Here is a 144,179-nt window from a genome sequence, read left to right on the forward strand (position 1 = left end):
CTGAAAACTCTCTCTTTGCTTTTATTTTTAGATGAAGGGTGACTTTGGTCATGTTATTTCACTTTTTGGATGTTTCATGCTAATAAAAGGGGTTTATTTCACAGTGTTTAGCCTTCTTTTAAAGCGGGGACTTAGGATTTACTGCTGTAACTGAAATATCATTGTCTTGAAGGTTGTCATCTGTCTGGTCTTTGGCCAAAGGGTCTAAGAGCTGCGTGTTTTTACCTGTGTTACTGCATAAATAGACTGCCAGATTTTTGGTCCTGAGCCCCGAGCTGGAAGAAGCTTCTCATGAGTGAGTCCCCATACCCATGAGCAAAATGAGCCTTTTGAAAGAAAACTCAAGCTCAGAAGTCAGAATCACAGTCATTGGGTGTGTCAGCTGTGATGCTCCTGAGTGGGTATGTGGCAAATCACAGAACGCCTCAGTGGGACCTGGCCCTCTCCATTCAGAGGTCTCCAGTGAAGGTGTCCCAATGTCTGTTGGACACCTGAGCCCCTGTTACAGATGAAAGGCAGGTGTTTGTTGTTAGCAAGATGGCCTTGGGCACCTTGGACATCCACACAGGTGTGACGCAGGAGACCTGTGTCTTCTGGAGCAGCAGCTGGAGGTCACCAGGACACCTTAGGGCATCTCAAACAACACTAGAAGACCACATCTGGACACTGAAATCCCACCCCATTAACTGCACTGAGTATCTCCATTGGCTGTAAAGGGAGCTTGAACACCCAGGTGCTTGTAAAGACTTAAATGTTCCTAGGGTATAGGACTGCCTGAGTGCAGACTAGAAGATCATTCTTGCTACGCTGCCTGTCTGCTGCCAGTCCTGCTCTCTGCTTGCTTCCTCAATGTTTAATGCCTCCCTGCACAGCTGGAGTGATGAAATAATAATTTTGCAATGTGCCAGCTGCTGCTCAGACTCTTGCAAACCTTATCCCAGCCCACCACATCTCTGAAATCCTTTACTGCTTCTTTCCATCTAAGTAACAGACAGAATAAAAATACCAGACCTCAATAGGTAACTCACTGCTGGGGAAAATCTGAATATCAGTACTGAGCTAGCTGGTGCAGCTGGGGTGGTCTCTATATACAGCCGTTGCAATGACTCAGGGCTGAACTCTGTGATGCTGTCATATTTAGGCATTCAGATACCATTGGTGGTGGGACACCATCATGATAACCAAGGATGATGATAGCATGTGCTGCTTGATCGCTTACAAGCACACCATCGTGCTGAGCAAAGCCATCTTGCTGTTTCCTTTTGTTCTCATCCCTCTCTGTAGCCCTTATATTTTAGATTGCAAGCTCAACACCTAATACAGCCAATTTGAGAGACAGGCTGAAGCCCTGTTGTCTTGCAGCATCCAGCTTTGTGTGTCCACAAGGGTCTTGCAGCTGGGCTGAACCTTCCCAGAGTCCAAGAGTCCAAATCTTAGGAAAAGTCCCAGACCGTGTTGTCTGGTTGATGTCTGTGATGTGACATTACTGTGTGGGCAGACTGGGTAGTTGGTAAGCAGAGCACTGAAAAGCAGCGTCCATCCACACTGATAAGCTGTGATCTGCATGCAGTCTATAGGGCAGGATACTCATCCTAGATGTACCACCTGGGTCACTCCAGATCTGGCCCAAAATCTACCAGCTGGCATATATTTGGTTAATCTGTCTCCCATTCAATCCTTCAATGAGTTTCACTGAGTTGGATGTAGAGGTCTACAGTCTAGATACCTCCATCTGACCTAGACGCTCATGTCAGACTCCTTTTACAGCTATTGGCAATCTACACAATATATGCAGCGGGACTTAAAGGGCAATTTTTCTCCCCTTAACATCTAAACTCTCATCTTAGAGACATAATCAGTACAATCCATATGTGGGAATCCGTAGTCTTAACACAAACATCTTGGGCCATTTGAGAGGACGTAGGTTATTGCAGATACCAGGATGCAGCTGGCAGATGTGTCCCAGGTCCTCCTGGATCAGCATCTGGAGGCCACACAAGACTACTGAGACAACATCTCCAGAGCCATAGCCCTGAAGGGCTGGGCTTGAGAGCCAAAATACGCTTAGTCTCTTACAGAGCAACTTCAGTAGAGTATTGGCAAGTAGGCACAGGACCACAAGAGAAAGCACAATAACCCAAGCCCTGTCTGACACTGGAACACTGAGTACTCCAGGGATTTAAAATATCTTGCAAAATGTCCCTTTAGCATCCAAAGCTGAAGCTGCACTTAACTCTTGCTGTCCATGTCTTTGAAGGACACACATACATCAGGTTGAAACAGAGCTGGGCAAAATATCTCACCTAAAAGAAGGGGGAGTTGTTGGAAACGGAAGTTTTCTTTTATTTTTCAAGGAATTTATGGGGGGAAGTGGAGATGAAGATCAGTATGTAGAAAAGTTTGCCCTTATTTGTTTCAAACAGATGTTTTGTTTCAAAGTTTCAGTTCAAATGCTGGACTTTGTTTTTTTTTCACTCTTCTTCTTCCCAGTGCGAAAACTGACCTTTTGTATTCTGCTTTCATCTTTAGTATACTAAATACCCTTGGAAATCTGACTCTCAGGTAACTTTGAGGTTCTCAGAATTAGCTCTGCCTTTGGGGAACTTCCTATTTCAGTTTCAATACTGAAATTCCTGGGAACCCAGAGACTCACCAAGGAATATCCCATATATCAAATGTACAGCTTGCAGAACATCTACCCAGTCTACATCCATGTACTGGACTGAAAAAAAAAAAAAGGTATCTTCCCATCACAGTATCTGATCTTTGTGTCACATCATGATTTTGATGACATCCAGATGGAAGAGATTCCTCCTCCATATCATCACATCACCAGTTTTCCTTCTCTTTTGAAATTAGAGAGGTGGGCAATTCAGCTTCTTGAAATTCCAATAGCACCCACCAAGGAGAATGACAGGTAGTAAGTACTGGACAGCTGAGCATGCACAGAGCAAAACCACAAGGGTTATGGTTTGATGGGCAAGGCATCTGATTGACAAGGCAAGGATGGTACGCAATGCAGGGATTAATTAGTAATGCTAAGCTAGAAAGGAATGATTAATTCTGCCCCATGCAATGGGTGTTTGGTCAATACCTCCAGATGAGTAAATTTGTGTGTTTTAGCGGCTACTGAATTCACACACAGCATTTCTGCAATGCGTAGACATGTTGCATGCAAAAGTGAGGGTGAAAAATGAGTGGCAGCTATTAAGTCTCCCGGGGCTTGATACAAAGCATGGATTCGGGTAAGATTAGTTCCCAAGGTCAACGTAGTGCAGATGGAAATGTGGGGAGCACTGGCCTGCGCCACGCGATTGGTTGCGTGAGAGCCCGAACTGAGTCATTACATCGCCATATCCGCACAGGTCTGTCAGCAGTGGCACTGACAAGGTGGACAAGTCGGGGCACTTTCTGTATGGGACCCATTGTTTAGCAACCAGAGGGCCTTCCTATTCGGTTAATGGGTCAGCAAACTCTGTTGCTTTAATGGTTAATCATCTACTTACATTGTTCAACAAGTAAACCCACGCAGATAATGCTCCTTGCCTACAGTTCATGTGACAGGCTGACTTCCCAGCTGTGAGCGGGGAAAGTATTTGACACTGGGAGAATAGGAGAGAGGAGAAACGCCAGGCTGTGAGGCTCTGAATTCCAATCAGTGGAAATGATGGGAGCAATAACACACATAAATACATATATGCGTACGTACACACAACCTTACGTGCATGCACATGCAAAAATGTGTGTATGAACAGACACACACACACAGATCCACATAAAATTAATTTTTCAACCCCAGACCGCCAAATTAGCTGACTATCAGATATCAAAGTGACTACAAGCTCACATGCAAAACTCACTCCAACCTCTTTTAACCAGTGAGTCATGTTGAGGGCCATCACCATTCAGGATTTCAGAATCTCAGTAGTATCTCTTATTCTGGTTGCTTGAATGTCATACAGCTCCAGACTTCTGGAGCTCAAACTAGCACATCCCACTCCTGCACCCCATGCCATCTGAACAGATCGAGCAGAGATGTTGTGAACCAGAGTCAGGTGGCCAAGTTCTACTTACAAGTGTCCCCAAGTTGCTGGTGTTATTTAGGAGGTGTCTCTCGCTTGGACATCTCTAATACAATACTTTGAGTCTTGAAGCACTTGGATGGAGTGATCCAGATGAGAAGTCAAAGCTTGTCAGGGGCAAGGCAGGAGTCACTGGGTCCAATTCTCTGATTTACTGTATTCAGGCTATCAAACTGCATAATTACATCTTGACCTAAAAATCTGTTTCTATATGACAGTGACAAATATGCACTTTAGCTGGTTGAGGGTAATGGTGATTTCACATCAAGCTCCCCTAATTTGACAGGCATTTAATTCTACATGTAGTCTAAACTGAGCATCCAGCCCCACTCTCTCAAGATGGTCACTTCCAGAGCATGATCTGTCCCTTCCCAAGACAGGTGTCTATGAGTTGACGGGAGGAAACACCAGCCACCAATATGCTGGGGAGACGTCCTTTATAATCACCCTTGATACATTCCCATCACCCTGAGTAGGATGCAATGACTTTTCCTATCTGCTAAAGCACACAGCCAGGCAACCCAACACTGAAAAAAAATGGTATTTACCACTAGATGAAAAAAGACACATCTCAGACAATAACAGCTAACAGTCCGGACAACGGACTTCCCACAGCAGTCTTGAAATGTTTGTGTCTCAATAGGGTCAATACACTTCAAGTCCACTTAAGAACAATGGCCTTGACTTCATGTCATCATCTAGGGTAGTAAGAGGTAATAGGAGAATGGTCTACAAACACTTGGAGTGTTTGTTCCTCCCCGGAGGATACTTGTCACTTGGGAAGTACTTCCAACCTTTCAGGGCATGGATGGGTAACCTTTGAAGTAAAGGTCCCCTTCCCATCTGGAGAGGCATGCTAACACCGCAGCCTCACCAGATTGTTTTGTCGTTAAGCAGTGAACATTGCGCTGGATGATGGGGAGAGGTCATGGCCACGAGGTTAGAGAAGAGGATCAACAGAAGTTAGTCCCTGTCTCCAGGGACAAAATGTGCTTAACTTGCATCCTAAAAATGGGGGGAATGGGACAGTCTGTAGTTTCTCCACAAGGAAGTAGACTGAGATAAACACTGATGGTCTGAGATGGCGTGGACTTGTCCTCGTGGCAGAGGTTCTGGAGGAGCTTGTGGAACAGTGCCCACAGCCCAGCTACTCCAGATGAGCGCATTCCCTTGGATGAAATAGTCAACCCCACTGTGGGCAAAGGGTAACAAAGAGATTGACCTCCCTCTTACTTTTGCTCAGGGACCATGAGACAGAGCCCTCTCACCCTGTAGTCCTGGATTTGACCTGTTTCAGGACCCCAACCTCATCCCAGCACAGGAATCCAAACATCTTTCCTAACAACAATAAGCCTTGTCCTGTCTCAGGCTTTCTGTTGCTTCAAGGAAGGATGAATCCCCTCTAGAGAGGGTCTCAGGACAGCAACTGAGATGGAAAGAGGTCTCAAAAGAGGACCCATGAAGGGCAACAGAAGAATAGACTTGTTTGGTGTAGGGGAGACTAAGAGGTGACGGGGTCAGCGTATCCACTTACACTGCCAGAAAAAGGAGAGAATAAACTGCACTTGTCTAGAGGGGAGGCAACAACGGGCTCCAAATGCAGTGACACAGGCTGAAGTTAAACATTAGTGTGACCCGTCTGCTGGCCTGGCTGGCAGCAGCATGGACTGGGCTCACATGTGAAGGGGTCACTCAGGAAACACCAGCCTGGGCCTCCAGCCCCTGGAACCTGAGGACATACAGCAATGCTCTGGTGCCTGGTGAGCTAAAACTCCCCGCTCACCAAGGCAAATAATTTAGTTCAACAAACAGTATTTTACTCAAGGGAGAAAAGGCAAAACTAACAAGATAGAAAAGCAAAGTAACACACAAAATCCCTCCCCAGCCCAAAATATTAACCTGTGTAAAATAAACAAGGTTCATACCTGCCTGTTTGTCCCCCCTATTTTAGTTCTGCTCCTCTCTATCCAATGTCAACCCACCCTCCTGCCTTTGGGATCCTGTCCCCACTGAGGACACCTGTGATGACTGGGTTGCTGTGTCTTTCAAGCCTTAGCTACGAGGCTTATGGTTTTTAACCGGGAATCCAGTTAAAGCCTGGAAACAAGCTGACTGTGGAGGTCCTTAAGGGCGCATTCCTGCCTGGGGTGGTTTGGCAGATGTGGTGTTGTCTTGGGGCAGGGCAGCAGGGTAGGTGAAATCTTCAGGTCTTTTTTCCAGCCTGGCCAGTTACAGCTTTGAGAGAGCCACCCCTCCCTTTTCCAAAGGCCCTAACTTGTGAAATTCAATTCAAATCCAAATCCCACCTCATTTTTTCCTGATGGCATCTGCAAGGTACAGAAAAAATATGCAATCGAGCCATGCGTCAGTCATTTCTAATAGCATACCTGCCTGCAGATCGCTCTGCTGCTTCTTGTAGCCAGTCTCCAGTTCCCCCATCTCACTCTTCCAAAGCTTGCTCTCTCTTCGCACTTTCTGAAAGAGTGGAAACTGAAACACATGGCTATGCCAGGGAAGAGAGAGGCTGATAGTCCCCCCAGAAATGCCCAATGTAGATCATTGCAGTGCAATGCAAGCAACTAATAGGTCTCTCCCCAACCTATCTCTTTCCAGCAGATACAAAATGTTTGCCACACTAATTGTCAGCTAAGGAAAAAAAAGCTTTGGAGTTTAAACTTCCATTTCTTTGCAATGTGATTGCTTTTTGCAATGTGATTGCTGTAAAAATAGCTTGGGTAAAGCTGTTGACATTGGTTCTCGGTGGTTCCCCTACTGAATGTCCACCACTTCCCCATAGCAAATGGTTTTATTTTATCGTTTCCTAAGTGCTCCACGTGAGCTTTCGGGCTGTCAGGTCTACGGCCAAAGGCAAGACTGGCAGCAGCCCAGGGCAGCTCACTCATAACTGCTGGTGACAGAGCTCATGCCCAAGAAAATGATGCAGAGGGTTAAGACCCACCTCCAGGTCCCAGTTGCCAGATATTCACCAGTTTGGCTGTTTTCTTCTCATTTGCCACTGCCTTTAAAGCTCTGCTGACCATAGGAAGCCTTTGGATTAACCTCCAACTTGAAAGAGCCGAAGGAGTGGGATTTGGCTGCACATTAAAGCACATAAATTTTGGTGTCTACGTCTGGAGGCACAATTCAGTTGGTTAACCACAGGTACCTACTGCCATCTAAAATGCTTTGTGGGATGCCCCACCAGCCTCCAGCTGCCACCCCATCTGAATGCAGTCCTCCAAAAGGTCCTAAGTCCTGCAGGCCAGGCTCATGTGGATGTCTTAGATGCCCCAGGGTGTCTCAAATGGCACAAGACACCTACATTGAGGCAGCTGTTTCAAGCCCTGGGGTCTCCATTTGAGTGGATATCTAAGCTCCCATTACAATCAGTGGAGATCTGATCAACGAGGACTGTGGAGGGGTTCAGGCAGCCACATGCTGGTTTCTCTGAGTCTCTTGCTCATACCAGCATGGGGGAGAGCAGCCTGGATTAACGTCAGTGAAAGGGACTCAGCTGCCATGGCACTTGCCACCATCACAAAACACATGGGCAATCACTCAGCTGATCTGGGCAGACATGCAGCAGCTGCTTATCTCCTACTCATCTTCCTGGACCCTGTCAAGCCACATGGAATGACCCGAATGTAAGGAAATGTTACCTGAATTTGCTGTATTCAGCAGAGCCTTTTTCCAGAAGGTTTCTGGGGCCCAGAGGTCCATAAGTGGCAGATTAACTTGCACATTGTTGCCTGATGCCCTCAGCTTTGAGCTGGAATAATAAAGCAAAATTTGGCCTTGGAAGGAGCTATAAAACAGGCTTACTGTTGTTCTGCATTTGCATCCTTTCCTGCCTGCCAGGGAGGTTATGGGAGCCCTGATCACTAATTTCCAGTTTACTTTATCTCGACGTTACTTTTACTGTCCTTCCTCTTCTGGCTCTTTTGAATCCGTGCTGGACTTCCGAGGATGAGATGGTAGGAAAATGTTCTGCTGTGTGCACTGCAGATGCTGGACACTCAGGCCCGTTTCTTTATGTTGCTCCCAAATAGTCATACCACAACATTGAACCACGTGCATGAGTCACAGATTGGGTGGTTTGCTTGGGAACATTTGTGCAAGCTTTTTGTTGTTGCATGAAACTTGTACATGTGTGTATTTGGAGGAAAGGATCGGAGTATGTATGTATACCTACATGAGTGTGTAGGTTTTTGCTGGGCGCTCTTATCTTCCAGTGTATTTCTGGGGAAAATGTAATTTTCCCAGGAGCCAATGTGGGACAGCCACCCTATTTAGAGGGAGGACACCACACAGATATCTGGATGTGCTTTGTGCCATGCTGCTTGCCCTCAGATGCAGAGAGCATGCTCCAGCTTGTTTTATCTAATGGTACAGATATTGCCACAGCATCGTGGCTCAGACCTCAGGTTGTTGGGCAAACATGGGCAGCATTGCAGCCAGCCTGACATACATGAGTTCAAAATGTAGTATGACATTTTAAAATTGCTGCAGGCAGCCACATGTGATGTGCAGGGTTCACCCCAGGTTCCTCCTGCAGCCAATTCCCCATCACCCATCTGCCCTCCCCTCCTCTCCCCAGTTCTGGTTGTTGCTAAACCTCAGTGCAGAGCAAGAGGGAAGCAATCTGCTCTTCCCCCTCCCCTTGCACAGCTGATGGCACTGGACCAGAGAGGCAGAACTTCCCTGTCCCATGCCAGGGCATCCTGGGGGATGGAGGGGGGTGCATAGCTGCCAGCACGCAAGGGCATTTCGGCACCTGTAAGAGTGTGTGTGTGGGCATGCAAACCACTCCTGGCCTGTAAATCATTGTCAGCATTCACAAATATTAGGCCATAGTTCAGGGACTAACCAATGAAGCATCCACTCTCAAACATGCCATCATACTACTGATTTACGAGCAGGTGCAGCACAGCACTCCCAAGACGGTTCCTCATGCAAGTTCAGAGGGGTATCAGGCTTTGGGGAGCACGAGACATTTTCAGGTGCTCCTGTGGGTGAGAGGAGATGCATCTTTGTCACATTCAGATGCTTCACATGTGGAAAATGCTGGTTTCACCAGCAAAGAAATGATACAGCACACCTACCTCATCTGTCAAGAGTGAGCCCACTTGACCACTCGGCCACTACATGACCACGTTCTCATTCTTGTGATTTGCGTGGGTAAGGCATGAGCAAAGCGCGGTACACCACGGTCCATCAGCCGTATGCGCTGGGTCTCCTTCAGGTTATCTACTGAGAGATTTTCTGCTTCTTAAGCACAATGTTGATTGTTAATGTGAGCTGGAGCCAGGCAAACAGCAATGAGGATGGAAAACACAAAGATCATAATTGCCAGCTTGCATAAGCCTCTCTTAATCCCCTTAACCTTTTTATCAGCCCAGGTCTTCTCTTTCTTCCATTCCCACATTCTTTCTGCATCCCACCTCCAGGCCAAACAAGTGTCTCCCATCCATCTCCCCACAATGTGTGTCCTCACTCCTCACTCAACCAGACATCTCCTAAGATCCCTACCAACCCAAATCATTCCATCTTTCTGCAATTAACATTAATTGCAGTCCTCACCCCAACCCAGTTAGGACAGGGTTATGCCAGAGTTTCCATGGGCCACAGTGGTGGCAGGAAGGGGCTGACATGGGTGTCTCAGTAGGTCTGTGCGATCCCATGTTCAGGGAAGGGTGCAACAGTTAGGCTTCCTGCAGAGAGGAGTCTGTGCCCCCTTCGTTCCCTCCACTGTGGCATGTTCAAAAGCCAAAAGGCATGTGCAGCTTCCAAGTGCGTGTTTCTGCTGGCCTTTGCTGTTGGGCAGATAAAAGTAATTCTCACCTATTTTAACCACTCACTTTAAATCCTCAAAAGTATGTATGAGTTGGCCAAGGTTTGTTGGCACTTTTAGTACAGGCTGGACCTAGTCCATCCTTCCTTCAGGTCCTGTCTTGAAGCAAAGCCATTCTGAAATTTGTAAGGGCTCATACAATTGCAAGTTGCAGCAAAGCCTGGGACCAGCAGGCCAAGCTGGAAAGCTCTGAAATAGGTCTACAGCAGCAGATGCTTTTATAATGAATGAAGGTTTAGCTGCTGAAGGTGGCCTTGATGCTGAAAGTAGGTGTCCTTGTAGTCTTGACCAGAAGCAATATTAGGAGCCTAGAGCCTGGGAACAGGCTTTTGGGTTGGCCTTGAGAGAAGATGAAGAACATGGGGACTGATGGAAAAGAACAACTAGGATAATACAGTATTTGTTACAGTGCAAAGTTTGGGTATTTTCTCCCTGAGAAATCCAAGACTTGAATTACCAGAGAGTGGGACAAGGTTTCTTCTTATTTTTGGCAGCCAGGAAGACTTTTATCTCCAGAAGGTGGAAGGGTTTCTTTGAAACTTCACCTCTACATGTTCCAAAGAAGTGAATGCAGTTCACTCCTCTAGGAAGGGAGGGTTTCCTCGGCTGAACATTTACCTAAATCTGTGGTGTGCAGATGTTCACAGAGATGTGTGGCATTGATAGGATGCCTGGTCTAACAGGTGGATATGGTGTATATACAAGTGGTGTATGGCCTGGCCCATCTTGTCCCGCTGAAATTTCCTTTCTGATGGACACCAGTGCCATGCTCCTCTGTCTTGCTGTGATTTCTGAACAGCAAGAGTGATGCTGTGAGGGAACACAAGGCTGGAAACAGGAATACTTCCACAGCTGTGGCTGGCAGTAGCCTTGTAAAAATATAGGACTAGCACTCACCTGTGCTGTTGGATTACGGTTGGGTGACTCAGACACATCCTGGATTAAAACTGAAGCTTGCTAGGCTATTCTTTGATTGGCGGGAGGCTTTTTTTGGAGGCTTTTTTTTGTTGTTGTTTTTCCCCCACAGGACACAAGCAATAATTCAAGGGTCCAGACAATGAAATCCACACACCAAATGGTAGCTAGCAGGCCCAAAGCAAGTCAGAGCACTACTCTCTTCCACTTGGCCATTGCGTCATGTCTAAGGGCAATTAATCAGCAGGAAAATTCTGCTGTGGGTGCCTTTATTTCTCCTTTATACATGTTGAGGTCTTAATGCGCAAGGGATCAAAAATGACTTTTGAAACTGGAATAAAAGAGGAGCTCCTATCTTCCTCTCTAACTAGTGTTTCCCCATTTTTCCCTGCTTTTCCAGATGTGGGAGAATGGAGTTTTTCTGCCATTCTGACAGATCCACTGCTGGTCCCAGATCCCAGTCTGGGAATCCTGTGGTTCATCGGTGAGCACCTGACCTCTTCAAAGTGCCATGAGTCATTAAATTATTAATAGCTTAATTTCCTCAAGGCACAGAGAAGTCCCATATCACTACAGGAAGAAAGTTTGGGGACAGAGTGGGTGCATTGCCTTTGGCCCTGATGGGTGTGGAAAGCATTGGGAAAAGCTCGGAGCTGTTCCCTGCTGGGGTCCCCTGCTTTGGCAGGCTTGGAAAGCCTCACTTCTCCTCTGAGGAACCAACACTGACCTCAGGTAGTTTCTCTAGGCTTTATTGGGAGAACCAGAAGGTTTTTATCATGGGGAAAGAAGTGGAGTAACAGAAGACTTACTCCTGCCTGTCTGATGGTCTTTTGCAAAGGGAAGAAGGGGACACCAAGCATTGACCTTCCCCCCCGACAACATTTCCTAACCACATACATAGAAAACCTTTGTACCACAGGCACAGGAACTGTAGGCACTGGAAGAACCTGCTCTGGTGGACCTGAAGGCAGTAGGTGTGGAAACGGCCCCATCTATTGGCCACAAAATTGATCTAGAGCACAGTGACCTTCAAACCATGCTGAAATCACACAAAACTGCTCATCTGCCACTGGATAAAGGCCCTCAGTTTCCTGCTTCTCCCAGGATTTCTGTGGGCTTCTCCAAGCATGAGCCCATCATCTGCTGGAGTGAGCAGATGTATATCTCCAGTGGCTGCCACTTAGCTGCAAGTGTAGAGATAAATAGCAACTAGCCTAAAATAGTCCTTGGCCTTGACAAGCTGAATACACTCATCTCAGGTGCTTTTTCTCCTTAAGAAAGCAAGGTTTCGGGATGAGGGAGTGAAATAGTACAGAAAGAAAAAAAAAATGGCTTTTCAGTGTTTCACAAGCAAGGGAAGTAACTCTGCATTTGTTACATAGGAAGAGATGTGAATCTCCAGGACCTGGGCTTTGACCAGGTGGGGATAAAGCTGTCTTGTATTCCCAGTAAGGGAGGAAGTGTCTTGGGGAAGGTCTTTAACCCAAGCTGAGGAGCATGAGCTGCTGGGACGGATGGGAATGCACCTGTTCCTACATGCAGCTCCATGGAGAACCAGTGCCATCTTCTGGTAAATGAGACCTTTCCCAGCCTAGCACCAGCAAGCAGGCAGAACGTGGCCTGGGAATCACTGACTGGCAGATGCATAACACTACATTTTAGGGTCACTTTGGACAGGGAGGTCTCCAGACGACACACCGACATTGTAGGACCACCACACTTAGTCTCCTATTACAGCTGCATTTTGCTAGGTTGTGTGCAGATGTAGAATTAAAGATTGTCCCTGCCTGGAAGAGCTGGAAATCCACCTCTTTTCCTTGTCCGTGCAGTATTATGTGATTATACAATGTTGTGCTAGCTCAGTTTTGGGCTTTTCACACTTAGAAACAGTGCGATGGAGAGCAGTAACACAGACATGCTTTGGCTTTCACCGTGAATGAGCCAGGGACTAATTGTAATTTCAGTCCTATTTTGCTAGTCCACTGAGAGTGAGGTTGAAATTCTGCGTCTGAGGTGTGGTTTGGGACCATCCTGAACTAATTAATCTCATGGGAAGCTGAGGATGAACAGCTGGGAAATGGACACCTTAAATCACAGTCCTTCCTAGAAGAGGGTCCCACTTAGACTGCAGAAAACAACACCATCAATTCATCTAATTCCTTTAACACTCTGCCAAGTGAAACTGTTGGAAACACCTTTGTGGTGTATTCTCTAGCTTGAGCCAAAGGGACAACTAGAGCAGCTGAAAAAGCAGTAGGTGCATTAAACCCTGCCAAATCACTCTCTCCATAGATAGAACAGCTTTTGCTGAGGATATGAGCAGCTAGTTTGAAGTCCCCAGAGATGGTAGCCATTAAGGACACTTCAGTGAAGCACATTTTCCGTTCCCAGCTGCTCAAGAAATGGCAAACCAATGCACAAGAAAACGCTTGTCTCCAAGTGCAATTCTAAATTAGCCTACACATAGGCTTATAGGTCTTTGACTGAGGCTGAGGGGTCATCTCCTTTCCCATGTCCCGTTGCAATTGCCCCTCAGGAAGCCAGAAAAGTTTTGCAGGAGCTGTGAGCTGTTCCATGGTCACTAGATGGCAGTGACTGTTTACGTTTGGCAGCTCTTTTGACAGATGAGGGCTATCTGAGGGTGAGAAGAAATCAGTGTCACCTGGAACAAAGATTCTCAGCAAGGACATCTTGATGGGCTGCGGGGATGGACGCTGACTGGTAGCCCATCGGGATAACCTACCTAGTGACATAGAGAAGCTCCTTCTTCAGCGGTTAAGAGGAATTTTGGATCAATGTGTCACAGCACGTCAGAGTCGGGGGCTCTGCACTCCTTCCCCACCTCTGGTCATGGGTGCCACCAGTAGCAGCAACAGCTACACAGACTGCTGCCCACTTAGTGCTGTAGTGTGGATGGACTTAGCTTTGCATCAGCACAGGACACAGGGATCCTGCTAGACAATCAGCTCTGTAGCTCCAAGGGCTCTGACAACAGATAAAATGGGGTGGTCTGAGCTCATGCAGCCTCTCTCCGGCACAGGACACTTGGGACTCAACCACATCCCTGAATAATCTTGGTTCCTTGGGACACATGGGTTCACATCCCCTTCACACAGGTCTGACTTCTTGGCTGGCACCTCCCCAGTGCAGGAATTGCATGCAAAGCTATGGAATGCAGCATGGCTGGTGCTGCCCAAAACTTGTGGGAATCCCCCAATCACTGTCTTACACTAACAGCAAGGGAGGTAGCAGAGTATTTTGCTGGTGACCCCTTTTTCCCTCTGTAAATCCCACATTCATAGTCACATTCAGGGCATGTTTGTGGCTAACAGTTTGGGAACCATTGACTAAAAGATTGCAGTGCTATTCCGGACACTATGTGTGAGATGCTCCTACACTTCTGAAGCCTTCTGAAGTAAGAGTAAGTTTTGCCATACATCGTTCATCAGCGGAACTCACTGTTGCAAGATATTGAAGCAAGACAACTGCCAATAATTTATTTCAATAGCAAAATGGATTACACATTTATCCTCATGACAAAAACATAGGAGATATAACAGCAAATGGAAAAAAAAAAAAAATTAACATTGCAACAAGGTGAGAAGCATTCTCATTCCAGGGCAGAAAGCAACCCATTACTGCTGTGTGTGAGCAGTCTCCCACAAGATAATTCCCCAGGAGGGACCTTAATTGAGCACAGTTTGTAGATGGCTATTAAGTGAGGTAGACAACTAACCTGATCAATTATGGTTATCCCAATGGTTGCATTCTCACCACGTATATTTATCGCCTGAGGTAGAAAAGCCTCAGGTGATGCAAGAAAACCTTTGAGAATCAGGGCCTCAGGACATGGCAGAACCTATCTCTCCTTGGTTAACCACCACTCTGATGTCTTTGAAGACCTGGGTCTGAGATGCTGAAGGCACATCTGAACACAATGCTTTGCTTTTGTGTTTGAATATCGGTGGGCATGTCCTCTCCTGAGTTTGTGCTCGGCTTGGTGGCTGGCACAGGTCTTTCCAACTCTACAAGGGGTGGGTTTCCTCTGAGACCTTGAGTGGGCATCCCAGTGTCTCTGGCAATGCAAGGAGCTGGGAGAACAGAAGTTGTCCACAGTGTTGTCTGAAGCATGCTGGGGGATGGAGAGGAGACTGGGGAAGGAACGGGTCTGCTCCCCATGTGAGGGCACTGCCCTCTTCTCTGCCAGGGCAGCACATGAGCGCTGCAAGCCCGTGAAGGTGGCTAATGCCATACAGACAACACTGGGGAAGGAAAACAATATCTTAAAAACAGGCTTTTTCTGACAGTTACGGAACATACATCTCATTCTCCAATTTTTCTTGAAAAACCTGAGCCAGAGTCTTAAAAAGTCATCAGAATCCAAATAGTTATTGCAAAAACCACCCCTAATGTGTCCCACAGAGTAAGGCTGTCATGGTGGTTGGGACTGTGAGGGCCTACCCTAATAACAATGACAAAATTTAGTATTTTTTAAGATACGTCTCAAGGTGATTTTCAAGATGGTGGCACATTTTCCTGTCCAGATCTGACCGAGAAATACAATTCTTAAAAACCAAGCAAAAAAAGGGATCAGCTGATTTGCTTTTGTTAATTTTCTAACTGCTTAAAGGGTTGAGATGGCTGGAGGAATCATTTTCATCTAATTTTTTTGGTGTGGTCAGATCCACAAGCTTTAAATAGGAGCTGAGACCAGACCTCACTGGGTGTACATGCCAGAAGGGCATAGGGAGCTCCTCTGCAATGGGGATTTTTAATTTTGGACAGGATATCTGTTAAGATTCTACAATTATCCTTTGTAGTCAGTGAATGCTCATGTACTGGTATGGTGAGTGTGGGGGGAAGAAAAGTGCCATCACTTTGGGAACCACAAAGCAGCCTCACAGATGCTAAAAACCAGATCCAATGCAAGCCAAGGTTACACATCCTCAAGCGACCTCTAACAAGGCCCAAAACAGAGACTCCAAGCCATGCTGGGGGTGTTATTACAACACTTCTCCAGAACATAATCCTGAATTATTTGATTATCAGAGCATAAAACTGCTTTTTCATTTCTTCTGTTTTTTTTTTTTTTTTATTTGAACCCTGCTAAATGCCTGCACTGCCTTGTGACAGTGAGTTCCTCAGTTTAATCATTAACTATGTATATAAAAACATCTGCTTTTACTGGTTTTAATTTCGTTGCTTTTAATTCCATTGGGCTGGTATCATGAGTCAGAACAAATTATAACTTCTTGACTGATTTCTATCCTGTTCATTATGTTGTATATCTCTTACTCTCCACCTCTCAGCAATGAAACCCTGATATTTTTAATCTGCTCCTCCTCTTCTCCCTCTGTCTTTCTCTTCTTTTTTTTTTTTTCTATTTTGACAGAGGGTGACTGGAGCTGAATACAGTTATCATGAGGTACTCTCAACACTGTTCCCATTTTCTTCCTAGATATATTCTGACTCCCTTTCTCTTTTTTTTTTTTTTTTTTGTAAATCATTCCTGCACAGGGAGCTGTCCATCGAGGACAACAGCTTTTTTTTTCAGAGCAGTGTCAGTCCATGGAGAAGCCCTGCATGGTGACCACCAATCTAGGTTCTTCAAAGGCAACATCACCTGCTACCTGCACTGGATGCTATCAGCCAGCCTCTCTTGCCCGATGCTAATCAAAGCCCAATTAGCCTAAAAGATCACTAGATTTTCTACCACTTTGCTGTCACATCCATAAACTATTTTTTAAGCAGTGTGTTTGACTTGGATGGTTCCTTCTTTCTCCACCTCCTTTAACAGGAACTGATATTTTCCCTCCTGTCCACATGCTTTTACCTCTCCTTTTCCCTGTTCTTTCCGTCCCTTCATCTTTCCATCTCCCTCAGCAGAGTTCAGTGTTTTCTTTCTGGTTTTGTGATTTTTTTCTTCTGGACAGCTTCTGGTTTCTCCATGAGCCATGCTCCCCCTGGACCCTGAGAAATCTATCCCGTATTTGTTGCAGTAAGCCTCAGTCTAAAGGAGACGACAGGCCACTGCTTTGCATCCAGGATGATGCAGAAAGCTTGAAAATGCCTGAGGAACCTTTTTTACCTTTTGTTGGCTGTTGTCCATGGTCCCAGGAAGGAGATGTGGTGTTCAATCTGTTTAGGCCTGCCATAAGTGATTAACTGCAGGGACTAAGCAATGATGGCCCTTCTTCATCATGTTGTCCATGATGGACAACAGCATTGAGAAGGGTTATCAGGCAAACCCTAGAAGGCTGAGTTTAAACTAGGTTCAAATGACGTGCTGTGGTGTTTGATGGTGCAAAGTTCAGGAGAGCGTATTTCCTCCAACCATCCAAGGCAATGCTATATATCTTATGCCACATAGGTCCAAGAGACCTCTCGTTTCCTGCAAACCCTATACTGGAATAGGAGAAAGTTTCTACCTTCTCTTGTCACCTACCTCTCCCTTGAAAAAACACCAATGGCCTTTCTTCAGCTGTAACCTTACACTGGGAAATACTGTCCATAGCTTTGAACAAGGTCATTGGGACCTTTGCTTTAGGGCATTTCATTGAGATGAGAGCTTCCTCCTGTCAGCCCTCCCAAAACTCACTGCCTTCTGTATCCAAGGGAGCTCCAGAGTTGGCCATGTTCAAAACTGTGCAGGAAGCATCAGGCAGACTTTGGATGGGGGCAGGTACGGCAAAAAAGACACTTTGGACAACATGGCTTTTTGTCCTCTCCCACCAGCAGCTTCCCCCCACCTTCCCTTAACTGGCCACACTGAGCTGGTGGGGACTTGTTCCAACTGCCCCTCACCCCCAGCTCTACAAAAGAGCTTCAAGGAAATGTTAGAATTGCAAAGATATGATGGAAGCTGAATGCAAGTAGAATTTTCTTCAAAAATAAAAAAGCTCCCAAAAATTTGCATTCTTTATCACCAGTCTTGCCTACCCCTTCTGAATATAGCTGTCACTTTCTCCATTTCATGCACTACTTCTCCAAATGTCTGTATGTCCAAATTAAGTTACCAAATATCTCAACACATGATGGGCATTTTTGTTTTTATTTCTCACCACACCAGCTTCTGGAGTCATGTTATTTTGTGCAAACATACAGCAAGATTCATGGTGTGCAAAATATTTCAGAAATCATCTTCCCCACACATTTTAAAAGTTCAGAAACTAGAAAGCAACTCATGACTCCAAATATATTTGATTCCTTAAAACCATACAAGTTCTGAGAGGAGGAAACAGAGGCAGAAAGAGCTGACTCCTGATGTCTGGAGTGCCAACGGTTTATTGCTCGATGTCTTCTGAATTTACAGGTTCAGACTTGTGCAGCTTTAGCTCTGAGGAGTCCACTCAGGGAGAGAGAAGGGGAAGAGAGGATGAGGAAGCATCTCAGGAGAGGACTCAGCAACCGTGAACAATCTGCAGGGCTTTCCTAGCAGGTTGCTGAAGATCTCACTCCTCTCCAGTGCAGGCAGGATTGCCACCATGGCCCAGGGATGGGAGCAGAGCAGTCCCTTTCCCGGGAAATGCAGTGTTGGAAAATGATGGGCCAAATCCTTCCAGGAGAGCCAGGACTTTTGAACTGACCCAAACTTCCCCAACATTGTACAGTTCCCACCTACCACAGGGATGTGGTCACAAGGTACCTCTTGCCCTCCGGTCCACCAGTCCCTGGGAAGTCCTGTCTGCAGCCAAAAAGTCAGGGCCATGAGGAACCAATGGGAGCTCAGCAGCTGCTTAAAAAGAGGAATAATTTGTGTAGTGGGCCCTACTGCAGGGTGTAACACTTGCCTTAGTAGACAAAGGCATTTTCCAGACACTGGACCCACTCATCCCTGGTGTGACGCCAGCAGGGAAATGGCACATGGGTGACCCATGCCCCGTGAAGACCTAAGCGCTTTTTCTATCTGACATGGCTGCAAAGAAAGAGTATAACCCTTTTTTACTTGGCGGGGGGCGGAAATGCACAGCTGCCAGTGGAGCCAAGCCCTGCAGATTTTACTCCCTTCTTACTCCACAGAGCCAATGAGATTTCTGGGTAGGATTGAAGCCAAGTAGGGCTGTTAGGAGGCAAAGCTCTTCAAGCCCTGTGATTTCCTTGCCATTCCCATGAAAAAACCAACTCCAGCAGAGCCTAGCTCTGCTCTCTTGCTGAATCCAGCCAAATACAACCCACATTAAGGGAGTTGCTCTACATTCATATTGAAAAGTGGGTGCTTGCCAACGTTATATGCCTTAAACTTCTCGTTTTAAACTCCTGAGCACTGGCCTGGGGAAAGGATTGTGTTGAGGAATATGTTCATACAGTGCCTAGCACTGGGGGGTTCTGGCTCACGACTGGGGTTTGTAAGCAGCTCCTGCAAGACTTGTAAAGCGCTGTAATGCATTTGAAGTCTGGTTTCCTTGGGAAACTTGGTTTAGCTGATTATGTTGTGTGTGTCTCTCTCTGCTCATTTCCTCCCCTCTAACTTCTGAACCCCTCGGCCAATCCCAGCCCAATTTGGCAGAAAGATAAAAGTTTCAGAGAGATTAAGTTGTATGAAAATAAGTGTACAGGTAGGGAAGAAAGACCTTATTACTGTGTTTCCCTCCTTTCCCCCTGGGAGAAAAGGGCTGCGATGTGAGCTCAACCTTTATTAGGCACCAAAGAGCCTGGATAGCAAGGGGGAAGGTACAGGGGACACTGAGCATCATTAGCATCATTTCTCACTGAACTATTTGCTGCTTAAGTCACTTTGCTTCATGCCCAGGGCTTGGAAACAACCTTTTAAAGCAAAATGAAGAACAGGAGGATCTGGATTTAATTTTGGTCCTGCAAACGGGAGTGATGCAGCCCCTGCTTTCGGTCCTGTACATCCCCTGGCAGAAATCCCTCCCCCGGGTGTCCATTGGGTCTGTACAGCACCCAAAACGCATCACCCCATCTGGGAGCTCAAAAGCTCTGCTCCCTCAAAGCATCCTGCAGACTTTGCAGACCCATGCGCCGATCTCCAGTCTTCACCATGCTTACACCAGAGCAAAACGGGCACAAAGAACCTGACTTGTGGCATTTTGCCCCATTTTGATACGTGGACTTGGATGCTGGGCAAGAAACCATCTGCAGGTGTCACTCCTGCACATAAAGTAAATGCACCAGAAGAAAGTCCGGGACAGGTGGCCACCCGGCAACTACATTAAGACATCATAACTTTGACTAATTTGTAAACAGGCTGAAAGAATATCCACCCTCCCTGGAAGGGGGAGAAGTGTCTCTTTAAACCCTGGGGATATGACCTCTTGTCCTCTCTGTTTATAAGAGGGAGGGGAAGGGGAGGGTGGGGGGAGAAGAAAAAAAAAAAAAGGAGGGAGAAAGGGAGAGAAAGTCAGACCTGTTGCAGTGTTAAAACCTCCCCCCCACCATCAGCTTTTGTGATGAAAATGGTAAGGGACACTCTCCAGTGCCTGGTTTTCTCTCTTTGTCATTCAGGCTTTGCAAGGGAGAGCTCCTTTCTGTTTATTTATCAACTTGGATCCCTTGTCAACACCCCACTTGACTGAGGTTTTAACACCTTGGTGGAGTTTTGGGGGGGTTGTGCCTTTTTTTTTTAACTCTCTCAGCCAAATCTGCCTATTCTTTTTCCTCCCCTGAGTGCAGGCAGATCTTTTCTTCCCATTACTTTTGCAAGAAGGCATCTTCTCTCAGCATGAGAGTCTCCTACAGCAAAACACCAGACAATTCCCCATACAGCCCTGTCCAGCCTTTGCCGGCGAGAGTGATTTTTGATGTGCATGAGAGATATCGCTTCTTGTTTCGTTATTTCCCACCGCACGGCAAAGCTCTGGCCCAGCTCATCAGCCCCCCCATGCTCCCCTCTCACACACTGCAGAGGGCTGCTACCCAGTGCGGTGCATCACGACAACTTTGCCATCGTGATATTTCATATGAAGCTGTTTTAAAATAAACCCAATGCCAAACAATCAGATAATCTTAAAAAATCTTGATGTTCTGCACTTTTAAAATACATTTTAAAAGGGTTTGGAGACCTCGACCAGGGCACTACTGCAATACCAGACAGTAACGGGAATGCCAGTCTAGCAGATGCTCCTACGCTTTCAAATTTTACCCTTCGTTCCCAGTCACTGGTTTTAATGTATCTTAATTACCTTTGCTGTGTAGCTGAAGAGAAGACACTCCAGTCTGGGTAGCTTTTCAGTCCAGTACTTGTCAGCAGCATAGAGTAATCCCCGTTTAAAATGCATATTGATTTGCAAGCACAAGACTGAATCCCAGCATTTATCTCCAGCAATAGTATCACTTGGGTTTCAAAGAGGGGTGTTATGAGTAAATTCACAAAGGGATAAAATTCTGGCTTAAATTTTTTTTTGTTTTGTTTGCACCTGCAGCAGGAGTGTGGCTAGCCCTTTGAAAAGGTGTTATTTGAGTTGCATCTTAGAATGGGATTAGAAAATTTAATCACCAGTACATCGAAGATTTAATAAATGACTGTTTCTGTTATTGATCTTTCTGTCCCGTAAACACTTGGCTTTCCTCCCGTTTTTTTTTTTTCCTTAATCCAATATATATCCCCCCAAAAATCACTTCTATAAAGAGGGATCGAATAGAACAAAGTAATGAAATTAACAATTTTAAAGCCAGTCCTTATTCTGAGTGTGAATTTGGAGGGAATCTTCCCCAAACGCCCTGTTCTGCTCCTGTGCTTTTCCCCTGAGACCAGCAATATTGCATTTGTAGCAATGCGCATTGGGGCACTAGTAATACTAAGAACCACCTTGCTTGACTTTAGCTTTCTAGATCTGGGCACGTAGGTGAAGGTAGCTGTCTAGGCAGTAGCTAATTAAAGGGGAGCAGAAAACAAGGACCCCCAAAGGACATTTCATTCCACCCATTGAAGGTACTTCACTTCCAAGGGCACGAGCTCCCTTCCGATGTGTACCGTTCACAGGTTGTCATCCTCCTTTTAGATGCTGAGACCTGCTGAGATGGATGTCTCCAGAAAGGGATGCTGGATTTGCCCCCAGGAGCCAAAATACCAGAGCCTAAAATGTTTTTTCTCAAAGAAAGTGCGTGATTATTATTACTCTCTTGGAAAGATTTCATTGACCTCAGTTATTTAGCATCTAAGCCTGCACTGTCCTATGAATGGTTATTTGTATACATAATAACAGGTTTGGGCCCCTAGAGATTATCAGCTTCCACTGCTGATTAATAGGTTTTTAATCTGAATCTGGCCTAGAGAAACTCCACATAAGCAAACACACATTACACACGCAGGGCTCAGGTTATGTATACATTTATTGAATTGGAGTCCTTAGGGAAAAACTTTACACAGATCAGATTCTTCAGTTCCTATTTGGGGTTATTTCCTCTATGAATCTGGAGTTTGCAATGTGCCAGAAAAGCAGGACTGCTCCTTATGTACTCAGGGAGTTAAGCTTGCCTTCAAATGGTCAGTCTGCCTTCAGAATAAATTGGTTTTCCCCAAATCTCATCCTGTGAGGAAGATCCCAGCTTATCCTTCACAGCACTCGTTTGTCAAAGGACAGTCTTCACTAAGTGACTGCAACAACCAGGCAACTGCTGGTGGAGACCACCTGGAAAAGTCTTCCTCACCGTCAGCAAATGGACTGAGCAGAACACTGATTTCTTCTGCCACAACCCTGAGGGGTGTGAGAGGCTCTGGAGAACATGGTCAAAGGCGACCAACTCAGTGGGTTTAGGAGGAAGGGACAATGAAAGGAAATGAGCATAGACATGGCACTGACTTCTTGGCTGCTTCTGCTGTCTAATAAAACTGGATACACATGTTGGGTTTCCTTCTGTTGTCAATCATTAGGGGAGATTTGGGTGAAGCCCATGCTATTTCTAATTGCCACCATCACTCTCAGAAGATATTCTGCCTGCCTGTGTACCTACTCTTCACCAGGGCAGAAGGCCAGAGGTGGTGGTGTCCCCACCTACCCTGTGCTGTTGAATGTGCAGGTGACAAGGAAATAGCTGCATGGTGGCACCATCCCAGGACACTGATCCCTCCTGAGCATGCATGGAGGAGGCAACGGAAGAGGTAGCACCCACAATTCATCCTCCGACCCTCCAAGGCAAGACCCTACCATCCTTCTGCCCACCTTCTCCCTGATACCCCACCAGGGACATAGAGACAAGCCCCTTCCTTATCTTGGGCTCTGCCAACTCTTCTGCGGTGGGGAAAGGAAACCAGAGCCCTGGTGCTACAGTTCCCAGTGCACTGGCTGCATTTTTGGTCCGTGCTTTCTCCTCTCCAGGTTTGTTCTCCTGCTGTACCACTAGGTGGGCCAAAGCTACACTGGTGAGAGTCCTACCTCTCCTGCAGGAGACAGGCAAGGCAGGTGCCTGCCTGATTCCTGCTGGCCAGGGGACAGACAACTGAGGGACAGGAGATGGAGGGAAGGAACAGGGAGAGGTGTCAGAGACCCCCAGGTTTCACCTTGAACCTTGCTGTTGTTCAAGCCATAGCAGGACAGGTGCCCTGTCCTAAAGAAGTGACCATCGCAGGGAGAGCAACCCGGCTGGGACCTGACACACACCAATGAAGTCACTTGCACCAAGTCACACCACAGACTGGTGGCAAAGACAAGAGCAGAACCGCTACCACCAGTTCAAGGCCTGGCCTTACCACCTACTGCCTTTCTAAAGCAGCTCACTGATGACTGGGACACAATCTTCAGAGTCTGGCATGGAAGAAACAGAGTCAGCACTAGTGTCTGCACATAATCGCTGGAGGCACACACAATATGAGAGAGGAACCCTCCTCAAAATAATGTTTTTTTTCATCCAAGGTGAGCTGACAGAAGATCCTGTATATAAAAGTCCAAAGGAAAGGATCATCACCCATGACAGATCTCCTCTACTCTGCAAAAGATCTGGCACATTGCAGTGCAGCTCTCTGGGTGCTCTGCCTCCATTAAACTGAAAACCATGCCATGTATCTAATCCTTCCTATCCTCCTGGGGACATACCAGTACTGGACCTCAAGCTTTCAGCCATCCCCATTTGTCTTATGAGCACTGTGCTCAGAGGACAGCATTGCCTTCACCTTTATGTAGAAAAGCTTTGATGGGAATCCAGGAGTGGCCAAAATCCCAGTGTGCCATTGGCCTAGAGTAAGCTGGGCAGATGGCAGCCGTAGCCAAAGCTGTTGTAGGCAGTGTCAAACGTATGCTGTCCCCTTGCAGTTGGGGACATCTCCTTGCAGCGAATGTGCTCCTGATTTGTTCATTGCTATTGGTGCCTCTTCAGAGCCCAGAGAAGAAGCAATGGCCTGTAGGCATCTCACCTAACTTCAGCCATCTGAAGATTAGACACCAAGTCTAAACTAGATCCCAAACAGAGAGAAATGCAACTCCAGAAGCAATGCACCCCACCTACCACAGACTGGTATCTACAGTGGGCTGAGTTGCTGAGGTGTCCACTGCACCATTGACCACGGAGGCAGCCAATGTCATCTAAGTAGTATTCATACAGCTGTAGTCAGGCAAGGTGCAATCCATGCTATCAGTATATTTGGCCCATTTCTAAAAAGCCTCTCAATCTCCAACACTGACCAACCTCCACTTCCAGACAGCAGTGACATTTCTTCGGTAAAACCAGCTGGTCACAGAGAGACCTGTCTTGAAGAGGAGACATGAATCTACCAGCAAAATCCATCTTTTTACTAGTTCTGCCACTGAAACACACCATGAGCCAGCCATTACACATCTTCTGCCTCATTCTCCACATCTGATGAGATCAATATTAACCTACCTTGTCACCTATTTGTACTGCCGTGACTCCTGGTTGAGATGTATGGATGACATGGATCTCAGTCTTCGGGGACCTTAAAAGGCACAGAAGCAAAATGAAAGAGGGAAGCAGAACGACATGCCACAAGTCAACAGGCCCATGGCAAAGCCAGGCCCCCAGTAACCGAGTGCCCAAGCATCTAGGATCCCAGCATTTATGCGATATTTTCCAGGCATCAGTGGAGGAAGGAGGTTTAGTGCTCACAGCATGTTTTGTTATCTGGGTCTCCAGGTATCTGTAGCAACTCCTACATGCTATTGGGGTTCCTCACCAGGGCTGGCTGTAGGGAAGGTGGGTTACAAAGCTGCCTGGTGGGGATTTACTGGTGCTCCCTTTGTCACAACGTGCTTGCAGTGTGAGCTTCTTGACACAGAAGGAAAAACAGGCCATGGTTTTCTCACACTTCCATGGCGGCTATACCTGATTATGGAGACCAGTGTGTCCAGAAAGTGATGTGTGGGGCAGACAGTGAGTAAATTGCAAATGAGGAAGATTAACCATCTTCCAGCAAGAACTAGTTCCAGTTGTAATTTACAAATACAATACAATACAATTGCATACAATAAATCAGATTTTACTAGTGGGAATTCAAATATTAAAGAGGGAAGGGGCAGAATGCACTTCTGTCCTCCACCGAAAATAAGCAAAACCTTCTGCCCTGCAAGGAGCCTTCCCTGGCTCCATGTTTGCTCTCAGTGAGGATGATCTTCCCAACCTGCAGCCATAAGGAATATCCTCCATGTAGGGCAGAGGAGGAAGGAGAGCAAGAGAAGTGACACAAAGAGTATTTGAGAAGTGTGATGGACTGCATTGCACCAGTCTGCCCGCATTCCTGTCTGCCTGGATCCCTCCAAACCTCCTCTCCTTGACCCTGATCTCTTTACATAGACCTCTCTGGGGTGGAAGCACCCTGAACGTGCCTTTTTTTGAATGTGGGCGAGCGCAGCTGTTCCCTCTTGTGACTAACTGCACCATGAAGCAGTCATGTTTCTAAATCCAGCTCTATTTACACACTCAAGTGGACCCTGAAGATGCCAGCTGGGCCATCCCCATGAGTAAGCAAGACAGGACCAGCTTGCAATGCCTTCACAAGGCATTCCAACCCCATGACGATGAGGCCTGCTCCGTGTGCTCCCATCTCCTTTTCCCTGTGCCAGCTTGATAACTGAAGCTACCCACCTCTTCACAGCAGGCTTATGGGGCTGAGGAATTGGCCCCATGGCTGCGAGCGCGGTCAAGACTTTATTCTCCCATTTGACAGTCAGGGTGATGGACCTTCACCTCCTGGGGAAGTTATGAAGCAAAACTGGTGTTTACTTTGCTGGTGTAAGGCTGGGCACTGTGGAAAATCTGTGCAAGGCAGGTTGCAGCTCCACCAGGACTGAGACTTGGTGTCTACCACTGAGGATTCACAACCCTGCAACATGGACTTCCCTCAGAACTTCTCCTTGAGCACTGATGAGCAATGCCAACAGCACAGAAGCGAAAGCCATGCTGCTGTCACCCCACCGAGGGCCAGATCCTGCCCCTTGCAAAGCGTATGTCTGAATGCTTGTCCAAATATTTTGGAGAGGGATGGAAACCAATGGACCAGCGTGGATGAGCTTAGCCAGGTTTTGACATCGGGCCCTAAATCCAACTGTTGGGAGAAAACGCTGCAAATTTGGGCAGCCAAATGCCAGCAATCTCATATCCGTAAAGCCTGTGGCCATCTTTTTACTGACTCTAATGGACTGCAAAATCTGGTCCTTAAAGGGCTCTGGTTCAAAGGTAATGTTGATAATAGATAACTAATCTACAGTAGTGTTCCTAGCATGGGAATAGCTATTATACACCCAATGACCTTTTTATCGGCGTAATTAAAAGCAGTTGGCGTCAGAGTAAGTAGCAATGCTGCCTGCTGAAGAAATCAATACGGTCCCGCTTGCGTGTGCGTGTGTGTGTGTGTGTGTGCGCGCGCCTATGACAAAGTGGATTATCTCCATCCTCCCCAAATAGCAGCTGCAAAGCAAAGAGGAAAAGGGAGAGTGGCTGAATTTGTACCTTCAGGTAAAGTTGCCTGGTGCTTCCTGGTGGGAGGGGCAGAGGCTTTGGGGGATGTTTAAATCTCTCCCCAGGAACAAAAGGAGGGGAGATTAGCTCGACCCCTGGAAGGGATGTGTGTCCTGCCCCTTCCTCCCCCTCCATCCTGGGTTTGCCAGGACCCCCTCGCCCAGGCGGGCGCTGGTGTCTGTGTGTCTGTGTGTCTGTGTGTGTGTGTGTTCCAGTCTGCAGTGTGAGCAATTTCACTTGAAAAGACAGAGAAATCCCCTCCTTTGAAAGTCTCAGCGTTTGGTTCTTTCCAGTAATGCTATAATTGGATAGGATTTTCTCTAATACAGAGGGAAAGTCCTTAAGATGATTTTTCACACACCACCACCCTCCTCCTTTTCCTCGTCCTACCTTATGCAACAAAACTCCCTTCTCCCTCCCCAGCCTCTGTGGCTCCTCTGGGGTGGGGAGCTGCTGAAGGAGGTGTGGGGGGGCTGGATTTAATACGCTCAATATAATTGCGGCATCGACACCACGGGGATTTGCTGGGAGAGCCAGAGCGAGCATCCGTTCCTCCTCTGGAAGCAAGTGAGAAGCCGCTCAGATCGACTCGAGCTTGGCTATGCGGGGCGATTAGATCTCAGAGCACTTGCCAGAGCTCACATTTGCAATCACTTGTCATCCAACCCCAAAGAAAATAATCAGGGCCCGACCCCTGCCAAATTCCCAATGATTTAAATATCCCCGAATGAACTGCATTTCTAGTATAATTTCACTAGAATGAGTATATCTCTCCATCTAGCTAAACACAAACATATCTTTATATATATGCATATAAAGCTCTGTGTGTGTAAATAGAAATATTCCCTGCTAAGGGAAAAAATATATATGCAATTCTTAATGAGATAAAAAAGACATTTTGATTCGAGCTAATGCAAGGTTCAAGCCTTCCTCCAACAAAGTCATTAAAAATTGTACCTCTCTTTGTTCCGTGTGAGCCACAGAAATTTTCTGATTCACGGATAAAAAAAAATTAAAGTCAAATAAATAAATAAAAGCTCATCCAGTTCTCTGTCTCTCCTAAAAAAAAAAAAAAGGGGGGGACAAAACCCAGCAAAAAACCAACAGGCAGCAGCCACAACAACCAAAAACAAACAAAAAAAAATCACGGAAAGATAAATCATCGTTGTTATTCCAGGGAGAAAATATCTCCTCGCTCATCCTGTGCCTCCATCCCCTCGCTTTCGCCTCTCCAGCCCCCTTTCAAATGACCCAGGGTAAGGGGAAAGCCCGTCAGCTGGGTGACACTTGCTCACAGATACGGCAAGCTTTAAACAAATGTTCCAGAGCAGCAGCAAATCTAACTGCGTACCCGCTCTCCAGGAGCTACATCTTTCTAATAATACTCATCGTGATTTGTATTTTTTTTTAATTTATTTTTCTTATTTCCACCCCACCGAAAACCTGCAGCTTCTTGGACCCACGCGATCCACCCCAACTCACCCCCCACCACCGCCACTGAAAGGAGAGAAATTGTTACAATATGTAGAGAAAGAAATTAAAAAAGACCTCAATTACTAGTGCCCTGTGGGGTGGATCTGGTGGATGAAGTCGTTTGCAGCAGCGCTTTCGCAAAGTCCGGGGCTGGGACTCCTGCAAATTGTGATGATCTGGATGAGCCTTATTGAGATTTGCATGGAAGAAGTTGATTTCTTAGCAGATGTCTTCAGTGGAGCTCTTGGATATCTGGCTGGTTGGACTGGTGGGGAAGGGGTGTGCATGTCTGGGGGGGTGTGCATGTCTGTGTGTGTGCATGCATGTCTGGGTGTAAATCCTCTTTTTTTTTTTAATGAAAAAAGGAGGAAAGAAAAAAAAAAAGAACCAGCCGAAAGTTTCTAGAAAGTTAGTTCAAATGCATCCTGACCGTCACCGTGAGGAAACAGGGATTTGAGAAGAAGACAGAATGGCAAGAAGGAGCAAATCGAGAAAATAATAATTTTTTTAAAAAAAAAAACCACTTCACACTTTTTTTCTTTTTTTTTTTTTTTTTTCTTTGCATTTTAGTAGCTTCGACCCAGGGAGTGAAATCCGGGCAGGTTGTTATAGCTACCCAAATCCACAGGGGTCCCCCCTGTCTATTTAAACCCCCTAAATCTTCCTTCCCCTTTTTAAAACTACATTTTATCCCTTGGCTTGTGGGCCAACGTGCCCCCTAATGAGTATTAAAACACTATCTCCTTGCAATTAGCTCATTCCTGACTTCGCGCTCCTGATTGACAGAACAAGCCAAAGCATCAGAATTCTCCCTTTGGCAATAAGTGCTGATTGGGTCCTTTTTAAGAGAGCTACTTCAAACTTTTTTTTTTTTTTTTTTAATATTTGCCTTCAGTGTCTTGGCTGAGAGAAGAGTTTTTTACCTCTCTGAGATTTTTTTTTTCCTTGAGAGTAGTAGAGGAAGCAAGAGAGGATTTACCTGGTCGGGTTGAGTTCACTTCATTTGACTTTTTTTTTTAAATTATTGTTGTTATTATTATTATTATTAAAATAATCATCCTGTCTCAGAAGAAAGGAAGGTTTTTGGCAACTCTGGTTAAAAAAAAAAAAAAAAAGAAAGACAACTTTTCATCAATGGCCTCTTTTGGATATTTCCTGTTTCTTTGTGGGTTGAGTCAGGCTCTGTCAAGTTACCCAATCTGGTGGTAAGTTTTATTCTTCTTCTTTTTTTTTTTTTTCTCTCATTTTCATTTATTTTTCCCCTCCTCTGTTTTCTCTGCAACTCCTGCACTTAAGATGACTTGAAATTCTCCTTTCGTTGCCACTCAGCTAAAGAGGTGGGATTGTTCCAGCGCCAGCAAGTTCTTAGAACCTGCATTTCACCTCTTTTATTTATGCATTCACTTTGTTTATTTTGACTGGGTTATACCTGATCTCTCCTTCTCCTACTGTAAAAGAGAGAGAGCGAGCGAGAGCGATCGGAAAGTTACTTTTTTTTTTTTTTTAAAGTGCTTTGATCCTCTCCTGTGAAGAACAAAAGGCGCTCCCTGCATTAAAGAGATAATGATACAAGTTGACATGAGCATTTCAAGGTGATTTCGAGCTAGTCAGGTGGAAGGAAGGGGGGGAAAGGATGAAAACATTTTTTTTTCTCCCCCCCTTCGCTTTAAGGAATATTTAGGGGGAAAGAAAAAAAAAAAAAAACCTACAGGAGGGGGGAAGGAAAGAAAGAGAAAGGAGGTGAGAGGAGGCTGAGCAACCTGGGCTGGTTCTGGAAAAGCAAAGCAGGGAGCAGGGACGGGGCTGGGGGAGATGTTCCCGGCGCTGCCGCGCAAGATCGGCGGGGACTGCGCACCCCTCTTCCCCCGGGATAACGCCTTTTTTTTTTTTTTTTAAAAAAAATCCGTGCTGCAGCTCTTTGGTTTTTCCTTCCGCGCTTTGCACCCTACGCCTTTAAGAGCCTTTTCTCTCTCTCTCCCCCACAAAAAGCAAATGGTGCTGGGCAAGGCATGTAACTGCAAGATCTGCTCTAATTACCCCGCGGAGGTAATTGGGCTCCGGGAAGCCCTAGCGCAGGCAGGCTCCTGCTCCGCGGGCAGCTCGCGGGGCAGCGCGCAGGCAGCGCGGAGCGGAGCCGCGCAGGCTTGGAAGCGCAGAGGCAAAGCGGGGGGGCTCCGCGGGTGCGGAGCTACCAGGGGTGCGGAGCTTCCCGGGGTGCGGAGCTTCCCGGGGTGCGGAGCTGCCAGCTCCGCGGGTGCGGAGCTACCAGGGGTGCGGAGCTGCCAGCTCCCGGGGTGCGGAGCTTCCCGGGATGCGGAGCTGCGAATTCCGCGGGTGCGGAGCTCCCCGGGGTGCGGAGCTGCCAGCTCCGCAGCCGCGGAGGGGAAGAGAGGGGCTGCTCCGCAGCCCGGGAGGTGCTGTAAATAACAGAGAAGCGTCGTCCCCCCCAAAAAAACCCCCGCGCTCCTCCTCATCATCATCATCATTAATTTTTTTAAGCGCATTTAAGCTCTGCCTCCGCGCCGTTCGCGGGGTTCAGGTGCGATCCGCGGCGGGCGGAGGTGAAGGGGGGGACCCGCGGTCCCGGTACCTCCCGCCCGCGGCCGCGCTGCCCGGCGGTGCAGAGGTGAGGGTGTTGAAGGCAGCCCCTCCAACTATTTCAGGTATGTCTGAAAGCAGGGAATTCGTTGGGATGGGAGGAAAAAAAAAAAAAAAGTAATAAAATGCAAATGTGTTCTTGGGAAGACAGGCAGAAAGAGCACCTGGACGGGAGTCATTAAAAAGCAATCTTTTATTCCCAGCCACCATCTAACTTATAATTAGAAACTCCGCTTGCATTCCTGATTGGAGAAGGAAACGCATTCCTCTAATACCAGCAGAAATATTCCCGTGTCGCCCGCACCGAGGGAGCGGAGGGCAGAGCTCCGCCGCTCGGGCCCGCAGCCCCGCTCCCGCCTCCGGGGGGGCAAAAAACCAGGGGAGAGGCGGTGGAGAGAGGGGCAGGAGGGTTCTTCCCAAGCCCAGGCACCAGGTGTGTGCAGGAGAGCGCAGCGGCGACGCTGTGGGGGCTTGGGGGGGTTTCTTTCCCACCCCCCACACCCCGGCTTCCATCCATCCCCCGTGCCAAGCAGCGGTTTTCGACGTTTGTCAAAGAGAGCAACCCCCCCCTCAGGCCATGGAAATGCAAAGGAGGTTTTGATTGGGGTGGGGGAGTCAGAGGAGAGGCCGGGTGCTGTTACATTGGCTGCCTAAATTCCCCCTCACCCCCCACTTTTACCCTCTGTATTTATCCTCAAGCAAGATATAAACCCACGGCCACCCCCATGGCTGGAGCTGGGGGACAGCCCCGGGGGCGGGAGAGTCGGGGGCTGGAAGGTGGCACGGGGTCCCCCAGACGCACCCATGCACGTCCCAATATCGGGTCCCCCGGACGCACCCGTGCACGTCCCAATATCGGGAATGCAGTTTCTTTTCTCCTAGTCAAGGACAGCCTGCTTCCAAATCAGCTGATGTAGCAAACCCATCGTGCTGCTTTATTTTATTTTAATTGAATTTTGTTCTTTTCTTTTTTGGGGGGGTTTGTTTTGGGGGGTTTTTTGGTTGGTTGGTTGGGTTTTTTAAGGGACTGCAGAAAGGGTCGGGAATTTTTTAGTCTGGTAGTGCAAGCAACAAACATCTCATCTCAACCCTCTCTGTTTAAAGCCTCCCCTATATTAGCTCACAGTGCCTTGACTGTAGACAGCAGAAAATCTGTAATTTACCATCCCCAAATTATGCCACCCCCCCCCAATAATAGTTTCTAATTAAAGCGTAAACTCATCCTAAAGCGCACAGAGCTACGGATACTGACACTGCTTTCAGCTTGGACACAATTTGAGCAAAAGCAGGGACTTCGAAACGACACTCGGCAGGAGGTTTGGGTTAATTACTGTCCCAAAGGAAAGAAATTAGGGGAAACATCAAGTGTGTATTTGTCAGGGAGAGCGAGGGGGCATGTGTCTGTTACTGTAATTTCTGTCCACCTCTAAACAGAGCTGCTTGCTTGGCTGAGCTGTTTAAATTCCTGTTCCCACCGTGGCATAGGGGCACCTGTTTAAAATCAGGCCATGCAGTGCTGCTGGCCTCCGCGCAGAGCCAGATGCGTGGTACCTTCCGAAAAAGTTCAGTGGAGCAAAAGGGAAAAGATCCCTCAGAGCAGCAGCGATGCTCTCGCAGCCCGTCCACGTCCTCTCAGCGACGGTGCGAGGGGAAAGCTGCGGGAGCTTCTTAAAAACAGAAAATTCCCAAATAACATATTTACCGGGAGGGATGAAATTGGCTTTAAAAATAATGATTTAAAAATAATGAAAGAAGAGGGCACCGGTTGCCACTGGGAGCGATGTGGCACGTTTTTAGGGACGTGCTGGCAGGATTTATTGCGGCACAGTAACCCCACGGGACCTTCTCCAACGCAGCGCAGCATCGCGCTCTTCAACTTAAAGGAGCTACTGGTAGCAGCAACAGGCTCTTCCACACCCAGGGGGCCAGATTAAGAGCAAAAATGTGGGTTGGTGGTTTGGGTTTGGTTTTTTTTTTCCCAAATGTTAGTGCTGTTCATTTTTTGTTGTTGTTTTTTTTTTTTAAAAAAAAAAAAGAGCTGAGTGAGTGAAGGAAGACTTAGGAAATTCAGAAGCAGAATTGATGGGTGGGGATGGATTAGATGTAACCTCTCCCCTGTCCTGTGGGGGTCTGGCGTCCATGCGGGGTCACAGTAGCAGCATGAACAACATTAAAACTTCTTCCACCAAACTTGCACTGCCTTGGCTGACTGCACATGGAATGGAAAAAGCATTTTATTTTATTTTTTAATCAGTGGCATGAGGCCTGACTTGGTCTAAGGACAGCCAGAGTGAAGAAATGATTCAGAAGGGAGAAGCGTTTGGTTCAGGAGGAAAAAAAAACAGCAATAAAAATTAATACAGAGCTTCGGCGCTGGGGATCTTAACCTCCTGTAGCCCAGGAGGCTGGCACTAGGGGAGATGATCACAGGAGAGGACTTCTGGGCTGAATTAGAAATACAGGCAAACCTCTCCACCATGGGAGAAACCTGCCAGCTGGCATCTCAGATGTTCTTCCCGGGGTGCGAGGCAGCTTGGTGCACGCTGAGGGATGCGGGTGGTTAAAGCGTGTGCCTGGAGAGGGACTGGAAGAGGTGGAGAGGGACTGGAAGAGGTGGAGAGGGATTGGAAGAGGTGGAGAGGGATTGGAAGAGGTGGAGAGGGACTGGAAGAGGTGGAGAGGGACTGGAAGAGGATGTCTCTTGGGAGGAGATAGGCACTGGCCGGGACCTCATCTGGTGGCGTGGCTTTAGGCAGCGATGTCTGTGCCTTCCTCTGTTCCGCTGGTTGTGGTGGAGCTCCTGTCCCCTCTGCTGCTCTCTGTAACACCCGTATCACATCCTAAGTGGGGTGGGATGAGATCGGCCCCAGAACGAACTGGGCAAGGAGGTGAACCATAACCACTAGCGGCAGAGTGAATGCGGTGTTACTGGAGATGCCAGGCTGGTATTTGGAAAGCAGACGTGAAGGATGCGTGTTAAGAATATTTTCCTGGCTGTGACCTGTGTTTGCTCTTGGCTTCTTATTGCTTATTCCCCAAGATTGGTCACAGAAGCTCTATTTGTTGAATCATCCACGTAGGGTGAAGCTGGCCAAAACCTAGGATGTCCTGCAGTAGCCACTTTACAGCCCATGAGGGTTGGAGAAAGTGATCTAAAAGATCTTTCCACCTCTATTTTTTGCAATTCAGGCAATATAAGCACACGGGAGCCGGGTGGGAGGGAGCCTTGCCAACAGAAAGACAAGTAACCCAGTGGCATTACTCCAGCAATACGCAGGTGCAACACCTGAACGTGTCTCTGTCAAGAGTTTGATGGCATCACCTTAATAAAAGCAGTGCATGGATGAAGTCCTGGCTTGTGACTTGGTTCAGGTCTCTCCTGGGTTCTGTCCCCCTCAGGGTGGGTGCAACAATCCCCAGTTTACACTGGGGTGGGTGAAAGCCAGGCCGGGTTCTGGATCCCATGAGAAACCCGCTTCTCCTTTTGTTGCAAATCCTGGAGAACCAAGCTGAGTCTTGGCAGGCTCCGCACTTGAGGAAGCAAAGCTTAGGTTTGGCAGAGAGCAACCGTGTTAAGTGAGAGATGATCATCCCTTGTTAGCCAGGAGGGAGGCAGAGCCGTGGAAGGTCACCCAAGGGACAGCGTGAGCCATGTGCGTTGGCACCAGAGCTCCTAAAGCAATCTCTAGAGCTTGGAAGTATGAATTGCATCTACCCACTTCTCTCTGCTCAATTAGCTGGGGTTGAGGATTTTGACATTTCCGAGGCGATGGCGTTCGTCTTCATTGCCTCTGCTCCTGCAGCAGGTTGCGGTGGGGTGTTAAGCAGCTGTCGTGCTCCTCTGCGGAGGTGGCCGCGTTTCAGCTGTACACGGTGCAATCCCTGCACATGCAGCCCTCTCCCACCCTTGCCCCAAGGCTTGGGAATTGTCTTTATATACATGTACCTATGTTACAACAGTATCTCACATGGCCTTCCTTTGCCAGGCAGCGTATAATCACTGAACGATGTTTTAGCCTATTCTCAGATATCAACTTGCCTACCAGCTTGGATTTGCTGGAGCACAGCATGGGTGATTTGCACTCAAGCAGCAATGGGGATAGAGGGCAACTGGGTGGAGGGGATCTTGCTGTGTAGATGTAAGTGGTAAGAAACAGCCCTTGCCTGGTCCCTGCATAGTGTATAGTGTGCAAAAGGTAAAGGAAGTATTTTCCCATCTCCATTTTTTCATGGAGAAACAGACTCTAATGGTATTTATGTTGTTCCTGGCATAGTCAGGCATGGAGGAGCTATTCTGGTGAGATTAAATGACTGGACCAAGGTCACACGAGAAGCCTTTCTCATGGCAGGAACTGAAAATTTTGCAAGGTGCTTAGCAAGAAGCCCCTGTTTCAAACACAGGGAGGGCTGGGACTCTCCTAGAGAGTAGAGTGTGCTAAAGAACAGCCCTCATCTACTCAGATTTTAGACTAGTTGTTGTCCTGCTATATATTCATTGATTTTTTTTCTTTCAATTTTAAGAGGACTTTATTAGATAAGTTAACCTGAAAACCAGCAACTTGATATGGAAAGCATTGAACGAAGGCATTGCTTCAAACAAGCAAGCCTTTCCTAACTAAGATAAGGACAAGTGAATCATTTTGCTCCCCAGCCTTTCTCAGGTAGCCCCAGAGGCAAAATATGTCCTTTACAGACATTTGAACACCTCTAAGACTTCTCACCTGAAAACCTTTGAGCACCTACTAACATGGCTTAAGCTCTGATATGTGCCCAGGAAGGCAGAGGAAGTTTTTTTATTCCTATTTTGCAGGTGGGTAAGCAGAGGCAGAGGAATTTAGAGGCCCTGCCCTGGCCCTTGAAATGAGCCTGCAGCAGGGCTGGGTGCAGCACCAAGACACTTGGTTGTCCGGTTCACCGAGGGAAGGCAGGTTTTTTCTTCTTTCTAAAGACCTTTCTGCACTGGCCCCATGTCCTTGGGTGCTATTGCAGTGCACAGCACCAGGGCAGGATAAAGAGCGTCTGCTTCAGGGGCAGCAGACTATAATGAAATAGGTGGGTTCTCCTCTTTGAGCTCCCATGCCACCTAGATGAGCCGTTTCACTTGTGCACGTGGCATTTCTTTTTTCAGACTCAGCTCTGCAGCTAGGACTGCTGTAGGTAGAGTACTTGGAACAGGGGGATGGCCATAGCCCTGCTTTCTGTTGACGAAAAAAGACTTTTTGACTGATCCCTCTAAAGGGTCAGGCTTCAGCCTTGACTTCTGCTGTGAGGCTGTGGTCTCTCCTAGGAAAGAAAAGTCAAGGATTGCTGATTGTACCAGGGGAAACAAGTGTGACTCATTAGTGTCTCCACCCCAGATCTATGGGATCCCTTTCCTGCTTGCATCCCGGTTCCTGCAACTGGCATGAGCCAACTCGACTCCAGCCCTGCAGCAATGCTGCTGCTTTTCCAGACAGGGACTGTCAGTCTCTGCACCTCTTCCTTCATCGCTAGCGCTTAGCGCGGGTGCAAAGCAGCAGGGGAAGGAGGCTGTTCTGTGCTAGACCTCGTGAGGAGCATATGTTTTTGCTTTGCATGTATGGGAGTGCAAGAAAAACCCAATGGGACAACCAGGGGTTGATGCGCCTGCTTCCCCCTTGCTCAGCATTTGTGCTTGCGTTCCTCAAGTGTGTGATTCAGATAGCCCGGCCGCATTTCAAAGGGCTTTATTGGGCATAATGACAGCACTTAACAAGCATTGCACAAGTGTGTCACGGGGGGAATCCTGAGTCACAGATGCTACATTTGGACAGCTGAGCTCTATGTAGTACGATGAACGCAGTTGGCTGTGCGATGAGCACACAGTCTCATCCCCAGGGCCTCCTGCGAGCAGGGATGGACCGGTCCTACTCCCACCAACATCCATGTTGAAATTTCGTGTCCAGAGCAGGACTGGACTCATGATCCTGCTCTGGATCCCAAAGGAAACCCTGTGGGGCCAAAGAGTGCAGCTGGGAAGAGGGGAAGTGGAGCATGCAGGATGTCTGGAGACCATTGCTGCAAAGAAGGAGAAGGGCTTTCTAGGTTCAAAATAGGCACTCACCCTCCTCTGGTGATATGGAGCTTGGTCCTTTCTGCCCCATCAGGCGGTGGCAGGTGCTGGAGTGATGGTGCCAGTTAAAGTCACAGAAATATAGTGGAAAGGAAGGGGAAATAGCAGGGGGAGAAATCTTGGCCAGAGCACGTATGTCTTGTCCACATGCTCAGCTAAGGCTGGATGCGGCACAGCCCCAAGGCTGCAGCAAGAGCTGTTCCCATCCTGTCTCACTAAACCTATCTCTGCTTTGCTGACACCACTGAGGGCCAAACGAAGGCCCAGGGTCTGTAAGAGCCAAGACAGTTCAGTCTGTCTATTCAATTAATACTGAAAGGAGATAAATATTCCGAAAAGTTTGTAAGGGCAGGAGCCCTTCCATGACTTATCCACCAGGGCTTTGCTGGATCAGGCCCAGGGTTGGTCTTACAGAAAAGCCACTCCTGACACTGTTTGCCAACTGTTTCCATCTAGCCTGGGCCGTTCATAATGCTTGTCACCCCTCCTGTCCCTTTAAAAGTGGCAAGGTTTACTTTAAGTCCTGTAATGATCTTAGCACAATATGTAAAAATTCATCAGTTCATCAGTTCACTCCAAATTCTACTGGTGCTTGCAGAAAACAAGGGAAGGGAAGAAGAACCTGTACATTAACTCTCTTGTTCTGAACTCCTAACATAGGGCACTGCTTTTAAAAACAGCCTGTAAACCAGGGAAGAGCGTTATGCATCACAAAGATGTTGTTTGTCCCTTTTCCTTGTATGTCACCTGCATATTCACAGTCCCCTTCTCAGTTGTATGTTGCTGATACCCAGAGAGCGTTTTGCATCTGTAGAGCCTGGGCCATCAAAGGAGTTCAAGGTGTCTTTGGTCTCCTCATCACAGTTTCTGTTCTGGTGTAAATAATAGTCAGTTATTAGTAGGGTGATAATTCTTAGCAGGGATGCTGTTATACTTTTCCAACATGGATATTCCTCCACATTCTATTGGTGTGAAATGCTTTTCTCTTATGGTATCTTTGCACGCTCTCAGGCTTCATCAACAAGGTCACGTCATAGCATGTGGGCTGGTTCCCTTCTCACATCACAGGCCTCACAAGGCATCCCAGGTGTTTGGGATGGTCATTTCTTCTCTTCCGTGGGGGCTCTGTAGTCTCCAAGTGTTGCAGCAGGTTTGCCTAGAAGGCTCAGAAAGTGCCTCAGGAGTTCCTTGAGCTCAGATCATGGTAGATCCTCACATTTCTGGCCTGGCCTTGTGTCTATCACAGGTTTGGAAACTCTCCTGGTTGTCATGCATCAACCCTAGTGTTCAGTTGAAACATGTCTTCCAGGAAAGACGTCTAGTCCAAAAATGAAGATGCCCATCAGGAGTCCATGCATAGGTTCTACTTCCTGCTTGATGGCATCCTGGTTGTCCTCAGAGGCCTGGCAGGGATTGTATACAATCAACAGATGCCATGCTCCTTTCTTAGCAGCGGATGGATGCCAGTCAAGAAAACCCTAGACCATCTCAGTGGCACTTCATGCCTATGTGCAGGGAACTAAGCAAAGCCTTGGGTGGAATTCATTTTCCCCATTACGTGTCTGCAATTTAGATGTCTTCGTCGAAGGCAGGCGCTCTTGGCTCCTTTCATTGATAGGGAGAAATGGGCACTTTCTTATGGTGCAATTCATGTCTGAGTCCTTCAACTGAGCTTGACCGGTTAAATCCTCTGAGACTATGGAGGAGTTGAAGCAACCAGCCTAGAGACATCTCCGCCACTGTCATCCAGGTTTAGTCAGATTATACCCAAGACAGGGAATCCCCTTTGAGATTTTGCCCATGTGCCTATTTCTTAGCTGTTAAAATATGACTTCTATTTCTAATTCCCATTGCCTGGCATAATTTCACATGGCTAAAATCAAGTCATGGTCTTTTTCTCCATCTTATTCCTGTATTTTAACAAGCTCTTTAGTGCACACTACTCTCTGGTATATTGGAATGGGTACAGCCATGGTGTGCTATTGCAGGAACACGCGTGCCATCCAGGCAGGTGCAAAAACCTGTAGGCCACCCCTCTCCTCAGCAAATTCACACCAACTTATATTTTGTCATGTCTCAGCATAGCTTCTGAAAGCCTAAGCAGTTTGAGTGTTTTGCGGCTTTCTCTGTAACATATTTAATCCTACCTCTAATCCAGCACACTCCAGAGCACAAATACATCTTCCTACTGCTCCTAATCCTCAAACACATCCAGAGTCTCCCATCATCCTCCAGCCACATCCACAAGTCATTGACTCAGGCTTGTAATAGAACTTCATCTCAAAACTTTTTAAAAAGAGATATAAGTTGGCTTTCTTGCTTCCCTATCATGACAGTTAGCAGAGGACACAGTCACTCTTATTAATGCAAGAGCTGTGTCTGCATTTTGGAGAATTCCTCTGACTTTGTTTTATTTTCAGTTCTCTGAAATCAAACTCCTTTTCTTTTCCCAGTCTCTATCACTTAATTTTACTTTCCAGGTTCGTATTTCCTCTACATCTCTTTTGGAAGATGCACTTTTATGGCAGAGGTTACGCACATTCAGGTTTCCAAGGAAGTTGCTGTTATTCGACAGAATTCACATTGTGGGATGGAGCAGCAAGAAAAGGCAGAGCCCATCTCTGCTATAGCCAAGCTTCTGAAATGAAGCCAAACAGCACTGAGCAGAGCAGGAGTTTCTTCTGCTTCCAAAAGGGTGCACCTTGTCTAATAGAGATATATGCTAAGGGGTGGGAAGGCAGGAATGAAACTCCTTGAACAGTTGCCAAGCCTACCATTCAGTTTGTCCCTTTGCCCCCAGAAAAACAACAATAGAGCCTGTTGCGAGACAGTGTTGTGTGGCATGACAGAAAGCAACTCTAAATCCTTTGCAGGCTGAGGGACATGCTTAAGGGAGTATTTCCATTTTTTTACAAGCCTACAGCAGCTGGGAAGAAATGGGACAGTCTAAGCTCTTCCTAAACAGGTAGGACCCCATCCAAAGCCCAGTGAAGTCTTGGGGAAACACCACTGGGCATCAGAAAAGATCTGTAGAATTTACTGGGAGACCCACGGTTCTTATAGAGGCATAAAAATCTGGCTAATGCTGGTTTTGGGGAGATGTAGGTTTGATTCCTATCCCTTCTGGAGGCAGAATCATCTTACAGCTTTAGCAGTCTCCAGCCAAGTGTTTTTAGAGTTATTGGTGAGAAATAGGATGCAACTCATCTGACGTATGTTAGGCACTTGCTTTTGGATGAGATGACTCACATTCCAGCTGTGCCAGTTTTCTCACCATTGCCTGCAAGAGGATCCTGGATGACTAGGTCAGACAAAGATATCTCCTTTTAGATAGATGAATCCAGCTGCATTTTTTTTTTCCTTTGAATACACTCCTAAAGGCTAGGAGCATCTAGGCATTTAATGACCTACCTAGACAAGTAGAATATTGAAAGAGGATGCTTCCATTGGAAGACCCTTTTGAAAACCCTGGTGGGCATTGCTTTACATCTTTACTGACCAAATCACCTTTAAAAAAACATCACTTGAAGCTCTGGTGTTGCATTCCACACAAGTATAAAAGTACTGAGCAAAAATTCTGTATCTCAGAAGGGTGTTTGAAGGGAATTCTTATGAAGTATCTATTTTTTGCACATTCTTCCATGGGAAGAGCAGCCCAGATGCATTTTTGGTGAAATAATTTGCCTTACTGATCCAGACCAGGAGAGCTGGGTGCCTCATTTGATCCTGCATACCACAGGAGTGCTGCCTTTCCTTGTGGATTGGCTTTGTAATGGAGGTGGAGAGCTGTCCTGAAGGCTCTGAGAACAGTACCCTTCTGAAGATGTGTAGATGCTAGGAAGATGGACTAAAGGTGTTTCCAAGAGTGTGTTGATATAGTCTATTGTTTTCTGGCAGTGAAGGATCCAGGGACTGGGAAGGTCAGTCCAGCCTAGCCCATTCACCAGCTGGCTTGAACAAAGTATGCTGATTTTTTTCTAGGCCTGGGTATGCTCACATTTACAAATAGTGTAAATCTACAGAGAAAGCAAGTGGCAGCCTGATCTCCAGGGCCTGAAAGCCATTTTGCTGCAGCATTAGCAGAGGTGTGGTTTGATCACCATCTGGAAAGATTTGTTGGTAGAAGTGCTTAGACAAAAAAATAAGAGGCTAAGTGGAATAAAGACAGAAGTGAAGTGCAAGGCTATTTAGACACATAATTCTTGCTTTATGCCTTAAACTTATTGATTACATTGCTGCAATGTGATCAATTAGCTGATTTTATTGAGCTGCGCCTTGTCAGCAGATTGCAATGACTGGTCCGTTGAATACCCTTAGCTCATTCTGAATGTGAGGAAAAGTGGATTAGCTCTGTTGCTTTTATTGAAATGCTTATTTCTCCTCACATGCCGTAGAGAGAATAGAAGTAAAGCACCACAGATTTAGCTGTCTAACTATCAGGCACCTTAGGTTAGTTGAGAGGCATCCCACTGTGTGTTTGCAATAATATGTATAACAACTTCTACCATCATTAAATCATTCACTCCAGAAATCATCCCCATGTGCCCCAGGCTGGATTAAATATACCTAAATGAGAATTGTGAAGAAGTAATGGATATAAGAGGTAGTTAGCACTGAGTCATTGCTAACAAGTATATCACACGGATAAGGAAGGAGCTTACTGGATCACAGCCTTTTTCTAACAGGACAGGTCATGGATATTGGTGGATTGATTGCAAAATTTAGAAGTCACTTACAACAGAAGACTAAGGGCACAGTGGGAACCAGTTTTTGCCTGAAAGAGTATAGGTCCAGACAGATGGGGCAAACAACTGAGTTGAAAGAGAATAGATAAGACACATTAGCAGAAGATTGGGAATCAGACAGGGAAATGCTAATTCAGTGGCCACTGAAATCCTTGGTGTAACTTGCCCACAGGCATATGGGAAGTCTGCGATAGAAACGAGCATTGAGTTCATCTGTCCTGCTGATTCAATGTGTAGTCTCAGTCTCCTGGTGGATGAAAGGGTCAAGTTCAGTCATAACATAAGGCAGTGTGTTGTCAGTACAGCTTTCTAACAGCTCCACTAAAATTGCAAGTAAACTGTCATGTTTACCAGAAAAGTCTCCAAACTGTAGCGCAGAAACTAACTCAAGGGTTGTATAGTCTAGGATACACTTACAGCCACAGGTACAGTGGTGGTGTTGGCCACCAACAGTGATGCCAGTGGTGGCTCCTGTTGCCTCTGACACTGGTACTCAGGCAGAATAAATTGAGAACTTCTGTCCCACACACAGGCTCCAGAAATAGGGCAATACAGGCTCTTCTTTAGTTTCTTGCATCCAAGAGCCCAGTTTTGTCCATCTCTAGTACAAGAAGGGCAGAGCAATATGCAAGACCTTGGCTATCTAATGAATTGTAAACTCTGTGATAAACCAGGAGAAAAAGATAAGTCCGGGGCTAAAGCATATCCTTAGGACATGGGACATCTGGTCATATCCCTTCTCTGCCTTCCACAAGCCTACACATATAGCTTGGTGACCTGGACAGATGAGAATCAGAAAGCTGGGAAACAGGACAGTTGCCTACAGTCTCTGGCAGAGGCGGGCTGCACACATCCCATTTCAGTGTAGAGTATTGGGTCACTGAGCAGAGCCTGAGGTACAGGAGGAAAAGCTGTGCTGGAGTTACGTTTGACTCACAGTTTCAAAAAAAAAACCCAACACTGGGGTGAGGATAACAGCCAGGATAGTTGGACACACGTGAGTCAGTACAACAGAGACCATGAGTGAAGGGTTTATGTTTGTTGACTCTATTGTAGAGGTGTACATAATGCTTACACACTGCAGCCACGCTGAGCAGGATTTGTCATACTCCATCTCAGAGCTGGACATCTCATCTGAGGTAGTCATCTAAGCTCCCTTTCTAGTCAATGAATGAAAGCTGACACTTCCTCACTGTGATTCATTAGACCTATCTTCGATGCTGATCTTTGGGTGCAATGACTCTCTCTGTAGCAGCCGGTATCTCTATATTGGTGATCAAGAGAACCAAGATGACTAGTTGGCTGCCTGGCTTCCGGATGAACAAGGCTAGGTCAGATGTTCTAACTCCATCATGCCCAAATCCTTAGGCTTATCCTGCCCACGGCTGTGGGACCCCATGGACAAGGAATTTGTATTTCTTCAGAAGTCTGTCCTTTTTGGTTTTCTGTGGTGCTAGCCTACACCGCAAAGGCTGATTCAAGAAAGGTGCTCTTGCAGAAGCATCGTTCGTCAAAGAAATAGTCATTTAGACTGATTTTTGTAACCAGTAAAGAGCTGCCAAGTGGAGGTACCATGACAGAGACCACCTTCAAGGCCAATCACGATTCTGAAATCACAGTGGCAAAAGTCACCAACTCATATTGTCTTCCCCTGAGCTTCAGATTTTTATGGTTCTTCTGACCTTGCTGATAAGATCTGTATAAATTTATTCACACACTTGTGCTGTCTAGTCCTCAAATTCCCAGACTGTTTCTGTTACTGTGACTAAGGAAGAGTTTGGCTTATCTTAAATTTCCTTGATCTTAGAGATGTCAGGAAAGATGCCTGGGTTTTTCTTTGATGCCAGAAGAATATGGTGGCAATAATATAATGGAAGAGTGAGAGCAGTGATGTGAACATCCCTCTAAACTGCCTAAATTTCAGGTCTCTACATAGGTTTTTCTATTAAAACTGTCTGGGTGCTAGGTTAAGCATGAACTTAGCCTTAGGCACTAGTATGCTAAGTTAGACTTTATTATTAATATTTGGAGAGAATAGATGGAGACACCTCAGGTGTAATTTGTGCAATTTTCAGCCAGTGTTGGCCCCCTTCTCTGTGAAATTCCAAAGTGTGTTTTAAACACAGACCTTTAATTGCAAGGGGAGAGCTTGTGCAAAGGGACTGATGTCCTTCAAGGCATGCACTTTGTGGCCCCGGAGGGGCTGGCAGGCTGGGGGCAGGGAGGGACTCACGGAAGAGCTCTCAGACACCTTGCTCCATCTACTACAGCTGGTTTCTGCATGAACCAAGGCTTAAGCAATCCTGCTGCCTGTCTGCTTGTCCCCCTAATGACATTTGAACCTATTGCTGTAATGAGCTTAATTTGGCAGAGGTTCTCAAAGGTATTGGATATCCACAAGTGTCACAAAAACAGGCAGTTAAATAGAGGAGAGATGTCACCCAGAGGGAGAGGCTGCAGTGGGTGTGCGCATGTGTGTGTGTGCACATGTACATGTAAGTAAGAACGCACGTGTGTGTGTATGCATACGTGTGTGTGTGCAATATTTCCTGGACAATATAAATCCAGACAGAAGGACAGAGAATTCAGTGCTCACGAGTTTCAGTGCCCACACTTTTTTTTTTTTTCATCCATTCATCTTCTGTTTCTTCCCCCTTCCTTCTCATTCTGGCTATGTGATTTGTGGGAGGAAAGAGAACATGGAGGGAATGGGCCATGCCATGAATCTTTTGGTAGACATATTGCATCGTATGACTGAGGAAGAGATGAAGCGAATGAACCTTCGCATTAGGTTCAAGGAGGATGGGTGGGCTCCAGTTTTTGGAAGGTCCATGCTTTCCCGCCACAGCTTGTCTCCCGTACCAGGACACGTACCATTGTGTTCCTCACCTGGTAGGCACCTGACAGCATGGCTGTGCATTGCAGGCACTTTGGTAGAAAGTCACAAGACAGAGTGAATGAGAGTGATGAAGGGTTTGTGAGAACGGCCAGCTTGTGTTTTGTGAGCACGGGAGCAGGACAGCTGCAGAAATGCACCCACTCTCCTGGTGGATTGGTGTTAGCCGCTCCAGTGACATCTCCTAGAAAAGTCCAGTTAACAACTACTTTGAGGATTCCTTGCAAAGAAGGAGTACGTAGTATGAAGGAACATAGTTATATACATATATAACACATAAGCCTATGTATATATGTATATGCATAGGTAGATACATGCACATATCCCTCTCCTGAGCTTTAGCTTCTACTCCAAAGACATGTTGAACTCAAGGGAAATCTTCCCTTGACTTTAACAGACTTTGGAGCAATCTCTTTGTCTCGTGTCTTAGAATCTGAGCTCCTTTAGGTCTTTATCCTGCAAGTTGCTTCATACTTTGATTCTGGGCCAGGAAAGTGCTGCTTAGCTTTGTGTCTATCCTTAAATATCTGGGCAGTTCTGTTCATTTTCTATGCACAGGCACCAAGCTGGGTCACACAGGTTGAGATCAAGCCCGGGAGCAGGGAGAGTCTTTCCTGTGTTGGGCTGATACATAGCACATTATTATACATGCTATCAGGGACATATAGTAATAATGTATGCAAATTACAGGCATATCTCAGTCCCATCTCCTATCCCATTGCAGGAGAGAGAGGGAACCCAGTTAAGGCTTGTATATATCTGACAACACGCAGCAAAACTTGGCTAGGAGCTGGATGGGGTTTTGAGGCATGCAAAGGCAGAATTGCAGAACTTTTGTGTGTATCCTAATGGGCTTCAGCACTTGCAGAATCCATCCCTGTACTACCTATCCTGATCTGCACCCAGGTCTCAGATACAATGGGTGTTAAGTTGAGAGCTTCTGCTCTGAGCTCCAGAGGTTTCTGGCTGAATCCCAAGTGTTGGCCAAGGCTCAACCAATATGAATAATTGATTTGGTAGTTCTGTGGAACAGCATAATCTGTTGGGTAGGGTGTGCTACAGAGATTTGAGAAACTTGGGTTCAAAACCCTGCTTCAAATCAGGCAGAGGGAACTTATGAAGCTCATTTTCCCATACCATGGGTAAGTGCCCTAACCACTAAGTTGCTGACTGTGAGTATAAAGGGGACATTGCGTCCTCCAACTTCACTTTGGGAATGGCACCTTAGGGGATGGGCACATGAACAAATTACCACGAGGTAAGTTAGGGTGTGAACTAATAAGATGCCAGTTTTTCTGTGGTAACTGCCCGTGTGAATGCTCTTACCCTGCAATAAATACAAGATGGTTCATATATACCAGGGGGTAAGAATGTTCACATGGGTGTTCACATGGCTCACACCCTGGTTTGACTCCCAGTAACTTGGGTCTGTGCCCCTAACCTCAGTACCCTTGAGAATCCATCCTGAAAAAAAAAAAATCAAACTCTTCTGTTTTACAAAAAATCCAAATCTGCCATTTCTACATTTCCAATTATAATTCTTTTAGTGCATTTTTGGTTTGCCAGAAATTATTTGCTGAGCTTGACTCTACTGCACTGTTTTGGCAGAGAACAGTTCCACTTGACATCCTCGTGGCCAGCTTTAGCCAACATGGGCAAATAGTCTACTGATGCCTCACAAGCTTTGCCTGCCTCCTAGTCAGAGACCTTCTGGGCACTGACATAATGTTAATATTCCCATTTCTCACAGGCAGCCCCTGAACCCTGAAGAGGTTTAAACATGTGGAGATATGAAGTTAGGCACATAAAACACTATTTAGCCATTGGAGAAAAGGTGGTGTGTTTGTGAGATGAGCAGTGCTTGCAGGTTGCCTTGAGGTCACTGGGTGCTCAGCGCTTTTTCATGCACTTCCCATAGGCCTGGGAAATGGCCACAAAGGAAGGCAGCAGCTCTGAAGAGAAGACCTTTATTTCATTTCTTGGCATACTGGTCTGGGAGCCTTCCAGGGTTGCAGAGATAGACAACTTTGCCTAGGAGCAGGCTAAGTATAACTGTGCATGAGCCCAAGTGACTGAACAAGGAAAAATGCCTTTAAAATGCTCCAGGAACTGGACTCAATGTTCCAGTCAAAAAAAAAACCCCACTTACTTATAGGGTGGGACCTTGTCTCGTGATGGTCCCAAAGGCTGGCTGACTCAAGCTATCTTGAGGCATCTCCTTTCAAGTTAGATTGGGAAGATTCAATTCATCCTTGACGAAGTGTTCCACCAACTTGAGACAATTCTTTTGAAAACAGGGCTTGCTCAGAAAGTTTGAGGACACCTTCTGTTTCCAGGCATACAAGGCATTGTATCTGTACTCTATTGGGTGAGAGCACGCTCCCCTAACAGACCTCTGGATGGAATTCGCTCACTTAATTTTAGCCATGTAATGTTTAACTACCTGAGCTAATCACCTTACCTCCCTCTAGAAAGATGGGCATCTTCTGAAGGCGATTCATCCTTCCTGAGATAGGTATCTTTCCAGTGGATGTGATGAATCACTGTCTGGAGTTGCCTATCTTTCTCCATCCACTCTAGAAACAGCCTGAACACCTACCTTTTAGATAGCTAAAGTTGGGAGGTATGACTGAGTGCCTGAACACCCAACAAATGCCATTGATGTCATGCCAGTTGGTGTCTGGAAGGTTTTTATCCCTATTTTAAGAGTGGTTGATGAGAAGCCTTAAGTGTTTGTAAGGTCCTTGACCTTCCTTGGTGATTTTGCCTGGACATAAGAGGTAAAAGACACACATCCTCTCTGGTGCAAACAACACAACTCTTCCAATTCAAGTGCATAAACAAACTGAAGTAGATACTGCTTTGCAGAGTTACTTCAGGAGAAGGAAAATGCTTGCGATTAAAAAATTGAAACTGAATGGGAAGGAAGGTCTACTCCAAATTCCAAAAAGGCCTCAGAAAGAAATAAAAATGACCTCCCTTCCCATGGAAAGTGAGTTTTATATTCTGTCCTGAGGTAGAAGTAAAACTTGCAGTTTTTAGCTTTGGGATGAACAACAGAATGTTAATCAGGCCAAAAACTTAACAAGGTTCAGGAGGATTTTTCAACAGAATTTTTCAAGGCAATATTTACAGAGATATTACAAATATTCAGGTTTGTCATTGTTAATGACAACAAGTTTTGGGGGGCTTTTATTTCTGAGCTTAAAGTGACATCTGGCTATTGAAGACCAGAATAAGATTCATGCAAAGAAACAACGTTCCACAAATGTCTTGTGCAGGGTACTTACATTTTCTTCTGGAGCAGCTGGTTCTGGCCACTCTAGGAAAGGGTTACTGGCCTCAGGTCTGCTAATTCACATTTTTCTATAGGACTGGAGCATTGTTACCAGCCTAGTGTGCAAAGTGCTAATCCATTTATGGCTGCAATGGGGGCACCAAGGTCTTTGTGGAGAAAACAGAAGCAATTTTTCATCACTGTACCCTTCAGACGGCAGCTGATGGTTTGTGACTGGCCAATGGCTCAGTATAACTTTGATGATTTTTTTGAGAAATATTAAGCTGAGTTGCCAACAGTGCGTGCTAACCATGCTGAAAGATGATTTAAAAACCTCTGCCTCTAAACTCGCTGTTGAATTTTTTTTGTGTGTGTGTATGGCTCACAAGAAGGGTAGGATTAGGACAAGAGGAAATGGGCTCAAGCTGCGCCAGGGGAGGTTTAGGTTGGAAATTAGGAAAAATTTCTTTATGGAAAGGGTGGTCAAGAATTGGAACAGGCTGCCCAGAGAGGTGGGGGAGTCACCATCTCTGGAAGTGTTCAAAAAATGGGCAGAGGTGGCACTCTGGGACATGGTTTAGTCTAGTCTACCCTTGATTGGTTTAGTGTGGACTTGGTAGTGTAGGTGAATGGTTGGACTGGATGATCTTAAAGGTCTTTTCCAACCTAAATGATTCTATGATTCTATGATTCTATGATTCATCTTAGCAAGCTTCTGCCATCTAAAAATTAAACGTCTAGTTTATGGCTTTCATGTAGGCTTCTTCTGTAGGGACTAACACCCCCAGAAGGCAATTCAGCCCACCTATCCTAGACACCTGTCTTAGGACAGAGCAACTAGCTCTTCTGAGGCCCTGATCTCTCTTATGAGGACAGAGGGGAGCTAGGTCATATCTTTATCTGGATCCCTACCTTTTAGGTGGCTACAGAGAGATGAGATGAACTCTATCCTAGGTGACCGCCTTTGGCGTGAACATTGTTTTCTGCCATGAGCATGCATGAGTTTTCAGTCCTGGTGGATTGAGAGTATTCTGCAAATCTGTTGAAGTCCTGCAGCCTTGAGAACCTGTTTAAAGCTGAAATGGGGTGAACTGGCACAGCTCTGTAGCCTAGAGGATGGGGACCGCAGCTGACAAATATCACACCAACAGTATTACAGTGCAGAGATGAAATATGAGGTCATTGTGGCTGAGGAAGCTATGGAAGCTGCTTGCACAGTGTTACAGCTTGAGAAGTTTACTAGTACCTACACGTCTTTTCAAAGTCTAATTGTGCTAACACTATAGCAACCCTGACTCCAGGGAAGTTTTTAACCAAGCTATGAATCTCTGGAAGCTTCCTTCTTGCTTTGCTTCAGACCTCTACAGTGAGAAAGTCTTTGTCTCCAGACTGATTTCATAAGCATAAACCTCAGCATTTCATTAGGCTTTTGTGGATGTTCATTCAGATCAGGCAACCTGGAAATGGGGAGATTTCCTCAGAACATCCCGAGCAAATGAGAGATGTCATTGCAACTAATGTGGCTTTGCAGAGTATGGGTCTGGTCTCCACCGAGCTTCAAAGTCCCATGGCAATTTTTTTTTATGATGACTATCCCATTCTTACTGTTATGGCAAAAGGGATAACATTTGAATTTGTAAGTAAATACAAAGTTTCAGCTTTGCAAAATTTAAACAAAATTGACCTCATTCTTCTCTAACTGAAACATTCATCTACTTTCCTGTAACTCCAAGATGTCTGAACACCTTTCCCTTATTTCCTGCTCTTTGCATCGTGTTTCAACTAGCTTTTAAAAAACTCTTTCATTTGTCAATACAGTGCAATACATACATATGCATTGCTTAGGAAGTCAGAAGGAATGGTGGGCATAGAAAGCTCAACTTTTTAGCATAACACTGGTCCATGTTTCCAGGGCTTTCTTACAAGTACTAAGAGCTTGGTCCTAGAGGTGACTGGGGACCCCTGCAGCCTGAGATAGATAAGGTTTAATTGCAAAATACTCTGTGCATGGCGGATTCAGTAAAGCCAGAATTAGCCCTATTGGACATTTTTGTATGCAGACATCCACATGTGTATGTCTCAGTATGGGAACTGAGTCCCACCCTGAGAAACTTCAGCATTCGGTGACTGATCTTTCAACCCTTTTGAAAGCAGGTCTGGGATGTAAGGCTCTATGGACTCATTTCTTGAGATGACAATGAGGATATCACCACATTTTCCTCTACTCATCCAAACAACTTCTATTGGACTGAAATGCATTTTGGGAAAGACCTTTCAGTTGTGAACCTGAAGCTGTCAAGAGGAAGGAAGAATCCATCTTTTCTCTTGATGGACTTGGCCATTTGGGGATTCATCAACTTCAGCCTGGTTCAGATCTACCTCTGAGCTGAGCTTGGCTGGTTTCAATGAACCATCACTGGTTCCCATTTCACTGCTAGACTGAAAAAACGCTCATATAATCCACGTATCTGGTTTGTCCCCTGCTGAGTAAGTTGTTTTGGAGTGCCCTATGGACCACCGGCAGTCTGGGAAACAAGTGTCCTGGGCTTGGTCAGGTGAGCAAGTCTCCCCTTATGCTGAGATTGCTGCTGAACATGTCTATCTTCTACCTGGGCAGCATAGATGCAATGAGGGAAAAAAATGGTCGGCGTCTCTCTTGAAAGTTGTCTCTTCTAACAGCAAAAAGGTTGTGTTTCTGACTTAGACCTAGCTGGGCTGTCATGGTGCCTATGACTAAGGACCTTTGGTGACCTTTATTTGTTGTTTCCTGGCTCAGAAGCAAGAGTACTATTAAGTTATTTATAACTTAATTTATCTGTACGAAATAAATGCAGATGTGTTACAAGGGATGCTGGCTGCCTCTAGTGAAATAGATTTGTAGCTATTTGATACAAGTAGCTCAATGTTTTAATCTGAAAAAAGATTCAGGATTTTTTTTTTTTTAAATTGTTACCATTGTTAGATACGTCATTTGTGCAAAATGGAATTTTTTGAGGAATACAGACTAACGCCCACCGTGTCGTAGCATCTCCCAGCAGAGAGGGGTATCGGTGTGACTGCTCCCCCTCCTTAATACAACTTTTAGTCAATTTTGTACCGCCTGAGGCTTTAGCAGAAATTAGAATTCAGGTCTAAGGGTTTGCCTGTGTGTGGAAGTTATAGCAAATTAAACTCATGATCGAGTTTCTGCGGTGCAACAAGTTACCACACATCAGCTGACCCTTGGTAACCGTCTGTGTGCTCACTGCTAGCCTGCAGCAAGTGAGGTAATTAGACTTTGCTTACCCACAATAAAAAAGGGTTAATTTAAATCACATTCGCTAGCATTTGCTGTAGGCTAGGAATCCACATATGTAGGATCGGTGTGGGTCAACTAGCACATAGTAATTTGAGCTTCAACTGCTTGACCATGAGATTGAGCCCTAAGTGGAGATCTGAATTTATGCAATGGTGTCTGTGTACTGATTCCTTCAGGATGCACTCTAGGGCATCCACGTCCAGATATCTGCAATGGAGACATCTTTCGCTGACTCCTTTATAGTCAAAAGAGGAGACAAGGATATGTATAGTGAGATATTTTTCTCACCCTAAATTAAATTAAAACACATTGAACTGTGCCCTAAACCGGCATATTTACTTTAATTGCTGAAAAGGAAAACTGGATGACTTGCTCAGATGCAGACTTCTAAATTGCAGATGTCATCAGCTGGACAATTAATCCCACCTCCCAGAGCATACTGAGGGATCAATTTTGTTGCAGGCCATAAGGGCCTAGTGCCATCCAAGGGCCCTCTACCTTCCCGTCCAAAAAGGCTCAATTCTCCCAAAGGTCCTGTGTCATATCTGCCAATCCCACAAGCATATCTCAGAAACTATGCCCTAAATGTGAAGTGACTTGCCCTCTTTCAAAGAAGAATTGATTACTTTTGAGACATTCCACTGTAGATTATTCAAATGCATGTACTGTTGACTATTTGTATTTCAGGATTTGTGAGGAATAGGTAGCACTTAATATATTTACAATACGGGTTGCTATGTGATGATGTCTCATGTAGGTAAATGATTAGTGATTTATATATATGTTCCATAGGTGTATGTGATGACTCAGAGAACTAGAGATTCTCTGCAGCATGCAATTCCTGTCTTCACTCGAGCCAAAATAATAGGAGAATTGGTCAAATTCCAAGGTATCTGGGTACCTGAGCCCACAAGAGATGAATGGAGAGGCTGAGAGTTGTATAAATAACGAACCAACAAAGAAACTTTTTTTTTAAAAATTAGTATCTATCAATAGCCTGTACAATGCTGCAAGTTTCCTTCCCCTAATATAGATAGCCCTTTCTGTTATTTCACTTTTGTGATTCCCTCTTTCTGGTACAATCCTGAGCAAAGAAGAAAAGGAGGACTTTAGTCCTATGCTGCACGTAGTCAATTTTCAAAATGAACAGTAATAGTCCTCACTGAGAGTTTGATACATTTGGCTAAATGTAGGTGTCTAAGGCCATCTGAGATTTCCCTGGAGTCCACGTGCTGCTCCAAGGGTATAGGTCTCCCATAGATCCCATGTCATACCTGCAAGCCTTGTGTAGGTATCTCGTATAGGGACTTTCATGTGGAAATATTTAGGCAATTGAATTGATTCCTGAGCTTCAGATTCAGATATTTTCATTTGGCTTTCTACAATATAGACATCAATGCCTAGCTAGTTATCTGACTCCCACTACAGTCGGATTTAAGGTTCAATATAGCTGTGTACGCAGAATTGTGTAGTGCCATTCGGGATGCTTTCTGTCATCTGAGGTATCCACATGCTTTAGAAAGGCAGGCTGGGAGCCAGGTGGATGCTGTAAAGCACCTCAAATGGTACTCAACACACCTATGCTTAAGCAATTGAATTCCACCCTGAGAATTCAACATGTGATAAACTAGGGGGAAAAGAAATCAAGATAATATCAAGCAGGCACATAAAATTTCTCCCAAAAAGCAGCTGTTAGCAGGCTTGTTTCAGAATGTCTGTTTCCCAAATAAAAGTGGTATTACATAAAATAATGTTATCTAAATTATGTGCAGCAATGAACATTTATCCTGGTGATGGAAATGATAGTTGAGAGGTCTGCGAGCCTGGCCATGGAGCACTTGACTATAACAGGACATACTGGGAGTCATTAATCTTGGAGTCAGTGAGTTGAAATAGAAAAGAATTAACCAACTTCCTGTGTTTTGGTTTGGTTAATTTGGATAGGGTTTAGCCTATGTTCAGGGAAGCAGAAATTTACTTTGCCAGTGGATGTGTCATGATGAAGGAAGACCACAGTTTCCAGAAACTAGTAATCTAATATCAGTCACCGATTTCAAATTGACTGTAAATACTTTTCACTTTTAAGAGTAATCCACTATTACTGATTTAGATCTGTGTCTGATTGCTGTTGAAGAAGAAAATTAAGATGTTAGTCTTACCTAGAAGGATAAGTTGTGGTGTTGCGTAGGATAATCTTGAATTTACTACCACAGCAGCTGCACTAAAGTTAAAGACAGATGGGTTATCAAAGTATTTAACTTCACTTCATAGAATCATAGAATCATTTAGGTTGGAAAAGACCTTTAAGATCATCCAGTCCAACCATTAACCTACACTACCAAGTCTACTCTAAGCCAATCAAGGGCAGACTAGACTAAACCATGTCCCGAAGTGCCACATCTACCCGTTTTTTGAACACTTCCAGGGATGGTGACTCCACCACCTCTCTGGGCAGCCTGTTCTAATTCTTGACCACCCTTTCCATAAAGAAATTTTTCCTAATTTCCAACCTAAACTTCCCCTGGCGCAGCTTGAGCCCATTTCCTCTCGTCCTATCATTAACTACTTGGGAGAAGAGACCAACACCCACCTCGCTACAACCTCCTTTCAGGTAGTTGTAGAGAGCGATAAGGTCACCCCTCAGCCTCCTCTTCTCCAGACTAATTTTTTTAATTTTTTTTTTTTTTTATTTGTGATGAAAAAATGCATTATCTTTGAATGACTGAATGCAATATAGTTTCTTTGGCTCGACATGTCACCCAGCCATCAGAAGCACTGAAAAATCCATACATGACCTCAACTTAATCTAATGTCAAGGTGAAAGGAAGAGACTTCAGACTGCATGTCTCCCAGTTGGTGTAGGCTAAGAGCACTCATGGACAGTTGCAGCAGCAGTGCTGGCAGGCAGGAACTTGCCAATTATTTGATCTCATTCATTGTGTGCCAATACCTTGCTTCTTGTCACCTTGGTGAGTAAACAGAGCCCCTACCTCCTCATTTATGAAAAGCGTTGCCATGTCAACGTGCACAACTTCACGTAGATACACATGAACAGAACAGCTATGCACAGGCATGCATCCTTCAGCCTGAGTGTGAAATGCAAGGTGACAGGAAAGAAGAACCCACACGATCCGATGCACTGAGCCCTTGAATTGAGTTGATATGATGATATGGCTCCAGAGTGAGTGCACCTGGACTACTGTATTTCATCCCATGCTCATGCCAGGAAGATGTTGACAAACTGGAGGGTATTCAAAGAGCCAGAGGGCTTGAAGGACTGATGCTGATGAGCAAAGATTAGCAAGTACTAATCCAGGCCAAATAATGATATGATAATAGCTCTCAAACATTTGTCAGGTGTATATAGTAAAGGAAAGCAAGGAGGAATCATTCCACAAGGTACCAGTGGGCTTAACTAGGAGATAGTTATGAAAGGGCGATACCAGTTAGATAGCAGGGAAAGCAACCTGTCTGATATTCTAGAATGTCAGAGTGTGGAGGAGTGTTTTTTAAATGGTGGAAGTATCATCATTTGACTTATTCAGCATGATCCCAGGCAAGACCATGTAGAACTTGTGACAGAGGTTTCTGTTTTGTGAAGATGCTGGGTGCAACCAAGGTAAATCAGTAGTTTTTTTATGGAATTCAGTGAGGGCTTATCTTCAGTTGGTGTGAATCACTATAGCTCCATCTGACTTTGGTGGAGCTGTTGCAGATATCCAAAGACATAGAAGAGGCTACTGAAGAGCTGGAATTCAGGATATGACTGTATGGAGTCCCTAGACATTAATCTGGGTACTCAACCTGAGGACTTGGGCATTTTCTTATTTAGATATAAAATGATGAAATTGACAACTTGTGTTTTTGTGTACCAGATCTAACAAAGTGTGTAAGCTCATAATCTTCCATTGATTCCAATCATTAGCTGTGACCAGGTTTGTGTGCCTTCACAATGCTAATCATGAAACATATTTTCTAGCCCAATAAGTAACCATATTCCACCAATAGTTTTTGTTCTCACTTAGGTTATGATAACTCAGGCGTGGTAGGTTGATTTGCCTCCTGAAAGTGCCTTTCCTTCCATCAAATCTAGTAGGAACTGGATGAGTAGGTGAGACTACACATCTACATTCTAGATGGCTAATTTTAGGTGAGATGGGTTCTACCTGAGCTGCAAATAAGCATTGGAGAAGCTCTGGAGTGTATGAGAACAGATAATAATTTGTCAGAGACCCTAAGCTAAGGTCAACGCTTTACTTTAGATTTTCATAAGATGAAGTGAAGGAGTGATTTCCTGCTGCTTGCTAGAGTAAGACCTAGATATTCCCCTCTTTGGACACACCTTCAGTGTGAGATGATAATTTTCTCAATTTCCCAGTCTTACAGAGTGTGTAAGGGCTGCACCTATAGCAGATGTATATATATACACATATATATGGGGCAAAGAGTTAGAGTTCAGTGACGGACTTCACAAGATGCAGATAGAAGAAGGGAATACGTAACTTACAAACTCATCTGTGCTGATGTTCCTGTATCCTATTAGCTGTGGAGTTGCCATCAATGTTTAGATCACTGGATCACTGTGTAAATGCACAGGTATAGAATCATAGAATCGTTTAGGTTGGCAAAGACCTTTAAGATCATCCAGTCCAACCATTAATGTAACATTACCAACTCCACCACTAAACCAATTAAAAGTAGAGTAATAATTTCATGTTTCCTGGCTTGGTGGCTGGATCATTTCTTAATGAAAGTAAAAACTAAAAATCATTAAGGTTGGAAAGGATCTGTATCATCAGTCCAACCATCAACCAAACACCACCATGCCCACTAGACCATGGCCCAAAGTGCCACATCTACCCATTTTTTGAACCCCTCCAGAGATGGTGACTCTCTGGGCAACCTCTCTGGGCAGCCTGTTCCAATGCTTGGCCACTCAGCTGGCAAGAAGGAGGAAGGGTTTTGTCACCACAGTTAGGTAGGGGTAGGTATCTTTAGAGACAGACTGGCTGCTAAATGCTTTTAAGGACCTGAGTCCTAGTTTTCTGAGAGTCCAGGAGTGCTGCTGTTTGATACCACCTGAGGATCTGTTGTCCCTCAGAGCTGATAGAGATCACTGGATTTCAGCAGTGTTGTCATGTTACATTACGTACTGCTCCAAAATGCCTTGGGATGAAGTTTATACAGAAAGCTGCAGAGGACAGAGTCTGGATGAATTATGTCTGCAGTGAGTTCCTTCCAGCTGAGACAAGCTCGGGAGAAGAATCTCATACTTCCCATCCAGCTGGCGGCCAAATACATGAACAGATTCTCCCCACCCCTTCTCCCAGCATTGGCTGGACTTCATGGCTCATGTGCACATTGCACAGAGACCCTCATGGTCCTTAGGCAGTAACTCTATTAGGTGAGTCAAAAATGGAGCCTCCACCCCGTTGGCCGAGCTGTGCTGAACTTGTCTCAGCTGGAAGTCACTGTTTGCATATTTTACCATAGCTACTGAAATATGATTGATTCCAGGCTGAGGCATGACATACAGGTTCCTAGCTCATATAAGCAAATTTGCCTAGTGAATTTGGATTGCCTCCCAGTTGCTGAATTATCCAAGATATATATTCTTTTTTCTTCACTTTTGTGATGTTGTATTCCAGGATCTGGGGCGCACCAGGAGCCAAGATCTCAGACACTCAACATTTGGGTCTGAAGCAATCCTTTTGCTCAGTATTGGCCTATCAATCCAATCTAACTGACCTAATGCCTCTTCTCACAGCCTGAGGTACAGAGTGTGTTAGGCACATGGCAGGAATTCTGCCATGCAACAGCATTCCCCAGATTCCTGGGTCATTAAACAACTCCGAGAAGCTCCAAGGTTATTATCAATTATTCTAGTACCTAGATTAGTCCCTGCTCTGTCACCTTATCAGTAACAGAGTCATAAAGTTGGCTTTTGTGATTCTTATCTCCCCACTTTGATCAAATCCCTGAATCTTGATTGTGTGCTAAGTTGATCTTGTCTGCACCGTATGGGTACCCAAGAGCAGTTAGCTGGCAGAAGCTATGCGTGGGACTCCGAGTATAAAAAGATGACCAAAATCCTGCTTTATTTTGTCCAAAGCCCTGGTAAAGCTCTGAAGCCAAGTCTTGCCAGTAAATACTGCTTTCACTCAAAACAGATTGAAGTAATGCACATACAATGAAGGGAACATGCAAAATGACTTTCATTTACCATTCTTCAGGAGCTGAGCTCCTGGGTCAGATGAGGATAATCTGTTCTGGACTTGTTTCTCCTGGGACAGTGTATGTGACAGTTGTGGCCACCTGAAGCCAGGCTTTTTTCCCAAGGGGCATCTTGACCACATGATTCCTTACCTATCTCTGTGAAAAAGAGAAGAAATAGCAGAAAAAGCAACCTGAAGACTGACATTCTCAAAAATGAGGGTGCTTGACTTGACTGCCCCAATGCTTTGTTCTCATGTAACCTTTAAAGTAAATAGAAACAGAAGCTCCCAACTGGTTTTGAAGGGGAGCTGCTACAAGACAACTTTAAAAGTATGTAGGCCACATGCAACAGTCCTTGAGGAGAGTTAAAGTGAATAGGAGAGCTCAGGACTCTTATCTACATTGTATTTGTGTGATTGTCTTGAAGGTCAATGTCTGGTCAGGACTTTTGCCTTCAGCTCTGTGAGTACCAGATCTTAGACAGCCACGGGCTGCTGCTTCTCTGGGTTCATCTCAGCTTCCTATCTACTTGTGCTTTGCAGGCTGAATTTGGCCTGATGGCCATCATTCAAGAAGATGCTGCAATAGAAAGAATAGGGGAAAACATGTCAGTTAAAATATCTATTGTGCAAAGACACAAACATTCCACCTTAGTATTCTTATTTCCTAACTCAGGCTAGTGTATCATGCTTCTTTCTGGGTTCCCCTATAAGCCAGCTTCAACCAGCTGCAGAGGCAGAGGTTTCCTAGAGGTCTCTTTATTGGAGATCTCTACTCAGCTGTAGCCTTTGGACTGCATGGATCAGGCTATGGATCAAGCCTTCCACCTAACGTAAGTGCATGATGTGCTCACTTTTGTTGATGGCTTCTAAAGTATTCCCATAAATCTTTGCTGACTTAGTAACTGATATGAAGAAATAGTACCCTCAGTAAACAAATTTTAAATTAAATCCATAAATGGATGATTATGGTTGGTAAAGTAGAGCTGAACATAGATTTATTGGAAGTTCTACCTGAAAGGGGGTTTTGTGGTTTGTTGGTTTTGTTTGTTTTGTTTTAGGTTTTTCTAACATTTTAAGGTTTTTATGGTTTTAAATTCTGAAAGTCTTAATTTAAAACACAACAGCAATTTCTTCAGGGTAGGGTCCAATGTTACAGCGTCTAACACAGGAAAAACTGGGTCATGCGTGGGATTACTCACTTTTATTGTATTAAATCTAATCCTTATGAAAACTTTGGTTCAGCCAAACACTTAACCACACGCTTAAGCACCTGAGACATCCTGTCCTTACATACCAGCTTGTGTCTCATTGATCCGTAGCTCGGCTGGAGCACTGGGTAAATCGGGAACAAATGTAATTGACCTAGGAGTGAGAGAAGGAAATTTCTAGCTCCCCACTATCTGCCCTGTCTAGTAAAGTGGGTTGAAAGGCTGAAAACAAAAATCCACCAGTGATCAGACAAGGCTTTACTGGAACCACAGAAAGCAACTGTGTTTGTTGTTGCTCCGAAGACAGCAAGGAGAAAAATTTATGGATGAGGTGAGGGGATTTCTACCTAGAAATAGAAGCGAAGCCTCCCCCATCCAAAATAGTGTTCATAGGTGCTACAGTGACTTGGAAGTCAGGTTTGCATACTGTCATACTTCCTGTTAAACAGCTGGTTATAGGCAGAGACATGATGTGCATCTTTGCAGCCCTTCTAGAAGAAAATACATTCAGTGATCCATCAGCTACCTTCTGTTCCTGTGTTCCTGTGATTGGCATGAGCCTCAGTTTACCACTGCAGTATGGCTCATTTATTAATAATCCATCATCTAAGCGTTAATGGTCTTTGTCTTTAATTCCTTAAATACATGGCTGTTTTCATGAATGTGTATGGTAATATTATTCCCACTTCACAGATGGGAAATTGAGGCAAACCAAAATGCCTGATTTGCCTCAAGTCCACAGGGGATCTTTTTGTGCAATGAGGTATTGAACCCACAGTCCTCTATCCATGCCTTAATAACTACACCACATTCTCTCCTAATTAAAGTTAGTCACTGATATAATTGATCCATGTGCATGCTGGAAGGATTATTATCTCAAATCTAATGTCAGCTCCATTAAGGACAGGTTCATAAATCGCCTAATCTTTTGATGTTGAGGGTTCTCCATCTCAAACAAGAGGGCTGTGAGTCTTCGTTAGTCAGTGCTTGTGAAGTTCCTATCTTTGCTTAATCCAGAGATGTGAGTCTGAAATTATTCTTAAGGTAAAACAAAAAACTGGGGAAAATCTGCTGCAGTTCTGATTGGCAGTGTTTGATGATTAAAAACATGATTCATCCAAAAACAACCCACGCCTTTCAGTCTGTTCCCAGAGCTCTGGCGCCAACCAAATTCTGGGTACCGAAAAGACATTTCTGTCCTGTCACAGCAAGCAGCATAGAAATTGCAGCAAGGCAATTCCTTTTCTTCTGCTAGCACAGGGTGTCTTTCACAATGATGACCCAAACTAAGTAGAGTATCACTTACAGGGAGAGTCTGGGGTGGAAAAGCCTTTCTTGAGCAGGATGCCGCAGGACAATGGAATGAAAGGGCCACAACTGAGTTGTTTCCAGATGGCGTTTTTAGTTTAGGACCTTTGCTGATAAGTGATTAGATGCTCTAAACAAAAAGGTGGTGCTAAAAGGATCAACAAGGAAAGTCAGTGCTGAGTGGGAGCAATTTGCTGGTGAGAATCAACATCCTTATTCCTGTAAGGCTGAAGAAGGCTGGTAATTTCAAGGCATAAATCCCTTTAAGGCTTGCCACATCCTGGTTTCAGCCAACGCTGGGATGGGTTAAAAGCAGGAGGGGCAGCATTGTAAAGCCATGATCTTATCCAGCTCTCATCCAACCAGCTATTTATATGGTTGTAGATATATTACATCCCATTGTCTAAGGCAGATCTTGGTACTCAGCCCTTTGAGGGCTTGTGGTGAATGCTCCTCTGATCAGAGAATTTTATAGCACTTAGTGATAGGGGACTTTATGGCCTGAAGCCATGGACCATCTTGGGCCTGATCGTGTCAGATTCCTTACCTAAAACAATAAGGAGGTTGAGTCACTACTTGGGTGGGAAGCCTCCAAGGAAATCTGAGTATGTTTCTGTCTCTTCAGGACCATTATGACCATGATGTCTGAGAGCTACACCTGGTCACTCCTTCAGCAGGTCTAATAACTTGCGTTTGAGCTACAGCATTTAGAAAGATGGTAAAGGTGGCATTTTCTAAGATTCCTGTAGTTCTCATTCAGACCACTATTCTTAGACCTTGGAGGAACTTACCAGTGCATACTACGGCATTGGAGATCAAGAAAGTAATGAATAACTTTGGTCAAAACTCTAGCTCTCTCTGACTCACCAGAAAGAAGCTTTGGTAATATTCAAAGCATCTCCTGTATGTGACTGGCTTCAATCCTCTCTCTGCTTTCTTCATTGCCTGTAAAGGGAGGAATGATGTAGCAACTGTGGACTCCACATGGTATGAATCAGTCATTCCTCTCTCAAACTTAGATGTCTTTCTGCTTCTCCGGGGCCTTCTCAAGCTTTTCAGTACGTCTAGATGTGGTATTTTGGTAATGTCCTCACCAGTGCTGTGTGCAGAGCTTATAGCCTCCTCCTTTGTCTTTGCTCTCCTAGCCAGCCTTGTTGTGCTCAGCATTTACATTGTGGGGGTCGGTGCCCAAATCTCTGCATCCTCTTGGAGCCTTGACACAGCTTATGCCACTTCTACAAGCCTGACTTGGCATCCGGGGCATGAAGATGGCTTTAGGGGGACACATCCTGATCCCTCATTTTGTGCTGCTGCCCTGTCTTGTATCCTTCACTCTTACTCCCCCAGTGCTTCAGTACCTTACAGACTTTTCCAATCATGATGTGATAGAGGTTTTTTTGGACCGTTGGTAAGAACGTTAAATAGCACTGAGATCATCTCAAAGAGTTTCAGTTAGAAACAGCCTATCTGATGTTGGTTGCCTAGCAGAATGATACTGGAGAGCTGTCAGCTGTGCATCTATTTATTGTGTACTATATTCATCCTATATATTACCACTTTGAATTCTTTATTCACTCTTTTTCTTTATATTCTGACAAGAATGCCATATCAGCAGAATTATTTTTATCACTATGTTTAACAATCTCATTTAAAAATTGCACAAAATTAATTTTCCATATAACTGTGGTTACTACCACTAATTATATTACAACTCTTTCATTCTCTATGGGTTCAGTCTTGTATCATCCATTTCTCTTTTGGGCCAGATAACAGATTTACAGTTATCCATTTGCTCTTTAACAACACAGTAGATTCCTAACCTATTTGGCATTCTCTTGTTTTCCATCATCACTTTGAGTTTTATTACAAATGTTAACAGCAGTTATCCAGAAATATCCTAGATTTCCTTCATTCTTTATCTCCTTGTTTATCTACATATGGTTAATATATTATTAGGGACTATAAATGTATGTTTGTGTATGTGTGTGTGAATATCTCTGTATATTCTCTAACAATACATTAAACAATTATATATTGGTCATTCTCATGTTCTTAGCACTACTAGTCATGGTTTATTCACTGATGGCTTGAGCTTCCCTTATCATTTATCTGCCTTACTTAGTCCTAATTTATATTCACTATATTCACAATTTCCCACTCTTCTCACATTGTTTCTGAGTGCATGTAGAAATGGAATGAGTCTGAGATTCATGGGCAGTCCTATGAGCTGATGGATGATTTTTAAATTATCCCATGGGATTTCACTTACATTGTCATCTTTTTGTAAGAGCAAAGGTGTTCACTTAGGGAATTACATTTACTTTACCTAAAATTCTCATGCCACTCCACTCGGGCAGACTTTTCTTTTACCCTCCCTGACCTAGACTGTAGTTCAGTGCTTATGTGTTACAGTCCAGGTAGAGGCATTGATTTCTTTTTCCTGTATACAGCCAGGAAATGTATGCATTTCTTTAACATTTACCAAAACAAACAGCTTTCAAAAAATTTTAGACCCTTCCCAGCCCCTCTCAGTCAGTCTGCTGTCATTTCACATCTCACCTTTCAAGATCTTTCCAATTATTTATCAATTGCAATACATTAGCAGTTACCAGTTCCAAGGAAGTCAAAAGGCTCCTTGTCCTAAGCACCGTATGCACATATAGCGAGAGACAGTCCCTGCCCTGAAGCGCTTCAAATCTAATCTAAAGAGACAGAAAAAAAGGTGGGTGAAATGAAGAATTATTAGTATGGCACGATGTTAGCAACTCCTTACCCCAGATTCCTGGCAACTTTCCAGCCCCCAAAAGGGACATGACTGCAGATATCTCTTCTCAAGGTAAGAGCAATGTAGGGTTTTTCTGGTGGAAAGCTCTCCGCCCTGATTTTGCCACAGAGGAATTTTTTTTCTGGGTATTTAACATACTTGGAGCAGAGGTCTATCAGTGAAGAGGCGATGGCAGCGATCAGACCTGTGTGCAGCTGCTAAAGGCTTTCCTACTGTTATGTCAAAAAAATCCACATTTCTGCAGCTTGGAAATTCAAGGGAGCATTCTCCTTCTCCCTGCTGAGATTTGACATGTGTGGACACAGACAAGGAGTGGGGTTTGTTTAGGCAAGGCACCAGTGCTGACTCCTGCTATTCTGCTAACTGCTCTTCATTTTCTACTTACCACTGCCTCTCATCCTACCTCATTCCTGGCCCCTTTTCTCTGTTTCGTTCACCCCTTCATGCCCTGCCTGAGTGCAGACAATGAGCTTTCTACAACAGGAATCGGCTCCTTGACATTTCTCCATCAAGCTCTTAACACAATGGGAGCCCTAATCTTAGACTCAAGTTCAAGGCATAATAGTAATAATTATTGTTATTATCATTATAATAACAATGATGGAAAGATTTAGAGAAAGCAGGAAAAAAAATGTTGCTAACAGCAAGGGAAGATTATTCTGATCCTGGAAAGAGGTGTTTATCAGCAACTTTTATTCACCAGATAATATTCCTCTTCCAGTGTGGGATGATATTAGAGTCTGGGAGCTCTGGTTGTGCGCTGTGATGGAGCATGTGCTAGGACCTGTATGAATGTGTAGGTGAACTTACAAAGAGGTGCAAGAAGCCATTTTCCTAAATGCAGGTGCACAGAAAGATGGGGAATGGACTGCAGGCATCTGTCCAGGTTCATCAGCAGACAGCAGCCCAGACCTCATACAGAGAGAGGTCAATGTTTGGCCACTTATGGGGTATGTAGTACGGGGTTAACAGCCAACATGGGCATGTAGGGCTTTCTCCCTCTCTCTTATTTCTTCTGAGCACACCAGATAAATAGCTTGAGGTGAAGGCCTGCACATTCTTTATGAAGCAAAACGTGCTGTCGGTGTAAGGAGGCGAATCTGTGGCCCGGGGCACCATGTGCAATGTAATGTGTCTCGAGTCCCTTGCACGGGCTTGTTTGAAATATGTGTCAATAACACCAGCAGCAGCAGCAGCTTGCTGCTCAGAAAGTAAAAGGAGGTTAGCGTGGTGGGGAGCTGAGGGGAAAGCAGCATGGGGTGGAGGCGAGGTAGGTCCCCCGTCCTTCCCCACGAGCCTCCTTAAACAGTGTAAACCTTCCCCTCCTTCCCACCACCAACTCCCTCTTCAGTTGGTGAGATCACCCTCATTAAAGCGAATACCCAGCAGAAGCACTTCCAGGAGAGATCCAGCATATTTTCTTACAAACTCATTTTTCAGCAGAAGGAATAAATGATCTCTTGCAGGGAGTGGGTGAAGCTTCTAATTATTATTTTTAAGGAAGCCAACCAAAACCGGACTAAAAGTTATGGGGGACAGACTGTCTTCCCCTTCTTGCTTCCTATTCTAGACAGGATTCAGGTCTCACTGATTTCAGTGGAGTCAAAATTAGCGCCTGCAAGGCCCACATCTGGAAAGCCATATTCCTTTTGCACAAGTCTCTGCACCATGGGCTATGATTGCCACCGCTGCCACAAGTGATTGGCTTCACCAGCGCCAGCAGCTCTTACTGGCGAAGGTGGTTAGCCATCAGAGCACGTCCCCAGGGGAACTGGTAGATTCCCCATCTCTGGATATCTTTGGATCAAGACTGGGTACCTTTCTGAAGGAGGTGATTCAGCTGAACAAAAGCTGCTGGGTTTGTTCCAGGTGAATCTAGCATCTGATATGCAATGGCTAGTGGTATAGAGGAGGCAAGCTAATGGGTGGCCTGGCTCGCAAAGTGTATACATTGATGAATCAGTAAGAATACAATGCTATTAATGAGAAACTCAAAAGAAAGAAGCTATTTCTTTTCTTGAAGAATTTCAAAAGAATTCCTAGACTTTTGTGATTGCCTCTTACCCATTCCCCTGCTGCAGTTGAGGAAAGCTATCTCACAAGGAGACAAGTGAAAGGAACGGTCCTGAATCATCAATTCAGAATTTCTTGTCTCAGTGAGAGTCTCCCTGTCCTGGTTTAGGCTACTTTGGGAATCACTGTGTTTGGGTCTCTGTTCCTGTATTTGTCACACTTCCCATGGAGGGAGTTCCTACCCACTGCAACCCCCCTTCTCTTCTCAGCAAGTCTCTCTGGAGCTCCTCCAGAACCAGGTCTTTATTTGGCCAAAGGGTTTGGTACAGGTGAATACAAGCCTCCTGTTTATCACCTGACCACATGATCCTGAGTTCAAGATGGGATTCATCTCACTAAACACCTATAGTGTCAGTAATTCACACCTGAAGTATAACTCTTTTCTAGCCAGCGGGGTCCAGCCCATGACTTAACTTCATCTTGAAACAGATATCTGAACTAGGCCAAATTACTTGTGTCCTTATTGTGCCCTTTCCTTTCCATTGGGTACATGGAAAATTTAGGATGGCCAGTTCAGGTCTACACTCCAGCCTTTTACAGGGTGTTGAGCTGAATACCACCCAGCTGAGTTGGCCACATCAAGGCACCCAGTTCTGTCATAGAGTCCCAGTGGTACCCAAGACACCTAAGTGGGGCTGGCAGGTACCACACAGGTCCTACAGAGTAAGACCTGTACCCTTCTGGTGTGGTACCAGGTAGGTTCCCCATGCATAGTTGGAAGGGTTTGAGATGCCCGTGTGCAGTCAACCAAACTGACTCTCCCATGTCTTAAAACACCTCCCCTGGTTTTGGAAATTTGGCCCACCTAGTTCTGAGCTTCTGATTTCCTGATATTATTACTCAGTATTAGCAGGAAAAAAAAAGATGTAAGAGAGAGTTCCTTGAGGGCACTCAATGTTTCTGGTTGATGCTTGGGTGCACTAGAGCAGAGAAATTTTAAATGGTGCCTCCACTGACAGGGATGTGTCAATAGGTGTGTCTCTGCGTGGGTACATGCAGAAAGGGAAGGGAACAGAAAGCAGGAAACATCTGATGGTGGCATCAAGGATAAACATGTTCTTGTGTTCATGGTTTTGTTTTCATTGCCATTTTCAGCCTTGCAGTTAAGGAATAGACTCTTCCTTCCAAAGAAAGCTTTCTCTTTGCCCTCCTAGTTGGTTATAAATGGGCTAATGTTCTGTAGATGAAGTGCTTAGAAACCTTTAAAACCCTGGCACCTTCATGCTGTCAAATCTCCAGGTGTTCCTGCTTTGTGTAAAATAGCTGATCCCCCTTCTTATTCCTGCTAAGCTCTGAACCTCAATGATAATTTGTGAAACTGAGTTCCATTAATTAATTAGTTGAGCATTGTACACAATAATTTATTGTAAATAGTAAAACCCAGAGTTGTGCAGGGCCTTCTAAGGTAGTAGTTGTAAGATCTGTATACCACTTAATATGTTGTTCCTGTAAAAATCCTTAAAAACTGAACTTTCTCTTTTCCAGGCAATATGGAGAGTTGGAAATTTCTTTATTAATCAAGAACAGAATTTTAGCAAGTTTTTTTGATTAAGAAATAAAGAAATTTCCATTTCATTTTTTTGAAAGTAAAAAATAAAACCTTAGCAGGTTAAACCCAACAATGGCACAGGTTTAGTGCTCTGTATACTACCTGTGCATCATGGAAGAAAATTGCAAAAACACATAAAAAGTTTTGGGAGGCTTAGGCTTTTGAGGATTTCAGCACAATCACATCCAGAGCTTAAGGTTTTGATTCAGTACTAACAGAAAAGAAATACACGGGAATATTCCTGCTGACTTTCTGTCTGTCCCTGCTGCGATAAGCACTACTACATATTTAGGATCTACGAGCATGGGAAAGCCATGCAATCTGTTTCATTGCTCCTGCAGCTCTTCCGTGAGACTGAGCTGCTTCTGTTGCATGAATGAGAGCGGCTTGCTGGCAAGCAGCAAGCTCCTGCTGCAGAAAGCTGCATGGTCCCTGTAGCTATTCAGGCTCCTTAGACCTGAGCAAAGTCCACAGGTTCCACATGAGATCCACAGGTCGATTCACTTTTCTCCAGTGGAGCTTCCTTCCCACAGCCTCGCATTGTCACTGTTCAGATCTCCTGTGAAACCTAATTATTAATATTGCATAATCCCCCAGATACATCAGTTCATCAATTCTGCAGGTAACGAAGAGAAATCCAAGCTGGAAGGAATCCATCTGCTAAGTGGAGTGACCCTGCAGCTTTATTACTATTATTATGAAGAGGAGGGCTCGTCTCTGGTTTCTAAAGTAAACACAGGAGGTATCTTGGCAGAGGAACGTGCAGCAAAAAGCTGGGATTGCTTTCCCAAATTCTTGGCCGCTTCCCTCACTGCATGTCAAAGCTGGTATCTTTGCCTAATAGTGATCACCCCTCCGTGAGCTGATCACTATCTGGCAGCCTGTCTGCATTTCCCCAGCCACTTTCAGAAAGAAATCATTAAGGCTCTGATGCTGCGCAGAGAGGTCTGCAGGTGCGGCTCCTGGCTGCTGCCACCCTGTGAGAGTCCTTCTGCAGGAGGCTCCTTGCCCCGAGCACTGAGGGGTCATTTACTCTCACCAACCAGGGTAAACAAGCCCATTGCTATGGTTATTTGCTCGTCACCCAGCATCTTATTTCATCCTCCAAGTCAGAGATTTGGGTTAGTTTCTCCTGCTCCAAGGACAACTCCCTACCTACTTTCTTTCTTCCAAATACTATCCCTCCTACATGCTTCCTCTCTTGCCCGAGTTTCTTCCCCATTCATCAGCCTGACCACCGCCAACATTTTTTCAGCCAGGCACTGAGTCACCAGTCGCACCGAGAAGTTACTAGGCTGGAGAACAGTTATGTTTTTCTGAGGAACATCAAGGCACTGCATCTGCTGAGTCACTTGGAGAAGAAACTCTTTGAGCCACAGCTCCTGGTGTGTGAACACCAAACTCCAGCAAGTTTAGGGAGAGGAGCCTGCAGAAGAAAGCTTGTTCCTTGTCCGTGTTGTCTGGTGATGCACACATGGTGCCGTAATTCTCCAGCTATGTTGCAGAAAATCAGAACAGGTCTGTTGCTTGATGACTCAAAAGACTGGAAGAGCTTTTCACCCAAATCACCTTTTTTCAACCAAGAGATCTGGAGACCCTTGGAGTGGGTGACGTGTTACTTAAGAGTCCACAGAAGATGGCTAAGAAAAGCAAGCTGGTTGTGAACAGATTCACATTACATATATATAGGGCTTCCTATCTCAAAAACAGATTATAAAACCTTGACTTAATGTTAGGTCATTGCCATAGACGTAGGAACTTGAGGGGTTTTGCTTAGCAGCCCAAGAAAATTAAGCTGTCTTATGGCTGAAACATCCCTGCCTGTTCCATTCACACCAGAATAAATTTTGGGCTGAAGGAGACCCAATACGTCCATTTCAGTAGACAGGAGATAACCACAAACAATGGTAGAAGTCAGTGCTGTAAAGGAAATCAAATCTTTCTCTTCTTTCTCTGCATCAGGTTTTATTGCTGTTGTTATTCTTTCTGTTGTGAGAGATGATCTTTGAAAGAGAATTTCTCTCTCTCTCAAAGTGTATACAAATGCCAGGACATACACTGGCATTTTTCCTGTACCTTTGAGCGACTCATCAGTCTGTACCTCCTTAATTTTACTGAGATCTAGCTGAAACATGTCAAGGAGCCATGAGGATTTTTTCCCATGCAAAGTAGTTCTTCACCAAAAAAAAAAAAAAAAAAAAAAAATCCAGTTGCTCTGTGGCAGCAGAAATTGCCGTTTCATTTTCAAACATAGTTTTATAAGCAGCAAAAAAAAGTCTGAGCTTTTGTCTCATGGCAGTCTTGCAAGAGTTCAGCTCTAAATGAGACTTGACTTCCCTTTGGGTTGGGGTGTTCCTCATGGCCCTCCTCCATGTGGATTCTCTGTTGTCTAATAAGAGGTCATCTTTTGCTGCAGCCCTTCCAAAACACAGGGAAGGAGAAGTTAGGGAGGTCTGTGCCCTCTGCTCCTTTCTATTTTTTTCCTAAATAGAAAAATATAGACCTGAAAAGCTCCAATGTATTTTTGGAGGAAAGTTTTTCTTTCCTGACCAACTCTCATATTCCTTTCCCATACAGGTTTGGACCAAGATCCAGATAAATATTCTCCTTGGTCTTAAGTCCATCCTGTGTGCAGAAATGGTCCTCAAAGAGGGTGTAAGATGTATTCATATCTATGTATGACTCTGGAACTGTTGATTCTGTATTGATCAGTCCTTGAGCCTTTCAGAGGGATTGAATGAGATGTCTTGTGACATTTCAGACCAAAGGAGGAGCAGATTCTGTGATGAATGGATGATATGAAAGGAAGCACAACCATAATTTATTGCAAAGTACTTAAATGGTATTTTGATGGATAACAGCTAGATGAAAAGGTTTTTTGGGGTTTGGGATCTTTTTCTTTTTTTTTTTTTCAGTTCAGTAGTTCAAAACGGAAGCATCTTTTTCACGGTTGGAAAATCAAGCATTTGATCAGAAAGTCTTTTTCCACAGAAACCAAAATATTTCACTTAAGTTTTGATGTTCTGAGTATTTTAAGGTAAACTTAAATGCTTTTTACACAAAGTAAAATTGTATGCAAAACCACTCTCCATAAAAGTGTATTTTTACAATGGTCAGAAATATTAAATTTATTCTGAGTGCTTGGCAAATGTGGCAAACTACATAGATATGTGAAAAATACTTAGAAGATCTCAGGGTGGGAGTTTTATATATATTTTTTTTTTTTTTTTACGGGAAATAGAATCATTTAAAAGATGTGCCTAGTCCTAACTGGCAGTTTCAGTAGAGTAGATGAACTAGTGTAGGAGTTTGCTGTTCCTCAAATGATCAGTTTGGACACAGTGACAATGAGAAATGGCAAGATTTCCTGATGCAACTGGAGCTGTGCTCTGGGTCTAAGAAAGAAACAGTCCCTGAGATTGCTCAATCAAAACCTCTAATTTGGTATCGATAATTAAAAAAAGCACTCACAAGTGTAACAGAAAGTTCCTTACTGACTGTCTTGGTGCAATAGAAGTCCTTAAACACACGCTCCATTTTAAATATGTGCTTAAGTCCCATTGATTAGTGCTAACCTGAAGCACAGACTGAAGTGCTTTTCTAAATCAAGGCTTCCTACATTTTCCTTAACAGTATTTTATGACCAGAACGAAAAGTAGCTGTAGGATTCATTGGAGGGAGAAGGGAAAAGAAAAAAGAGAGAGAGAGTGCAAAAGGAAGGAAAAACAAAGAGGAGGAAACTTTATGGCTCCGTAAACAGCTGTAAGCAATGTCTCTGGTCGGGTCAGACCGGTCTGAGTTGACAAGGCAGTGTCTCCAATTATATAGCATGCTGTAGCCTGTAAAAATGAAATCAATTTGTTATTTTTCTGGGAGAACATTATAGCGTGAGTTCACACATTTGGTGAGCCTGATGACTCAGTGAAAGCCAAAGAACGAACTCGCAGATGTGTGTGTGTGTGCGTGCACAACTGAGTGAGGGTATTTGTGTGTGTTTAGCATGACCAACTGCATATTCAAAATACATTCTTGGAGGAAAGGGTGAGAAATAGAAGTAATTTGCTGTATTAGAACAGTGGACAGTGAAAATCGTGTTGTTCTTATAGGGTTACCTAAACACCATAATGATGGAGCTTCCCATCCATGGTTCTCATTTCAAAATTGGCTTCATCACTAAGGAGTTTCAGGATAAAATTCCCCCAAGCACTTAAGCACTTAAGCAATTTAGAAGTCCAAATCCAATCTTCGCAAGGATCTGAGGTCTTTAAGCCCAGTCCTCCAAGGTATTTAGCACTGACATAGCCCAGAACAGACCTCAATTCAGGGGGATGAGCACTAATGAGATGTTTGAAACCACTATATGTAATTTATATTGCTGATCATTTAAAAAAGGTTCAACCTGGGATGCTTTGGGGGTGGGGGGTAACTATGAGGGTTAAGACTAGCCACACTCCTAATTATTATTGAAATTCATAGTAGGAGTCTAAATATCTTTAAATACTGTAGGCACTTGCATTACCTAATACGTTGCCTTCTCTCTTCCCTCTACTCCCCTAATTTAGCATACCTGACCCAGAAAATTTGATCTGTTTTCATCTAAAACTTGATTCCAATGCCTAAAGTATATAAGCATTATACTGGGTAGAAAGAGGCAGGTTCTCTCGCAGGCCAGCCAGTCATTGCATCGCAAATACACATATATATGCATACTTTCCATCTGTCATGAAACTCTGATAGGGGTTAGGCTGGGAGAAGTCAGAAGTAAGGCAGCAAAGGTGTTTACATGAAACTTTAAATTACTCTTCTTTCATTTGCAAGTAACTGTTGTTCCTCATCCCAGGTAAATTTATCCATCAGCAATATCATTAGATGAGTTCATTATAACCACGAGATTTACAGCTCTCATAAACTGCAGTGTAGGTGGCAGATTAAAATGTTAAGGCTTATACATCTCTAATACCCTGCGCTGTGATCCTGGTAAATCTTATAAGATAAATGGAGCTGGATGGAAGGAGATCTCAGCAGGGAGACCTCCAGGGAGAAGTCCCAGATGTAGGATGTGGTATGGAAACAATATCGGGGTCACTGTGTCCTGCAGCCAGGCTTGAAAACATGGTTTGAGGGGCCATTATTCTGCTGGATGGGTTGTTTTTCAGATGACATGTATAACAGAGGAGTTAATTGCCTAGGGTAATTAAAGAGTTCCTGAGACTTTTTGCGAGGAACTGGGTTGTTAATGTTCGTATTCTCTCCTCTTCTGTTCTGTTCTGTAGATCCTAAGGGAAGACAAAGTCAAAGAAACATCTCTTGCACTTAGAGTGGAAGGTGCTGAGTGTTGTGGTGTGCCTTAGTTCCTGTGGGAATTCACTGTCCTGGCCAAACCTCAACTCAGATAATTACACTCTGCTTTCTTAGCATCCACTCAAAGCTGCCATTGAGCATGTTATTTTCCAAATCCAGACCCAAACTACTGTTGGGTGCTATAAATAAGCAGCCATGGTCCATGTTAGAGATAGCTGCCATCTATCTCTCAGCAAAGACTTTCCTTGGTGTCCTCTCACCAGCCCTCCAGGGATTTCTGCGATTCAGCAAAAAACAGTGAGGTTCCTGGTCCCTACCTTGAGCTTGCTAAAAACAAGGTGTCTAGTTTATGCTCATCACTTTTCCACAGCCAGTGCCGCCTCCTAGGCATCTCCAGTGATTCAACCCACCTATCTGAGGCACCTATCTTAGGATGGGCTGAATTGCCCTCTGGAGATGCTGATCTTGCTCCATGGACTCTAGTAGACAGCTAACTTGGCCGAGATGCCTAACTTTTAAATGGTCAAAGTCGGGTGAGATGAGTCCCACGCTTAGACATCCTCTGATGAAAGGTGCTAGAGAAATACAGTGCTGCATCATCATCACCATCATTATTATTAATGCAGGGCAAGGGTGAGGGAATTATTCATGGGAGAAAAGTTACCTCCATGCCTGCGTGTTTGCAGGATCGGACCCAGCCGCAAAATCATGTACATACTTTCTGGGCTAGAAGAGAAAAGGAATTTAAATATAGCTCTTGTGCTCTACTTTAGGATGAAAGAAGAGATATCTAACAAGAGAAGTGTAAAGAACAGTTAATCCAGTAGGTTTCAATCTTTTTTTTTTTTTTTCCCCAGAATGGAAGAAAAAAATTCTGGAAGGACAGATGCATGCACAGTGAATTTCATCTGTCTAACAACAGGCTTAGATTTCTTAGTTCTTTTTGTGAACCTCTTAAGAATAGTCTGTCGATAGCCAGATACTCAGAGACCATAAGTTGAAGACCCCACTGCAATCAATATTACAGACACCCATAATTTCTGAATTAAAATATGTCACTTCTGTAATTAGTTTTAGACTGCTTAGGCCTAGGTTTGATTATTACTGGGCAATACACAACCAAAAAAGCCCCCTCAAACTGTAAAAATATTTTTCATGATAATCAGTTACTTGATTCATGTCTTCTAGAGCTAAACCTATTGCTTTGCTGATCTATGTTAAGGTGGTTTTCAAATTTTCAACTAAAACATTAATTAAAAATTTCATTATTGTCCACATTTTGTAATTGCTTGGGTTTGGGATAGTTTTAATGTCACAGAAGAAAATCACTTCCATCCAGGAGGGACATTAGTTAGCAGAATTATTTCCTTTTCCATTTAAAATGAGTGGGTTTGGCAATTTCCACTTCCTTTCTTTCCATTCTAAAATTTCTCCAGGTTTTATTTTAATTTTCTTAAAAACCAGAAAAATAATCATGATGTATGCTAGAATATTGGTGTGTTTATGTGAAAAAGAATGCCATTAAATGAATGTAGATTTATTAATTTTTCTGCCTGTCCACCCACCTGGCCTCTGGGTTGATAGTTGAAGTCTCTACAGAAGAGTTTCATGGAGACTGGGAACTGGTATATGTTATCAGAGTGTAAAAGACACAGTAGGCTCAACTACACCTCCTGTGCCTGGTCCCGAGATCTGGGGTAACCTTCCCAGCTTCCAGTTGTCCATGTTAGGCAGGCACCATAGTTCTTCTGTCATGCATGCCAGCCCTGTGTGGTGAGGGTTTGTGGGAGCTGAATCAAGGCTGACTTACAGATCCTACCCCATGAACCTCTTGAACATCCAGGTGCCATTAGCTGTTCATAGCAGCCTCCATTTTTTAGAAACTTCACAGCCTCCTAGTTGCCCCCTTCTCCTTAAATGTGTTTTTAGGCAGCCTCAGATACATAAAGTTCATGCTGGTCGACCTTAGCAGCCCATGGGGCATTATGGTTAGGGCACCACAGAGGGCCTGAGTGGGATGCTATAGGATGGATAGCGTAAGGGCTGCCCGCTCATCACTCACTAGCAGCCTGTGAGCCCTGCTGGTCTAGTACCAGGAGATATGAGACAACCCTTGGTGGGTTTTCCTTATAGCTTGACAGAACCTATGACTTCTCCAGCACCTTCTTCATTTCAATATTTTAGTGTCATGATACCATGTTGTGAACATGCATATTTTTAGATAGACAGCTCTGCACAACTTGTCCCCTCTTTCATTGTGTGGCTGAGATTCATCTTCAAAAAGTTTGATGTGGCACCACAGAGGCAGCCAAAATGAGTGAGAAAGGAAAAGAGAGTGAGGTGAACCTCTGGAAATCTGAACGGATTATGAGAAAGGATTTGGAGGAGGTGTGACATCCTGCTGTTAGGGGATCCCATGCAAATGGAGCAGCATGGAAGAAAACCTAGGGCATCTGCAAGTGAACATAAATCCCCTCTGTTATAAGCAGATGGACATCCTTTGACTTTACTTCTTCAGCAGGACTGGCTACCACCTTACATCTGTGTAAAACAAAAAAAGCAAAGCCACTGCTATTGCTCAGTTCTCAATATTCGGTGGGGACTTGAGTGTTGTCTGGGTCTTATCCTGGGTCATTAGACAAGATACACTCTTGCTATACAACATTAATAAATGCAGTTATTTAGCCTGTGTTGGGGACCCCAGAAGGATGTCTGCTGAGGAAGCTCTTAGCAGCACTTGGAGCCAGCAAAAGGCCTCTCCAAGATGAATCGCACAAAAGAGCTCCTACGGTGTTCAAGAATAACAGAGTTCAGGCAGAAGCAAGTAGGTGTACGCATCCCTACATGCTGCTACTGATGTGTCAAGGACTTTTGACAGCCATACTGAAAAGGTAGTGACCTTGAAAAGTCAGTAGAGTGGTGCTGTACAGCAAGGTCAACCAGAACTGAAGCCTTCTCTTTTTCTGAAAAAGCTATGAGCGTATATTTCCTGCATATTTCTTCCTCATAAACTGGCTGGGGTGTCCATTCCAAGAGGGAGGGTACATGTAATTTATTAAGAAGGTGGCCAGGTACTTATTTACAATGGCTCTGCTGAAGGAGCAGATAGATTTAGATAAGGGAAATGAAGAGCTCTCTAGGTGTGTTGGCAAAGAAAAATGCTCACTGAAGGTTGAATTAAACACTTCAGGGCATGCAAGGCTTAAAGATAAGCCAAGAACTTTGGCTGTGGACATACAGAATAGTGTTTTCATGGCTCCTCCTGAGCTAATGGGAAGAAAAGTTTAATTGGTTTGAAAAGAACAGCTCTTTGACCCTTTCTCTTGGTTCAAACTTGAGCAGTACCTGTTCTGGGCATGAGTGTGTATGTAAACTTGAGTGCTTCATGAATTCTCCAGTGGAAAAGAAGAGGTTGGTGTCAATGCATCGAGGAAGTGTTGGTGCTTAAGAAACTTAAAAATGATGCCTGGTTAGACCACAATAGATGACCCTTAGCCCATTTCTCGACACCACATTTTCAAAATTACCCATATGCAGAAGGCAGTTTAGAAGCAGATCGCAGGAGAGTGGAAAAATGCAAAAGACAGGTTTAATCACTGGAAACAGTGAGAAAAATGAATGATGGGAGCTACTAGAGAGTTGAGTAACACTGAAATGAGATTCTGATCTATATAGACTTTCCCAATCTTTTCTAAATGTTTTGGTTCTTGGGTTGTGGTTGGATTTTGGTGGGGAGGGGAGGGTTGGAAGGTTGATAAGGTTCAGACCTCATGATCAATAAAAATGACAGGAAGCTGAAAGAACTTGGTTCTCCTAAAGACAAATTGACTTTAGAGAGAGGGAGAAAGTGTTTACACCTGGAAGCTGGAAGCGAAGTAGAGACCAAAAGAGGGTGCTCTGATAGATGTTATCGCACTCCAGAGTCTGCAAATGAGCTAGGAAGATGACTGGGCTTAGCTATGTTTAACAGCAGAGGCACTGCTCATGGAGAGATGTTTTGAGATTCCACCCTGTATCTTCAGCTGAAAGTCAAGTGACTACACACTCCTCCATGAAATGCCAAATTTGCATTACACTGTCTCAGTGCCTGATGACGCCTTGAGAACAAGACTCTTGCTTGAGATTGTCTTTTGCAGATTAAACTTTCCAGACTGTAACACAGATCAAAGCAAGGTGTGACTGTTTCCCTACTGTATTGAGAAGGGAGCAGTGTGAAAAGCAATTAAAAGTATTTCTACATGTTTTTATTTTTTTTTTATCTTAGATGATCTTCCCAGCAACGGAAACGAATAGTTGAGGGCAGCAACCTATAAACTCCTCTTCCTGTGACTGGTATTTTCATTCTACCACTGTAGTAACCACCAAAAACCATAGAGACAGGCCTGAGTTTGGCTGTTCACATAATTAAAGTTTATAAGACTGGAATCCTAAAACTTCATCCAGGTCCTATTGAAATAGCTCAAGAAAGTCCTCCTGGCTTCACAACATGATGGATGGAGCCTACAGCAGGTTGATTCTGTCTCAGTGGATACTTTATCTTTGGTGGGAACTGGACGGGGTACTTTTGAAAGCTTTGGGAAGGATGCTGGTGACTCTAGTTGATGTAGGAACAAACTCCACAGATGTTCCCACCAAATTAACTTTAGACACTGGAAATTGTCTACATCCTGGACTCCCTGTATAGCTGGTGGCTGAACTATTCTCTGAACGATGAGTCAGAGCAACTAAGTTACTGCTCTTCTCTGGATGCTTCAATGAAGACATCTATCTCTCCCCATTTTTTACAGAGATAGGACCATCTACCTCCAGAGCCTAAAGTTGGCGTCTGTGACTATCTCCTAACTCCCAGTCCTCAGGGGGTAGAATGGTTTGAGATTTGGAGGTGTGGCACCCTAAGACTCCGCATTCCCAACAAGGCCACAGAGGCAACACACTCAACAAGTCCTCTGAAGCCTGAAACTGTGTTTTAGACGGTGTCTTTAGTCTAGAAACCTGAAACAGTGTTTTAGATGGTGTCTTTAGTCTAGAAACTGATCCAGTGTTTTGTATGTAACTTAACAATGAAACAAAAATGTACACAGTGCAGTCAATGTGAAAACACCCTTCGGCTTGGCGTGGGCTCTATTTCACAGGTGCTTTTCTGCCACTAGTTGTTCCCTGAATTAATCTAAAGCTCAAGAAAACCCACATCAAGCCACTTAGATAGGGAAAACAAGTTAACTGGGTCCTTTCTTTGGTCTTCTCCTGTGGGTTCCTGCAGGCTCCTGCAGGAACTTGCCTCTTTCCTACAGCTGAGCTCTTTGCATGGGCTTCAACACAGCCCTTAGCTTTCCTGGGTGGGACTTTTTCAAGAAACTTAGCCATCCCAGTTGTGAAGTATCATGACATGATTTGTCTGGAAACTTTTATAGTGCAGACAAATCCCACTCAACCAGTCACCCAGGTTGTCTTGATAGTCTAGCCAATACAGTCAATGGAGGCAAGGCCATGATTCACCTCATCCCCAAGCAGACATCTACAATGGGCAGATGAATCGTGCCCTAGAAGTGCCTGGTTCTCTCCACTGACTGATTACAAAAGCAGGCTGGGGTGAATACATCCAGCTGGAGATGTCCATGTTGCAGATATCAGAAGGCAGGTGATGTGAACACCGTTCCTGGTCAATGTGAGCTGCCTGCCTCCCTCTTTTAAAACAATGGAAAGAGAGAGGCACTTCTGGAGAGCAGTTGATGCTACTTATCCTCCCTCCCTAGGGTAGGATGAATTGCCTTGTAATATTAGGTGAAATTAATCTTCTCCCAAAAGTGCAGCTGAAGTGGAAAGAGGCATCTATGTTTAGGAAAGCAGCTGAAAACTCTTTGCTCTCCAGGCACCTTCTAGTCTGCCCATCTAAATTTCATTTACTGGGCAAAGTCTTGGAGGGCCCATTCTTGGCTGAGCTGATTATCTCCATTCTAGACTCCTACCTAGAGTCATTTTGGATCCAGAAATGGATGTCCCTACGTCTCACTTGCCTGGACTGATTTGTAAAGCCTAGTCTACACACACTTAGTAAAGCCACTGAGTTCAGCCTAAAATCTCCTGGTACCTGACCATCTGAATCTCCATCTCCTTTTCACTTGTGTGCCCTCTTGACCAGGTACCCACCAGGATGGGAGCTAATTGACTGCAAGTACCCTTTTGCCATAAAAAGGACAGACATTTTAAAACAATTTTTATTCTAGCCCAGAGAAGTGCTAAAGTAAAGATAATTTTCTTCTGAACTCCAGCAATGATAGAATTATTGTACTTTTTTTTAGTCAGAGCAAAAGAGAGTGAAGGCATATTCCCTGACCGCCCTGTTGATAATTCAAAACACACCAGGCTGTTCCCAAATGAAAACCACATAGCAAAAATGAATGTAAACAGAAATACACACTGCCCAGGCAGGTTTCTGTTTGTCATTAATTCTGAGCAGAAAAGTCAATCAAGAGATTTAATTAGAAGAAAAGGAAATTATACTCTAAAAATCCCTTCAGTTTTAGCAATCAAGGTTATTATTAGAAGCACCAGTAACAACACTTTAAAAATCTATATAATTAGCTACATATCTACTGATCTCTCTGCATAGCTGACTTGTTTGTCTCTAAGGCTTCAACCAACATAATGGTTCATGGACACTCCTTTCAACAGACTTCCATTTGGCTGAGCACAGAATTCGCACTCAAGTTTTGTTGGTGTTTTGGTTTTTTTTTTTTTTAATTTCACTCTCCTCACTTTAATTAAAGCAATTTACAGCTTGATGGTCAAAGCAGGCTCTCCATATCTGTGATAGTACAGCAAAGCTGGCATTGTTTTGTGTGAATACAGCCTTATTTTTGAAAAGTTCCAAACTGAAACTGGCATCAAAGTTAAGTGAAAATGTGCTGAACTAATATCCAGAAGGACACTGGCAGCCCTTTTAATAATTTAGTTTTAAAACACTTCAACCTGATTAGACAGCCCCAGTATAAAGCTATGTAAAGCATATGCCTGGATTAAGCAGTTGTAGAAATACTTTGCTAAAGTATCTTTTCTAGACCATACTTTGAGGGATGTTACCAATATGCCAACCATGGCTCCCAACTTGCATGCACCTATGCATGAATGTTTCTAGTGACATGAGTACCATTGTTCACATGGGAGAATAGCATTGACGTTGGATCCATATTACACCATAGGAGAGTTTTTCCCCAGGTTTTGCTATTCCAGCAGGGCTATATTTCCATCTCCTTTCCTCTAAGCACAGGAAATTTAACTGCTTATGAAAGCATCATGGAGTAGTGAGTTGATGTAGCACTCCTGCAGCATTTAACTCAGAGTTGGGTTTTTTAAGTTCTCAAGGTCCAAGCTGCTTGAGTCTTTAGGGTCAGTTTCAGTGCACAGAAGTTACCTGGTAAGGTTCAAGCATATAGGGCACACTACTGAATTGCATGATGGTCAATTTTTGGTGTTCCCCTTCCAAAGACTTGGAGCATGGTTTCTTCTACTGTTGGTGTTATTACTTTGTGTAGGTCTGAGAGTCCTTTTGACTCTAATCTCTGGGCTTCCTCAGCTGCCAAAATTTGCCATAAAACCTACCTGCTCTTGTACAGGTGTTCTTGGCTTTCAAAGAAAAAAATATGGTTTTGACCCTCTGGTTGCAAAGCAAACTAGTTGTATGAGCTGAGCATCTTTGGGAAGAAGCAGCACAATGATGGATTAAGGCTTTGAGATGATGAACAAAAGGGAAGGAAAATATTAAAGATAGAGTTGCTTGTCTTGTTGGGCCTGTAGGAAACTTCAGGAGAGAGACGATGCTGTTTTGGGGAGGCATGACAGGGAAAGGACGTTTTCTGGAGAGAAGAATGCAGAGGAACTGAAGACGTTGATTTTCTGGCCCTGTTCTTGTGAACCAGGTACAAAGGTGAAAGTCAGCCTGACAGCATCTCTTTTTACTTGGTTTTTTTTCCAGGTCCTTGGCAATTGGTCACCAGTATTCCTCCCTGGGAACTCAGCCCATCCTCTGTGGGAGCATCCCAGGACTGGTACCCAAGCAGCTACGCTTCTGTCGGAACTATGTGGAGATCATGCCCAGCGTAGCAGAAGGGGTGAAGATTGGGATCCAGGAGTGCCAACACCAATTTCGAGGGAGAAGGTGGAACTGCACGACCGTCAATGACAGCTTAGCCATCTTCGGGCCTGTGCTAGATAAAGGTGAGTGCAGTGCTACCAGTTTGGCGACAGCAACATCCATGGTGGAGTAGCAGCAAAGATCTTGAGAAACCTACTCATTTTGCTTGTCATAGAGTGCCATGTAAAATGCATTGCTGGAGACAGGACTTGAGCCTGATAAAGGAGACAAGTGACACAGGCAGGGAAATTTTTGTTGGCCCAGGACATCATCCAAGCAGTTCAAACCTGACCCAGAAGGTCTTTTGTAGAGACAAGAAGATAATTAAGCCTTGTCATAAGGATAGCAAGGAAATCTGTGCCTCCCCAGTGTAAGGAGGGTGGTTACCCACCACCTCCATTGTACAGCCAACATCCAGTCACAGGTAACCACTAATTCTACCTCAAACCTCTACTGGGATTCTATAGGTGACCCAGACAACTGGGAAGTGACCCATTTGGCAGCGCACAGAGAGTGGGGTCATCTCTGACTCTGATGGAGCAGGAGGCTGGACCAGAGACCTCCCAGGGTACCTTTCAACATGAATTATCCTATGATTCTATGCCCCTTGGAAGGAATACAAAGGATTATTGTGTTTTCAGTGGTCAAGCTGGACGTCTGGCTCCTTTTCTGACCCCATGGCATTTCATGCCGCGTTTTCAGCTCTCTCAATGATTGCAGAAGGGAAATGATGGGCTGTTGGGGCTGGACTTATCAGATAGCATCAGTTTTGATACCGTAATGGGATACAATGAAGATCAAAGGTCTGAGGAAATTGCCATCAGTTAATGGTTCTGCTTTCATTGGTTATGAATGTGGTGAATTAAGACAGGGTGCTAATTTAGGCAACTAATTCTGACACAGCACCCATTGATATAAGTGGGAGCTCTTAGGAATGTTTTGCTCTAAATTGTTGAATGGAGTGGGATTTAAGCACTTGGCTAACTGAGTATCTGGTCTTTCCCCCGTAAGTAGTCAGGAGCCTATTTTAGCCCATAAGAACTGTTTTATCCTTCTTTGCCCTCACAGCATGCCTTTTAAAGTCCAGCCTGCTCCTACTGGTCTCAGTAAGTCTGGGTCAAGCTTTGCCTTGCCCTTTAGCCACAAAGGGGTTCATCCAAGAGGCAGACTTGCTTTGCATTTGATTCCTGCGCAGCTGGTAAGTCCAGGTGCCCTGTGCAGAGCTGTGCAGGAATATGGCTGCTTTTTCTTAGGAGAGCACCAACAGAAGATACTTGGAAATCCTCTTTTCTCTCTTTCTTTCTTTTTTGGTTTTGCAAAAGAGAAACAGTTACTGGTTCCTGACAGTCTGAGAGTTGGAATTACTTTGTCTGGAATAGCAGAGTAGCACCATATGAGGAGAGGAGGGAGCATCTGGGATAGTTTCAGGGAATCTGCTGAGTTGCTGTATGTAGCTGATCTACAGCCACCTTGGGGCACGTTCTTGCAGTGCTTGCCATCCAGAGATAGGGGTTTTGTTCGTTTTTCCCCTGCTGCACTGCTCGGAAGAGACTTGGGCATTTCCTCTTGCGTGAATTTTGAAAAATAGGACAGCCAAGAGAGAGCAAAGCCTTGATTTGTATCGTGGCAGGGCCTCCACCAGCCAGAACAGGCATTTTACATGCACCCAGGAGGAGAAGGGGTGGTTTCACCTGGTGGGGTTACCCCATTAGAGCTGGGGAGCTGACGCACCGTATTAATGTTGGTGTCACTCTTCTGGTTTAGCGGTGAGAGATCACCCCAAAATAATTATACCTGTGAGATCTTTAGTCTGGTGCACTTAAGCCCATATCAAAGTGTCATAAAACAATGTTTTGCATGCAATTAAAACACCCGTTCTGGGTACATCACTCCTGGGTGACTATAGCAGTTGAATTAGGCCAGCACAGCCAAACTGAATATTTTTCCCATAGGCACAATCCCAGCATGATTTGGGCATTCACTGGGCACAGGCAGTAAACGTCCCAGATAACCCAATGCCTTTGCCTCGTCACAAGGCTGGATGTCCTTAAGGACACATGGAGCACCTTGCGCTCCCAGATGCTCTCGGATTAGATGCTCCACATCTCCTGTAGCAATTATATCCTGTGCACGAGGAAAGTTATCCTCACCTCCTCACTGACCGAAAGAGCCCCATCCCACAAGCCGCCAAACACTCTTGTCTCACAACGGTGTCGACACGAAGGGTCTATCCCTGCTTGAGACTGCAGGCTTTCAGTAGCCTGGCTCAGGGAGGGAAAGGCGGCTGGGACGATTTCATAACTGAAGAATGTTGTTCCTTGAGGGAGAATCAAACCACCCTTCAGTTTTGCTTCACCTACAGCAGGAGGGGGGAGAAAAAAAACAGCTCAGTCACATTCTTGTGCAGCAGATCCCCCAGGGTAGGAACATATTTGAGCTCCTACCCAGAAAGAGAGAAGGAGAAAAGGAGAGAAAGAAAGCAAGCAAGCAAAACTCTACTTTGCAGCTTGAATTTTAACTCACCCAAGATCTAACTGCAACTTCTCATCTGAGTCAATAGGGACCCCAGTCTCCTTCAGCACAAACCAGCGTAGTCACTGAAACAACTCCCTTTTGCCTTACACAACTATCTGTAATTCTTCCAATGAAAAGGACCAGTTTTAATGCCTTCAGGAAATACTTTCTAGGCCCAGATCTCACTGAGGCTGCCTCACTGTCTGGGCTGCCCTTGCTGCTTTGGTATCTCATTGCTAATTCAGGGCTAGGCTTGAGCTGTGATTCAGCGGTGCCAAACTGTCACCAGACTCTGGCCCCATTAAGAGCCATATTCTGATATCTCATCTAAAACCGGACTCTCCCCATCAGGTTGTTTATGGAAAGCAATCCCACGTGTTTTAGCTACAAATATATTTATGTGTATTTTTTTTACCTTTCCGTAACCAGGCCTAATGAATTACATATTAAAAAGCAATGGTACTCATGAGCCCAGCTACAAGGGAATGGTGATGTTCAGGGCATCCAGACCTGCTGCTATTTGGAGGCAATACGTGACAGGCTTGGCCCTATGTCTCTCTAGCTCTTCATATGTCACTCAGGACATATGAAGAGCAGAAGTTCCCCATCCCATCCAGCTATTCAATTACTCAGTTTTGCCTGTCCTTGGCTGCGGAATAAATGTTACTTATTCAAAAGGAAGAGTCACCTTCCTCATCGTGCTGTGCTACCTGCATGGGGAATGATTCAGGCATTAGCAGGAGGTGAAATTGCTACAGGGCTGTTGGAAGAGGGGGTTTCTCCTCCTTTGTGGTCTTGGGAGCGTATGAGCAGCTGTGCAGCTCCATGGAGAAACATTCAGATAGGTGCCACTGTTGGGTCTTTCTTGCAAACAGCTAGGAAATAGGTGGCTCAGGTATCCTAAACTATTTGGAATACAAAGAACAGGATGCCTATAAAGGAACAGAAGTGAGCCTGATCTCTTTCCCTCTACCTAAACCTACATATCAGTCTATCAGTCATATATAAAAGGCTACAGTTAATGTAATTTCTAGTTTCCCAGAAGTTCAAATCTCAACTACTGGACAGTGGAAAGAATCCTTCACTTGAACATATCTAACAGAGTAATTTTTAGAGCAAAAAAATTGTTCTCATTTGTTTCTTTGGGACTGATACAGTTATTTCACCTGTATTGTGTGAAGCAGTGGAGCAGAACATGGCCATAGGCTCATGACCTTAAATGATCACCTTAGCCACAGCTCATGCCCAGCCACTTACCTGAGAAGTATGGCAGTTTGTAAGGCAGTTGCCATATCTTTCAGTTTCCCCAGGACAAGGGAAGATTTTTGAGTTGCCTTTAAAAACATGCATGATAAAACTTTGGAGGATGTAGTAGAGGGACATGTCATCACTGGCAACAGAAAATGAACTGTGTAACCTAACAGGCATTTTCCATCTCAAACTCAAGTGGCATTTTCTGGGATTGTGTCTTTTGCTCTGTTTTTAACATTTATGGACTGAAGACGCTGTTCATGTTTAAGTTGTGGTGCATTTTCTAGTCTCTCAACACTGTGCGAGCTCTCTTTGAAACTCCTCTGGGCAGAAATATGAACTGACCTCAGTGAAGTAATACAATAAAAGCTTATCATGGCCCTGTCTCTTTAAAGGACCTCAGCACGTAATTAAGTCAAAATAAAAGTTTCCTCCTTCTCCTCCCCCCATTCAATAAAAGTAAATTACCTCAAACTATTTAAGCCCCCAGTTAGTTTAAATTTAAAAAGGGAGCCCTTGTCTATCTATTTCTTTCACTCACTCCCACCTCCTTCTGCTAAAGACTGGCTAGGGCTTTAAACCTGCCAGCTGGACTGAGAAATGGTTAATAGTTATTGTGGAGGAGCAGCTTTTAATGAACTATTGAAGAATGATACATTGATGGAGTAATGGGAGTTTAAGTCGCTCTGTAATGAAACAGGTTCTCAGCGCGGACCCATTGTGGTGTAAATACAGCACGTCTCTCCCACTCTTTGGTCAGGACTAAATAGCAGAGGCCAGAGGGGGGTCAGCTTATGGGGTCTGCGCTTTAGTTAATCAATCTGATTGGATTAGGGTCACTGCGATCCCTAATAATGTCAAAGGTTACGCCAAACTGGATTAAATGCTTTGTTGGAGAGGGCTCAGATTCTTTCAGCTTTCGCCGATGGGGCTTGTTTATTAGAGTTTAACACTCGTGCAACCTGGGGAAGCCGCACCGTCCCTTTTTGTACATTGGGGCATTTGCCGGCATGCGAAGGGGTTTGAACGAGCCGGGGCGGGTGCGCGCGCGTCCTGTTGCTTTGTCAAGTGTCTGTGCCCGTCGGATGTGCCCTCTGAGGACATATATCAAATTCCCCATTGGACAAATGAGAGCCTAATGGGTGATGCAGAGGCTCGGAGGCATAAATTCATTCCGGAAACAATTGTTGGCCATCGACCCTGCTAGAAGGTAAATGACAAGGGACACAAAAGCTGGGGAGTGACCCACTGTTCGTGCCCCCGTGGGTTAACCCCATTCCTGTCCAGCAAAGAGATGTTCTTTTTGATACCGCTCCTGTTTGTGCAGTTAGCAGGATGAGCATGGAATGAAATACAGAGTATTCGAGACCATTTGATTGCTTCATTATTAAGCTGGGTTGATGTCTTGCCTTCCAGCTCTTTGAACTCAAATCAAGGTGGGATGGGATGGGGTGGTATCTCCCTGTCATCTTATCCAGGGAGACCATGAAGCCTAAAGAATTAGTATTACTTTCACTCGATGTTCCTGCAGATGACACTGTCCTATAGACATGGCAGAGTGTCTTTCAGAAAATGATACCAAATAATCTCTTTGAAGGCCACTGGGCCATGCAAAAGGGCAGCAATAATAGTGTGTTATCGGTAGAGATATGAGATCTCTGGATCTCAAATGCCTCTCTCCTTCCTGTAGTAGAGCGCACACTGTATGGTTACAGCCTACCAAGTCTGTCAGATTATCCAGGCAGACTTCTTGCATGATACAGACTGGAGAATTTCACCTCAAGACTTCTGGAATGAAAACAAAATATGGATTTGACTATGACATCTGTTCCCAGTGGACATCTTGCCTTGACATACCACCAAGAGATAAACCTCCTCTTTTACAAGTCTCCTCATTTCTAATGCAACATGGCTCTGGTGTTGACAACCAGACACTGTATTTTTCTTTGCTAGATTTGGAATAACTCTTCTAGAACAGAGAATTTTCTTGGCTAATTACACTTTAAAAAAAGTTAAAATTGAGGCCTGCAGAAGAGCAGTGGTCAGCAAAATTTTGGGTCCATTATGTCAGACAGCGAGACAAGTCAAGGGAGTTCCATTTGATGCTGGGGTCCTCTGGGGCATGATTCATCTGATGTATTCTAGACAGTTAGGATTAAATTATTCTCACCCTGAAGTTTCTACATCTCTCCATCAATCACTGAGGGAATCCAGGGAGACCGGCTCTTCATGAGAAGACTCCTGCTCCCAGGGACCCCATGAAGGGCAGAGCAGGCATTTGTCTAGCTCATGAGAGATGTGGGATTCAAGTCACATCCAGTTTCATATGGGATGCTGGGCACTGTTACCTTTGCAGCTAGGCTTATTTTGGACTCTAGACCTTTTGGGGATAAGCCCTATGTCTTGTCTCTCTCAAGAGGCCAAAACATAGCTATGTTCATACGTTGACTCTTTTGTCCCTGTTACTACTGTGGATGAGAAAGCTCATCTTGTGTCTAGCGAAGTCCATGTGAGCTTTTCCCCAGGTTTAGCAAGAACGGAACAAGACTTTTAAATTCAGTTATAATACCTTGGAGACACAAGTCTCCTCCGTATTTTTTTCTTGCTGTGTCGTAACAATATCGCTCCACAGGCTCTCTGATAGGCCTGATCTCATCTACCAAAGTTAGATGTCAAAGTCTGAGCTAGTCACCCCAGGCTCCCTTTGTAGTCAGTGGAGAGCAATCGGCATCTCCAGAGAGCAATTCATCTGACCTATCTTAGGCACCTATCTCAGGATAACATGAATCATACCAAGATGTTTATTTCTCTCCATTGACTATAGAGGGAGCCTAGGGCTACAGGCTCAGACTTCCATGTGTACTTCTTAGAGGCCCAGTTTGGGGGCTAACAGTTTCTACCCCCTGTCTTTCTCCTGTTAGAAAGCCATCTTGACATGCAGCCTCTGTTGGAGAGGCCATTTTACTAATTCAAGTACATGGCACTGAAAAGGATCTCCTGGACCACTGAATACAGGCAGTCCCTTGCTACTGCAGGCATAATACCATCTCACAATGTCTTGCATGATTTAAAATTAATATGTTTAGCAGACCTCATCATATTTTCCTGATGGCATTCTGGCATCTCAGTTGTCTCTGTGCCAAATGCTTTCCCCCCTTTCCCTGCTCTAGATCAGACTTCTCCACTTCTGCAATAAAGTAAGGCATGAGCAGAAAGCCACAAGATACTGATCCATCCAGGAGGTTAGTTACATGTAGGAGGTACTCTCTGCTCTCTCATGAAACTCTTCCCAAGAGGATCTGATTTCCAACCACACCCCGTCTACCTCTCCGCTAATGGCAATTTGGGCAGCTGCCCTGGTATCAACAACGGAGATCTACAAACTCTACCCTGTAACTATGGGGAAGGAAACTGGAAGGATCAGGACTGAAAATGTGACTATGCAAGCTCCACTCAGCCGTCAAGATGCATAAGTACTACAGGCCAGAGATTTGCCAGTGCTGCTGAGAAAAAGACTGGCAGATCCTGGCTCAAGACAGAAGCATCAGTTGTGTTTAGTGCCAGTGTAAATTGAGCTTGGAGCTGGGGATTACTGCAGGGGATGAGAGAGTCATAAGTGCCAGTATATCACTGCACTGCCTGAGTCCACGTTCCATCCCACAGGTACAGAACAGCCCGTATTCATGGTTGCAGCATTTCTGAGCTGGCTTTTATGTAGCTAGCTGAGTTCAGGTAGAAGCATTAGGCAGGAAATGCAGTTTGGGGACGTCTAGATGAGCTGTAGCCACATCTCTGGTTTGTAGCCCACATCAATACTGGGAGATTAGCAGCTTCCACTGAGCCTTGGCAAGATCTGCAAGTTGCAACGGCAGCAAACAGAGATGCTGAGGAAGCTTGCCAACATGTCAGTCCCTCAGCCTTTGGGAGCAAGATACCAATGAGGTGGTAGAGGAGCTCCTTCTCTTTCCTGCTGGAGCTGCTGGTAGGGCCAGGTCACCATCAAAAGGGGTCATTTCAGTCTCTTGTGATTTCAGAAGTATTCAAGGCCAAGCACTGGGCAGCCCTGTGGCTGTAGGATAGCACTCAGAAGACTATGATTAGCATCACATCTGGCTGCATTTGCCTCACCACCCCCAATGCAACCGGAGGCTGCACGTGGCCTGGGTTTAGTGGGCTCAAGTGTAGCCTCGGTTTCTTAGCGAGAGGCCCTGACCTCATCACCTCTCCACCTGCACAGTGATCTCAGTATAAAGATCTGGCTTTTGAGCATCTGTACGGTTCTTTGGAGATGAAACAGCCCATGTAAACAGCTGTAAATAGCCAACACCCAGATGCAGGCTGCAAACCCGGGAAAGCAATGCTAGTGAAAAGGAAATGGCAGCAATACCAGGAGCTGATCCTGTTTGTTTTCTGTGCTCCCTCTACCTCCCACTGCACCAACCCTCATCTGTCAGCCCTGACATGGAGATTTTTCTGGCAACTAAAACATTAGACGAGGGATCAGGGAGGGGAGAAGGAACAAGACAGCCCGTGGCTACAAAACCGGTGGCGTCTCTCCCGGCGGCGGGAGGCATTCGAAACTTCTGCCTCGGGCAGCATGCACAATGCGACGGGCTGTCAGGGAGCGGGCTGCGTGGAGTTATAGATTTATTTCCTTCCCCCTCCCCTCTCTTTCCTCTCCTTTCCCTGCTGGGTACATTGCATTCCCCAACTGGGCTCAGGCTGGTTGCAACAAGGAGCTCCCTCTGCCGCATCCCAGAGTGCCAAGTCCAAGCGTGGGAGCTAGTCCTAGACAAAAGGGAACAGTAGAGGGAGCTGATTAGCATCCCTTTGTCCCGGGAGAATCCCGGCCCCACATGGGCCCTCGGCGCACAACAGGCAGCACAAACACACACACGCATGGACGGGAGCCAGGGAGCGAAACGGGGATGGCGGAGGCTTGGTCACCTTCACCCGGGCGCTGGGGGGAAGGGGGATGCGGTGGGTTTCACCCCTAAGCACCGTTATGGGATGGGTCATGAACCAGAGGGCACCGTCCTCAGGTCCGCAAGGGCGGTTTTCACCTTTTGAGGAGCTAGATGCGTCTGCCCGTGCTCCGATGTACCAAACAGCCAAAACAAGCAAAGTCTTCTGACAAAGGGGGATCCAAGCCCATGAATGTGTCTTTTCTTTCCTGTGAGATGTGTTATGAGCTGGCAGTGCTGAATAGACGCAGGGATTTTAAGGCCAGAAGGGGCTGTGTGATCATCTGGTTGGATTCCTCTATAACAAACAGAGAATTTCTTCCTATTCCTCCCCGAGCAGATATGACAGGGCAGCAAGAGGAAAAACAGGGTGTATAAAGATGCCCTGCATGCTTCTTTCTGCACTGTGGGCTTCCACGGCAGCGGACAGGGCTGTCTCTGGCAGGGCAGACAGGGCAGGCAGATGAGGCACTTTTTGCAAGAGATAGGTTAGCATGCTCCCTGCTAAGGTCTGCTGCAGGACGAAGCGTGCACCTTGACGGAGCAACTTCTCTCATTCCTTGCTCCCTCAGACCCATGTTTCAGGGAGCACCTTCTTCAAAGGAAGGACTCACCATCCAGGAAGATCCATAGGATTAACAAAGAGGAAGGGGTCAGCCAGCATGAGAGGGAATGGTTCAAAATTATTGTTATGACTGTGTTTGGATTTCTCTTGTGCATATGAACAATTTGCTCATAGGAATGATTAGGGAATGGTTGACTTAAGACTGAGCAGCAGCGAGGACAAAGCACGAGTAAGAGGAAAACAGACTTTTGGGGGCTCCAAAGTCTTGGGAGATGCAAAGTCACACAATCAGAGAGCTTCATGGGAGGCAACACCTGGATGAAGTAGGTAGGGACTTCAACCACTCCAGGCAAGGCAAGGGTGCAGCACAGAATTGGCATTTTTCAGAAAACGAGCATGAGATGGGTGAAGCCAAGGTAGCTGAGGACTGTGTGAATTAGACACCAAGACATTAAGCAGGGAGGTGTATGGTGTACCGTCTCCTGTTCACCTTCAGTGTGCTCCCATGGGTCACTGAGATGCTTCTGGAGAGTGTTGGCTACAGCACATGACTGTAAGATGGGCCCATAAAAGAGGGCTATAGATCTGTCACAGTATGGATATGCTTTAGGGAAGGACTTGAAGGAAATTGCCATTGCTTTTTTTTGGCTTTGGTAGGCTTTTTTAAGAAGTAGAAGGCAGCATTATGAACCTCAGGGAGGCTCTGGAGCTTTGGCTGTAGGTGACCCTTAAACCTGATCACAAAGCACAGACAGAAAGCCAGAGAGCCCACCAGATCCTGGGAAACACAGAGCCACTCACATGGCTTGAGGTGGAACTCAAGAGTGGTACAAGTCATGGGTGGAGGAATGGAGAATGTCTTTCACTTTTTATTTCATCTTTACTCATCTTACACCTCCTGGAAAAGAAAAACAGTTTACAAAGCGTACGTGTTATTTGACTGGCTTCTCCAGACCCAGCCTGGACCAGTGACAGGGAGCAAGGCAGAAAAGAGAGGTTCTGCTTCTGGCTCTGCTTTTGGCTGTGATGGAGACAGTGGAGCAGGTCCTCCTTCGTCTGCAATTCTACTTCCCACGGAGTGCACCACAGAAATGACTGGATACTTCAAAGAGAATGATACCAAAGTAGGTCATACGTAGGGCCCTGCAGCTCTTGCAACATCATTTAGGTAGTTTTATTGGCCTACTTATGACTGTTGCTCTCAAGTTTGATCGACGGGGCAGTAATGCTTCATGGAACACTTCCTGGTAGGCTGCAGTTTGTTGACTAAGCATCTGGCACAATTTCCTCTCCATTATTTCCAGGTGCTAAATCACATTAAATGATAGCTAATAATTATGGTTTATCCTTTCCTAATCATGCTATTTTCCCAGGGAAGCTGTTGCCACAGGGATGTTGTGGGAGTGTGAATGGGGTGGGGAGGGCACAAGGAGATATTTCTGTTCACCTGGAGCCATAAAAAAGTTGGAGACCCCTTAGGCTAGGGACGCAGGATCCAGCCTAGGAGATATTATATCTTGGCAAAAATGTATTTATTTATTTTCTGGGCCAGTTTTCCATCAGAAAAGGCAGCTGGATCAAAATGGAGATGTTTTGCAGGACCCTTTCAATTTCAAGGCAAAAACGCACAGCTTTGGCTTTCTTGTTTTGTTTTGCACATTTCAGATAGTTTCATTTGAGTTCTTGAAAAGAAGCCATTTTACTTCTTTTTATTTTGAACGTGATCTTACTTCAAAATAGAAAGTCATTAAGCTGTCAAAGCAGTACAGTGCTGTACCTTTAATATTTTATAGAATATTGGAGTGTTTTGATATTATTGAAGCTGAATGATTTTATCTTGTCAAACAAAAAATTCTGACATTAACAAGATAAAATACTTCAACAGCCTAAAATGTCTTTTCTTCTCAGTCTCTTATCACATGGAAAAATTAAGACTCTCATATTTTCCATCTGATTTTCAACTCCTGAAAATAAAACAAAACAGAATTTCCCATAATATGGTAATTCAATTTTTTGGCCCTCATCACTAGCCTTAGGCATGACATACTCTCCAAACTCCTTCATTCTGACAGGCTGCCGAAATCCAGATTAACTGACAGCAAAGTATTAGCAGGGCTCTCCTAAGGACCTGTCTAAATTCATCAAACAACCTTATAGCCCTGTAAAATGAGGGCTGTAACAGATAGGCCCCAAATTCATGACTTAATCTCCCTCATTATAAACACTGAGTTCTATCATAAAGATGCTCCAATAGGAAATTTCACATATTCTTCTTAAAGAAGAAACGAAAGGTGGAAAAGTATTTTAGTGCTGTTAGTTTTGGTGGAGAAAGATGTTTCTGTTCATACAACATTTTGAGTCTGCTTTCCTAACTGCATTTTGGATATAGACTCCTTGAGAGATTAATTTGAAGACATAGATGTATCTTGAGAGAGGTAGATGGGAGCTCTGTGGAGCACGGCCAGTCTAAGTTAGATGTTCGGTCTGTGTCCAGCGCTGCAGCACTCTGGTGAGATTTTTGAAGTATCATCTGTGCCCAGCATCTGAAATGAAGAATATTCTCTGTATTTAGCTTGCCTGAGTACAGTGTCTTCTCGATCAAAAGTTAATGTGCACATTACTTGCACCTGAACGCATCAGTGAGCTTCTGAAGGCAAGACTCTGGCAAATAATAGGTTTTGTAAAGTTCTGTTTATGGCTTTATTAATTATACCCTGGTCCAAACACATCCCTATAGCATTGATCCCTGCAGACCAGGAAAGAGTTGAAAAGGATACAAATATGTTATCATAAAATACTTTATATTTCCATTGAGCAAGACAATGGAGTCCACAGCTTTTGAACTTCTCAACCAGCAGAAAAGCACCATCTCGGTTTTCAGTTCCATGTTCCCAATGTTTGTCTATATCAAATAATGAATAATCAATATGTAAGAACAATCAAATGTAAGAATTAAAAACTCTCCTTAAAACCTCTTCACTTCAACCAAAGCCAACCACTAACCTTCAGAATATTCCTGTCCCTTCAGTCATTAATACTTTTGTTCATTATTCATGTTAAGGTTACTGTGACTTCCCTGAAATCTTTAAATCAACCTGACATAAAACCAGGTTTTTTTCAAAAAGAACAGAGAAGGAAAAGTGAAAACGGTGTTTGCTTTGTGGATTTTTTTTAAGGTATCCAAACATATGTCCATGTTTAACCTGACTTCTCACTTAGATACTTTATAAATGGAGGATACTCTGCTTGAACAGCCATACTCACCATTACAACTCTGGCACAAGCCTCATACACTAGTGCTGGCTACATAATAATAGTGATTCAAAGTAGGATAGATGCAATTTAAAAATATATGTATCAGCATTACAGCTCCACTGGAAAAGAGGCTGTAATCACCAGTGTTGCAACTCAATGAGGTCACTGCGTCAAGCATTCTGAACTCTTAACTACTCATATTTGCCTATTTTATGGAGGTGACCACTAATGTGGTTGACCAAAAGCTGGAAGTATAATGGGCTTTTCTTTCTAGGGTGGGTCTTCTGGTATTTGAGAGGCTGTGGGGCTGACTGCTAGTTTGTTAATCCAGGGCTGAACCTTCTCTTGTGCAGCTTATGCCTGCTGATGTTTTAGACTTTTCTTTGGTTCCATCAACCCTGCCAGAAGAAGAAGTTCTTAATTCAGACTGGGCAACTGAGCCAGGTAGTCTGGCTTAAAATAACAGAAGAGCTAAGCTTGGTACTGACTGGGATCAGACAGCTTGGGATGAACACCACTGCGGGATGGTGGATGTTCTTCACTCTACAAGCCATATGTGACGTACATCAGAAAGTTCAGGGTAGTAGTGTACTAGGACTACCTCAGAAGATGATGGTGGCTCCTCTGGACCTGGCCTGGGCAAGCAAGCCACATTGCAGAGTAATACAGCCCAGTGATACTGGGCTTCTAGCCCCCACACCACATAGCCCTACTGCTAACCAACCACATGCCATAGCCGGGGAAAAGAACCATATGCAAAATGTTGGAGAGCCACATGTGATTCAGGAGCTGCTGGGGAGCCACTCCTGCCCTAACAGCTTCAAATTAAGCTACTCACCCAAGCTAATACCCAAACTTGCCTTGAACTTAAGCTACTCACCTAAACTAATACACAAACTGCCTTGCCTTAAAAGCTGTTTTAACCTGACTTAGGCAGCTGAGGTTAACAAGCCTGGGTGAAGTACGCATCTTCTTTGTGTAGGGCTTACGAGCTGGGAGCTCTTCATTTCTGTGCTCAATCTCTAAGCAGCTCTGTGAGACTGTAGGAATCTGCAGATCATGGACATTTTGCTTCTTAAGTTAAATGTATTTACTCAACAGGACTTTGAGCTTCAGAGACTGGCATGTTGTACGTGGCATGAAAACAAGGGCAAACACAGGCCCTGAAATTTGAAGAATCCCTGCAGTTCCTCACCAAAATCTCTCCTCTCTAAATGAGACCACATCTCCAGGGTGAAGTGGAAACCCATTCTCAGCTCTGCTTTGCTCAGCTCTGCTTTCAGATCCTGAGCTCTCTGCAGGCTTCCACCAATCCCCCAAATTAGCACCAAAGTTAATGGTGATGCCCATAGCACCTATGCTTATACAGAACAGAAGACCAAACATACAGGTTAAAAGAAAAGCATACCAAAATCTTCACCATAGCCAAGAAACAGCAGAAAACCTGCACATATTCAAGAAAACCAAGAGGATGGCGAGGCCCATGAGTGATTTATGGGCAGGGTATAACATTTCTTACCAGCATTGGCATTGCTCCACTGCAGGATAGGATTGGGAAGTCTATGGGTGACCCAACTTCAGCAGCTCCAACTGGCTGACACCAGGAGGTCCAGTAGTGTTCACAACACCTGAGCCCTATCGCAGGTCACCGGTGACATACCCACCATGGGAGCCATGGCTGAATTTCTGAAGAGTAATTCTCAGCTCAAGAGCGACAGTGTGGTCTCCAGGAATAATCCAGGAACCAAATCTGATTTCCTATAGCCCACTGTCAGCTTTCCACCCTCCCCAGCTTATATCCATTGTCAGCACATGCAAAGGCTCCATATCCTATTGCCAGTTGCTTAATCCATTCCTTCCTGCCCCACCGCCAATACAATAATACCCCACTGAGGAGACCCACCCACCAGGAAATCCCCCTTTAACACCCTGCAAAGGAGCAGCCAGATTTATCTCTGCTGCTGTTCTGGAAAACTAAATGAGGACTCATCTGCTCTAATCCCCTCTTAAGATTTCAAGATGAGGCCTGTGTTCACATATTAGCATATCTAACAGCTCCTACGTGTGCACCGCAAGGCTACTGCTCCATAGAGGTAAATCACGTACCAACACATACTTCAGGTAGGCTACTATCTCCCTCTGAAGACATAAATGACTAGGCCTTTGCAACGACCTCATAAAAATGCCTGAAATGAAGACTTGGGTTAAATGGGCTTGGAGATTTCCATGAAGAACAAATCTCATGACTCATCCACAGCCTCCTGCTAGAGAGTTTGGGGACCACTCCTTACATGTGACGCACAACATTTCCATTGGCCTTGTTTTTGGCATGGCAGCTGTGACTTCCTTGATGTGGGTAGGAAATAAGCACCCCAGTCTGAGGAAAATTCTGAGATTTTTACAGCTCCTTTGGGCTTGCACTGGAATGACAGTGAGGCCTTTCAAGACTTACACAAGTCTCAAAAAGCCTTGAAAAGATCTCAAAAACCTGCAGGTAGATGTCAGCCATGGAGCAGCTGAAGGTTTAGTGTGAAGGTGTCTGCTTGGGATGTGGGTGAGAACATTTTGATTGCTGCTGTTCTTAAGGCTTTCCTGTTTCATTCTGAAAGTCTTAAATTTGTTAGGGAGCACTGACAGAGCTAGGGAGCACAAGTTTTCATGGCTTGTGGTGGACAGCAGGAGGCTGGGAAGCGGTAGCGAGGCCAAGGGGCACCATCAGCACTGAGTGATGTGGCACCCTGTTATGAGTCACGCAAGACTTTTGTGTCTTCACTGCTGTACCACCCACTGTGCACAACACACCCAGCCTTGCTGTGGAGAGTTGTCCTGGGCAGCCTTTGGAACTGAACCACCATGACACAGTTAACTGAAATTGCTGGAGACAGGACTTTTTGACCAAGGTTGTGAACCTGGTCTGGACGATGCTAAACTGAAGACTGGGTGATTTGATCTCAGCCCTTTCCCAAGACCCAAAACAAGTTGGTCCTCTTAGGAAAAAAAAAAAAATCAGATGTTTGCTATGGATTTTGGGCCATGGTTTCCGTCTAAGTCCTTCATTTTGGCAGTCCCTGCCTATCTGGAAGGAGGAAATACTAATATATTCACTAAGCTCCTGAATGGCATCCACTAAGAGACTTGTTGGGCCATGTAATATGCAAGCCCAAGAGTTTTCACTCCTCCCAGCTAGCCTGGGAGAAGCATCTATTTGGAGGGATGCATTTTCAGGCCCATAACCATCAGAAACTTTATTGTGCCAGCACAAATCCCAATTCCCTTTTCCATACTCAGTCCTGCAAGCCTTTTGCTGGCAAGTCTGGAACTGCACTGAAGACCTGAGCCATTTGCATGATTAAAGGTTGCAGGACCAAGCTGATTAGAAAGATTCAGCAAATTCTCCAATCAGAGCATTAGCACAGATCCACTAGGTGAGGAGCTGGCTCTGGGTACATAGTTGGCTTCTCCTCAGAGTAACTTCCACTGGTTTCCACTGAGAGCTGTAAGTTCTCAGCTTCTCTCAGGATTGATCTCTGCACCTGCAGAGTGAATGCCTGTAAATATTGTTGTGGTTTTGGTGGCTTTTTCTTTATAATATCAAAACCTGCTGCTTTGATTAGAGATGGGGGGAAAAAATCTGACAGTGTTTTCTGGCATTTAGTCCCTAATTGGAATATTCCCTTTGGGTATTTAAAAAAAATATTAAATTGGCCCAGATATTTTTTTATGAATAACACTTTAATTAAATTTTTACATATTAAATGTACATCAATTGAAATAGTTAGACAAATAGCATGAGTGTTAGTCATGTACAAGCAAAGGGATGAATCAGTCGAAGACTGAATATGTTACAACAGCCTCTCCCTCCGAGGGCACATGTGAGATGCTGAAAGGCAAGGGAAATTAACATGAGAGATGGAAGGGAGTGAGAAGGAGCATAGAAGAAAAGGCCAGGAGAAAGGCGAGGTACCCAGTGGCATTAATAAGGCAAGAGCTCCCTTGCTTACGCAGGCATAAGTCATGGGGTCAAGGGACCTGAGCTCCATTCCCAGCTCTGCCACTCATCTGCTACGCAACTCCACAGCATTACTTCATTTTCCTCCCTTCCTTGCACTTCCACCTCCTCTTTTGGTTTGTCCAGGTTAATTTGACAAGCTCTCCTCCACGTCCACTTCAATCACAGCTGGGGGACTGGGGCTAGACTTTAGGAAGAGCGGTCTAACGGTAAGGGTAGTGAAGCATGAGGATAGATTGCCTGGGGAAGGGGTGGGAGCTCCGACCTGGGAGGTTTTCAAGAACAGGTTAGACAAACATCTGTCAGGGATAGTTTAGGCAGAGTGGATCCTGCCTTTGGGCAGAAGGCTGCGAGGTCCAAGTCTGATATCTATGATTTTAAAGTTTTCTGGAGCAGGGGCTGAGCCTGCCAGTGCATCTAGATATTAGTTTCATGCCAAATAACAAGAAGTGAGGTGTCTCATTAGAAAAAGTAAGATTTTTGTAGGAAAAAAATACTCCTATACCAAGATGCACCCCTAATTATGCTAGCTTAACTTTCCTGCCACTTCCACTCAATTAGATAAAGGTTATTCTGATTTACACCAGGCCAAGAGGAGAATCAGGCTTCATGTTGTTCTGCTGATGGTCAAAATACATTTTTTACTTGACCCGATTTATTCAGTACCTGGTTTTCAAAGACATTTCCTAAGGGTTCTTGGTTGTTCTTTCTTTTTTTTTTTTTTCTTGCACTTCATATATCATCTATCCCCACTCATTACATAGGGCAGCAACAGTGTTGCCACCAAGGGAGCTTACATTTAACAGCAAGAGAGGAATCTTTAGCAGCTCCCATCCCAAGAGATTGCAGGATGCGTAGCTTTGATTTTGTTGCTGTAGGATAGGCAGGGATGAAAGCGATGTGCACTGTCAGTAAACCCTTAAGGTACTGGGTTCCTCCAGCAGTTTGGCATATGCCTTCCACTTCCACTAAAGTCACTGAAGACAGTGTAGGCAGAATAGGTCATCACTCTTCCTCCCCCCTAGTTAATATGCTGGATAAGGAGCCATGAATTGTTCCCACCAACTCTGGAGTGCACACACCCATAGCCGTGGGCTGTGGATGCTCTTTAAGAACCTGTAGCAGAACAGTAGATGCAAAATCAGAAATAACATCATGTCCAGTCATCAAATACAAAGGCAGGGCTCACATAAGAGCAAACAGGTATTTGGTGAATTAAAAGCAGCAAGAATGAGAAGTATAAGCTGGAATTGCAAGTTTTCTTGCAATCAGGTTGGCAAAGCTCTGGAAAAACGTCACAATGTGAAAAAGAAGAAGCAAAAATACCGTAATGACATATAGCCTGAGGAAGGGAATGCTTCATCAAAAGAAATATTATCATTTGGCTTAAAATGGGTGAACCCAGAGACAGAGATCGAAGCTGGATCAAAACCCACAGCACCTGCCTCCTCTTCCCACTCTCTCACAGCCCCTGTGTCTCTTCAGAGAGACTCCAATCCGTACCTGGAGGTTATTCACATTCTGGGTGCCCATCTTTTTCCTTGCCTGGGAGGGCAAAACCCACGTGCAGTTCAGACTGGAAGAGATCATCTCCATAGGAGAGAGCATCTCTGCACACTTCCAGCTCCGCTCGCCATGAAGGCTGACGAGTGTATGGCACGGGGCTGGGCGAGAAAACTGCATCTCTATAATTAGGTAGGTGGGTATTATTCAAGCTTAAGAAACCTGGGCAAAATAAGGTAAGCATAAGATTAATGAAATTGGCTTGTCTGATGAATACAAATGATGACTGGTTGAGAAAGTTGTCTGGAGGTGTTTGGTATCCTTAGCTTCTACAGCAGGGTTTCGTTTTCTTTTTTTTGAGGTCAGGTAGCTATCTCATGCTGCAACAACTGTGCTGCAGTTCTGATTATGGGAGGGATCATGTAGCAGCAGCAGAACTGTGTCTTGACAACATCTATCCACAATTTTGAAATTGTTTTGGGGTCACGGTCAAAAATCTGTGTGGCTCAGTGAGGAACAGAAATCACCTTGTCTGAGAGCTTCTTGGTGGGCATCAGGAAACCCAGATGATTCTCCTAACGCAGGTTGGATATTCCAATTGAAGACAGCTCACTCCTTGAGCTGGCTCCTTGTCCCTGCAGTAAGAGCATGTGGTACTTGCCCACACTTGCAGGATGAGAACTGCATGTCACCCGCTTCATCAGTGTGGGTACAGGCACATGGGTGGACAGTTGTCCATGGCAAGTAGCCCATTCACATTGGTGGGGGCAAGGTAGACACTCTGTGTGTGAGAGCTTCACTGTTTTAAATCACAAGTAGATACAGGTTATGGCTATTTCATTGTTGATATTATTATTATTTAACCCCTGTCTATCATTTGACAGTGAAGCTGATGGAAAACTTCCATTTATCTCATTGCTGTGGTCTTATATTCACCAAGAACTCAAGCTCTTTGTCTTATTTTGAGTGTGACATTGCCAGGTGGTCTCCTAGCCAAGTATTCACCTTGCATGTTTTTGTTTGGCTTCCCAAATCAAACTGATGACATTTTCAGCCCAGAGGGACAACAGGCTAACTCTTCATGGTAGCTAAAATGAACCGTTATTAGGACATACATGCAGTAGAGGATGAGGTCTACTTTGAAAGCATTGTGGTGCAGATCCTTTTCTTCAATTTTTTAAGTACTAGGACTCATTTCTCCATGTCTGGAACCAACACCAGGCTGACCACTGGTTTACAGCCTTGTCGTAGCCATACTGTCAATGCACAACGGTGTATGGAAGGATATCTTTTTTTTTTTTTTCACTTTTTCTGTTGTGATTATTCTGATTGTGTCTTCCTAGGACTAAAAGATTTAATGGAATGCCTCTTAGAATATGACTTTTGGTCATAAGAGTTCCTGCAAAAGGTTGGCCATAAAAGATCTATGCACGACAAAGCTTGGGGTCTGCACCCACTTGGCCAGCAGACATGTTTATGGAGGGTATAGCTATTTCCTTCAGAAAAGGGTTGTGTAGTTCAGTTCTTGAGGTTACTGTTTTGGTTGGGTGAGCCAGTAGATTTGTTAGTTTGCCTACCCTTAGAAGATGCGCTCCTTGCTGTAGTGTCCTCACATGCACTCCCTCCTTGATGGACAAGTACAGAACTGAATACAACTTTAGACAAGTGTTCAATATATTTAGCTCCCTTTTCCGCTTGCAAATTATACAAGAGCTTCAACTATAATCAGAATATCTGTCATCCAAAGCTTATCTGATGACTTATAATTGCTTGTAAATCATCCAGTCTGTGTCCGGGGCTTTGCAATTTTCTTATTCCTCTCTGTCTAAACAGATCTCCAATCCCTATTGCTTTAGAAGCTCGCTGCATCCTCAAGTGCTTGGGATTAGAAAGCAGGAAGATAATGATTGCTCTCCATTTCACAGGTGGGCAACTGGGGCAGATGAGCTTCTCAGAAGTCATGCTGTTTAGGACTGAGCCCCTTCTCCCTCAGGAACCACACAGATCCAGCCTCCAAACTGTACTTCCTCTCACGCGCTATTTATAAAAAGTGGCTTTTGTGCTTTGGGAGCTGCATAAAACTTTTCTGCCTCCCCAACTGGGTGAAACTGAAAGCCACATAAAAAAACCAAAAGATTGCCAAAGCCTGCTGCGGGGGGTGAGCAGTTCCCCCAGCACCCAAAACCCCCTCCCTTCCCCAAATTGAGCCTGTAAAGCAAAAACTTCTGCAAGCCAAAAAAATTGCTTAATTGCCTCAAATTGATTCCATGGTTTTATTAAGATATTTGCCCAGCTCTATTATGGTTAATTATTTGTATTACATTAGACTCTGAGGCCCCAAGCAGAGATCAGGGCCCCATTGTGCTAAATACTGTACAAGCACATAATAACAAAATCACTCCTCGCCCCAGATAGCTCTCAATTATGTGGAGAACTGCAATGGAAACATACCACAGCTCGTGTGAACACCTTTTAGGAGAGGTTAATGTGGATTTCAGAAGCCAAAAGGGTCCCTCGTGAGAGCCTGGGCTGCCTTCATTGTGCATGCTCCCTGCAGCCCTGCTCTTCTTGCTGAGCTCCGGTGGGAAAAAATCAAGGGAGAATATTGACATACAACCAACAGAGGAGCCCCCCACCTGGCCCAAGGCTTCACGATGGGCAGCGGAGGAAATAGAGAAGAAGAAAGAAAAGTGGGGAAACAAAACAGGTTCCCGTGCTGCCTTCCCCTTCACCTTTCATTTGTGCTTGGAAGCTCAGCTGCGGGAGGTTCACGAGGGAGATCGTTTCCCTGGGGATTTCCAGCCTCATTTTGCAGACGCAAAGCGTTCCTCTGTTTAGGTGAACGTTAAGATGAGCACACGGCTTTCAGCTAGCCTTGCAGAGACCCCGCACCCACTGCCACTGCCTTTCTCCACTTCCCAACCCCAGGTGAGGAAGAGGAGCAAAAACGCAAAAGGGGAACCCTACTCTTCTCCTTCCCCCTCCTCCCGCCCCACTCCACAGCCAAATCTCTGTGGCTGCACCTTGCCCATGCGTGGGAGATCTTGCTTATCGAGTGGTCAGCACTGGGAGAGCTTTTCCACACCTGCAAGCGAGTGCGGAGAGTTTTGAGACCTTGAAGCCTTTGCAGGAGGTGATGCTTGGGGCCGGGCGCGTGGCAGGTTTTGGATGACCAGCCAGCTGCTGATTCAGCCAAAGGTCTTGCTTGTACCCCAGGTGCTGCTGAGCTCTGGGTGACTCTCTGGGGATGCTCAGGAGGTGCCTTCCAGAGAGACCACGCATCTCTGCATTGCCCACCTCGGTCTTGTGCTTTTCCCTGCCTCGCAACCCAGGGTTAAGAGGACGTGAAAGGCAGCAAACTATAGCCCAAAACCAGGGGAAAATCCAATTGTTTCCAAACACTAAACTCAGGACTGAAGCAGAGCAGGAACCTCTGGAGATAACGCGGTGTCTGTGTGTGTGTGTGTGTCTGTGTGTAAAACGGCCTTGCAGAATCCCCCAGCTTTAGCAGGGCTTTGAAAAAGATCTGGGTGGTGATTCAAAATCCAGGTTATGACCCGTGACCTTTGGATGAGAAATTGTTGCCATTTAGGATGTGTTAGGAGGTCCATCCTTTTCATCAAATGCGTGTTTCTTCTTGCTGCGGGAGGCAATCACACCGGTATATCATTAACTCGCAGAAAAGGAGGCTGTAAAAGAAGTTGATGGGGGACCTTAGCCCACACCCTGCTGGGGTCTGCTCGGAGCACAATATCCCAGCGACCATGAGATTAAGCTAAAGAGAAAAGTGAAAATGCTTTTCACGATTCACACGCCCTTTAGATTGTTTTATTAAACCATTTGAATAGGGATTTCCCTTTCGGCCGACAACGGGGCCCGGCCAATGCATAGTTCTAGGTTGCTATGACTTAGTTGGTGCTGGCTAATCACAAGTGAGGGCAAATTTCATATAAAATATCTCGGGCCATTGTCAACCTAATGCAGCGTGACAGTGCCAGCACAAAGAGGGATTCATTCACCCCAGCAGGTAATAAGGACGATTTGCCATACCAACCAGGCAGTCTCGAGGGGGGCTGTCAAATATGATCAGAGCAGCGAAATGGAGCCTCACATTCCATTCTCAGGTGGGAGAAGGCGATCCTTTTGTTCGACCGTGTTGCTTCTGATAACAGAATACAATTATTTTTTTTTTTTTCTTCCCTGTATCCTATTGACCAGCAGGGCTGTTTTGCATAGCAGTCTTTGGGGCTTGCCTTTTTTTTCTTGCCTTTTTTTTTTTTTTTTTTTGAGGCCAGAAGGGACCTCGATGATCCTTTAACCTGGAACGCACCCCAGAGAATTTCACCCCAGTCCTTCCCTGCTCCTTTTCCGCCTTCCCCTTTCATTAAGGACTCGGTCCTGCCACAATGAGCGCGCTGTATCTCTGCTAATAACCCCCAATTGTTACACAGCTTCCTTTTGTCTAGAGCCTCCCAGGGACATCGGGCCGTTGGGGAGACGAGAGGTCGGGGTAATTTGGGGCGGTTCGAAGGGCCGAGAGGATCGTGCTGTTTCAGGACGTGAGATGGCGATGAAATATTCAGAAGGCGGCATTTACGGGACGGCAGGAGGGGGGGATCAGACGCCGAGTGTTTCACACATGACCAAGCCAACAGAAAGACTGATAAAAAGTGCTTGCATTAGGCAGGGTAGGTAGGGAGACTTACATGGTAATGATTAGATCGACAGAGAGATAGGGCAAGAGCGAGAGAGATAGAGGGATGTTTGCTTTGCAGGTATCAGACTTGGGTTACTGATACCAGACCATCCTGCTGATTTGCCTATCTTGGGGGTCTGGTTACCTGCGATCACCTGAGGTTATTTTGACAGTAGCTAATTAGCGAGAACATTCCAGCCCTCAACCCACCCTCAGCTCACAGGAGGGCTCAGAGGGCCCGGCTCCCAGCACTGCGCACGAGGCTCCTGGGCTGCTCCGGCATCTGACAATCTGTCTCTACCTGAAACAGGTAGAGCCTGAAAAGTTTGGAAGAACGAGCACCGCCCTTGAGGTTGCAGCTCTGTTGTACTGGGTGTAATGATAACCATAAGCAACCAGCAGAAAAAAAGTAAAAAAAAAAAAAACCAAACCAACCCAAAAAAACGCCCTTCAGAGGTTTTAGGGGAACTTGGCCTTCAGGATTTTACAGGATGTGTTAATCCAACCTCCTTCAATCCAGCATTCCTTCTTATCTGTATTGCCTTCATGTTCCCTGGCAGAAATTGCCCATTTAATAATTTCCCTCCAATGATCTGAATCACAGCTAATCTGATCAAATGTCTTTTTAGGTCCTTTCATCTTCCCAGGGATGTGTTGACACTAGCATGCTGGTTCAGAGGAAACAAGAACTCAATCAGAACTTCGTTCAAAACACAGATGGGACCCAAACCTAACCTTTCCTTTAAGATATGCAAAAGTGTGGTTAGCTTCTTGTTATTATGCTTTGTATTTGCATAAGTCTTTGCATTTTGGGGCCTGATTTTTAAAAGGATAAAAAAGTCAAACAAACCCCGGAGCTGGATTTTGATGAGAAACAGTGCAGAATCAGCTGGGCATGGAGTTGGCATGGCTCTCTGTGGAGAAGGGCACAGGCTGTGGCGTCACACAGGGCCTGGCATGGATCCATGGGGCAGCTCCTGGCTGGCATCACTTGCTGCAGTGCGGGTGCTCCGAAGCTGCGTTTCTCCCACCGCTGCATCTGCTCTTGGAGACACCCCGTTGCAGGGTTAGACCTGAAAGCCTGCAGCCCCCAGGGACTTCTGGTTTTGCAAAGTAGGCTCCCCCAGACTTGGAGATAAACCTACTTGGGAAATGCTGCCGAAGACTGGGGGACCTGAGACAAGCCAACAGGCTGGACAACAGCGGCAGGTGTTTGGGTTTCACTGGTGTATGGCTCCAAATCATTCAGGTCAGTCAGTAAATCCACACTGAGACTGTAGCCTTACAAACAGACCTTTGAGGAATGGACTTAGTGATCCTTCTGCAGCCAGGGGATCACAGGCAATCATTTAGGTTCTGCTCTTGTCCAAAGGATCCCATGCAATCATGCTCTTCTGGACAAGATTAATGGGGGTTTATATACCTCTGGACACGTCTTCCCTGTGCAACGCAGACCTGCTCTGGAAAGTCCTGGAGCTATTGCCAAGACCTATAATGGCTATAAGCCCAGATGAGGTGCTGATAAGAAAGTAGCCATGTCCACACAGCTCAGCACAGAGGCAGCTTGAGGTACTGATATTCTCATGGAAGGCCCTAGAGAAGAAGAGCGATCCAAGGATAAGCATCACTCCTGGGGTAATAAGGCATCATGCAGTACTGGGTGAGGAGAAAAATCCTCCCTTTTCTCGCTCTCCTCTGTAATGATGTGGGCTGAAAGGATGCACAAAGCTCAGGCTATAGAGCGTAAGCTGAGCCTTCTGTCTGTCCTGTATGGACAGTGTGCCAGATGTGGTTTGTGGTGTCAGTCAATAGTGACCACCATCTGAATGAATCTATGAGTGGTTTTTTTATGTGCCATGATAGATGAATTTTGTCCACTTTTGCAAATGGGGAAACTGAGGCAGAGTTTCAGAGTTACTCGTGTCCAGAGAGGGACTTTGTGCAGCATTTGTAGCCCACTGGGTGAGGCAGTCACCAGGCTCTGATCTTCCTAAAGCCTCCAGAGTCTTCTCAGAGTAACAACAAGGACTTCCTGACTGATGCTGCTGTAACCAAGCAGAAAATCAGGGTCAGGGCACTTAGCTGCTTGGTGTTTAGACTTGGGAGTGACACCAAGTAAAGAAATGAAAGCTTTAAAGAAGCTCAGGATCTCTTCCTAAAGTTTTGACTATGGAAAGCATTTTCCAATATACCTAGTATGAATACAGCACGTGTTGTTGCATTTGGGAATGTGCTCTGTGGAATGATTCACCCTCCCACCAGGAAACCTGACTTGTCCCCTCCTTTTATTGTCCTTGTGCTGAGCGCATCCAAGGCCACAACTTGCTCCTCTCCACCTTTCCTAATGGGTCAAAGGTTCGTCTTTGAAAGCAAACAGCAAGCATGGTACAAGGATCCTCTTTTAAGGGGTAAGGGAGCAATTGAGGAGCCTTCGGTGACAGGCCAGGAGGTGCTGTTGCAGGAGGTCAACATGTTGAGATTGGTGAGGATGGGTCAAGGGAAATATGAACACTGGAAGCAGGGGCGTCTCCAGAGGGGAGCTGAAGGAAGCTTGAGGCTGAGCCAGCCAGCTTACGTAAAACCCTTTCCATTGGTTTATCTGAGATGGGATCCTCTATTGCTACAATCGAGAGGAATGCGGTGAAACTGAAGCTCGCCTGCCTCCAAGGCCGCAAGAACCAATATTTTGTTTCCAACGTTCCCAGTATTTTCCCCACAAGCAATGTCAGGCTGACAGCAGCCGTGACACCTCTGTGATCCTCTTCCTCCTCTATGATGGGAACAACGCTTGTTCCCCTCCAGCGCTTGGGCACTGTGTCTGCAGCATGGATAGATCTGTCAGCCGGCGTGTGCCAAGGCGTTGCCTGTTCTCTGTCTTCACCTGGTGCTGTGCCAATATTTAATAGTTCTGATTGGCAAACAATTTGCTTCTTTGTGATCGGTAAAAAAAAAAATAACCTTTTAACTTTTTTTCCCCACCTTCCCTCCTCCTTTTTTCTGGGGAGAAATATGTCCTAGACTCTGAGATGTGACCCTTCATTTCTTAGAACCATAGAATCATAGAATGGTTTGGGTTGGAAGGAACCTTTAAAGGTCATCTAGTCCAAGCCCCCTGCAATAGGCAGGGACATCTCCAACTAGATCAGGTTGCTCAGAGCCCCGTCCAACCTGATCTTGAATGTTTCCAAGGATGGGGCATCTACTATTTCTCTGGGCAACCTATGCCAGTGTTTCACCACCCTCATTGTTAAAAATTTCTTCCTTATATCTAGCCTGAATCTACCCTCTTTTAGTTTAAAACCGTTACCCCTTGTCCTATAGCAACAGGCCCAGCGAAGAAGTCTGTCCCCATGTTTCTTACAAGCCCCCTTTAGCGCAAAGAGTATTGTAAGGTGGGGGACGTCATCCTCATGTCCTGAACCCTCAGTTCTTGGCTCTGAGGGATCTGCTGGTTGGCAAGTTTAGCACAGAGGCCAGCTGGGCTGAAGGACTGGAGTACCTTCTGCTGGTATCTGGGACGAGCAGGGCTGCATTGCTGCAGGTGGTCCTTGTTTATGCTGCACAGAGATTTCAGGGCCAGTAGACAATGCCATTCATGCTAGTATAAGCCAATAGTGATGTCTGCATATTTTTGCAGCTCCTGTGAGCTCCGAGTCACCTGTCCTGTTGGATTTCACTTCTGCTATTCAGAAAGTAGGTGCCCCTGCAAAGGTCTCAGCGTGAGCCTCAAGAAACCTGCTTCTCCTGGGGGTCACCATCCACTTAACAACTGATGAGGCTTTGGCTCAAGGTAGCTCTGAGAGGTACCCTGCAGAGCTGAGGCCTTTCTCCAGACTTGGCTTCAGTGTAGTTGCAAATAAGGAGCAGGCACTGACCATCAGTGCTTCAGCTCCTGCATCCTTGGTGAGGAGCATTTGGTATTAATCTTTTCTGGCATCTTTCTTTTTCATCCAAAGTGGTGCAACATGGCCTTTCATTCAAGCTGTTCTGGTTTAGCTTTCACCATGGAGGTGTTTATGGGTGACCCTCCCCACAAGGGAATGGCACAGCTCTCCTCTAACATCTAGGTAAGGTGGCTCTCTTGATGGATTCAGGAGGAAACCATAGTGTGCTGACAGCAGCTGGGTAGTCCTCTTTATAGAATCATAGAATTGTTTAGGTTGGAAAAGACCTTTAAGATCATCCAGTCCAACCATTAACCTAACATTAACAAGTCCACCACTAAACCAATTAAGGGTAGAGTAGCAATTTCATGTTTCCTGGCTTGGTGGCTGGATTATTTATAATGGAAGTAAAGACTAGGAATCATTAAGATTGGAAAGGACCTCTAAGATCATCAGTCCATACAACAGTCAAAAGCAAAATTCACCTCACCTGAGTCAAAGATTGGGCTTCCAAAACTCTCAAAGCTCACTTCACAAATTCCTCACCATCTTTCTCCATTGGACAACGCCTTCCCTTGCAGTCCCCATGATGTCTAACCTGCAAGGAGGACCCCGATCGCAGTAATCAGGGGGAAACTGAGCTGTTAGGACAGGCCCCCGGTGTAAGAGGCAGAGCTGTGTTGGCTCCAAATGCCAGGAGCACTAGTCTGCCCCCAGTTTTATTTCCAGTTTCTTGGTTCTTGGGGTTTATTTAGATTTTTTTTTTTTTTTTTTTCAAATCCAGAGTCAATGTAGTGTCAACTGTTGTGCAAATCCTAACATGACAGCTGTGGGTTTGTATCCCCTCGAGCCAAGAAGGGAATTGAAACCCTTTCTCACACTACCTGGGTACATGCCCTACCAGACAAACGTAGGAAAGACTTTACACCTTCCACCCCTCAGAGGTGGGTGTTTGGGCGTCTGAAATAGCTGACACAACCGGTAGCTTTCTCTTGTCTTTTAGCTTTGAAAAACGAAGCTCAGAGAAAACACCATGCCTCCTCCCCGTAGTCCTGCTAAGCAGATATGATATTTTCTCCATTTTACCCTGCTTGCTAAGTGACTCTCCCAAGAGAACTCAAGAAGTCTGTGGTGTCAGAAATTCAAGGCTTGCAACCACACCATTGCAGTGTCTTTCCTAGTGTGGAACAGGAAAACAGGACCTGTTTAAAGGTAGACATGCTAATGATGGCTGGGAGGAGTGGCTAAGGTGTGGGAACTCTTTCCTTCACTGTCATACATCTCCAGGAGCCATCTGGGACAATTCTATTCTTTTCCATGTTGTTTATACATTATCCAGCCCAAAAAGGCATTAAGTCAGTGTTTCACTCCAAGGCCTGTGTTTCAAAAAGGGTGGTGACAAGGTCCTGGGCAGTAAAGCGTTGTTGGCATGGGAGGTTTTTCTCCACAGAGCAGAGTCGATAGCTGTCCTGGAGACATCAAGGTTCCATTTGCAAACAAGCTTCCACACTTTCAGGAGGACTGTCTAGAAAAGTGGCATGCTGAGTGGAAAACCCTTAGAGCAGAGTCCATCTCTTCTGCTTGGCTATCTGTTCTCCAGCTGCTGAGCTCTGCTTCCTTCCTCGCAAGATGTACAGCCACAGAACCACCTCAAGCAAGACATCTCCCTTCCTTCCTCCCTCCCTCCTTTCCTCTCTCTCTTTCTTTCCTTCTTTCTTAGACTGCACAGATCTCACTGCTTTCTGTTAAAGAGCAGTCAGTGGAAACAGTGGTGCCACCTTTCTAAAATACCACCTAGTTCTTTGAGCTGTGGTCCAGGACACAGGACTTGCAACTTCAGCTCCCAACACATCTGAAGATGGGTTGCATTGCATTGCCCTGCCCCAGAAACGTGCTGTTACCACCAGGCCACTGTGCAGGGAGGAAGGAAAGATTTAGGGTGTCAAGAGCGGGGACAACAGGGCTCGGTACTATAGTACAAAGGTGGTAAAAAGGGACTGTAAAATTAACTATTGTGTTCATCCTTCTACATTGCGATAGATCTTCTTCCCACATATCTGGGATATCTATCTGACCTGGGGTTAATCATTTAGTCATTCAGAGAAATATTCAGGGCAAATAAGTCACTGTCTGGGCAGAAGAACACATGAGGGCACGTTTCATATATTAGACAGTTGAGATATTTACGTGGTTATTCATTTGCTGCCTTCATCCTGCAACTTGATGACCCCCTGTTCGGCTCCAACACCTTCTGCCCACGATTCTGAAGACATCACTGAATTTAGCATTGCAGACTCCTGAGGAGATATGCAGGATTCTCCTCAGGTGTATGGATAAGGAAGCAGAAGCACAGTCTGACTACAGGGTTTGTCCAAAGTCACATTAAAAAGCCCTGCGAAAGCAGGAAATCAAATCTTAGGTCACCTCATCCTCAGGCCTCTGAATTCTGCTATTGATGCTGCTCGGCCATGTGTTTTTGCATCCCAAGTTGTTTCTGCTGCTGAGACAGGGCAGTCAGAGGTGTTCTGCACAGGACATTCAGGCTCTCAGCTTCACAGACTGGGCTGCTTAGGAAACAATTTCCAGAAGTGACCAGTGACTTGGAGACCTCTGCATTAGGGGGCAGCTACAAAGTATCCCTCAAGGCCCTCTGTAAGTCTCAGCACCTTTTTCACCGATAGCCAACCCCCCAACAAGGGTCCAGAACAGGGTACACTGAAGCACCAGCCATCCAAGTCTCTAAGCCCTGCAGGGAAACTCAGGAGCAGACAGGAATTAAACAAGCTGAAGCCAGAGCTTTGGTGACCTTGTGCTGCACTGAAAACAAAGTGGTTAAAATGCTCTTAAGTCAACATCCCCATGCGGTATTAGTCCCTATTAACCTTCTCTTGCCAGATGACTTTCCAGAAGCTCTCTTCAAGTCAGAACGAGCTGCTTGTCTCCTGCTACCAGAACCACCCAGAGGAATGAGGCGACCTGACAAATATACTGCACTTTCTGTTATCTTTGCTAAGTCTCTTGCATTTTTATATGGCACCTTAATAACCCCTCATTTCCATTACAAGTGCATGCTTTCCTTCTGCTTATCTGTATCTCTATACACTCCTTCTCCATTCCTGCAGCCACACCGCCTCCGGCTACAACCTGAGGAGCTCTTCAGAGCTCAGCAGGGTCAGGTCTGCTTAGTAATGGGAGGACAGTCCTGTAACTTAGGAGGTGGCAGGACGTGATTCACGCGATGGCGCTCTTCCATCTGCGTCAATATTGAACTCGGTGCCTTAAGTTAGGGGTAGGAGATGTAAACCCAGTGCCCTAATTTCGTGGAGTCATTAAGAGATCGGCTGCAACTTTCTCAAGAGACAAACTTCTAACCTCAGTGCCCGGGGCCAGATCTCAGCTTCTTTGCTCTGCCTGCCTACATTCCCCAGGTAGTTACGATCAGATACAATGCTATTTGCTTCCTGTTGTGTGCAGTTAAGTGGTGGCTGAGCTCCACCCCAGGGGTGGCTGCATTTCAAACGCAGGGGAGCGATTATGGTGTATATAGGCTGTAAAAGGTGTTGGGCTCTTTCTGGGAAGAGGAGAGCTGAGTATAATCGGGGCTTCTTAAGGCAAATCCTATCAATACCCTCCTGGAGCTGTAGGCTTTCAGTAAGGGCTAGCAACAGTGGAGAGTTTAAGTAACAGACCTGTGATTTAGGATTGGGTATCTACAGCCAAAGCTGTCCTGCTGTAACTCCTTGTTCAGCTCTGACAAAGTCCTGGCAAATGCAGAAATTCTGCAGACCTGGTTGCATTGCCTGAAATCTCCCTGGGTTTTGGTGAGCTCTGCACCTGTATGCACAGAGAAACACCTCTGTCCTGAGCTAATGGCTCCTGCTGAAGCCCAGGTGGGACCCACGACCTATAGGCTCCTAAGCCAAGGCCACCCATCTCATACCCACACAGGAGAAGTTTTTTCTGCACAAACACCATGGCTGTAGATGCTTTCTTTTCAGTCCCAGCATGGCAAGGCACAGGAGCTCTCCATGGCATTTGCAAACATCATTTCAGCACCTACAGCACCTTCCCAAATAGCCAGAGGCCTGGATCAGGTCTCTCCTCCTGAGCAGAGGAAGAATTCCCAAGAGGTGAGAGCTAACCTACAGAAGCAACGTGCTTTAGCCATCACAGCTGTCACATAGAAGGGGGAAGAAGAAGAATAATTATCATCTTCCTCCCCTGTCCATGGCATAGCATCATATCAAAAGGTTTCAAGATTAGCTAGACCACAGTGGGAAGAGGTGGAAGGTGTGTCAGCTATTCTCTGGACAAGCACTGTACCCTCTACCTCCCTACAAGAAGGTAATGACGTTCATCCCACCAGCTGATCTGACTGACTTCTAAGAGAAGCCTTTGCCTTTCACAGAGCCCAGGGCTGGTCATCAGTGTCCTTGGAGACATCATACGAAGCTCCCCACACCCAATATTTGGTTTCTGGATCCCGCCTGGGCTTAGGCAAGTGCAAGATGCCAAGTCCACAGTTCTGTTAGAACTGGACTTATCTGTTCATACTCAAAAGCTGAGCTTTCATGCAGCTCAGGAACTGCATGGCCACCATTTGCAGGAAATTGGGGTTCTCCAGGCTGGACAGATGCTGAACAAGGGTTTTTCAAAATCATATTGTGGAACTGAGGGTTCCTGCATTTTCCTTTTTTGGTCCTAGCCCTCAGTGACTTACTAACCTCACGATGCATATTGACAACATGTTCCAGGACATTGCTCATACCTTCGGCTTGTAAGTTCATGCACATTATTTGATTTGCATATTGTTGTATTTGGTAGTCTTCCCAAAGTGGAGCAGTGCTGCACAAGTTCTTGCTTAAGCCTTCAATCCAGCCGGGACTGCTCTGCAAGCATGCAGTTTTGATTTCTCCCCGAGAACATGTTGGTTTTTTGGCTTGGCATATTAAACTCTCTTTGCGTTAGTAAAGCCTGGAAGCATCTAGAAGGTAAAGATTAAGCCAAAATCCCCAGGGAAAGCTCAGATCAGCAAAATATGGTGCAGAGAAGGTTTGAGTGGTTTTGAGTAGGTACTTCGTCAGCTGATGCAAAGCGCAGTAGAAGCTGGTGAAGCTGCATCAACTGAAACCCTGACCTTCTGCTTTTATGGATCCATTCATATTGCAACACTGTCCTAGCCTAATCATCTGAAAGGTGTCAGAGACAACATACTTTCTTGGCTAACTGGTCTGTAGGCACGAGGTGAGCTTGTGTGGGAATGGTACAGGAGGTTAAGGGAGGCCAGTTATCAGAATCATTTTGTCTTCTTAGAATTGCCTCAAGGGTTTGAGAAGAGCCCTGTTCATGATAAAAATGCCATTTTGCTGAAGCCAAAAAACGTTGCAGTGGTGTTTTCTGAGGTGTGGTGTTGAACTCCAGGGTCATTTCTAGTGAGTGAAGAAACATAATGAGACCAAAACTGGGTGGGGTGGGGGGTGGGGGGGAGAATAAAACCTGATATTTACAAAGCAGTTTCAAATGTTTGGTTTTGATTGTGGCACAGTGTAGAAAAAGCACTGGCATCCAGGAAAGGCAGGCTAATGCTGAGTTGCCCTTTCCCACCCAGCTCCAGCTAGGGTGAAAGGCTGTGAAGGAAGACACTAAGAGACTCTTAGAGTCTCTTATGAAGACAAAGACCAAGGCTCCTCAGTCACTGACCATAACATCTTTGGCTGATCCTACCCACCTTCCTGAGGCAATGGGCAGAAAAGGAAAGCTCATTTCCAGTCCCCTTGGCAGGGGAAAGTGAGCAAAACTTTGGATAGATGCAAGATGCCATATATTGAACACTGTCTCTAAGTAAGCTAGACAGCCTAGGAAAAAGAAGGTGGCCTCAGGATGGAGGGTGGGGATGATGTTTAGATTACACAGTGAGGACTGGGGAGTATCTGGCCATCCTGGCATTTTCCTACCTTCCAGCCCTCAGCAGCTCTCCCAGTCAAGGAGGAGGAGGTGTTTTACCTGGTCTTGGTCCCACCACTAAGGGTGGAGGCTGTGTTTTCCATGTTATGGGAACGTAGCCCAAATTGTGTGCATCTGAAGCCAAGACTGCAGCTCACGGTATGGCTATGTGGGGCATTGCCTACAAAGTACCATATAGTACATTCTATATGCCCCCTGAAACTCAGGTTTGCCCTGCTTTTGGTTTTGCCATGGTCCTATCCTAAGACCTTAGGATGACCTTAGTCAAAACTTCTTGGCTGACCTCAGTAGCCTTGAATCAAGCCTGGTCCTGTCTACACAGGAGCTTATTTCCTAGTATACAAAAATGTTTTTGGAGGAGGTCCAAGCCAGACCACAGGGAAGAGGAGAGTTTCCTGGCCTTCTGCCATGCCCTCAAGAGAAGGTGTTCACAGGGCTGATCAAAGGCGTGTGTGGTCCCTTCACCGGCCACTATTCATTGATTTCTCTCTTTCACAGCTACCAGGGAATCAGCCTTTGTCCATGCCATTGCCTCTGCTGGAGTGGCTTTTGCGGTGACCAGATCCTGCGCTGAGGGCTCGGCCACCATCTGCGGCTGTGACACCCGCCACAAGGGCTCTCCTGGGGAAGGCTGGAAATGGGGGGGCTGCAGCGAGGACGTGGAGTTTGGGAGCATGGTGTCTCGGGAGTTTGCGGATGCCCGAGAGAACAGACCAGACGCTCGGTCAGCCATGAACAGGCACAACAACGAAGCTGGAAGGACCGTAAGGACATTTAGTTTCACCTTTCTTAATCTCCCTTTAATATTTTCTTACATGTCATAAAGAACAGTGGGAGGGAACTGAGGGGAATAACCAAACATAAATCTGAGCAGTTTTACATCGTGAAAAGATGATACCTGCCCTATGATAGTTCTTGTCAGGGAGGCGATCGATGTACCTGATCTATGAAAGCTATAAGTCAATTCACCCACCCAGATGCAAATGTCTGCCTTGGAGTCAGTTGTCCAGACATCTTTTATAGAGAATGGATCAAGACAGACAGGTCTAGGATGGGATTTCATCCCAGCTTGAAGGAGACATTAGAAATAGCTCAGTAAATGATGCCCTAGCTGTGCCTGTTCCCCTCCATTGGCTGTAGGAGGAAGGTGAGCTCTACAGCCAGAGACGTCTGTACTGTAGACATCTGAAGTTAAAAGAGGTGGACCAGGGTTTATGGGGAGGATTCAGCTGCTTAAGCAAATGCATTTTAGTATAAACTGAGATATCCTGAAGTATCCAGCCTGTCCTTGGGCTGCTACTGAGAAAGACTGTGTGTCTACTGCAGGTTCTCTGCCATCTTGGGACTGATGCCTTAGACAGCCCCCAGAGCTCACAAATAGCATTAGATGTGTGTGTTTGGGCAACTGAATCCTAGTTTAAGTGCAGCTGTCCATTCCCCTGGGATCACCACTCTGCTCTGTAGGCTTGAGGGTGGGGAAGAGCAGGAGAGCATTTCCCACCACCCTTCTTCTCAACACTGTTTTATTTCCCATGGAATATTTAAAGAAAATAAGAGGGAATGTGACTCTGGTACCTCCTGATTAAACTTGGACCGTGCCTCAAAGCTAGTTAATGTGTTTTCGCTTCAAACAGTCATGGAGCAAAATGTATAAGGGAACAGAAAGCACAAAATCTTGCCCTCATCACAGTGACTGCCTTGTACACAGTGAATATTTTCCATAAGGTGGAACAATCCCAGTAAGAGGACATTCTTTTTCTCATCTCAAGAATAGCCCATAAATGCCAGAAGAATGTAATCTGTGGGAAGCAATTTGTGAAACTGAAGCACAAAGCTCTTGCTAATGGAGACCGTACTGTAGTTTCTCTGAGATAACAGAATTTTTTGTCATGTAGTAAATTTGAGATAGCTTGTCCCTCAGCAGAAGAAAGATACCTCACTGTAATCAGAAGAGATTAATATGGTCTTGTTCCCTCAGCCTTACACGTGTCTAGGAGGACATATGACTGTGCAGTGAGCTAGAGCAAAGCCACCACAGTTGCTCTGTGCTGGGAAACAGCTGTCCTCAGGCAGGCTAGGATTTTGGTGTCAGCTCCTCAGGCAGACACCATCAAACCCTGGTGGAGTTATCCCACCTCATACCACAGGAGAACTGGTCTGAAACAGAGAATACAGCCTTTCAAAATTAATTACCAGCAGAAACAAAAATTGGCTGCAATATAGATGACTACAAGCAATAATGTGGTTTCCTCCAGCACTGGCCCAAATTATCCCAGGTACCCCACAGTATCGTGAATTGCTGGTGGCAGTTGCTGAGATAGATAATGAGACAAATAGGACTGTGGAGAAGCTGGGTAGAGTGGAAAGGAGGGATTTGCCTTAAAGTGAGAGTCCTCGGAAGAGTTGTGTTGTGAGCAAATATCCCTGTGGTCACAGGCCTGCAGAGGTCTTTTTACTGTAAGTCTTGTTACTTGACAGTGAGTTATTTTTGGACATTTTACAGATGTCAAAGATTAGACAGCAGATGTCACACCATTATCTGAAATCCTAGTTTTATAAAGCACTAGTGTTTTCCATTCTCACTGTGCCAGCACTCATGGGGTAGATTTTCCAGGCCTCCATACCCAAGTGTTTCCAACTAAACCTGAGCCATAGGCAATGTTTCATATTAGTTCCCATATGAACTCCAACCCTACCACTACGCCAGAAGCTTTGATTAAGTTCAGCATGATTATATGAACCAAACATTTTGTGGTTCTCTCTCATCGCTAATTACAACCTGCTTTGCGGCGGGTGATACTCCGTAAATAACACAGGAAAGCACCTGGTGAACACCAAGGTGCTGATTCATGGCAAATCTTTTGGACTCAGGCTGGCACTAGTCTGTTCATGTACCCGGAAATTTGCTGATCAGTCTGAAAATGCAGATTATCAAGTTGCATAAGGTTGTCTCCCACCTCAGTATACTGGAGGGCAGCACCTCTAAAAACCTTTAGACTAATTTCATAAGAGGTAAAAGCGAATAGCTAATTTCTGGGATCAATAATCACCTTTCCATTTATTCCGGGACAGTGTTTTATGTGGAAGTCTAAGCCTTTCAAAATCAAAAGTTGGACTCCTAATATTTTTCTTTGAAATGGTTTTAGAAAAATCAGAAGTCTGGCTTAAAAATAAAAATACATTGCTTTTCAGGTTTCTGAACATAGCCACAAGCAAGGCTATAATCTTATTTGCTTAATGAAAACATACATAAAAGATGGAATTCTGGACTAGATTGTTAGGATGTTTCATATTTCTTTAATTTCTAATGGGATAGCTGTATATTTCATTTACGAAAGCATTGTTTTAGAAGATTTCTGTGTTCTTCGCTTCTCTGCCTAGATGTGTCCAAATTTTGCTCCTGGGTGAGAGGCCTGCAATATTCACCCATGAACATTGATAAGATAGAAGTTGGTATGCACGGAAATCACTTCAGCCCTTAGTGAAAGCACATGGTAGATGCTTAAAGTTGGGGTGGGAATCAGAGAGAGTCACTGAAAACAATAAAGTTGCAGAGGTTTTATCTGCCTCAGATCCAGCATTCGTGCAGGGCATTAACTGGAGGATAAGGTGATTTTTGTTCAAAAGTGTGTAAATACTTCTATGAAAACACTGCAATACTTTAGGAAATCCTGGCTAAATAGCAGAATGCAATGTGTTTTGATCACAGGCTAATGTCTTCCTTCTTCTTTGCCTTTCCTCTCCTCTTTTTCAGTCTATTATTGAACTCATGCATCTTAAGTGCAAATGTCACGGCCTCTCAGGCAGCTGCGAAGTGAAGACCTGCTGGTGGTCTCAGCCAGACTTCAGGGTCATCGGTGACTACCTCAAGGACAAGTACGATAGCGCTTCTGAAATGGTGGTGGAAAAACATCGAGAATCCCGTGGCTGGGTCGAGACCCTCAGGCCCAAATACAACTTCTTCAAGGCTCCAACTGAGAAGGACCTGGTTTACTACGAGAACTCACCAAACTTTTGTGAGCCAAACCCTGAGACAGGTTCCTTTGGGACCCGTGACAGGATCTGTAATGTCACTTCCCATGGGATTGATGGTTGCGACCTTTTGTGCTGCGGCCGTGGGCACAACACAAGGACTGAGAAACGGAAAGAGAAGTGTCACTGTATCTTCCACTGGTGCTGCTATGTCCGCTGCCAGGAGTGCATACGAGTCTACGACGTCCACACGTGCAAATAAAGCAGGCAAAACCCTTTGCTGGGCTCCGAGTGGAGAAATGGATTCGAGCCTACTTCCTCTGAGGTTGCAGACATGAGAGAAGTCTCCTTTTTTGATATTAAAAGAATAAAAACTTAAAAAATGGCTAAAACTGGTTGGATAGAATAGGTCTAATGACTTCTGGGCTATCCTGAGGTACATCTGGCAGTCACACAAGTTACGCCCCAATGATGCCTCCTGTAGGAGACAGCGGTTTTTCAGCCAGCTGACAACACAGAGCTGGAAAGAAGAGCATCAGCAAAAGCATGGATTTGCTCTGCTCTCACCCACCTGAAGTGACTTGTGTGATTAAGTGTCCTTTGAAAGACTTGCATCTTCCTAAGTATTTCCCTTTCCCTCAGCCAGGCAGAGGCTGTGTTGGACAGCAGCACTAAGCTTTCTAAGATCAATCTACATACCCAAATGGCCAGACTCCGTGTATAATATGAGCAACAACAACAGCAGCAAAAGAAATAAAAGCAGATAAATTAATGATTTTTTTAAAAAATAATGCAAATACTCCTTTGATTTTCCCTGGAACCAGAGAAGTCTACAAATATGTAATAGAGCTGTAGAGCAGGCAGGGTCTTCGCGTGAAGTTTTTAGCATAGTAGCTTCTGCCAGTTTTGACATAGGATTCAGTGACACCTGTAGAGAAGGAGGGAGGGAGAAGGAGAGGGAGAAAAAGAGAGAGAACTGCTGATGGTTTCTTGCAAATGCCTTGTTGGCACACAGGTGATGTGCACAGTATGGAAAAGTTCAGTGCCTGATACGTGAAGCGAAGAGGACTCGGTGTGTGCTTTGAGAAGGAGACGATCCCACGAAGGGACATGTTGCTCCAGCTGTGGCCCAGTATGTGGCTCAGCCAACGAGCCTTCCTTGGAAACATGCGGTGCAGATCTAGTCTCCTGGGGCTGGACACTCGCTGCTGGGCATAGGACATCCAGCTCCTCAGCATCCCAGCTTGTTCCCGTAGAGGAGGAAAAGGAAAATGCTTACCCCTCCCACCTCGTTAGAGAACGCCGTCACCAACAGTGGAAAGTGCACTTAGTCCATCCAGTCTCTGCACTTCATGCAGGTTTCCCCCTGGGCACTTAGCAAAACCCTTAGACCACAAATCTGTCAGGAACATGACTCTGAATGACTGCTTGTCACCCATTAATTTACATGACGGTGAACCAACCCACCACCACCACCCCCCCACAAAGCTGGAACAGTTTCAGACTCGAGGTAAATTTTGTTCCGCACCTAATTTCTACAGCCATTCCCATCTCTAAAAGTGGCACAGATTAAAATGCACAAAACCCAGACTTTGAACCAGCCCAGAGTTTTGGGCAATTTTGGACACAGAACCAAATCCCAACTTTGCAGCGCTGCTCCATCTCTGCTGTTCAGCTCTGACTCCCCGTCTTTGCATGCTGCTCTACTTCTGATTTTAGATCAGGATTGCCAGTTTACAGAAACAACTCTCACCTCCTCGGCTTCCTTCAGCCACGTGGGTATCAGGCTTGAATCTCAGCCCATCACCTTGGTATTTACAGCACTGTAACTCTGCTTGAGTTATTCCTGGTTGATACTGGCATAAATGAGTGGTAATCAAGCATGGAGTCTAGCCTGTTTAGCCTCAGATGCACTTGTCCTGTGTCCTCTTTGCCTTACCCATACCTATGGGTTCCTATCTTGGGAAAAGGACAATGTATTCGCATTTTTTTTCTTTCTCTTCAGTACAGGAAGGGAAATGGGGCATGATGTAACTCCCAGTGACCCACAAGAATCTTTTCATGACAATGTAATCATGGCTGTTGGCTAGTTCACACCTATGTAGCGAAATCAGAGCGCTCTTCTCTCCCTGCATGTCAGCTTATTCCCGGGAACCAAAGAAGGGAGTATGCAGAAGAGGCAGGGAACAAACAGAGCTTAATCCCATCAGAGACAGAACAGGAGGAAATGATGCCTCCAAGGGTTGACTCTGAGTCACGGCGTCTCCTGGGACTACTCCTAGACTGGTGCAGTTTATGCATCACCCATTTGTCTTAGGGCTGTGCCCAAGGGCACAAGCAAGCTTTGGCTATTGATGGAGGCACTTCTATCAATGCTCTGCAAAAACAGCTGCAATGAAGTGAGAGCAGAGACACAGAAGGGAGGGAAGGAGAGAAGAAGAGATCAAGAGACAAAGAAAAAAATGGGGAGACAACCAGCCAATCATATCTGTACATGTAAACATTGCACCCAACAGATGGCCACACACCAACTGGTAGAAAGTAATAGGTCACTAAAAACTGAGAGAAAGATGGACCAATTAATGGATGCATGACTGATTTTTGTAATAGAGTCTGGGAGAAAAGGAAAATCTGGCAAATAGAGAAGGAAGCTACTGCAGGGGGAAATTGCCACAACAGCCAATATTCAAACACAAGCTGCCAAGAAAGCAAACGCTGAAGAAAACTGCATATGTGGTGGAACACATTGATGAATTGGAAAAGATGGGACAAGGGAAGTTATGTCTGATTTACTGAATATGATGCAGTGCTAGAGTCACAGTGAGAGATGTTAGACACGTCTCACCAGGTACTTTTGTCAGTGATTGGTGCCCCAACAACGAAGATGCAAATCATTGCAGGTCATGGTCCCTGTCAATCCATTCATTGACTTCAGCAGGATCACACCCACAACTAATTCTACCCTAATATTTTTAAGCAAGGTGGTTTCAAACTCCTTTTATGCTGCACCAGTGAAGAAATGGGTTGAAGGATTTGGCTTCCATGCATGGGACCTGGACTCTGACCCCAGCCTATCCACAGCATGCTAACATCCACCGTTTCTGTTTTTGCACCAGAACCAAGCCCAACATCGTTAGCAGGTGAAGCTCTTTGGGAAGCACAGTGGGAAGAAAACCCAAACTAGGCATTTGCTGAGCAATTGCCTCTTAAGGTGAACAAACAGATTTTGACTGCAGCAGTGGAATTTATTTCATCTGGCCATGTCATCTAGTCTAAGCTATTTATCTAGCTTTCTGCTAGGATCAATGGCAAGAAACAAGTCCAGAAGGTGATTCATTATAGCCTAGGATGGTATCTAAGCTATGTTTGGTAAATTGCCCTCTGGGTGTACCTCTGTCTTTCCTCTGACTTTAGCTGATGAGCTCATACTAGATGATGAGCTCATAGATGGGTACAGTCTGATGACGTGAAGTCCACCATGAGTCGAGGAGGTGAAGCTACAATCTGATCATCAACTGAGATGGGCTGGAAGTTGTACTCCTTCATTCAAAGCTGGCTTGAAACAGCTCAGTGGTTGGGGACTTCCACCCCATTCAAGGGATTTTTAACGAAGCCTATGCATACTTGTTTGGTTTTATTATGTAATTAGTCATCCACCATGATGATATAATGTAAGGGGTTAAGCAGCTGCTACTAAAGTCAACAAAAAATGCCTGTGTGAATTCTGTTACTCACCCCAAGTGCATCTGAGGGTCCTAGTCCTGGGTCTGACTCTGCCCACCCATGAGGAGAGAAGAGAGAGAGCCTGCTAGGGGTCTGGGAGCATGCTGAGTGCACATGCGAGGCCTGTATCTGACTCCATGGCTTTGGAGAAAGGACTTGGGCAATGGCTCCCTAATACACATGAATTCAGGAAGTGTCTTTGGAAAACTAAGATCCCACTCCACTGCCTACACTAGATGTCTCAAGTCAGGGTTGCCACCGTACCGGTATGAAAGATTGAGTCATGATGAGTGAGGTGCCATCCCTCCCTATACATCATCATGCTTACACTGATCCTCATTTAGGAGATGGTCTAAATACAACCCAGAGCCGCCTTCTGCCTCAGGTTCTCCCATTCTGTGAAAATGGTAGGGCCTTCCTTATGGAGGGGATTTAGGGTTTCACTCAATACTATAAGCATTTGGTAACATTTTAGGTGCCCTACAATACCCTATTGGGATCCAGCTTCAATGACATAAGACTCCCACAAACCTTAAACCAGGGCAGATATGTTAGAGACTGTAGGGCATCCAAAATGACATGAGATGCCTATGTGTAGGCAGTGGAATTGTGCACTTGTGTGGAAATGGTTTTCTGTCAAAACTTCCCCTCCACCTCAGTTGAGGTGGGTAATGCACTGGTCTATAGTCAAAAGGAAAAGATCATTCATTTCCCACAAATGGGAGCGGGCCAACTCAACCTCCACGACCCATGGTGCCCTTCCCTTCAGTCTTCACTTCTGATGAGGTTTGTCCTTAGGCAGATGGTTCATATCAGGGATTTGTCTAGCAGTACCAGGGAAAAGGGAGGAGATATCCAACCAAGTAACACAGATGTAAAAAATAAAAATAAAAAAGGAACTTAATTCCATCCTCTTACATGCTGCTATCCAACCTTTCCTTTAGCTGAACAGATGGGTGTGACGGGCCCCATCAGTTCCACATCCAACCTCATTAAAGTCAGTGGAGTTACCTGTGAGGGGTGAATTTGGCCTCATCTCTTTTCTTTCTATGAAAGAAATTGAAAGTTTAGGAGTTTTTTTCTTGTTTTGGTTTAGTTTTAGAATTTGGGGGCTTCTCTTTCTCAGAGAAAACAAAAACATGGGGAGGGAAATGCATGACATTTTCTATTACTTGATCCCTGATGTATCTCTTTTGGCTAAGTGTCATGCTCAGCACTGACCGTCTTCTCCAAAGCATTTTGAAGTCTCCAGAATCGTTTCCGCTCCTTATGAGGGGCTTCATATGCAGAACTAAAGCAGTCGGGATTTAATCTTGGGAGGGAACTGCAGTGACGACCACACCACAAAATGCAATATGGTACAGAAATCTCTGAGTCAGCACCAACCACATCAGTGCTGCAGACAAAAGTGCTGTAGTCTTAGCTGAGTATTGCAGGATTTCTGTATTAGTAAACCTCAGAGAGTAATTTCTTCTGCCACTCAATCTAAAATGTTTTTGGTGTTTTCAGTGCATTCAGATATATTGCCACAGAGATGTCCATGGATTGTAATACATTTGTCATGTGTGTTCATACGTTTGTTATGACCCCATCCTTAAATTCAAATACAGGAGAAACACAATGAGCTTTGGGTCACTTTTTTATCTTCAAGGAGAGGTTTTAGTGCTGAAAATCTGGGATCTGATGTTCTGGGGAATATTCAGGGTTACAGCATGAGCACTCTGCAGGAGCTAGGAGTTGTGAATCCAGTCCTGGGTTCTGTACTATGGAAATTACTCCAGGCTTCCCTTGATGCCTTAACGATATGCTTTGGGAAGATAAAACAGGGCCATGAAAAGGCACCCAATCAAACTGCCCTGCAGACACCAGCCATTGCACCTGGTTAAATAGGCTGCCCATAGGAAAATCACTCCCGGCTTTTCCAGAGACCTGCTCCAGAGCTGAGGCTGCTGAGAAGGCAACGTTCTGCTGTCAGTGGTGTAGCGAGAGAGTGGGACATTCACTCAGATCTGTCAGTGGTGTGCCCAAGCAGCTGTTTGGATGAGAAGGTGTGGAGAGAGCGTTAGATGATGGGAGAGAAGGCAGGCTGGGTGGGAGGAGGTCCTATCCCTTCTTTATAGCTATATGTCTCCTACTTTCTACCTCCCTCCAAGCTAAATCTTGGCTGTTATAACAGGGTCTTCTTAGTATGGGAGAATCTCTTTTCTAGATTTCCCCTCTCTCACTGGGCAGTGGCAGTGAGATCTGGCTTGCTTTTTGCTGAATTATTTACCTCATGGCTTAGCATCCCCATACTCATGTTTCCTGCCCTGTCTTGTGTGCTCCAACAAAAGCTACTGATCTGCAATTCATCACTACTCAGCAAGGGGACAGGACCTTCCTGCCTCGGGCCTCTGTTAACCACTGCGGGGTGTAGATGCTTCTGTTTGGTGGGAAATGGAGGCTCCTGTGCCCTCCATTTCGAGAAAGAGGTGTTTAGTCCTCATTCCTGACACTGCCTGTGTCTTCATGGACTTGGGCAAGTCATTCTGTTCCCACTTTGCTGCAGTTTCCAGAGGTGTCTTTGGTGCATCTACACCTTGGAGGGGGAGATTTTCTCAAGCACAAATGAGAGACCAGTAGTTAACCCCTAGGCAGTGATACCTGGGGTTGGATTTGGAATACAAAGTGAGATGCTTAAATGCAGGTATCTACATGTGAGCTAGGTGCTTAAACTCCCATACAGGCCCAGTGATGGGCTTCATTTGCCTAAACATAGCATCTAGGGCTGAACTGAATTATTGAAGATAGATGTCTAGAGTTGTTTGGGATGCTCCAGGGTACCCCACTGGCTTCTAGCAGCTGCTCTGGAAGAGTGTGGGCTTCCCTTGAGTCCCATGGTGTATCTGCCAGCTCCATGCAGATGCTTCAGAAACCCCATGTCAGATGGCAACAGATGCCTGTGTATGAACAACTCAGTTGAGCTCCTAGTCAATAGGCAGTGGAGGCTAGAAAACAGTTCAGCTGGCCAAATGTAAGTGTCCACCGTAGGGTGAGCTGAACCACTCTCTGGGCCCCACTGATTGTGCTGACAGGATCTCCTTCAGATATGGGTGTTTAGATGTCTAACTCACATGGAGACATGTGCTTCTGGACATGTGCAAGTGTGTGTCTTAATTTATGAGCTGGACCCAGTCCAGATGCCTAAATCTCATGTCTTTAAGATCGAAAACTCTGTATGAGCTCAGTTCTGCTCTCACTTAAATTGATATAAATCAGGAGGCGTCATTTCCATAACGCCAGACTTACAAGTGTATCAAAGGAAGCATAGGGTGGACCTATTCTGTAAGTATAACTATTTGAATCCACTTTACTGATTGTTATGTAATGGGTTTGACCCCGAGGGAGCACCTTTGCTCTTCCTGTTGGTGAGCACATAATGAAAATGCACAAGTCCCACCAAGTCACCTACAGGCAAAATCCTGCTATGTGGATACCATCCAGATAGAGAACGCTCCTGAAGCACCACAGTCACAAGGGTCTTTTTCACATGACTTGGTCTCTTCTGTCTCTGTAGACCTTGCTTTTCTTACATATGTTCTGTGGACCAAGGGAGGTCTTGGACAGCCCTGTGTGGAAGTGGAGAGTGGGGAAGGTGTGAGGAGAAGCTTTCCTCATTTTTCTTTCTTTTCCAAGATTCTTCTTCTTATTTATTAGTATTTATTTATTTCTTACCACTCATTCCACTCCACCAAAAATACTGAAGGCACGCCTCCTACAGACATAGGCTAGCAAGCAGCTGAGTATCACCCATGTTTTTGAGGGAAGGCACCGTCTTATCAGGGTTCCTTCCCAACAAGCACTTGCCACCTGCTGCTACCATTTAGAAAGCACAAGAGGCCTGAATCTTTCCAAGGCAGGCTCCCAAAACCTCCAAAATCCTCCTGTATGTGATGAAATCCTCCCCACTGAGAACCCTGGTTCCCACTGGTGCACATTCCTCCAGACCTGGTTGCCCCACTGCCTGCCTGTCCCCGACTGACTGCAGCTCAGCCTTACACCTCTTAATTTCAGTGGAGACCCACTCGATCTATCTCTTATGGCATTGCTTTCTGCCACTCCCAGGCCAAAACCTGCCCGAACAAGACCTGTCGTAGCTTTGGACTACCTGACAAGCCCACCAGCAGTGTGGAAGACATAAAACACAGCCCTGTAGCACCCCAGGGGATTCCCCCATGGTACTAAACATGCTTGTCCGGCAGTCAAGGACAAGTAGCTTCTTGTGGGTGGGTTTTTTCACTATTGCTTTCCCCTCCCACAGACTGTCTGCCTGATTACATTGTTTTCTTCAAAGCTACATCACTGTCTGTAACCCTTCCCCAACCTGCCCCTGCCCTCACCCCACTGGAGCACCCCTTTGTACAGATTGCATGTATGATACAACCTGAAATTCCAAAGCTATTGTACAAAGTAGGATTGTCACCTTTTTTCCTCAGTATTTTGTCAAGTCTGATGATTTTTTTATGATTATTTATTTTATGAATAAATGTATATATTAGTAAGAGTATATATTTGCGGAAATAACTCATCGGGACAGTGTTGTTGCTCTGCTGTTGTGCTTGTGACCTCATTGGCTTTTACCCTATTTTCTACTGACAGCACACTAGCGATGTCTTGTAACTGTTTTTTGTTACCAGTTAAGTTTGATAGATGTGTTAACTTTATAATGAAAATTAAAAAAAAAAAAAAGCATTAATTTTAACCTGTGTTTGGGTATTTTTCCCACCATTCCACAGTTTTCATGGGATAGTATTTCATATCATGGGCTGAAACACAGCTGGGGAGAAGTAGGGAATAAATATATCTTCTGCTTGTAGGAAAGAGTCTGTGTGCTTTGGAAGAAGAGATGCCACCTCAGCCGGCACCATTTAACCCATGCCCAGCTGCTGTGGTAGGCAACAACCCAATTATGAGTAAAACACGTACACTTAAACTGCCATAAGCCCATTTCTCAGCTGAGCATCACTAGGACAGAGACCTGGTTTCCCTCCAAGAGTCCAGCTGCAATGTGAAGAAAGGTGGCCAAAAGTCATGCATCTTGCTTCAAATGTGGGGAGGACAAAGCCAACCACACATTCTTTCTCCAGAGCAAGAAAAGCCCAACATGGGCAAGACATCACTTTGCACAATGGCCCTGGAAGGGTCTAGGAAATTGTGTGTTGGTTCTGCCATTTCCTGCCATTTTCTTGCTCTATTAGTACCTTAGGTTGGGAGGCTGCTGGGCATAGTCCTGCAACCACCAAGGCTGTGATAATGCTCAAAAAATGCATATGTTGCAGGGACTAAGCATCAGGATACAATTAGGGGGAGACACTGCTGACAAGCAAGATGGGGGAACCCATGTTGTTCCTTTCATTGGAACCTACCATGGCTGGCCTTCCATTGCACCTACCATGGCTAGCATGGACTGTGTACAGAGAAATCTGCTCCCAAAAGAAACCCTGCAACAGCCTTTCCCATTCCTCCGTCCTTAGTGAGGAAAGACATCCCCATCAAATGGGCTCACCTGATACAGAGAGCAGCATAGCTTCTCTTTGAAACTTTCAGTTTGGCTGTGTTGGCTGCAGAGATGATGGGTTGGCTGCAGAGGTGATGGGCTGATTGCAGAGGTGATGGGTTCACTGCAGAGGTGATGGGTTTGCCTGAGAGGAGATGGCTGCCAGCAGACAGGGCAGCATTTCCAGGGGCTCTGTGTCTGTTCACCTCCCACCCCACTCATACAAACAGAAACAGATCAGATCCCACAGGTCTTCTTGTGGCTTCCACCATTCACTTAGGAGAGATTCAAGCCGCTCAGCTTTATCCCTCATAGACCAGGTATCTCCTCTAAGCTCACCCCTGATGATTCCTTTATAGCCAATGGAGGGATTTGAGCACATCCAGAGATTTATTCCACTTATTTAGAACATAGACTTTAGTTGGTATAAATCAGCCTCCACAGCCATCTGTTTTTCTTCAGAGACTCTAAAGGAGCACATCTATAAACAAAAAAAAGCATCTTTCCTATGAGAAAGGACTGGGATACGAGTAGCATACTGTGATGCCCCAGACAAAATATCCGCCCCACAAACACACACCCACGCCTTGCTTTGAATGACACAGGTCAAACACCATGGAAAGCTTTCAGCATACCGGACTCAGCATACTTTCCAGAAATAAATGATGAACATTCTTATTAAAGAGCACTTGAGATAAGTTTATTTGTCAAGCTGTGTTGCCTGCTTCACCAGGTTTGAGCAAGAGCCTTTTTTTTTTTTTTTTGGCTTAAATAGGAAAAACTAAGAAATGAGTGGACATCTCAGTCTTTCTTACCTTATGCATTCTATTAAACCCTACAGACCTTTTTATGAACTAAAGAAGAAAATAAATAGTGTTGATAACTCATTGCTGCCCCATGACCTGAACTTTTCACCATTAGGAAAACTGTAGAAGTCTTCTCTTTTGCAGAACAGTCCTTTTCCTCCTTACAAGTAGGCAGCACAGCCTATGGTCATATGTAGCCATGGCAATGGGCTTTGCTCACGACAGCCTAGGTCATAGAAGTCACCTAAAACTGTTCCACTACCAAGTAGCAGCTATTTGATATGCAGAGCCAAGGGTCTAACCTCATTCCCAAGCATAATTTAAGGACTGATGTGCACACAGGTCTTGATGCAGAGAGGTAATTAGGCACCGAGCTTCCTTGTAATCATCAGAGTCGAGAGCTTAACATTTCTTTGAGAAACAGTGCGCTGAACTTGGATGAAGGTTTGGTTCCCACCAAAGAATTGGTACTGACTAGACTACTCCGAAGCAAAACCGTGGCCAAGTTCACATGCCTCATTGCTGTACTACATAGTACTACACCATTTCTCCTGACTGCTTTCCATGCACAGGCACCCAAGTCATATACAAAGAGTAACTCAAACCAGTCTGAGATGTGCCAGATCCATAGCTCATGTGCAAATTGGTCTGTACATGCAGAGTGTGCCCAAGGCTTCTGAGAGCCCCCAGAGTCCTTGTGCACCAGTCTGGTGGAAATAAACCACCCATAGTCAGACAAATCTGCATGTGAACAAGGCTCCCAAAGTCTCCACAAACTTGCAGACTTGCCACACAGCCTTCACTGATTACAAGGAGTGGGATTCAATTCGCAGATTCAAACACACAAATGTAGGTGCCCACAGAACCACAAAAAGGCATATCGATGCCCTCTAGGCATTTCAATCTGGAGTATCCTGCCTGTCCTCCAGGTGTTGTTCCAGAACTGCCACAGCTCTTCTGCAGGTCTGTGACATGTCTGGCAGCTCCAGGAAGATGTCTGAGATACCCCAAGACATGTCAAAAGGCACCTAGACACTTTAGTCAAGCGAATTGAGCCCAATTTGCCTGAATTTGAGGTCTGACTTTCAAGTTCCTGTTATTGTTAGTAAAGTCTAGAGAGGGATTCATTTCACCATAAGGTGTGAGTGCTGCCTCAGATCCCTTAGGGCATCTGCAATATCATACAGGCTTGGCACATATAATGCTACAGACCCTTTAGGAGATCCATGTCCTTCTGGATTTGCAGGGGAATTACACTAAGATACCGTAGATGGTACCAGACACCTGTGTTTAGGCAAGCACGTTGAAAATTTGATCTCCACTGGTTGTAATGGGAGCTCAGACTCTCCGAGCACATGTAGGCAGCGCACTACATATTGCTGCCTAAATTTAGATGTCTTAATCTGCAAGTTGAATCCCGCTTGAGCAATCAGTCCAATACAGCATCCTTTGAAGCTGTGAAAACCATCTGAAAGCAATTCCTGACCAGCAGCTAACCAGGCCATAAAGAAATAAGCTGTGACCCAATATAATTTGAAAGCTTTACCATCTCATTGCTATCCAGCCTGGCTTTGGAATTTGCTTACTGATCTCTTTTATTTGCAGGTGTGGATTTTTTTTCCCCATCGTACAGTCATTTGGAGGCACATAGCCAGATTTGCATTCCACAGGGCTACAATCCGGTCTGGGATTTGCCTGCGAGTGTCAACAGGTGAAGTGTTAACTAATGAACTTGGTGGTAGTGTTAAGGTGAGGTCAGCTCAGTTTCTCTGCAAGTTGGTTTCATGCAAGGACAGCAAGGTTAAACAGACTTTAACAGTGATTTAAAATAGATCTGTGCTCTGGACCTGACCCTTTGAAACCTTGTTCCATTCTCCCTGGTTCATGCACATCCCAACACTCTATATTTCACCTGCTCTTTTGTCGAAGAGGAGGTACAGCAAGGCTGCGTTGAGTATGTCTCACCAAGCACCTGAGCTCTGAGAAATAAAGTGGCTCTATGATATTTTTTCCTGGGATATGGTCATTCTCAATTCTGCAGCACCGGTGTGTGTGGGAAACAGTGGTGGTAGTGGTGGGGTGCCAACTTGTTATAGTGAGAATTTCTTTCATGTAGGCATCCAAGGAGAGTCTTGAACCTGTTTTTTCTGTCCTAATCAATGCTGTGGGGTTATGCAGGCAGTGTCTTTCATCCTGGGAATATCAAGGTCTTTATGCAAAATGTGATAGCTCCAGTGAGAAAAGTATCCCAGAACAGCCACACAGCAAGGACTACTGTCAGCATATGGAAATCCAATGCAAGCCTCCCCTCCCTATCAGACAGAGACTTGAACCTACAGCCAATATCCTGGCTGAGTCACCAGCCGTTTCTGAGTGACTGATAGCTCCAGTCTAGTCTTGAGCAACCTCACTGGAATTCAGGTTTCAACAAACTGCCACTTTCCAGAAAAAAAAAAAAAAAGCTTCCTCTGAATTTGCTGCTCCCTCTCTGTTCCTCATGCTGCTACCTCATAAGCAGTACACCTGAATTCCAAGTGCTCTCAAAAATAAAGTAGTAACTTGGGTCCCACCCATTCTTTAGACCCAAGTTCACAGTAGGGTCTACACTGTAGCCTTTGGCTAGTCAATGTGAATGAAGATGGGTGAGTTTTTTGACAAAGACTTGTCCTTTTGCACATATACTGTGATGAGACACAGGTCCTTCAAACACCTAACAGATATTTTTATCTTCCACATTGCTAACCCAGGCCAGAATAGCAGACCAGACTTTGCAGGAGATTTCTCTCAGGCATGCTTTCCGCAGTATCAGTTGGGACAGTAGGGTGCCTCAACAATGCAGAGAGGGCAGGACAAGTAAATAGCCCTGAAGTGGGTAAGGGAAGGACTTTGGCTGATATTAACAGCTAAATCAATAAGCACACTTATTACTGGTTCAACCACAGAGTGGGAACACCATCCCCCAAGCATTGCAGTCAGGGAGAAGGAGTTTGGCACATGGAGGGCTGGCAAGGAGCTAACCTTTAGACTTGTTAATGAATGATAATTGAGTGGTCCTCAAGAGCTCTGAATAAGTTCCCTGGCTGCCCAGCTGCTGTTACAGGCTGGCAGGGACTGCTCGACACACCTTGCCTTAGTAGCAGATGTTGTTCCTGCGGGGAAGAGGAAGGTTACGTGTTAAAAGGCAGCAGACGCTCCAAATTCATATGGAATAAAATACAACCAAAAGGCTGGCTGCACAACTTTGTTGAATTATTATTTCCTCCCCTTTAGTTAGGAAGTTTCGATATCTGAGGAACACAATGAGATCCAGGTGTCACTGATATTATGATTACCTCAATCATAATCATACTCCTTGTCTTGTGATGGTGTCTCCAGTGCTCATCACAGCTGAAGACCACCTCTAGTGCTCAAATACAGAACAAGGTGGTGGGCCCTGTTATAAAAAACTTCCAGTCCAAGTGATCTGTTTCTATCTAACCCTGTTTACATCCATCAGTGACGCTGATAAATAAAAATAGCTCCTAGCTTTTGCTGTAGGCTGCCCGAGCCAGTTTGCCTGTAGACACAACAACCATACCCCAGGAGGCCTCAAAGCTGTACATATCAAGCAGATGTCTTGCAAGTCATCTGAATGCAAAAATAACATCAAGTTAGTAACAGTAACAATGTCTGGCTTAACTAAAGAAAAGTGAGGTCCACCTTTTAGCATCATTTATCAAACATGTCATGTCAAGGAAATTACTTTTTTCACTTGTGGCTTGTAATTAGTACAAGCCAATAAAAAAGTTACAGTTCTGCTAGCTCACCAAGCATGTGGTTATACTTTGCTGGCATAAAGAAGGTGGGAACTGCTCTGTAAGCAGAGGCCATAGGGTGCAAGCTGGCATGATCTGCAAAAGAAATCCTTGGAGCAGCCAGGCCTGAGGATGCAATAGGGCTGAGATGTGAATATAGAACAAATATCCACCGTTTCTCATAATATTAAAACTAGGAGACATCCACTGTAATTAGCAGGTTGAAAACAACAGAAAAAAGTGTTTCTTCTCATGAGACAGTAGAAATCTCTGCCGCGGGGAGCTGTGGATATTTAAATTTACCTGAGTTGAAAAAGCAACTAGACAAAATTCACTTGAAGAAAAATGCATGAGGAGTTTTTACACTCAAAGATACAACTCCTCAATCACAAATCTCAGCCGGGGGTTGCTGGGAGCTGGGCATACGCCAGTGGAAGTATCACCTGTGTTTGTCCTGTTCTTCTGCTCTTCCCCAGGCACCTACTCTTGGCCTCTGTCAGAGACAGGAGACGGGGCCAACACAACCTGCCGTCTGATCCAGCACAGCTGATCGTATATTCATGGACAAGTAAATGTCCATGAAACAAACTTGGGAGAGACTAATATTCTTTCTACTCTTCAGAAGGGAATGACTTTCAGGAAAAAGGTGATTTATTCTTTCAGTCTGGCTAAAAAAACTGAAGACAGTGGTCATTTCACTTAACTTCAAAAAGATTAAAAGTCTGACAAAACTTTACAGTCAAGGAAGAAAACGGGACATGTCCAGCAAGTGATTTGCATGACCAACCTTGGGTGTCTGTTTTAAGAGATTAATCTCCCCCTAGGGGTGACTCTCCTCTCCCTTGACTACAAAGCAAGCCTGGGCTGACTAACTTGGACCTGGGCATCTAACTTTTAGAGGCGTAAATTAGGGCTGATGAAACCCTCCCAAAACTGCAAGCCTCACCTCAAATTTGCAGGAATCTCAGCTGTGAGGTAGAACATAGACAAAGTACCAAAAACAGGTATTAAAAGAAAATGTACATATATTCCAAAATTGTTTTGTATGGGCTAAGTGAATTTTGGCACCAAAATTTCCTTTGAACCCCTCAGATTGACATGCCAGCTCCTGGCCCAACAATACCTCTCCCTGAGAATTTTAGAAGTCTACAGTGTTTTCCATAGGAAGCAAAAGCTCATGATAATCACAGGAGCTGAAGAGTGAAGGCTACTTCTAACTAGGGAGAAACCTGTAGCTGAAAACACCAAAGCAAATTTCATTTCTGACCAAAAAATGGCCTTAATGTCTGTCCAGACCATGAAACAATATATCCGTAATGGGAGTAATCTGAACAGACTCTACTTAGCTGCTGAAGAAGCACAAAATGATTGAGTTGAGTCAGCTGGATTTTGACTCTGTGGTTGGAAGGAATCTAGGTAGTTCAAACCTAGCACTCATCTTGCTAAGCCTTCCTTAGCAAGGAGTCTTTCAGAGTATGCCAGCAGTGGTGAGTGGACTCCTCTTTCACATCCAAAGCCATAGGAGCTGTTGCCTTTTCACTTCCATAAGTGAAGGGCTTCCTGTCAGATTCAGGAGCCAGTTGTAAATCTGAATTGGTGGTGACTTTGAAGAGTAAATTTAAGGGGCTGTAACTCTGCAAGTGCCACAAACTCAACACATACTGCAGTTTTTAAAGAGAAATATGAATGTACTGTGGAAAAAGAGAGAAAATGCTGTAGACTGACTACTAAGCAGAATAAAACAATCTATTCCATTAGGAACCTACATCAGTCACTGTGAGGACAGAGGAAGTTGCACTTACTTATTCCAGGTCCATGATCTCTTAGTGTCAGAAATGTGCAATTTTCCCTTTTTGTTTGGAGTACTCTAAAATGTCAGGCTGACACGATGGTCTGTAACTGTAAACGTCTCAAAGTAAATAGGCGACAAAAGTTGCTTCAGACTCCAGATCATTTGAATATAGAGTATCTGAAGGATGAAAAGCTTGAGAATCAGCAGTTTGGAGAAACAATGTATGTTGGAAATAAGTCTTTTATAGGCTTGTTCTCCATGCTCTAAATTAATGGCTGGATGTTCTTCTTTGACTACTCCACTCCATCTTAGACACTTTCCATTTTGAAACCCCTTCATTACAGGCTGTTTCTTCCATAAAGCTCCTCTGACCTTCCGAGTGACCTTCTTAGTACTAATCTTCCAACAGTGCTGTCATATATAGCCATGGGCAGACAAAAACCTTTGATTTACAAAGCTCCGGAGAATATTTATTCCAGTCTCCTCAACCCAAGGACATGCATCAAAATCAACTCCTGAAGCAGACTATCTCTTGAGATGGTGTAAAGCCAACTCCAGGCAGAAGATGTTTAATAAAGACAAGAGTTACAAACTGTAAATGAGCATTTTTCCATATGACCCGAGTTCCAGTTTTGTCTTCCTTGTTCACCAGGGGAGCATGGAGAGACATCTGGTGGCTGAATAATTTTCTGCAAGCAAACATGTCCTCTCGGGATGTGTCTTTGCTAGTGGGGCATCTGAAGAAGAATGTATCTTCAGAGACACCATGCTGTTCAGTTCACTTGAAGCACCATCACACACCGCCACATCTCCCACTTCAATAACAAATCTGCCATCTGTTCCTTTGGGCAAAAAACGTGCCAAAAATGTGTCTGATGAGACAACAGACCTCTTCTTGATGCCTCAAATACTGGATTTCACTGGAAGCTGCTGACAGAACTGAAATGAGCTGGACATAGTTCTCACCTCTTACTCCACAGAGACAATGGTAGAATGACTGTAGATTTGAACAGGGGTGCATCTAGGTCTGTAACGTTAGTATAAGCAGCCTCTTGTAACCAGCACATGGAACTCCTTGTGCTCTAAACATCTCATTGCCTACCATTTGTGATCAACGGTCAATACTCTGGGGAATGCACATGAGCAGTTGCATGAGCATTGTCCTGGTAGAGGACAATGGCCAGCAGGTGTATATTGTCCCCTACACTGCAATGCCACAGTCACAGTGTCCAGTTATTACATTCAAATAGAGCCTGAATGCCACAATTATATTGTTTCCATTGTGCTAGGAGCTATACAAATACAAAAGGGTTCAAATCTCAGAGGTATGTTGTACAGCCTTAGTGCAGCAAAGGTGTTCAATGTAGTTGGTGCTAAGGAGTCTTCCTGCCAGAATGGTCTCAACAAAATTCTATTTTTTATTTCTATTATGGCACAACCAAAGGTTGGCTACTGTGCATGCACTTAATGATAGACATTCTGTAGACCATAAATGTTAAAAATAGGTAGAAAGGATAAATCATGTGAAACCAATTTATAGAAGAATAAAATTACTCAGAGGGGGGGTGTAGATAAATAGGGAATACAAATAAAATCTTACAGATTCCAGTCCTGATTTCAAGCCTCTATCTCTCATCCCAGCCCTCTCTCATTTCACCTCAGAGGACATCCAAAGGGTGGTGATCAATCAGGTCTTGATTTCTCTTTTTTTCTCAACAAACATTGGCCAAAAAAGATTTTTTTTCTCCCACCAGGCTTCACAAGAAGCTCTTCTTCTGCACTGTCAGTAATTCCTCAAAATCCTCCACTGCATGACTAGTGTGGAAATCTTCTCAACTTCTTCAGATGTTAGGCCTGAGGCACTGCTGGAGGGGACAAACCTTCACTGGTTGTTAATCCCTCCAGACTCTAGATCTGAAGAGTCACCAGCATAGGAATTTGTTCTGGAATTCTCTATTTGTGGGATGAAATAAAAGGCAAGAAAAAATTATCAAAATGAGCTTCATTCTGCACTGTTTCCCCACATTACATCATTTTCCCATGGTTCTTGGCACCCCAAGAACTGAAGTACAGTGCAGAGCTGGTTGACTATTGCTATCCCTATTTTGCTATGGGATTCGCTAAGGTACACGGATCTGTAATAGCTGTTGTAGGCTGTGAAGTACACATTGCCAAAAGTGCTCCTATAGTGACCTACACTCTTTGCTCTTCTGTGTTGGGCAATGTTTTTAGATCAGCACTTCAGTCAGGTTCAGGAGGCCAAAAGTGTCAACACAATGATGGGCCGACCTACTCATGAGGTCACACTAGGCATCAACGGTAAAACTTTGACAACAGTTCTCCATAGTTTTCCACTACTATTTCTTTTGATAGTGAATCAAAACCTACAAAAGTCCCCTGAGTCAATTTTGCTTCAGGCAAGTTGGAGCTCTTCTTCATGCCTGGACCAGGTTGGTTTCTTCACCAAGTGTAATCCAGACTCAGGAGTGTAACTGAACTCTCCTGCCAGTGATGCCTCCCAGTGGTGATATTTGATTTTGGTTACCGAGCATACAGAAACGGGGATGAGGTTTACTGTATAGGTTGCCTCCTCTGAACTGCATGCCTTCACCCACTGTCCATCAAAGCAGAAGATAGCGGGTGTCAGGGTAATTAACATACACGGCCCTTCCAGCTTTGTGACCACAGCATACAAACAGCTCATGGTCTTTCCATCCACATCTTCTCTAGGATGGAATAGAGTGCACTTATCTTTATTTTACAAATGAGGAACAGAGGCACAAAGAAACCAAAAGACAAGTCATTTCACCTGACTTTGGTCATCTCAAATTTAGGTATCAAATCTCTTGCTGCCCTCAGGAGAGACAAATGGGCATGTCTCATTCTGCAAAGCCTGCTGAAATGAGCCTTTGATTTGCCACACCTTGAGCTTACAGTCTTGTTCTGTCCCTGACATGGATGGGATAAATCACTTTCTAGACAACCAGATCTCTCTAATTAACTGTAGAAGGTGAAAGACTAGCTTGGATTAATTGGATTAATTTTTGATAGATAATGTGAGATGAATCCCACATCGAATAATTTCCCCAATGTTGCACAAGGAATTGCATCACAGGGATTGAGTTCTCTCAAACCGAAGGCCAGTCTTTCAGCCTAACCCTTGTAAGACACCTTTCAGCAACAAGGAAAAACATTTGATCCATGTCTTGAGTATGGAATCAGCCTTGCAACACACTGCCCTTGCAGCCCACACTCTCCAGAGCTGTCCATTGACATCTTTAGGAACTGGCTTTCACACAAGACCAACCTGTACAAATTATTGTAGTTGGAAAAGGCCCCCAAGGTTCATTCTGAGCATAGCTTGATGAGATAAGGCTCAGCCTACGTCACGGCTAGGAGGCTGAAAACCATTTACCACCACAGGGCACAATCTAATCTACCTACTTCATTTGTCTGATCTCTCCTAATTTTGACTAATCTAGATGATAGAACATGATCTTGTGTACCCAGAAGCACATCTCTCAAATCCAGTTGTATCAGATGGCCTAATAAAAGATATTCCCCCTCCCCACAAACTCTGAGTGGTCTATATCCATTGTAGCATTGATTTTCCCCTGCATTTATAGAACATCTTTCACCGCAAGGTCAAGGGCTTGACAAATTTCCCTAGCAATACTTGACTAGAAAACATCCTCACTCTCCTCTCTCCTCCAAAAGCTGCTAAGATTCCTCATTTTTCATCAGTGGTACAAACCATGCAGGCATCTCTCCTCTCAGGTAGCTGGCATAGAGGCTCTGTGGCTCAGAGGTGCTTTCTGATGTTGCCTGAACATGACATGTCTTTTTGTTTTATCATTCCCCATGGGCCACGCATGGTTAACGAAACAGAAGCATCACCTCCACCAGGTATAGGTTGGATGCTTCTGCAGGTAGGTCACTACCAAGCAGCGGAGGCCAGTTTCCCAGCTGGAGCCAAGGGCCAATTGATCCACTTAAACACATATTAAATTCAACACAGAATATGCAGGCAGTGGGGGCTGAGCCACACAAAAGACACTGCTTGGCAAGAGGTAATGGTGTGGGGAAATTCATGAGGTGGTAACTTCTAAGAAGCCCAGATATGCAACTGAACTCAGGTGCAAAGATTTTGTCTACAGGTGACCGACCCACTGGCACTTTAAACCTTAATCACAGAGACTGCAACGACTTTTATCTTAGGCAAGTTTGCCCCTGAAAAAGCAATGTGTACCCTGATCTGAACTGGTAGGATGAGTCCCATCACCTGTCTGAGAATAGAAGTCACCTGAAGAAGGATTTGTTTCATCACCACTCTTGCAAATCTGTGTCTAGACTAAGCTGTGAATTTTGGCTTCCTTGCCAATCAGCAGAGAGGCAAATGCCTGCACAAAGCCATTTGCCCACCCTCAGACACCTAAGATAGCTGAGACCAACAGCCTTCTGGAGGATCCTCTCACCCCATTAACTGTAGAGAGAGACAAGGTGGCCAGCTTACACTGGACAATGTACTTTTAGGCAACTACGTTTTAAAGAGGAATACCTTACTTTTTCTGGATGTATGTAACAAACTGATGCTGCAGATAAGAGCATGATCTGAGCACGGAATTAATGCGGCTGTATTGCTTCTGACCATCCTTACATCAAGTATCTCTGTACATTACCATGCTCTGTTCTACACATACACATTTTGGTTGCAAAATAACAAGTGCTTTCCTAAACAGGGTAATTCATCTGGAATAAAATCTCTTTCCCCTGGAATAGTGGCACCACAGAAAGCTAATTCTAAAATAGCTATTCTGGTCACATTTGCCATGAAGACAAGTCCTAAGGAGATGTAAAACTGGCACCACAGACCTTAGCTTCATATCCCCTGTAGTGAATTTCTCAAAGAATGTCTATTGTCTTGCTTGCCTCTGACTGAGAGATGATAAAACCAAGGAGCTGAGGGGAGTGCAGAAAGGAAAAGCTCTGCTGTGTAGAGAGTATTGCACATTGCATGGGAAATCTGGGCTCTTTTCTGGCAAATGTATTTTAATTACCTCCTTTTGTTTACAGGACCATTTCATGTAGCATACCACAGCACTGCCCTTGCCAAGCAGCCCAACCTCTCCAGTCATTTCCCCGCTAAAATGATGAGATCTGTTTAAAAATCATGACACCTTAGCAATAGTTCATGCTGGATTCATGTAATTTATTTTCTGATTTCTGAGTCCTTGTGGGGATTTTTCTCAAACGTGATTCTGAGTACTAAAAATCCAGGGAAGCGGTTTTGTTTCTTTTCAACTAATTTATCACGTGGCTGAGAATAGGAACACTAGGAAAAGTCCAGATACAAAATGTCTCAGTGTAATCATAAATTACCATAAGCAAGAAAAAAAATCAGCCAAAAGGTAATAATAATTCAACATTGCACACAAAGATATATACAAAAGGTAGCAGAAGTGACTTATTCATAATCATACTTGTTTATCCTGATATTGATGTAGGTAGAGGAGGCACCTTTTATAATTCAAGTCCAGTGAACATTGCAAGCACACACATGTGAGAGTCTTTGGATGAAACTATTAAACTTTTTCTAAGATTATACAGAGCCTTTTTTTTTTACATTGCAAAGAGCAATCTGTAAGTGAAATATGCATCACAACAGCATCAGTGGAAGCTCTACAAACTCTCGCTTTAATGATTACCCATTAATGATGACATTATGATTTGCACAAACAAAAAAATCATCTGTCAAATTCTCTTCTGCAAATTGTCACCCTTAACCAGTGTGTACGTCAGGGAAAGCAGTCAGAGGTTTTGTGCAAGGGGCACATGCTGAACTATAATTTATTACAGCAAAATTCAGAAGCCATGCAAAAGAAAAAAACATGTTTGCATGAACAAACAGCTGAATAATTTCTGGCTGGGAATTATTTGCTTGCAGACTGGTCACAAGTGAAAAAGAAAAAGCTAGATTTGTCGGATTATTTTCTGCTGTGCTGGGTCTACCAACCATCTCTTGCTGTCCTTGTATTTTTCCCATCATCTTTGCCATTATATTCTGTTTATCCAGGATGGTCCTTGTGCATGTGAGTAGTTCTGTTGATTTTAGTAGGAACCTTGCATGAGTAAGGATTACCTGTGGCAAGGCAGCCAGAAAAAGGTCCAATCTTCCAGTTATCTCCAGGCAGGGACCTTTCATTTTTAAATTGTTAATAAAGGGACATGCGCACCACCAGCAACCACCACCCACCTATTTAACAAACTTAACTGTGAAATTGGATCCTTCCCATTTAGCCTGGATTTGCCTTTGATGCAGTTCCAGAGCTTAGGTTGCCTTATTTGCCTTTAATTTCTAATCCAGGCATATAGCCAAGTTTAGGACACATTGTCTCCTGTATTACAATATCTTCAGCACCGGCTGTAGCAGTTATATGAGCAACCTACAGTTCAAGAGCAGCTCTAATGGATCAGACCAAAAGTTCCCTGAGCCCCAAAACTTGTCTCCAAGAGCAGACAAAAGAGGACAGTTAGAGGTGACTACAACAAACAGGACACTGAGAAGGATCCTTTCTCCTGCTGATCCTCTTCATCTGATACCCAAGCTTGTGAAGAGGAAGGCTAGGTATCACCAGGATGAGATATGTTCTTGAGAAGGTTTTGCTCCACCAAACACTGTTTTGTCAGTCATCCATGCTTAGTCCCATCCAAGTGTTCCACTTTAATCCTGATCTCAGATGTCCTGAAAGGGGATGCTGAAGAGTGGCTGTGGAGTCAGGAGTGGGGATTGCCATGGGGCACCTGATGGATGGTGCAGGGTGCTCTCTTGAATATCCACAGGAGGTGGTTGTTCAGCAAGGCATGGGTGACATTTCTGTATGATGCCTGAAAATGGGCAGAGAAGGATCCAGGACACCAGCCACTCATTCATAGTCATGGAGATCAGGTTAGGCTAACTAGGAAAAGGGATGTAAAGCCATGAGTTAATGTCTATGGGTTCTCTAGGATAGAGTAATGCTATTCCTTAGAGGGACATATTCTTATCATCTGCCCTGAAAGATCCAAGGATGTTTTTACACTTGAAAAGGGCCAGGAGCAACATTACACAAAGGTGGTGCAAGTGTTTTTCTGGGACAATACACCATGATCTCAGATGGAAAGCATGATGATGCTCTGTCCTTCCCCGAAGCAGACAGCTGCAGAGGAAACATCCTAGGGTGGGATGGGGAATAAACGTCTTCTCCAAAGGAAGGTAATCAACAGCTTGTCTGTGTCTGGCTCATCACAAGACATTTTAGTGTCTTGGACTGTAGTGTAATATCCACCTACACTGGTGGTGACTCACCTGTGAGATCCCTCACCACTAGCCACCTCAGCGCACATCCTCTGCTCTTCTGCCACCGTTGTAAGTGATTCAAGCAAGCAGGGGTGGACTTGTCCTCTTGAGGAGTGCCAGGAGAACAAAAAAAGTCCTTGCGCACCTCCCTCCCAAGCCAGCATTATGCCAGGGATAGAGAGAGACAACTCTATCCCTGGAAGTGCACAAAAAAAAGACCCAACTCAAGAAAATGCCGAAATAATGCAACGCCTCCCTCCTTCTAGCTGGCAAGGGAGCCCTGGATACCCCCGCCTTTCCCCCAGTTTAAAACATCTCAGGCTTCCTGACTGAACTTGGCTGAGGTCTAAAAACATGAATAAGCTTCCCCTGTCTGAAAGCCAACTGGCAAGGACGGCTTGGATAGGACCCTCCATTTGTTACGGGAAAAATGGCTGGTCCAGTTCTCCTTGTTAAGCGGCGCGCTGCTGGTCGGGAAATAAAGACAGAAGGTCTGTTTGTAACACTGAACACACAATCCCTTCCAGCCTCAAAGACACTGAGGCAGCAGAAAATGTAGATTTTCTTATTCACCAGGATGACCTACTTCTGTTGTCAATAGGTTAGAGTGGAGCAAAGTTGAGGGAGAATATCCTGATTAGAGAGATCACCCACAATGGGACAATGAGTACCCTTTTGTCCCTTAATTTTCACCCCCGTAGCCTAATACCGGGCTTGCTATCAACTCATAACTCGGCGGGTTACGGGCTCGTCCGGTTTACCTCCGCCTAACTCTGCTGGCATCAAGTTTACCCCAGGAGCAGATCCGGCATCGCACTTTGTCACGCCCATCTCTGGTGCCAGCCGGTTGGCATGGAAGGGGTTTGTTTTGACAATTTTTGTATTTTTTTTTATCCCTTCTCCTTCTTCTGCTCCAACCCCGAAAAAACCTTGGAAAGGTGGCAGCGGCTTTGCCTTCCCTGCACAAGGGAGCTGTGGCCATGGGCTTTCGTCCCCCCTGCAAAGGCAGGGTGCAGCCAAGCTCCCTGCAACCAGTTGCTCTGCAACCTGGAGAGACCTGCAGTCCAGCTGGGTTCGACATCCACGCCACGGCCGGGGGCCTTTTCCTTCCATCACCGAGACAACACTGCTCCTCAACGCATTTAGGATCAGCGCATGCAGCGGAGAAAGAGCCGAGAAAAGATACAGCTCACAAATGGAAAGCTGCTTAGTCCCTAAATAAAAGAGGAGAGTGATTAAATTGCTTGTCTGTATCTACCCTGATGGGTTGGGGATGGATAGACAGCCAGGCAGACATTTTCTTTTTGTTCTTTAATGACATTACAAAGCCCCAACTAAATACTTTTCTAAATTTAAAATGTATAGACACTTAAAACCATGACACATCATATAGCCAGCCTATTGAACAACATACTAATGATTTATTAACTGCTAATTAATGATAAAAATAGAAGCTTGAAAGAAAACGTTTCCCTTTCCTCTTCCCTTCTCTGGTGGTGACTGTTAATAAAGGATTTAATCACCCATTTTACATCCTGTTTAAAAAAGAAGGGGCTTTCCTGATAACAGAAGCCCCTCTGGCCAACTGGCAAGGAAAAGGGGAATGTATGAGGTATATAAATGTATTTCAGAGGACAGCCAACAAAAAAAGGGAGAAGGGGAGAGAGAAAGAGGGAGGGAGGGAGGAAGAGGAGGAGGAGGAGGAGAAGGGGGGAAAGAAAAAAAAAAAAAAAAAAACCTGAAAGGATTAGAAATGAAAAAGAAGGTATTTTGTGCTGAGCTAAATATTATTTTGTTTCCATTGAAAGGGTTAAGAAAACAAAGACAGAGTTGACAATTTCTCCCGACTGGAAGCTGGGAATGGCCCATGGTGGCACAATGCTATTATTCTTGCATGGGCCCATTCTCACTGGATTTTCCACAAAATCTTTAATAATTTGATTCTTTTCAGCCTCAGCAGCCAGCTGAGCTCTTTAAGAAACAGTAACAAAAACCCAGAGAAAAACCCACTACTGAGAGGGGAGCTTTGGCGGAGAGCTGAGCTGAAGCCGATTAGTTTGGCCTGAATAGAGCCAGCCGGGTCCTCGAGCTCTTGCTCAGCCTGGAGTCCTCTGTTTCATTCATTGCAGTACAATATCACCACCAGAGCCCGGGCCTAGACACTAAATTACACTATTATAAAACTAGATTGATACACAAACTTTCCCTCCCAGGCTGAGTAGGGGACTTTTTCAACAATGTTGGTTTTTTTTTTTTTTTGGGGGGGGGGCGGGGGGCGGGAGGGGAGCTCAGGGTCTATTCAGGCGTTTTGAAGTATCGCCATTCATATCGAGCATATCAATTCTTAATGGTGCCACACACACAAATTGCAAACACGGGGGGATACAATCCTCCGGATTCCCCGGGGGGGAGGGCTGTAGGCACTCGGCGGAGGCTTGCAGGGGTTTTGTCGGGGTTATCTCCCCGAAGACCCAGCAGGACGGGAGCCTTTCATTGGCCTGGGGCAGCTCGCATTGTCCCCAGGAATTCACGTCGGAGCGGTGGCGGGTCTCTGGCATTAAGTGGGAAACGCAGATGTTTGCCCCTCATCTGGACGTCCCCGAGCATCACCTCTCCCCGGTCCTCGCATCCCCCAGATGCACCGCTTGGGCGGGCAACAGACGCACTTTCTAATGTGTATTTTTTGGGGGGAAAGAGAAAAATAAACATTCTGGAGGTTCCTTTTAGGGACCCTCCTTTTGAAAGGCAAGTCTGGATTTGGCCACATGTTCCCAAAGACCATGCAAAGACTGCCGGGAGAGGGTTTGCAAGGTTGGCTCTGGGTGCAGGTGTATGGTGTGTCTTTTAACCACACCACACCTCAGCAGCTCAGGGTGGCAAAATCTGATTAGATCCCACAGCCCTTTCCTGCTCAGGGACAAGCCTTCCTGCTTTTTTTCCCCTCAAAAAATTCTAAATCCTTCTTTAGGAGAGACTAGGGTCCTCAGCAAGGAGTCCTCAACATTACCACCTCCTCCTTCAGCCTGGAGGAAACCTCCTTGTAACACATTGCTCTTTTCAGGCTCTAAAATGTGAAATTAGAAACAACGCTTTGAAAACAAGCAACTTTCAGGAGAGGAGGGGAAGTGATGTTGGAGAAAGAGTGGTTTATATATCAGAAAACATGCTACGTAGATGCATCCCCATCCCATGCACCCTCATCCTCGCAGACAGCCCTCAGGTTGCAAAACACGGTCCAAACATACAAGACCCAATGCTACGCATAGAGAGCTCCGCATAAGCCTCTCCATATTCATTTTCCATTTTATTTGTGGACGGGAGTTGCATGTCTCTATGCATTCTTCTGATTAATCTTTGCTTGGGACCTACCTACGCTCATGCCCTGCCTGGGTTCTTTCTTTTCTTGCCATCACTGCAATTATTTTTATTAAAGCAGATGCCATTAAAAACAAAAGGAGGAAGGACAGGCTTTTTGCTGATTTTGCCTGGGAAAAATGCGAGGGAAAAAATCCTCCATTTCCTTGCCCGTGCTGGCACTCGTGGAATTTATTTTCCCCAACTTTTTCATTTCTTTTCTGAAAGCCACATTCATCAATGGAAAAAATCTCACTCTCCACTGTCTCCAAACCTCAGGCTCCCCAAATGCTCTGAATATATTAAAGGGAACACAAAAAGAGCAGCAACCCAACATGCAAATTAAATTAAAACTCCCTCTCCGCAAGAGGGAAATAAACAAACAAACAAAACCCCCACAGCTTATATATACACAAAGAGGAGAAATTAAAAGAGATTTAACAGTTCTGAGGAACTTGGACTGTTTTCAATAGCTTTTCTGAATGGGAGCTGTTACATGACATCAGCACCAATTCTAATATCAGTCATTTCTGGAAGAGAGAGCTTTTCACAAATCATTCATTAACCTGAAAGTCTTTTGAGTAGTTTCCACTTAACATATTTTGGATGTTGCAGATAGGCCATAATGAACATGAAGAAAGGGAGTCTTGGCAATTATTATCAATTGTATCTTCATAATTTCAAAGCATTGGTGAGGCAACTTTGGTACTGCACCAGATTTCTAGCTTTGGAAACCCTCTAATTAAGATGGCACGATTACGAAGCGATGGCAGCACAACCGAAACCGTGGTTTGCTCTCCGGCATCGGGATCCTACGGCTTTGTGTTGTCCTGCGTGTGTCTGTGGGGAGGTTTTATCATGTGAATGCAGAGAGTGTGCTTGTTTGTGCTACGTGGCCTGTGTGGCTGGGAGTGATATGTAAAACTGAATTAGGCCAGAAGAAATAATTAGCATTGCAGCACATGGAGGAATGACCCTAAAACATCTGAAAGCTGTGGCTGCTTGCAGAGAGAAACAAAGGAGCCTGAGAAGAGAAGAAAGCAGCAATTAGAAAGGAGAGAATGAGCTGGGGTGTTGAACCACAGATCTGTAAATGGACACAAATTGTCCTGATTTTTTTTTTTTTTTTCTGCTTTCCTCACAGGGATGGTAGTTTCAGGAAAAAGCATATAGAAAGGATTATATCAGCCCTGCAAATCCGAGGGCCAGGGTTCAATCTCTGCATTTTAAGGCCAGTGCAGGTTCCTGGATGTTAATTAAATTAATTCTGATATTCACCAGGATTGATGAAATAGATGTCTGGGAAGTAACCAGATATTTTCTTTCTATTGCATGTTTTTTGGACACAATACAGTCACAAATTTCTTCTCAAAATCAGACATCCCCCATGCTCCAACAGCACTCTGGTATCAAGAGGAAAATCACACCTAGCAAAAGGCAGAGATGGCTGAGAAGCAGCTCATCAGCTGTTTGGCAGCGGTGTGAGCTTCCAGCCCGGCGAGAAAGCAGCATCGCTCCATCAACGGGCTGGCTCCGAATCAAACACACGAGGCGGCTTCCTTCTCCAAGCGGGTGACAGACAAGGAAGTTGGGAT

The 144,179-nt window shown here is 45.0% G+C and overlaps 1 protein-coding gene across 1 annotated transcript; it reads left to right on the top strand.

The window, feature by feature from the left end:
- The first annotated feature begins 29,322 nt into the window (after positions 1-29,322).
- Positions 29,323-116,505, top strand: WNT3A (Wnt family member 3A). The gene is made up of 4 exons (XM_075705131.1): positions 29,323-29,393; positions 79,508-79,749; positions 112,770-113,035; positions 116,026-116,505. Exons 1-4 carry the CDS (start codon positions 29,323-29,325, stop codon positions 116,503-116,505), a joined length of 1,059 nt encoding a protein of 352 aa, XP_075561246.1.
- Positions 116,506-144,179: the final 27,674 nt, after the last annotated feature.

This window comes from Pelecanus crispus, chromosome 2, assembly GCF_030463565.1.
Source record: "Pelecanus crispus isolate bPelCri1 chromosome 2, bPelCri1.pri, whole genome shotgun sequence".
NCBI classification, from domain to species: domain Eukaryota; kingdom Metazoa; phylum Chordata; class Aves; order Pelecaniformes; family Pelecanidae; genus Pelecanus; species Pelecanus crispus.

Coding starts and splice junctions, on each gene's coding strand:
- WNT3A (XM_075705131.1), top strand. CDS start 29,323: ATGGCCTCTTTTGGATATTTCCTGTTTCTTTGTGGGTTGAGTCAGGCT. Junction 79,750..112,769: donor CGGGCCTGTGCTAGATAAAG/GTGAGTGCAGTG, acceptor TCTCTTTCACAG/CTACCAGGGAATCAGCCTTT. Junction 113,036..116,025: donor ACAACGAAGCTGGAAGGACC/GTAAGGACATTT, acceptor CCTCTTTTTCAG/TCTATTATTGAACTCATGCA.